This window comes from Salarias fasciatus, chromosome 13, assembly GCF_902148845.1.
Source record: "Salarias fasciatus chromosome 13, fSalaFa1.1, whole genome shotgun sequence".
In the NCBI taxonomy this organism is placed as follows: Eukaryota; Metazoa; Chordata; class Actinopteri; order Blenniiformes; family Blenniidae; genus Salarias; species Salarias fasciatus.
The window spans coordinates 17,859,334-18,002,175 of NC_043757.1; the positions used below are offsets into that span (position 1 = coordinate 17,859,334).

The 142,842-nt window shown below is 43.5% G+C and overlaps 6 protein-coding genes across 17 annotated transcripts in view; 4 read left to right on the forward strand and 2 right to left on the reverse strand.

The window, feature by feature from the left end:
* Window positions 1–12,796: 12,796 nt before the first annotated feature.
* Window positions 12,797–42,707, reverse strand: LOC115399351 (semaphorin-4G-like). Its single transcript, XM_030106674.1, has 18 exons — window positions 42,615–42,707; window positions 39,560–39,689; window positions 39,405–39,476; window positions 31,584–31,871; window positions 26,339–26,487; window positions 23,965–24,027; window positions 23,744–23,842; window positions 23,491–23,584; window positions 23,259–23,372; window positions 22,291–22,445; window positions 21,233–21,408; window positions 19,770–19,914; window positions 18,487–18,709; window positions 17,846–17,961; window positions 17,607–17,761; window positions 16,969–17,027; window positions 14,171–16,507; window positions 12,797–13,226 (listed from the first exon to the last, which is right to left on the reverse strand). Exons 1-17 carry the CDS (start codon window positions 42,705–42,707, stop codon window positions 15,507–15,509), a joined length of 3,132 nt encoding a protein of 1,043 aa, XP_029962534.1. The 3' UTR covers window positions 12,797–13,226; window positions 14,171–15,506.
* Window positions 42,708–45,944: 3,237 nt separating this feature from the next.
* tp53bp2a (tumor protein p53 binding protein, 2a) lies at window positions 45,945–70,446 on the reverse strand. Of its 4 annotated transcripts, XM_030106314.1 has the most exons (21): window positions 70,371–70,446; window positions 69,923–70,073; window positions 60,744–60,891; window positions 59,552–59,665; window positions 58,280–58,350; window positions 57,972–58,073; window positions 56,998–57,172; window positions 56,705–56,886; window positions 56,441–56,605; window positions 56,258–56,290; window positions 54,713–54,760; window positions 53,310–53,493; window positions 51,372–51,494; window positions 51,059–51,180; window positions 50,545–50,947; window positions 48,966–49,798; window positions 48,076–48,213; window positions 47,830–47,963; window positions 47,555–47,721; window positions 47,240–47,439; window positions 45,945–47,149 (listed from the first exon to the last, which is right to left on the reverse strand). In XM_030106314.1, the coding sequence occupies exons 2-21, from the start codon at window positions 69,947–69,949 to the stop codon at window positions 47,108–47,110; spliced, it is 3,411 nt and encodes a 1,136-aa protein (XP_029962174.1). In that variant the 5' UTR covers window positions 69,950–70,073; window positions 70,371–70,446; the 3' UTR covers window positions 45,945–47,107. The 4 variants fall into 4 exon arrangements, with proteins under 4 accessions (XP_029962174.1, XP_029962176.1, XP_029962175.1 ...); XM_030106316.1 differs by lacking the exon at window positions 56,258–56,290; XM_030106315.1 differs by lacking the exon at window positions 69,923–70,073 and having other exon boundaries at window positions 70,371–70,414.
* Window positions 70,447–72,112: 1,666 nt separating this feature from the next.
* Window positions 72,113–85,854, forward strand: xpo5 (exportin 5). Its single transcript, XM_030107219.1, has 33 exons — window positions 72,113–72,330; window positions 72,846–72,967; window positions 73,059–73,131; window positions 73,772–73,909; window positions 74,209–74,391; window positions 74,492–74,518; window positions 74,617–74,802; window positions 75,999–76,075; window positions 76,156–76,200; window positions 76,285–76,375; window positions 76,467–76,550; window positions 76,676–76,801; window positions 76,885–76,975; window positions 77,063–77,191; window positions 77,466–77,581; window positions 77,689–77,844; window positions 78,140–78,181; window positions 78,271–78,360; window positions 78,472–78,671; window positions 78,759–78,861; window positions 78,989–79,170; window positions 79,273–79,373; window positions 79,465–79,561; window positions 79,636–79,772; window positions 79,903–80,000; window positions 80,088–80,134; window positions 80,343–80,452; window positions 82,731–82,790; window positions 82,886–82,977; window positions 83,062–83,169; window positions 83,255–83,392; window positions 83,745–83,909; window positions 84,188–85,854. The coding sequence occupies exons 1-33, from the start codon at window positions 72,229–72,231 to the stop codon at window positions 84,332–84,334; spliced, it is 3,663 nt and encodes a 1,220-aa protein (XP_029963079.1). The 5' UTR covers window positions 72,113–72,228; the 3' UTR covers window positions 84,335–85,854.
* Window positions 85,855–89,294: 3,440 nt separating this feature from the next.
* LOC115399907 (cystatin-C-like) lies at window positions 89,295–90,474 on the forward strand. The gene is made up of 3 exons (XM_030107597.1): window positions 89,295–89,536; window positions 89,625–89,732; window positions 90,354–90,474. Exons 1-3 carry the CDS (start codon window positions 89,321–89,323, stop codon window positions 90,441–90,443), a joined length of 414 nt encoding a protein of 137 aa, XP_029963457.1. The 5' UTR covers window positions 89,295–89,320; the 3' UTR covers window positions 90,444–90,474.
* A 15,546-nt stretch (window positions 90,475–106,020) lies between these two features.
* Window positions 106,021–121,703, forward strand: efemp1 (EGF containing fibulin extracellular matrix protein 1). Of its 2 annotated transcripts, none has more exons than XM_030107025.1 (11): window positions 106,021–106,234; window positions 106,827–106,930; window positions 107,049–107,094; window positions 107,250–107,537; window positions 117,649–117,771; window positions 117,890–118,009; window positions 119,328–119,447; window positions 119,531–119,650; window positions 120,499–120,625; window positions 120,714–120,906; window positions 120,999–121,703. In XM_030107025.1, the coding sequence occupies exons 2-11, from the start codon at window positions 106,850–106,852 to the stop codon at window positions 121,158–121,160; spliced, it is 1,380 nt and encodes a 459-aa protein (XP_029962885.1). In that variant the 5' UTR covers window positions 106,021–106,234; window positions 106,827–106,849; the 3' UTR covers window positions 121,161–121,703. The 2 variants fall into 2 exon arrangements, with proteins under 2 accessions (XP_029962885.1, XP_029962886.1); XM_030107026.1 differs by having other exon boundaries at window positions 106,021–106,222.
* A 10,154-nt stretch (window positions 121,704–131,857) lies between these two features.
* mark1 (MAP/microtubule affinity-regulating kinase 1) overlaps window positions 131,858–142,842 on the forward strand; it is a 32,106-nt gene continuing 21,121 nt past the window's right edge. For 4 of the 8 annotated variants that reach the window (XM_030106831.1, XM_030106829.1, XM_030106830.1 and 1 more), the window contains exons 1-2: window positions 131,859–132,295; window positions 135,074–135,274. In XM_030106831.1, coding sequence (XP_029962691.1) covers window positions 132,245–132,295; window positions 135,074–135,274 — 252 coding nt within the window. In that variant the 5' untranslated portion in view covers window positions 131,859–132,244. Of the gene's footprint in view, window positions 132,296–135,073; window positions 135,275–142,842 lie in introns of all 8 variants that reach the window. The other 4 variants (XM_030106825.1, XM_030106826.1, XM_030106828.1 and 1 more) reach the window with 2 other exon arrangements.

Consider the following 142,842-nt stretch of genomic DNA (forward strand, 5'->3'; position numbering starts at 1 on the left):
TGAAATTGCATCATTCAAAGTCCGTCTAGTAATTTCACCAAATGCCGCTAACATGATCATCACGTGTTGTTATGTCCAGAACCCTTCATCTTGATGTTATCAAAGCATTAAGAAGTAATTTGTCACAGTAATTCCATTACTTTTGGAAGGAGCTGATTGCTATTATTAAACGAATAGCACAGCTCCAAAGTTACAATTTCCATAAGCTTGTGGCTCATTACTTTCGTGCTAACAGAAAACAGTTGCAAAGCTGCTGTCTCTTTCTCCGCTGAAGCAAAACCCTGTTTGTTTCGCTCCGCACATGTTGGTAGTTGGTAGCATCACTTTCAAAAGCCGATGACTACTTTACCCAAACAAACCAAAACGCCCTGTCTGTGTGTGTCTGTAAACCCAGCTTCTCTCAGAATGACTCACAAGCGTCAATAACAATAAAACCCCAAACCCTCACGGCGGATCTCCTGCTCTGTTCAGACAATCAGCACGAAACGACACACTGTACACACTGTACTGGGGCATAGAGGACGCTGAACGACTGCGGTGAACTCAGATGATCTGAGCAACAACAGCGGCCTTATAGAGGTGAGAAAGGAGTGAGGGATGTGTTTCACTTCAGAATGGAAAAAGTATGAAAAAAAAAAAAAGTAGAGAAGGCATCAGAGAAAGAAAGGACGGAGGAAGAGGGAAAAGGGGAGGGCACACTGCTAATGTACGGAGACAGGGTCAGTCAAGGGAGCGTCTGTTTTTAGAGTCTATAAACCCCTCCTTTCCATCCATCCTCTTTTTCCTGCCTCTCTGCTCTTTCTTTTTAAACAACTACATCTTTCTCAGAGTTTTTTTTTGGGGGGTGCAGAATGAGCTTTAAACAGCCTGGACTCTACCACCAGAAAGCAAATACCAGAAGCTTCCCCCAGAGGAGCTGGATAACAGCAAGGCTGCAGTTATTCTTTGACAGCTCGGGGTCAGGCACGGCTACTCTGTTTAATAGCAGAGGTCTATAAAAAATATTGAACTTGTTAGTACATTGAGGGCATGAGAAATAATTCAAAACATGTGCGTGTGTGTGAACCTTTGTTACATAAGAGATAAGCATTTGCAAAGGAAGCAGTGTGGTGGATCGGGATGGAGAAGCAGGGATTGGAAAGAAAAGAGGGGGATGTTTTAGTTTTCAATCCTCATTTGTTTCTCATTTGTAACCAAAAACAAGGAAATCTGGAGTTAATTTGAGGGTAGCCAGCCTCGATCACACAGCACTGGCCAGTAAGTTCTGGACAGATGCTCCAGCTCACTGGCTTGAACTCTGCTTTCTGTGGAAAGGATATCCTTTGTAGACTCTTGCTTTAATTTCTTCAGTGGAAAAGATGAACATTGGCTAAAAACTTGATTGAAAACATTTATTCAATAACTACATTATTTCATCTTTCCACACAAGACCTGTGAAAAAAACAAAAAACAAAAAAGCTTAAACTTATGTTTACTGTAGCTCCCACGTTGACCCAGAGCTAGTACTGAGCTGTAGCACAATTTAAAGTTACATAAGCCATCATCAGGAAGGAAGTAAGAAAATGCAGGAAGGGACGTGGAGGAGATGAAGAAAGAAAGTCTCTGTGCTCTGCAGTCCAGACCAAAATCAACCCTGGAGAGAGTCTGACCTTCACTTCCACCATCTAAACACAAACCACAGCCGAAGTGAGTCGTGACTCAAAAAAAAAGTCCCATGGAACAACATGCTGATATGTTACACACACACACACACACACACACACACACACACACACAGCTCTGCTAGTTCAGTTGTTACTCCAGTAACGAGTGGACTCCAGTAATATGAGCTGTGTCGTAATGAGACCCCCTCACAGATCCCCAAAGTGATTAAAGCTGATGACTTTTTTTTTTTTTTGCTCCCACATAAAATTAGATGGATCTCTTGCAAAGTGCAAAGCTTGTTCCCATTAGCCACTTCACTAACTGCAATAATCGGTTATTCAAACAGGTATCGGAAGTGAGAATTATGATGATGAAGGGGGTGGGGGTGAGACCAACGCAACTGCTGCAATGCAGATCTCACAGGACCGTGCTTCCGAAATGAAGCAAACAGGTGAATTCAGGTGAAGTTTCTCATATGCACGCACACACACACGTACAGACACATACACACACACTGGGCAAGTCATTAATAGCTCCCCTCCCTGCTGACTGGACACCTGGAACTGTTGTTTTTTATTAATCACTCACTGCAGCGGTAATGGCCACCCAGCTTTCTTCATCATTCTGAACAGTGGATGGATTTTGTGTGGCTCTCATGTGTGTGTGTGTGTGTGTGTGTGTGTGTGTGTGTGTGTGCTGGATTGCACGTGTGAGGCTGAGTGAGTGTGTATCTATCTGGGTCAGACCCCCTCTGTTGCCTCTCACACCGTCCGCTGGGACGTTAATCCAGGATTGCAGCGGGATCTTCTAACTCAATTAAACATCTCTTGTCTTACAGGACACACACACGCGCGTGCGCGCATACACTGAATTAACTATAATCTCAGTTTGACATTCAAATTTGATAGTTAATTTTATATAAGCTCTCCGTCATTAAAGCTTGGTTTTTGCCCCCGACAATAAATCCCCATCATGTAAATGCAATACTGAACATGAGCAAAAACTGGAACTGTTTCACCGCTCGAGTCTTTGTTTTCTGTGTCTTTTCGTGCGTCAGTTGGCTGATCCCTCCAGAGTTTTCCACAGCAGATCATTTGAGTCCGTGTCACTCTCTATTCCCAGGCCTCCTGTTCGGTTACAACAACCACAAACCCCATCCTCCCCATTTGCTTCGTCTGCTCGTCCTTGGTCATCTGTAGTCCCATTTCCATCTGTCTTTCATTTATTTTCATCCTTTATTCTCTTGGAGACTTATCCAAGAAAAAGACAAGTTTGCGTGTCTGGCTGTGAAGTACTCCAGTCTCCCTCTGCAATCTAAAGACACGTTTGTCGGGTTAAATGAGGACTCTGAGTTACTTGAAGGTTTGCATGTGTGTGTGTGTGTGTGTGTGTGTGTGTGTGTGTGTGTGTGTGTGTGTGTGTGTGTGTGTGTGAGAAAGAGAGAGAGAGAGAGAGAGAGAGAGAGCGAGAGACAGAGAGAGGGAGGTTGCCTGTCTTTCTGTGTTAGCCCTGTTATGAAATGGCGACCTGTCCAGAGAGTACATTGCCCTTTACCCAATGTCAGCTGGAAGCAGCTCCAGCCTCCTATAGCAAAAGCTAAGATAAAGATAGCTATAAGATGATGAATTGATTTTTATGTCTTAGAATTAGAAAAAGACAATCAGCTAATTTATACCCTCTAAGAGCCAGCATGTTTTGTCAATGTAAACCTACCGACCACGCCGCTGTGCTGCAGTCATGATGCCAAAACCAGTTACCTTTCATGGGAAAAGCTGATCTTCACAAATACCTGGGTGGATTTATATATATATATATATTCAGTGTAATTCATCTTAACACCACTGCAACCTTAAAAGCTAATAAAAATTTGCATTAACACTTTTCTACCATTCTCAAACTGATGCAGAATTCATGATTTACACTCCTGCTAAGTGTGTTAAAACCGGTATCTATGATATCTATGGTGTCAGGTATCTACCAAGATATCTATGAAATGCTTCTTTTTATGTAATTAGAATCTCAACTTGACTCTGACTTTGTTTTCACTAATGGCACTGCGTTGTATTTCAGAATCATTTAACTCTAAAGTGATTTGAAGTCACATAACGAAAACCCAGCAGAAACGGTTCAAATATCCTGTCAGTGATATTTAAATAAGTTCTTTAATGACTTGGAGAAAAAGAAGAAGAGGAAGAAAAACAAGCTGAAATTGGTTGTTTTCAGACTTTCACTGTGCTCAAAGTCACTTACCTGCACTTATTTCTAATTTCCTTAATGAATGAACTTCCCACATCTCAGCCTCTTTAGTGTTTTTTTTTCTTGCATTTTCTCAGCTCAAAAACAGTTTCAGCCTGTTTTAGAACTGATTTCCATTTCCCCCTCTCAGCATATCCCCACCTGTCATTTGTCACTCAGATAATCCCTGCTATATCTCTGCTCAGGAACTGAGACAGGCAGGCTTGGCAGGTTTCTCACTTTTGACGTGTTTTTCTGCTTTTGAAGAGAAGCTGTAGAAAACATGACTGGTCGAAGTGTTTCTCTGAGCTCTTACACGTGCTCACACTCTTCCTGCTCAGTCGTTCAGCAGCAGCATTAAGTGTGTATCCTGATTTGTCTTTTAGGAATTTCATTTGGTTTAGATATGTTTCATATTGAAGTTGTCATTCATGTTTGTTGATGTAAACAAGTTTGAATGACCTTATTGCTGGAATACACAAAGAATATCACTTATGCTCGTCTAAACAATCTTACGGCTCACGCTGGTCTCGTTACATTACGTCATCCATGGCAGCCGCAGTCCACCACACCTCCCATTGTCTTTGTCCTGCTTATAGCCCAACGTTGTTTTGTTTCTAAACGTCTCTCTAAGGGAAACTCACCTGACCTTTCAATGCCAGAGAGAAGTTAAAATGATCTTTCGTGTGGTTTTCCTCAGATTCATAATTTTAATTACAATCAATCAAGCTGTTATGAATAGAAAAGTGTTTCTTCATTCTGACCCTTCAGTATTCCTGCTTTATTTTTTCACCTATTTGATTTCAAATAATTTACACATAATGAAGGGAATCATATTAAGACACTTTTTATGACCTACATCAGGTCTGAAAGGCTGCCTGTCGTTATTTTAAAGGCTCTTGCTTGCCGTTAAGAGTGGGTGTGTGTCTGAGTGGGTGTGTCTTCCAGTATTTGTCTTCACTGTAATGTTTTGACAGGTCGGCGATCCGAAGTGGAGGTCACAGGCTTCCTAAGAAGACATGTGGGAGGCTCAATAAAAAGTTGGCGAACCTCTGACTTGCATCACTGTCCTGAATGTTTTAGAGGTCGACCACGCGGCTCCTGATTGTAATGAGCGGCTCAATACCAGGCTTTCTGCAGCGCTTGATGATGACACATTCAGCCAGTCGGCTGTGTTGTGAGCAGCGAGAGATAGATGGTTCCTGGCTCCAACAAACCTGATTTAAATGAATGAAACTATTGGGGAGCTCAGTGGGGGCACATATATTTGAATTAGGTAAGTTCCACTAAGAAAACATTTCAAACTTAGGGGACAGTTGTGGTTCTGGATCATAATTGAGAAACACTGTATAGCTATATACCTAAATGTTCTTTTCTTCACACTGTGTGCAGGTTAGAGGTTTTCACCTTACAGCCAACCAAATCAAATGATTCTGTGTGTAAATTAAGTTTTTAATTTGAGAATGGTTTGACTGCAGCCATTTTTTAAACTTTCTATTTAACATTGAAACTGTATGACTGCCTAAACGTAAAATAAACACGTGTTTTTAAGAGGTTTTGTTGGTGTCTTACTAGGCTGAAGGAGACTGGAGGCTGAACGTTTAATTCAGGGATTGAGAAATGGGTTGTAATATGCAGCATTTCACAAATTAAATTAGTTTTTATTGAACGCAAATAAACCTTTTAGAACCTTTTTGAACTGAGAATAATGTTGTAGAAGAGAAAAGCCTCCTGACTCTGGGGTCAGCAGACCCTCCACCCCCCTCCGTGGTAGTTTGCATAAGCAGCAGTAACTGTCAGCAGCGAAGATTACTCCGGTGAAATAATTTGACAGTGTATTGACGCATAGACGGCGCTGGCAACATGTGTTTCCAATAAATTGCTCCGCAAAATGATGGAAAGAGGTGGGAAGTGGTGTAAGTCAGCAAAAATGAGACACACACACAGATACACACACGCACGCACACACACGTCTGACTTCTCCATCCTCCCTAAACAAGAATGACACTGAAATTCAGACAAGTGTTCTCGTCGCTGAAGCCTGAAATTGCCTTTCCTTCCTGCTGTTGATTGTGTTTCGCACTCAGTGAAACAAGAGCGGGGACCCCTGTAAGTGTGTGTGTGTGTGTGTGTGTGTGTGTGTGTGTCTGTGTTTTTCGTTATTCCAATGGGGACCAACATCTGTTTCCACCCTCAGGTTCTGGTTCTTGTGGGGTTGGGTCATTGTCGGGGTCGAGGCTCATGTCAGGCGAGGGGTATTTACGGTTGATTTAAGAGCGAACAGTATTGCAGGAGATGACTGTATGACCCCAGAAGGCATGAAAAGATAGTGTGTGTGTGTGTGTGCATGAGAGTGTATATTCATTTTGAGAGAGGCTTGATATTGTGGCTGTGAGGCTGTATTTATGGAGGGCATCCACTCCTCAACAAGAGAGTAGTTCCATCTACTTAACCTGCTGCGACCAGCCTCGCTGCTTCTCCACTTAGCACAGCGGGACTGACTGTGCATGGCTGCGGTCCAGGTGAAATTTCATTGCACATTAATTTCTCTACAACTCTGTTTTATTAGTAACAGGTTCTGCCTTAGTAAGACAGAGAATTTTTTTTTTCCAGTCATCATCTTTGTCGTTCTTTCGCCACACTCACTCATCTTCGAGACGATCACATGTTAGCGCAGCAACTTGTGACCGAAGGAATAGAAGGGAAATGTATCCTGATTTATGAAATAGCATTTTACATGATGGCACACACACTCTGTCTGCACTGAAGAAATGTTTCAGTGTGTCTGTCAATCTTATATCAGCTGAAATGTTGTTTTGTGTTGGTTAAGTGTGTGTTTTGTTTTCTTGTCTTTGCAGTCCCTCTTCTTTTTACACAGAAAGGTCGAAGGTCATGGTCGTTTGTGGAACAGCGCTCAGAGAACTGGCAGGACTTCAATCTCGCCCTTGTTCAGTGACACATTCATCAGGTTCGACACCTGCTGACATGAGGGATTGATGCCAGGCTGTCTTGGTCAAGGTCGGCCTAACACTCGCTGTGCCAACCCCCAGCCTGGCGATTCTGTCAGATGAAGGTGCGTTTGCCTCGTAGAGCAACACAAAGAAGATCGACTTGTGCCTGTTGGCCATTTGTCCCCCAACTTTCAGCTCTTCACTCAGGTTATGATGAAGATTTTTATCAATGAGGTCTGTGCAAGTATTACAACACTGCTCTGATACAAAGACAGTACAATACACAGAAATCAGCGTTTAGCTACCTTAATCCCTTTTCCACTTTGTTTTAACTGAAAAACTGGACTATTTAACTTATCTTAATCCAGATGATAGCGTCTTATTTCATTTCACATCAACACATTTACTTGATTTCAGGCTTAACCTTCACATGTGCTACTTTAAGGCAGAAGACAAACTAAAGAGAAGCAACTGTAACTAAACTCTAAATCTTATCTGACTTTAATTTGAATTTTTACTCACTTTTCAAGAATAAAACAATGTGATTTAGTTGGTCCATTTCTTCACTGTATGCAGCAGCGGCACAGACATCAACTCAGCATTAAGAATGGAGGTGATGGGTGGAACAGTTGATTTTTTTTTAAAAGTCAAACAACAGAGTAGAAGTTTAATGATTGCAAAAAATCTTTACCAACAACAGAATTCATTAAAAAAAAAAAAAAAAAGAAGAAGAAAAGTTAGGAAATATTACATACAAAATTATAGGTATATGTTTATACTTGATATATGTTAAATGTGACAGGTGTGATGATTACAAGATTTTACACCACTATAATTTTTTTTTTTTTTAATGTATTTGATAACCAGGTAGATGCTGTCGTTAGCTTTCAATCATCCGCTGTCAATACACTTTGAGGGTAGAAATGAAGCTAAGGTCTCCATTTGCTGTCTTTTGTTGTCATTTCTGGACTCTGTGAGTGTGAGTTTTATTCACTGTGCAGGTTTGTTGCATTTCACGAAAACCACAGAAGCCAGTCTTCTATTTCCATATTCACTGAGATAGTGTGTGGCCATAAAAGGGAAGGAGAACTTCCTTTCAGCAGAGCGTCGATGACCTCCAGTGGTTATCAGCACGTGGTGCATTTTGACGGCAACAGCATGGTAACGCCACGTGGGGGCGCCACGTGCGTGAAAATGACGTGTCATGGGCTTATAGTCGTACTTTAAAGAACAGCACACACACACACAGATACGCACACACACACAAATTGCTGCAAGGTACACAATGAGCTCCTCAAAACACACCGGCGCTTTGTTTTTGAGCTCCTTTTAAACAGCGAGGACAAACATGTGCGCTGAGCAGGTTTACACATTGTCAATATTTCAAAAGTCCACAGGTCAGAGATTAGACATTCAGTCTCTCCGTCTCTGGGTTTATTGTCTAATCAACCACTCGTCTGTGTGAACCCTCTTAACATCTACATAAGTACACACCTGAGCAGCCGTCTGTGTTTGTTTAAATCTGTTGAAGCCTCCGTCGAAGTGTTTTGTAAAGTCTCACAAGAGAGGAACAACATCACGTGTCAAGAGGCACTTTGACTAGTAGCTATTGTTTGAACAGCTTCAAATGAAACTGAGTGGAGATACAATCAAAACTTTATTGAGAAACTAATCCCAGTAGAAATGTCAACATGTTTTTGTGTGTGTGGGTGAGAATGCTGTGCGACTGATCACCCGGGTGACGTGTCAGTCTCACACACATTGACCTGGGTGTGCCTGCGTCCTGCCCTGCAGTTACTACTCTCTGCTCCTGTTGCACATAAACAGAAAAACCACTGGACTTTTTTTCAGTGTGACTGAAATCCACTACGTTATCTTGATACATTTTGTCTATTGTCAGGAAGTCAACCCCCCTAGTTAGTGTGTGTTTGTGTGGAAATACACAAACACACTAACTAGTCACTCGGGAAAGTTACCTGTTGCATCATTTCAAGCTTTCTCTTTCATTGTGATTGCCCTGATGACGAGCATGTCATTGATTTATTGCATTGTTGCTGTGGTGCAGTGCTTTATTGCCTGTCCTGAACAACAGGAGTGTGTGTTTGCATTCACCCATCTCTTCGTGTCCATTTACTGAAGTGTCCTAAGATTAAGACACTGAACCCGAGACTGCTGTTCCCTACTGGTGTGTGAGTGAATGTAAACTGCCCTGAGACTGTTGAAGCCATGAACATGCTCCAAAGCTCATTTGCATCTTTTGGGGTGAAATTGAAAGATTGTGGACGGGTTTATCGGGTGTACCTGCAGCCTGTCTGACAGTGACAGGCATGTGTCTCTCCCTGTGACAGACAGACAGACAGACGGCGAGCCAGCCGAGCCAAGTGGAGGAAGCAGATAAAGGGCTGATTGATATGTGCGTGCGGCGTGTGTCCCAGAAGAGACGCGTGGCTTTTCTGGCGTCAAACCGGTCCGGGTGGAGGAGGAGGAGGAGGAGGAGGCCCGAACCAACAACAGTATCTGTTTGTTTTGGGGGAAGAACAGTGCAGTGTGACACACTTCCCTTTGTCACTTCAATACACAATCTCTCTATGAGGAGTGACAAAAACATGTTGGAGTGAGCGCCGCAGTTTACATCAGTGCGAGCCTGTTGGTCTGGATTTTTATGAGCAGAGCAGAAGCTGCACAAACAGAGTACTGTTGCATCCACAAGCTGAGGGGACAGGGCTCGTCTCTTCCTCGGGATGCTTTCAGACGTGGGACCACAGCGAAGGAATTAAAGATGCTTGTCCCAGCAGTATTAGCTGCTCTGAGCTGTATAAAGCCTCTACATCCTCTGAAGTCATCCCAACGTCAAAACTTCGAAGAAGAAGAAAAAAAAAGAACATCTGCTTCTCACACAGTCCCAACATCATATCAGGAGCAAACTGAGAGCTGGGAAACATGTGGATAAGAGCGGCTGAAGGTTTGAATGGAATACTGATGTGCAAGAACTATAGTGGTAAGTGGTGTCAGCTCACAGCGAGAAGAGCCATGGTTGGAATCTGATTTATCACATTAGGAGTTTGCATATTATCCCAGTTTGTCTGTTTGTGCTTGTCCTGTTTTGATGTTGGGAATCTGGATTGTCTCCACGCCCCCCGAGACGCTGAATTAAACACCATAGAAGGTGGATTGTGGTCCGAATTTCAACTGAGACAAGTATTTTTTCTTTTTTCTCTGAGTGATGTCCTCCATTAAGAACAGCAAGTGATCAAAATACTCCACAAGTGCTTCTCTAAATGTTTTGACTGAAAAGTTAGGCATGCATTTCACATTTTATTACATGTTAAAGGAAATATTCCATACACTGTTTTATTCTTATTAATTTCAGCATGAAAATAATCAGAGTATCAAAAAGCCAATTCTTATTTCTATTTTTCAACCCAATCCCAGAATTAGCAATAATTAAAATTTAAAAGTGTATTAAATGTTTAATTTGTATGGTATGGAGCATAGAAATAACTGACAAAACTACTTTTAAAATGTTTTCAAATGTGTTCCTCAGTGTTTTGTTTCTCTGGTTGTGTCTCCTTATTCTTGTCGATCAAATCATCTCTGACCAAAACAAAAACACTGCAACACAAATGCAAATATGAATTTAGAGCATCGAGTAAACAACACAAACGGAAGCAGCGATAATTGAGGCAGCAGCAACAAGAGAAGGTGGATCGTCAGACACACTCGTGATTCCTCCACCTCCCCACACTTTCTGTTCTGTAGGTTACCTTGAAGAAGGATTGATGTCTGCGAGCTAAAATCTATTTTTCATCCTCATCTGTCCCAGAAGCCCTTTCATCTGTCTTCACTCTGGATGATATTCATCAAATGCATAGAGCTTAGATTCACCAGATATGGAAAGAAAAAGATCAGTAAGAATCATTTTCTCTGTGATGTAAATCTAAAAGTGGAATTGAATCAATGTTTTATATTCCTGTAATGTTACCTGACAGATTTTTGTTGTACAATGAGGATGAAAGCAGCTTTTTGAGTCATTGTATATACAGAGCATGGTGGGTGAGGAGTGATATTGATCCTCATGCTATGCCCTGTACATATACTGAATATTTTTTGTGATTTTTCATTCCTAAATTTGTATTTGATCAGATTGGAGGTCTAGCTTTCTTGCATGTTTGTAATTATTAAATAAGTAAGGCCCCGCTGAAATTAGCTGACTTTGATAAACAGGTTTTAACGGCCTGGAATTTAACCACAGTGGTAATATCTCTGGAATAATGGTGATGCACTGTACAAGAATAAGAGCCTTTTCATTAAAAAACTGGTTTGGTCAAAATATTTGTTTTCTCAGTCAACTGTTGACTTCTGAATATCACTTAATGGGTTACAATGAATTCTGCTGTAAAATGAACTCTCTTGTATCACAGAGTTGAAATACATTTGTTTGAAATAAACAATGAGGGAAATGAACTTTTCTGGAAGTCAAATTTTTAGAAATGCAGCTACACCAAAAATTGATTTTAAAATGAATATCAATTTTACTCTTATGCTTTTACATTATGGCGTTTGTCTAAATACCTTGAATCCACTGTAAAATTCCTCTTTTGGAGGGCGTGAATGTTTGCACAAATCTTCTGGTAACAACAATGCTGCTAATGAAGCTCAAAGTTGCTGTTGGTAAATGTATAGAAATCATTTTGTGCGGCAGAGAAACATTTCTTTTGCTTCCATCATGTGTCGCCATCTCCTGATCCCTCAGATTCGAGCAACAAATGACCCGAACAAAAAAATTTCACAGTATGTCACGTGAAAGATCACAACTTTTGAGTCACGCTACAAAAATCCCACAATCCCACATTCTTCCTCCTTTTTCTTTCTGCACACTTTTGGTTTGTGTTTCCTCATTTTTGGACCCATCCATTAAGTGATGGAGCTTGGAGACGTTTATCACACGTCGGACGGTAAAAGTACAGGACTGAGAAACGCTGCGTCACGTGTAAAACATCAAAAGCACTTTGATTCTCCACTCCAGCGCACGACGCGCTCCTCCTGTTGACTTTGACTGAAGCAGCGCAGCTTTTATGTAAATAACATGTCAGCCATGACAGTTAATCACATGTCAAGCTGTACTCGCCGCAGGTACTTGGCACTGCATGCAGGACACGGCCATCCTATTTATGGCCTTTTTTTTTTTTTCTGCGAATATATTACAATATTGTCTGTAAGCAGAGTAACGCTTCTCACCAGGAAACATGAGCGAAGGTCACACACCTGATGGAAAAATCCGTGGGTGTTTGTGTTTAAATCGACCGTGACATTTCTGAAAGATAAGTTTACAAAGCTCTGACCGGGAGTAGGAACGGCTACTCTTTCATAAATGCTGAATCAATAGGAGTCACAGTTGCATGTGCACTTTGTGAGAAGCACGGCCAAGCCGACTGAATCAGCCCTGAGACAAAACTCTGCCACACAATGTTCGTTTTCAAGACAGATGGGTGGAACTGAGCAATCACAAGAAGGATGCAGAGTACAAAGTTTTATTTAAATTCATCATGACGGAAATGTGAAGGAATCCTCTGCCTTGTATTCTGTTAGTTAGAAAAGCATGGCTTAACATGCAAACAGATATACAAACTAAACTATTACGGTACAGAGACAAAAAAACAAAAAAAAAAGCTGAGCAATCCCTAATTCGAGGGAGGAAACAGTGGGGGTTGTCTGTAATTTGGTGAGTTTCCCATTAGTGGGTTATAAATATTCATTTCTGCAGCCTCTGCATGCTTTCGGCTACGCTGCTTCTAGAAATCACATTTTGTGCAATTCAGTAAATCGTGGTCCTCACAAGTGGCACTTCAACAGCAATACTGACAGCAGTTCCAAAAATATACAAAAAAGACAAAATAAATACATTTCATGATTTTTTTCCCTCCTCTCTCTGGTTTTGCAACAAAATAGGCTCACAGAGCGTTTTTAAACATCCACCTTGGAACTTCATTAGTGTTTGGTTATCCTTGTCCTTTCCTTGACTTCATGAGAAACAGTGTTGAAACAATTCATGCACAAAGTGAAAGAAAAAAAAAAAGAACCCTGCATGTTGAGTTTGGTCTTTGCATCAGAGAGGAGGACGCCCTCTGCACACAAACCGCCGCAGCTCTGCTCCTCCAGACGCTGCAGACGACAATTTCCGTCCCGGTTGTGTGAAGCAGAGCTGGTGGTGCAGAGACTTTCATGCCTGTAGCCCTTATCCCGCCTCTCCTCAGGCTCCGCTGTCCACCAGCGATGGCGAGTCCCCACTCCGCCGCTCATTAGGAGAACGCCACTGCGGTTAGTCTCGCCGGCTGACGTCCCCCGACCATAAATAAAAACTGAGAGCGGTGCAAACTGACCTCTGCTCACCGGAACCTGCAAACGAGAGGCAGAGAGGGAAATTATTCAAGCACAGGTGTTTTCAGTGTGTCTGCATTGTATCCATGATATGATGCTGCTTTAAAAGCTGTCACAGCGCGCTAAGAATTCCAGCTCACTGACTGCATTTGCAACTCTTAACTTGAAGCGTTTTCACAATAAAGGCGAGTTAAAAAGCCGTCTGCGTTCCCCTCACCGTGCCGTCCTTTGAATGAGGTCAAAGGGCTTCATCTGAAGCTTTTAATGTGCAGAGTCTGAAGCTACGCTTTCTCTCACTCCTTTGATCAGTGGCACTGACAAGAAAACCCCGGCTCATCATTGAGCCCGTACGATATCTCACACCCCCACATCACAGGCTGGTTCGGTTCAATCAAAAGCTATTACTCCGCCTGATCTGGGGAACACATGTACGCTGTATGCGTGTGTTTACGGGGATGCGTGCGGCTGTCTCTGCTCCTCCATCCTTGTCGTACAGTAATGAAATACACAACCAACACCCTGAGCCCCAGGGTAGGAGAAAATAATTGGGGGCTACATTGCGTGAATGTCTGGGGAGATTTCTGACGCGCTGTTTTTTTTTCACCCTCTCCAGCGAGGTCAGCGTTGTCGTAAGACAAGTGTTTAATTATTGTAGCGCTCAGGAGGGAAAACAACAGGAAGATGCAGCTGAAGCCCACCGATAAGAATTACTGTGACAACATTTAATCGTAGAGATTCAGAATGGTTTTGGTTTGTTACCAGCGACATAAAAACTTTTCCACTAATTTCAGATCAACTCGCTGTGATCGATCACACAAACAGTTCTGGATTAAGAAGAGTCAGAAACATTACTCTGTCCGTATTCAGCGATGCAGTGGAGTCCATGACCCATATTTCTAAGTGATTGTTTGGCAAAGTGCCAGCGTGTGGGATGCGTTGGTGTAAGATATAAAAGTATTAACCTTGTGTGTCGTTGGTGAACGCCGCGCCCTGCAGTCTGTCATCCTGATCTCTGGACTCAAGCGGAGCGTCGCTCGGCGGTGGATTCTCGATCACTTCAGACACAGTCACTGTTATTTTTGTGTTTCCCCCCCCCCCCCTTTTTCCAGTGATCTTGTGTGGCGAAACAAGGTCCAGCTGTGGCCTCCACAGTCACAGCTCTTCAGGCTGAAAAAATGCCAAAAACGGTCCTTCAGCTGACAGCGCCTGGTGTCAGACTCCATAAAAGTGTCCATTAACTTTCTCAAAGCACATTAAAACTGGTATTTAAAGTGCATTAGGCTGAATAATACTGTCAAAATAGCCACAGTTTCAATACTTGGAGAAATAATCACTATCTAATACTTTTTCAAGTATCTTCAAGATCCAAAATGTGACTTCTTTAACATCAGACGTTTAATTGTTAATGATGGAAACTCATCTTCTGTACCCGCTTTATCCAGTTTGGGGTTGCAGGCTGCTGCAGGCAGTCCCAGACAGAGGCAGGATATATTCACCTGTGAGCTAAAAACACAATAATGCTTTAACCTGCAGCGTATGTTTTGACTAAGAAATCTTTATGAATAAGGGTCTGACAAACCACATATCAATTATTATTATGATCCATTAAGGTGCGTTATGCAGTTAATGTTTAATAGAAAACAATGTAATAAAATACTAAATGTTTAATTTCTCTGGTTAAAATTCATAGTGATAAATAATGATTAGTTCACCCTTTCTTACTTTTGGCTGGTGTGTAAAGTTGTTATTTTCTGTTGGTTATTGCAATTGATTAAGTCGGTATGAAAATATGAAAACACTGCAGACCGCATTCCCTCGCTCGCTTGTCCAGCCTCCCTTAATATTTATAATGAGTGAACGTCAGGTTTTTAAAAATGCATAAGCCATCTGTGCTCTTGACAGTGAAAACAAACTTTGGCGAGCTGCAGCCGCCGTCCGGATCGACTGCACTTTTATTCCCGTGTGGCGCCGCTCCTTGTTGGAGTCCATGTTTCACGCTCAGCTCCTTGCGGAGCAGAGATCCACCTGCAGGTGAGATCCCAGATCTGATACTCTGGTTCAGACTGACCGCACATGTCCTGTTCAGTACTGAGGTGAGGTAGATTATTATTATTCTTCCATTTCATGCTCGGTCCTTCAATTGTTGTTAGATTTAGGATGCAGGCTTCAAAAAAGCCACTGTATGAACGTGTCAAAAAAAAAAAAATTCAAAGTAAGTGTGTGAGTCTCTTTCACAGCTTCAGTTCACAATGATAATGAGCCATGTGACGAGCACCAAGACCATGGTAGTCCCGCCCTCTACACCGAGCTCTCGTCCGGCCGGGGCAGCAGCAGGGTGTGTTTCCTCTTCTCTAAGATCTTGTTGAGCTCTTCGGAGAAGGAGTGACAGAGCGGCGACGTGTTCTCAGAGTCGCTCTGCCTCAGCAGCACGTAGCTGTTCCCGTGCATCCTCCTCAGGACGCTGGGCAGCGTGGCCGACAGCCCGCTGGGGAAGTCGCACTCCTGCGACGGAGTCTGAGGGGTGGGGGGCAGCGGCGGGGCCGGGGGAGGGGGCTCCCTGCTGGGAGAGGTGTAAGCCTCGCCGGGCACGATCTGCAGGAGGCCTCCGTCCTCCAGGCCGCCGTTGTGCATCTTTGCCACGCCGTTACACAGGCCGTTGCCGTTGCAGTGACTTGAGATGGTCTGCAGCTCCATGTGGGCGGAGCCTCTGTGCTGCTTCCTGGTCTTGCTGGGCCTCTTACTGGTCGGGTAGGCGGCGGCGGCGGCGCGCAGCGAGTACTTTCCTCTCTGGCCCACCCGCAGACAGAAGCCCACGTAGACGAGGACCACGGTGAGGACCACACACAGGCCGCCCAGGATGGTGATCAGGGACAGGTACACCACCTCCGTGCTCCTGGGAGACAGCAGCTTGGAGCTGGGCAGGACGTTAGCCACAACCGGGAGGGTCGGCCTCTCAGAGGCCGCGCGCTCGGTGGCCACCGGCGGCGTTGCGAAGGAGTCGCGGTCCGGCTCGACAGGCGGCGGAGGCGGCAGGTCCAGGCGGACGGTCACGTTGTAGCTGACGATGGCGACCCGGACGTTGTTCTCCAGGGAGTGGCAGGTGTACGTGCCGCTCTGGTCCTGCCGGGCCTCGATGATCAGCAGGCCGTCCGTGCCTCTCCTGAAGCCCGAGTTGAGGTCGTAGCCCTGCACCTCGCTGCCCTCCCGGGTCCAGACAGGCGTCGCCAGGTTGGAGCTGAGCTCGCACTGCAGGAGCGCGTCGTCGCCCACCCGTACGGAGCGGCTCCGCTGGGCGACACCTGAAACACCAGCAGACCCTCATTAGTCGAGGAAAAACTCACAACCGCCACTCTGACACTCTTCATACGTTAACTGCTGAACATCGGCTGAATTTATCCGAGGCTATCCAAAGTTATCGAGGCATGAACTCCCAATTTCAAATCCTTTAATTCCTGCCAGCGCACGACCTCACGTGCAAAGAGAACGAGGGGGCAGGAACTGAGAAGTGGGAGACGGCGTTTCCTCCCTGCCTGGAATATCAAACAGATTTTTCTCCAGAGATGGCAAAAATGTGATTAAAGAAGAAAGGGGAAGAGGGTTTTGCCAACACTGTGCACACAATCAACTTTCAAAGAGACCTTCATGCCATCTGATGACAGCTATGCATCTCTGGAGTTGTCTATTTTTAATCTCTTTTGAGCGGTAAAAGCCGACTTCGTTAAAGCAGAAACACTGAGCGGTAGTTGTGATCTCTGCGTACCGTTTTGAGCCTGCTTGCATCCCATGCTGCCATGCTGAATGTCTTGGATTAAAGTGGATCTGTAAAGAGGCAGAAAACAACAGGACCAATGACAAAAGGACAAACATTTATTTTGAAAGTATTTTTAGTGCATACAGTAACATGCACAATTATTCTATAGTAAGGTTATTATAACGCCGCAATACAGTTCAACGTACCATAGTTCATGCTGCGCTATTAAAATGTTTCATATATTTTACTACTTCCAGAATTTAAAGTAAGGCATGTTTGCCTGGATTAATGAACTTACGTAGGAGAACAGATTGACCTTGTTTACTATCAAAGCCTGACGTCAAGTTCACGGCAGCACTGTGACTGGACGACTATTCTGAGTTGTGAAACGATGACGCAGCATGTTGATCCTCAAGATTGCTCAAGTCGAAAGAATAAAAACACCTGCTGCAGGTTTGACGGTTTCTCAAACCTGTTTTAGGATGACGCCTTCAAAGTGTGACGCTAAGTTGCCGCATGTGTCTGCTATGAAGTGATGGAGCGATTATCAACAACACAAGGACCAAGGGTGAAACACAAGGAGTAGTTTGGGCATGTGACATGTGACACACACACACACACACACACACACACACACACACACAAACCTGTTTGAGTGTGTCATGACGTCCACACACTCCGCTCCGTCCCAGCCACAGTCAGGGTCTCTGGAGAAGATGCAGTCGTAGCAGGACGTGTACCTGCGACAGCTGGAAAGCGGGAGCTGCACAACGGCTGTCGGAGAACCAACGTACACACTCATCTGCAGGGGGAGGAAGGTAATAGATGTGAGGACAGACATGGCTGCACGGGAAGTGTTTGAGTGTACGGCGGTGGGAGACGCTACCTGTTTCTCAGATATTAATAGACTGTTGACTGGCTGTGGGTCTTCAAACAGCTGAAGCTCCTCAATGATGTGCAGTTTACCGTTGACTTCTACGGCTTTGTGGAGCCAACCGTCATCTGAGCAAAAGATGCAAAGAAGAACATTGAAATGAAGCATCAGGAAAGCAGAAAATAGGAAGTTTTATAAAGACGGCGATTAATAATCCAGCCAAGGAGCAATGTGGCAAAGACTCAATTGAAAACTAAATAGTTCAGAAGCTTGTAATTGGAAGTTCACTGGTTTTAATCCCACTGCCAGCAGGCATTTGTTGAGGATCCTTGAGCAAGGCTCATAACCCACAATTGCTCAGTTATGTGACTCCGTACATGTGGTTTGAAAGTTTTGGCAAATCAAATGCGTGGATCACATAACACAGCAGAAAGTGTTTCCATGTTTACGCTGTCAGCTGCTGAAGTGTGAAAATACAGGAAGTGACATGTGTCATTTGGAAAGATGATTATATTATTGTGCTGTTTCGAATTCTTAGGATCGACACTGACCTTTTCAGATGTAGACAATCTGTACAACTTTAGATCAGAACCAACTTTATGATGATGTGAAATAGAATACATGCACTTCCAAAAACATAAAAGTAAACACACCTGTACCCATGTACAGTATGTGGTACATCTGTCCATCCAGTCCTTCAAAAACGCGGACGGCCATGCGTGTGTAGTCTGTGGTCCTCCTGAACAAAAGGGGGCGTCCGTCTGAAGGTTGGACCTGACGGGACATCAGAGGATGCCTCCTGACAAAGTCCAGCACGTCGTCAGGCAGTGAGGTGGAGACATTGATGCCTCGGGCCCTCAGAGCATCAGTGATACACTGCGGGGCAAAGAGAGCGACATAAAGAGGAATGAGGCGCAAAGAACTAGAAATGATGAGGGCAGCAGAAAAAAAAAGAGAAAGATATTTTTATCCGATCTGTAATAACTTCTCTGGAAATACAGGTCCAGACTGCAAAGCAGACAAGATGCCATGAGGCAGAGCGAAACGGTCCGCTAGGAAAATTAGAGGATCAAGAATAAAAGGCAGGCTGGGGTTAGACTGTTTGTGGGGAAAATGCAACTTCTGCTTAGATTACAATGAGCCTGTGAGGCTTCAGCAGCAGTTAGTGCTGACATGCCGGCGACTCAGCTTTCTCTGCACCTGACTAAGTTTTCTTCTTCTCCTTCCTTCTTTTTTTTTGTCCTTTTCAAATGACTTGAGCCAACTCCTAAGAGGCTTTCACGCTCTCCAGTTAAAACCCTTGACCAGCTCCCTTCTCCACTTAATAGCGAAGTTAAAATTACACCCAACCAAATGTCGAAGTGACACTGCTGTGGATAATGTGTGTCCCTGCTAACGAAGCCCCGGCCCGCCGCGCTATAAGCCATTGTCACCAAAGCTCCCAGCTGCAGTTAATCGGCGAGGAAATGGGCTTCTGTGACATAAGCTGGTTCTGTTTTGAGCATCATCCTCTGGGACTGCAACTCATCCTCTGTATCATTTCCACTTCATCTTGTTCAGCGCCTTCTCCTTTTATGGCATTGTCATTTTGGGTCAGTTTTAGCCGCCTGACACTATATATAGGAACATTTACACACTTATTGTTTTTTTGGGTCAGTTGTGTCAATTAGGTCCATTTGCTGAAGGTGTGTGTTGAACGCTCCTCTCTGCACTCTGGTGAACAAGAGGACCAAGGGGACCGAGACCTCATGTTCAAACAAACTTTGGTCCTGATTGATCAAAGTCTGACTCAAGTGTAAACAAAAGGGGGGCAAAGAGCTGTAAATGGACCAAACACATGACGTGTTGGGCAGTTTACACCAAGTGCAACTATTCTTTTCTTGTCCGTATCAGGGAAGAAGGTTAGAACGGCCTGATTGGATGTAAGCATATTCACCGTTCCAGGTCGAGGGTTGGGGATCTTTCCCGTGTATTCCTTCCACTTCGAGCCGGAGTCCTGGTTCTCCATGTACGGTCCTTGAAAGGCCTCTTGGACTTCAGACAGTGAGAACCGACACACTGCAGATGCCTTCACGTTTTTCCTAAAGACACAACTCAGAGTGAGGAAGACCAGACTGCGAGCCGTGAACAATAACAGCGGTAAACCCGGGGTTTCCATAGTGACAGCAGTGGACGTACAGCAGATCAGTGGCTCACCTCCACCAAACCATGGAAAGACACAAATGGGAGAGAAGAACAGAAGGTGGAGGAGGGAAAACGCACTGGCAGAGATCATATGAAGCTGATGAGAAGTCTCCAACAAGAGTATGAGGTGGGGAGGAGACAATGAAATGGTTTTAGAGAGCGGAGGCAAGAGAACGAAGAGCAGACAGCTGCATCCCAGCAAACTGAAGCTTGTTTGTTTCTGTTTACTCCATCACAAAACATCTGCTGATGCAGCCTGTGGGGAATGAAATTCACTGTAAAGCAGAGTCACTTTTTTTTCTCACAAAGAACATTTACAGCTATGCAGATTGAAAATACACCTGAATATGTTACTAACATGTACAGCAGGCATCACTGCACTCGTTCACTCACCTCAACTAGTTTACGAGGTGTTCTTCAGTCGTTTGTCTTCAGAAGAAAAATGGTGAATTTTTATAATCTAGTGTATTTTATCTGTTTGGTTGCTTTATTCACACTGCACGAGCTGAACAGCTACTGCACAGCTACCATTTACCTCCAGCTGCTGCTTTGCATTAAAACTACTGAACCACGAACCTGAAGATATATAGAGAGAAGCAGCTGCAGGCAACAAAAGGAATTCGTTTGTTCAGTTAACCACACTTCTGCACCAGAATATTAAATGATGATGTGCTTTTTTGGATTCTTCCCTAATCTAATGTGTCTGGTTAACTTACAGAGCTGCGACTTGATCAGTTAAACGTGACAGGCTGTAACTCCTCCTGGAGGTAAACAACTTTTCTGTGCCATTACTTATGATTTATCCAGCAAAAACAATTTATGTGATAGCGTTTAAATATGCGACAACAGTTGCTGCTTTTGTATCTCGAGTAATTCCCGGCTCAGTGCCGAAATATGAATTAATGACAGTAATAACAAGCTCATCTAAATCCAACAGAAGTGACATCTTCATGACTATAACATTTTAGGACCCTATAAATCTGTGTTTTTTAATTTAACTCTAACTGATTTTCCCCAAAGACCTTTTCAAAAGACTTCCAGACACGTTTTTCTCTTCACATTTGTTGGAATAAAGACGTTCTTCAGACTTGTCTCTCCTGTCCTGTCCTCTCTTACTGTGTCAACGTATCGATCGCTGTCTTTCATCTTCGCCTCGCTCATTTACATTTGCATCCCCGAAGCCCTGGTCTGCCGGAGACTTTGATTCGCCCTCACCATTCGAGGCCGAAGATGCCGTAGAAGCGCGTGTCCTGCGGCGTGTCGCCGGGCGTGACGAACACGCTGCGCAGCATGTTGAAGTGGAAGTCGTACTCGGGCAGGGAGCAGGTCAGCCTGGTCTTGAGGAAGGACGTCCAGCGTTTCTGGAGAGTTAAGAGGCCTCCTCGGTCTCCCTGAGGGAAGAGCAAGGAAAGGACAAACAGAAAGGGAGTGGGGGAAAGGACAGGGTCAAATCAGGTGAGAGTAAACGAAAAAAAAAAAAAAAGGAAAACAGATTGAACGCTAAGCTCAATGTGAACCCCCTGAAGAGCAGAACAGATGGCACGGGAGAGCAGTAACGATATATTCAATAAGGTTACATCTTCCCGCAGGAAAGAGTTCCAACTATAATCTGCAAGTTTGTGTACGACTGTCTGTCTGTCCTCAGTGGGTTCAAAGTACTCCTGGTGGAGTGAGTTCCTGATACAAACACCCAGATCTCAATAACAACACCTGAAAAAGTAAAGCTCAGAAAGGTGGGAACAGTGGAAAGGCAATCACTTCTTCAGAAACCCTGAAATATGAATAAACTTTTTGATTTGGAATTTATGTATTTAGCCACCGCAAAGCACTTCTTTTCATCATGAACATTTGCTGCTGATCTTTCAAGGTAAAAGCCAGTGATGTTTTTTTTTTCTTTTCTTTTTTTTGAGAATCCAGAAGAGCAAATAACAGGGTGAGCACATTGCGCAGCTCGCTCTTGCCATTATTAACCCTTTTCTTGGCAGTCGGAGATGTAAACCCTTCACATTTGAGACTGCAGAAGGAGCTGAGCAGATTGTCTCACCTGCGATCATCCGTCACCCCTTCTGACGCTGCTTCCAATTCATCAGCCGCACGGTCTGCTGCGCTAATTACACCGGGGCCTTATTCCAAACGCATTCCCCGCTCAGGCTGTCATCTATTACAGTACCCTTCCCCAATTATCAGCTGAGGCTTCACTCGAGTAATCGTGATGCAAAGTTTCCCTCCCGATTGCGAAGGGACTCCTGCGGCTTTTGCTGCTCTGTTCTCACCTTGCAAACCCGAGCCACTCGTGCCACCCTGCTGTGGCTGTAGGTCGTTGTCTGTTCCTGGCTTTTCTCCGTGAAGAAGAAGTAGATCTTATCATCATCACCACCGTCGCTGCCAAAACTCTCCCTCACAAGAGCTGAACCCACGAAGTCTGCCTCTGCAAGAGCAAGAAAGACACGATAAAATTAACCAGGCAGGATAATAATCCCAACGGTATGTTGTTTACAAACTAGATAAAAGCAGGACACAATGATTTATTACTTTCCGCTTTGGAATTTATGTCAAAATTGCCATGAATGCTGCGAAACCTGCAGCATTTTATGATTATAAGACGAAATAAAATAAGGATGGGTGTTTGTTAATAGGCCTTGAATAAGATTTTCCCTTTGCTAAAAGTGTTCAGGTACAGAGAGAACTCAGCCATCGCTAACTCAATAACTCGGACACTCTTTATCATCCACCTGGTGCTATTAAAACCCAGTTTCTGTGTTACAAGAGGGCTGTGACTGGCTGGAAAGGCATGTGAGGGATGAACTCTGTCCCACTGTATGACTCCTTCTGGTAAATTCTTTTTTATCAAGGGAGGAATAAAATGTATCCCTCTTGCACAGTGACTAAAGCTACTTCGGCAGCAGAAAACAATCACCCGAGTCATTGTATTTCAAATCTGACGTAAGTGGATCTGTCACATTTCACTTGATTGGGTCTTAACAAATCCAACAAACCTCTGCTTTTACCACAAATCACGTACTGATTAAGTGCAAACACCATTTCCGAAATGTCGCCACAATAAACAATCAAAACTAAGAAAGTCATGTCAATGAAAACACAATCAATGACTGAAATAATTGTTGATCTGGAGATGCCACAATCTGCAGTTCTTTGCAATCTGTTACATCCCTCCTCCACCTGCTGTGTCCATCTACCTCGTCCAGCTGCCTAAAAAAAGCTTAATAGTGATCGAACTCACCGTTGAGCCAGCGCGTGGGAGCATCTTCTGTCTTCAGTGTGGGAGACGGAGAGTTGCGGCGGATATCTGGAAAGCTTCTGAAGTCATACTGAGAAGCCGAGTACATCTGCTGGTCTGGGGAAAAAAAAAAAAAAAAAAAAACCAAAACAAAACAAAAAAACCCTTCAAATCAATCCGTCCAGTTATTTGCCAAAACTCTAGAAGTGGCTGATAACTGTATTAAAAGTTTTACCTATAATGAGCGCAGTGTAACCTGTTGTGGGACTGTAGGGACATTTGTCTTTGCCCTCTTCAGGCTGGGAGGATATCACAAACCTCTCTTCATCCTGTGCATCAGAAACAACGTGACAAAGACGTCAAAACCTTCGGATGCATCGGCAGTGAGTGATGCACTTTTCGTAGCTGTGAAAGCTTTGAAGCTCTGCTTTCCGTGGATGCAACATCCAAGCACTGCTATAGAAAAGAAAAATGACACTCGAACGCACTACGTATGCACAGAGGGGGCTGAAGGCGTTCGTCCCACACATGTAGAGATGAGTCGAGTTGAACCTCTGGAGGAAGCGGATGTGATTAAAGCACTCGGTCTGAAAGAGAGAAGCGGAAATAAATATATAAATATATATCTTACAGTGAGGGAACAAATGATCAAGAAGTATGACAAATACCAAACAGCAGAAAAGATGAAAAAGAAGAACTAAATGCCCACCTTATTGTCTTTTCCCTTGAGCAGGCACCGACTTTTTTCCTCGTGGGAGGCCTCCCACTCGATCTATAACACACAGCGAGATGGAAAGAGAACAGTGAGCGTGTGATGATTTCATATCACCGGCTCGCCAAAGTCGCTCAGCAAATAAAAAACACATTATTATCCCATTTCTGTTCTAATAATTCCTACATTAGTAAAATCACACAGAGAACATAGTCTGGATGAATATTTGCCTTGAACTTGCTTTACAAGTAGAAAGGCGGAGATGAGAGTTAGTTTGAATAATTTTAAACCTTCCATGCGAAGGCAGCCTGTGCAAAAGCATCAGCGCTTAATACAGACGTGAATATTGTATCTTACTTCATTGGCTTTATTTAAACCCACTGAGCATTGCTTCGAGAGAGAAAAAAAAAAGCCTGAAGTGGTCGATACCTGCAATCGATGTGGAACAAAAATACGAAAATGAGACCTTGAATCCACGTTGGGGGACTTTTCGTTCCCTCTGTGCTTGTACGGGTTTTCTTCGAGTACTCTGCTTCTTCTCACGGCTCCAAAACATAGTATTTGAAACTAATTGGTGGCTCTGAACAGCCCATCCTTCCATTGATAGGGGGCTTTAAATTAATAGCTGCAACTTTTCAAAAAGACCACATGCTTTTGTGGGAAAAATAACACACTTTGTAAAGGATTGTTGCTTTTAATCAAACTAAACAGCAATAAAGATAATGTGTAACAATTGTATTCTTGAGAGCATGTTGCTGCCACACACTCCTGTCAGTGCACTGACTTTTATAAAGTTTTGTTTCTCTCCTTTGCCGAATTTTAAATCGTCTTTAAATTGATTTGTTTATTTAATGTTAAGTTTATTTCACTATGAATTTATGACACTGCTTGAGAGAGCTTCACGTTCTTTTTTTTGTTTAACTTTTATGCCAAAAACAAAGTCTTCTAAAATATCCCACGGTAGCGTTAAAGCAGGCGACAGCGGTGCTGTTTGGTGTGCTCTGCATGCACGCACCAGTTATTATGGAACACACCACTTCTGCGTTGACATAATTAGCTAAATGTCGGGTTGTCGCCATGAAGCGAACAAAGCAGCGTGTTGTCTGAAAGAAAGGCCACCAAGTTATCCAAATCGCATGGCGAGAACACGTGCTGAATGCTATTTCTGTGACGTGACGATCAAGCTAAACCGACTCGCACTGTTCCTGGAAGCAATGCTAAAACTCTCTAATCGGGCTTTTTTATGAAGAGACACGTTTATCAATACCTGGGAGCAGCTCCCTGTCAGAAACATGATAGAACCAGGATGAAAATTTGATTCAATAAATTGTGGCACTTCAGCTTGTACTGAAGTAAAAATGCCTTTCTAAATGAAACACTGGCTCGTATGTCTGTAAAGGCTTCATGCCTGTTCTGATCCAGCATATGAGAAGGAAAATCCATACCCGACACAAATATGATGCAGCAGAGCAGTGACAAATGAGAGATTCCACATTTGAATTATAGCTTCAACTAAAACAGTATGGAAACCGCAGTTATCCATCCGTCTCCTATAACGCCCCAGAGTCAACAATTACCCTCAGACCAGAACATGCAAACAAAGCATGCTTCTTAATAAAGAAACATGCTTAGAAGCGATATCTCTCTCTGACTTTATATCTTCACTGCCAAAGGGTCAAATTATGACCGACCACATTAACAATGAGGATTTATGAAAAATCTGAACAAAATAAACTGCACATCTAAAACGTTAACAATGTTTCATGCGTTTGATCATTTTAACCTTGAGAGAAACTCAGTGATACTGACACTTAGTTCAAAGTGACCATCACCCTATCACTACCTGGGAAACTGATAAATAATTAATGAAAACTGGTTCATGGGCCTCAGTATATACCACAAAATGAAGGATTTTAAAGAGCAGAGGAAATACTGGCAACAGTCAACTGAAATAATTATCATTCTAATTACTGAATTGATTAGAAGACCTCTTGTGAAAAGGAATACAGTACGAGGAGGATATTTATATAAATCCTGTATCTATTCAAAGAAACAGTGAGCAGAGAGTTCTTTCTTTTTTTCCCATTAGTACACTAATTTATGTAGAGGATTCTCCTTTGCTGGAGCTGTGGAACACTGTGGGTTAAAATAACATGACTACACGAGGGCACAAACACACAAAGCCTGACATGAGAATAAATACTTTTGCCTCAGAAAAAAAAAAAAAAAAAAAAGAATGCTGTTGTTGCCTCAAAAGGTCCCTGCAGTGTGGAATGCAAATGAAGCCATGGCAGAGTGTGAGATATGGCGGTGGAGACACACACACACACACACACAACGCCCAGCAACACGGAAACACAAACAAACTCACAGTAAGAGCAGAGCTGGCTGAGATGTCAGAGGCGTTGAGAGCGAATGCAGCCCCCCGGGCCCCCACGTACAGACGCTCACTGTCAGCCTCCAGCAACATGCTGCTGTAGTTGACTGCAGAGGAGTGGAAACGCCGGCAACCCTGGAGACCTGAGGAGAGGAGAGGAGAGGAGAGGAGAGGAGAGGAGAGGAGAGGAGAGGAGAGGAGGAGAGGACAGGTTGTTAATGAAGTTGACCTCATGTAACCACCCCCATGCCGCCTCTGCTACATCTACGCACGCCTGACGCGCTTCACAAAATAATTTGCAGATACTGATTTGCCACACGTGCTCTTTAGCAACCGTGTAATTTGCAGTTGGGCGAAGGATTGGACGATTGCCGAAATTTCCGAGATGACACGCTCGAAATCAGCGGAAGAGAAAAAATAGCGGTGACCACGCAGTTTGACAATGGTCTGTTGTGATCTGTTGCTTCCTCAGATAACTTCGGTATAGTTTCACCGTTTCCCCCCTGTGTGACAGCGGACAATTGAAACGGTCGAACTGCCCGTTTCTCTGTTGTTAGCCCACACGCATTACCACCTGGGTAGATCTCAGCACAAACACTGTCCACTGCCGCTATTGATCATGGTCTGTCACTATGGGAACAACTGCGGGTTCACAAATAACATTTGAAAGATTAAAAGCATCCCCCCGGTCATCAGCACATTCACTAAAATCCAAAAGCAGCTCTTTAATTAGCCTTGGGTCTTTTGGAATAGTTACTCACAAATGCATGTTGCAAGTTCTATCATCATCTGAATGCCCGTGTGATAAATTAAACTGTTTGATAACTCATGCTGGTGGATGTTTGTACAGAAATGCGTCGTCTTAAATGCCTTTGGAAAGACGCTACCAAACAGAGGGCGAGCGGCGTATTAAAAGCTGGAGAGGGAGAGCTTTTTCAATCTAACCTGACAGCACGAGGATAAAGGGTGAAACAGAATTTCATCTCCTATGATGAATTCCTCGCCGTGTGATTTCGGAGCGCTGCTGTAAAGTGCTGAGACGGCCTTGTCCTTTGATTCCGGGGGACTCCTTTTCAAAATATCAGATTAATTTTTTGCTGTATGACCACATGAGGAATTTTATTCCATTAAAATTCTTTGTAATGCATAGAAAACCTCGTTCGGTGCCTACGCAGGTCCTCTCATTCGATCAGAAGCAGGAAAAATAGGATGTTCAAAGCTGGACAAACAAACAAAACTACCATTAGACTATTATTTCATAAATTAAATGGTTCCTTTATCCCTAAATGCCAGTCACCTGAACAGTGCGAATATTGACGTGTCCGATAATTAGAAATACCCTGTGATCATGGTAATGGTATTTTTCACCAGCGGCAACATTTTTCCTTTGATTATCCTTGTTTTTGGCGAATCCATCGGGGGAAGCTCTAAAAAGTAGTGGTCAGCGCAAACATGATCTGATTCACTAATAATTTATGCAGCAGCCTTTTTTGATGCTTTGTAGCCTGGAATTAGCGACTGTTTCAAAAAGGTTGATGACCATCTTGCTCAAGTCAGGCCAAGTGTTAAATCTCAAAAGAACAATACAGTCAAAAGCTAGTTTGTGTGGGCCACACTCATGTTTATTTTCACAACTTAGCGCTGCCAATTAAAAGTGAACATCAGGTCGCAGTTGGCCCGTGGGCCGTAGTTTGGACACCTCTGATGTAATCAGATGGCCTGCGGTTCAGTTTTCCTTTCCAAGAAAGATTTGACTCAACAAGAGCAAACATAGACAAAACAAAAGCATATGCAAACAGCGTGAGAGCGCAAGAGATCAGCAAATGCAAATCATTAAGACCAGTGTGACTAGGATTTATTTTAATTTCATGGTTGTACAATAGTTAAAAAATGTGCAATATGTAAGTCTTTTGGGATTTTTTTTTTTCAAGAAAACTTCAACTTTCAATATCGGGCAGTTCATCAACTGACATATGGACCCAACACTAGTTTTCTCAGGCTTGTGGGACTATTTTAATATCACAGATACTAAGATATTGCTGATCTTGCACAGCTCAAGTGAAGACAATTACTTAACAAACACTATCAGATTTCGTAACCGCCACTATTTTCCTGGGGGTTTGTGTGGACTGAGGTGCTGTCATATTTCCGCCACACCTCCGCCTCCTCCAGGCTATATTGGGTTATTTGGTTTGACGGGCCAAGACGCTAATGGGGTTCAGTCACACAAAAGCGAAGCAAAGAGACACGGTTTACAGCGCGTGCAGAGATACACACTCACGAGGCGTGTTGTGGAGTCACTCGTAGCGGTCATGAGATGGTGGAGTATTACATAACTTCTAAACACACAATCCATCAGGAGTCCACTTAACTTGAGCAAACACGACACCGCTATTGACACAGCGGACCTGGAGGGCGGCAGCAGCCACAGCGTTATCTAAGGACTACGCTGAGGCACGGCCATGTTGTAATTTAATGTATAATAACACCGAGGTGACTAATGCTGAGGTTTTATTATCAGCTGCAGTATAATTTTGACGGGGGGTGGGGGGGCCGTACAAATGCAAACGCTAGACAATTTTCATGCCTATCACTGAATTCTCAGACTTCTTACACCCTCAGCCAATCCACTTCCCCCTGCAGACTGCATGGTTATCAAGTAAGCTGTCATTAAGATTCCTATCAGCTGCGGCGAAACACAACCCAGCCTGCTCACTTCAGCGGGAGCAGCATCAGTCAGTTCGCATCCCGAGCTGCTCCTGGGCGATCAGGTGTCTGTTTTCAAACCCTGCTTCCCCGCAGGAGGAAAAAGGGTTTTTACCTGCATGGGGTTTTGACAACAACAACTTTTCCTACGTGATATGAGTGTCTCATATTGTGTGTGAGGACAATGCGCTGCAGCAGGGACACGGCCCACGCTTCCTCGGTGTAATCCAAGCATTACGATACACAAGAGCTTCTGGGTGAGTGTGTGTGTGTGAGGGCCTGACAGCTGGGGCCAGGTAACACAATGAATCTGAGACCACGACACAGGGAGATTTATCTCGGCTACATAACAATGAAATAACATCCCAGAGCACACTTTAGCCCCGGCTTACTGGATCATGTGGGAGAAGGGATGTTGGAATTGGTCCTCGGGGACGGACGTGGTGTGAGGTCTGACAGCGGGAGGAGCCCAGGTGATATTATTTACTGAGCAAACAGTTAAGCGGGATCTCAGCTGATCTGCACGGTACAGCATGTTCAGGGACACACACACATCAGCATGCACAAACACACACAGACTACACCTCCAGGCTGTGGACAGTGACGCGACGGTCTTAACGTACAAACCTGCACGCGAGCGTGAGGCCCGTTTGTGGTTCACAGTGTTCTGAAAATGCGAGCTGTCGGCACAGGATTTTTAAAAATGAGTTAAATCAGCTGACTGTGGTCGTGCGACTACCTTTAAAATACCCTGTCAAGCTGAAATTAGAGCAAATATTTAAAAAAAATTGCTGCAAGAATTAGTTTATATTTTTTAGAAAAAGATGATTCCTTGGTGTTGCTGTTTTTTCTTGCCTTTCAGATGCTCAAAAACCGAATTCATGAAGTTTATAATAGTCTTTTTTCCCTTTGATCCGAGATGTAAGTGTGTCTGCATGCATGTGCAATGTCTGAACTCTGCATGTGTGAAGGCTGTGCATTTAAAACCGCTGAGGAACTCGGAGATTACAGGGATTAGAGGTAACTTTGCATATCTGCATCAGGAGGGATACAAAGAAGCAAAAAAACCACAGTTTCAGACAAGATAAAGCAAAAAAGAGGGGTAATTCAGAGTATGAAGAATGAAGAAATGTAGAATCAAAGAAAGAAGGGAGAAGGCCTCACTGCTGATGTAAATGGATGCAACTGATAGAGTGATGTACTGGTGCGTGTCAAAAAAATTTGAATATTATTATTATTCAGTTCAAACCATGAAGCGTCCATATATTTGAGATTCATGAAAATAAAAATCTAAATAAATTACAAGCCTTTTCTGTTTAATTCTTCAGCTTAAAAGTATTGCAACATATTTCATAAGATCAGACATCTTTTCATTTATGCCAACAAGAGGGTATAAAAAACACAATTATAAACTAAAATGGACCTTTCAGTTTGTATATCAAAAGTCAAAACAAGTATCAGTGGCATTATTGTATTTTTAGATGCTAGCGGAAAAATATAATTCAAACAGTTAAGATGATATTACAAAAAATCGCAAATTTACCTTTAAAATCATCAGGTGTAAAGCAGAGAAGCTGTTCATTTCAAAGTGTTGAGATAGACGTAAAAAACTGCTCAAAACATAAACTTAATTTGCTACTCCCCTTCTCTATAAAACATATTCAACCATAATAAAGAAAGAAAAAAAAAAACAGAGGCGAGATCTGTAGGAGGACTGACGATTCACCGAAACTGAGATAAAGGGAGGCGGTTTATATCAAGCCGAAGGTGTACTCGTAGAAATACAATTCTTTCAGAGACGGGGAGAGAAAAGAACATCGTTTGACGAGGAGATCAAATGAAGGAAGTAAATTTGCTGATGAGTGGAACGTGGAAATGTGAGAAAAATCCTTTCACACGTTTATGCTTCAACAAATAAAAAGTCCCGGATCAGATAACAGTGCCTCATGAAAGGGAAATTACAGTTTAAGATCATCTTGCGCCATACTACAACAGTTGTCATGGTTACGGTGCTTCTCCACTACCTACAGTGGCGTCAGACTCCATGTACGCTCCGCAGAGATCAGTGTGGAGGCACGTCACCCGTCTCTGCAGCACCTCGGGCTACACGCCATCACTCACACCATAAGTAAACAATAATTGGAGCTTTCTAAATCAAGAAAAACTTCAATGTGAAGGTTAACACGAGTAAAACCACAGCAGGCGGGGCAAAAAAAGAAAGAAGTGTTGCAGGAGATAATAAAGAGATGTTAGAAAATAAAGGAAAACCAGCTTCTGCTGCAAGATCTCTGTACTTTAGCTCTCAAGTCAAACATCAATACTCAGTTAAGAGTCATCTTTAGGTTTTTAACTATGAAACATTTCAGCGCTTGAGGGCAGAAGCACTGACAGGAATAACACACACCACACTGCCAAAAAACTCCAGATCTGACTGAGATCATTTGCATAGATTCTATGAACAAAACATCTCAGTGTAGTGGTCAGCAATCTGGTGTGAAAGTGAGAATATCCAGTTGGTCAGCGTTGCACTTACCGCTGCTCAGCACGGTGACACGTGGAGTCACATCCAGGTCCTGGGGCGTTTTGAACGGGTACCCAGCCGCCGCCGCACACCAACAGCTCAGCAGCAGGAGCTGCACCGCAGAGGATCGGGCTCCATGCATCTCCGCTGAGCGTCTCGCGGGACGAACTCCCTCCAACCAGCGTGTATGTATGTTTAAAACAGGATTCAGGCAAACATATTCGCCCTGTGACTCACACACACCTCTGCAACAAACACTGGCAGGGGGGGAAGGAATCTCTTTCACTGTGCTGAGGAAATCTGGAGAAGGAAAAAAAAACCACACATAAACCAACAGAGTTAGTAGTCCGTGATGGAACTGTGGCACCTCAGAGAAAGTTGAACAAGGAGGCGAGCCGCCGTACAATAAACAAGCTGATGTGAAGGATTTTACCAGGGTGACGACAGAGATGTGAAACAGAGACAAAGTGCACGCGCTCAATAAAATATTGGGAGTTTTTGCAGATCAATGGAGCTCTTGCAAGACCCGGCTGGCTTTACATGTTGCAAAGCCGTGCAGTCTGTAGCGCGCGCGTGTGTGTGTGTGTGTGTGTGTGTGTGTGTGTGTGTGCGCGCAGCAGCTGCAGAGTCCAAACACAAGGCTGCAAACATCATTAAGCAAACGGTGACTGTCAAACAGAGCTACGTGCCGATATCACGAGCAAACACTTGAAGATTAAACTGCGATGTGGAGCGATCCAGATCGGCGAGGCTGCGAGACCAGTTGCGATCGCAGACGTACCTGAGAGGAACCCAGAGCCAAACCCACGGCGCAAAGACTGTGAAATATGATAATCTCCCAAGATGTTGCGATATGAATGCCAATGTCGCTCCAGCAGAATGAGAGCCTCTTATCAAGAAGTGATGGTGAGAAGAAGAAAAGGAGAGCGGGAGGAGGTGTGTGTGTGTGTGTGTGTGTGTGTATGTGTGTGTCTCCTATGCACCAGCACACACACACAAACTCCAAGAACACACAGACAGGCACACTGTGGAGCTTCACCGACCTTATCCCTTATCCTCTTTCTTCTTCAAAAGCACGTGCGCTGTGCACACACACACACACACACACACACACACACACACACACACACACACACACACACACACACACACATATTCACAACCGTGCATACACACACACGCAAATATAAACAGGTAGTGCATTCCCACGTCGAAATGTAAACAGTCACACTCTTTAGCACTTTCCATTAAACAAAGTCTCTGCAGCACCTCAAAGAGCCAACTGTACGGTGACCCTGCTGCACTTTCCTGCTGTTATGAGCAAAAGGGTAAATCACGCTTTAGAAAATACGCAAAAGATGCATGTGCAAACATACAATAATAGTAACAATAATAATAAAAAAATTAAACAGTAAAGGCAATGCCAGGATGAGGATTTATGAGTGTCTTCTCACAGGCAGCCCCGGCTCCGGCCCCTTGGGGCGGACACCAGGACAATGCTTAAAGATTGCATAATGTTACAGACAAAAAGCAAAACAGAACAGAAAGCAGGTCTGCAGGACAAAAGCAATGTTGAAAGATGACAGTGTCATGTCATACAGTAACAAGTGTTTGGCTGGTTTTACAGGTACATCTCAAAACACCAGAATATCAATTGTTCCTTTCATTTGTTGCTTCTTTTGCAACATTCATATGCGATTGTGAATATTCTTCCTGCTATAACAATATGACATGTGATATGTACAAGCACCTAAGTAGATTATGTTTATTTCTAGATGCTTGGAATTGTGTTTTTCCATGATTTTCATTACATGCACAATTCCCACTAGAAGCATTTCAGAAGTGGAGCAGTTTGTTCACTCTGTCACTTCTGATCATTTTATCAGGCTTACTGTGCTTTTGACTTCAGACTTCTTCTTTGGTATCTCAGCAATTCGTTTAAATTAAACCTGATGAAACACTTTTTTCTTTTACATTTAAAAGTGTGTTTTTGAATTTGAAGAACATTGCACATGTTGATGTAAAGATGAGATAATGGCAAATGTCTGATATGTGATGGAGCTTACAATTTACAAACTAAAAGATTTCAGGCATTTCTTTAAAAGTGTTTATCGCTTAATATGACAAAAAGTTGAAAATAGAAAAATACGCAATAAAATATTCTATTGTTGTGAGATACTGTCTTTTTTTTTTCTTGACTCATGAGCTCATATGAGTTTTTTTAGATGCACCTTTCCTACATTTCACCACTCTACACTTTGTCACTATTTCAGTCCTGATCCCGGTCTTTCCTTTCCAACAGACAATGCAACAATATTGTAACAAGTCACTGATGTACTTGGACACAAATAAGTCACCCACTGTGTCATTAACTTTGATTTTCACAACGATGCAGGGAATGACAGGCTCATGTTTTAATGCAGTCATTTATTTCATTAACATGTCAAAGTTACTTCATGTTGGAGCTGAACAGCTTCCAAAACAAGCCAAATTAATTTTCAGATTAATGATCCATCTTCCTGCAGGCGTCAGCTGGCTTCCTTGTTAGATTAACTCAGCCGCGAGAGAGCAAATCTGCAGGGCATTTGGGTTAAGTAAAGGTGCGACGGTTAATTTTATCGCGCAGGACTTTCATTACATATTTTTCTTTTATTATAAAAACAGCACAACCTGTTTTAAAATCAGTCCACCTTGACTAGGCAAGCTGCCAAAAACTTTTAGCAGTTAATAATCACCAGGAAGAAAGTGAAAAACAAGAAAAATGAGTCAACCTGAATGTCCTTCAGACAACTGTGTGAGAGTGTGTGTGTGTGTGTGTGTGTGTGTGTGTGTGTGTGTGTGTGTGTGTGTGTGTGTGTGTGTGTGTGTGTAACGACGCTGAATGTAACAAATCTGTTGTGTTTTCTTACACACAATGTCGTAAATTATAGATTGATAAGTTATGTATGGTGGCCCAGAAAGGTCATGAAAATGGAACGCAACACCAGAAACACAGCTGACGACTGCCAAGAAAAAATGAATAAATACTGAACTTGAAATGTTATATATTATATGAAAGCCCATGAGTATAAAAGGTGCAGCAGTTGCAAGTGTAAAGAAATTGTTAACAGTTTTCACTTTCTGTTACTGCATGATTTTTGAGTTTCACTCTCGATACCTGACAGGTAACAGCTCTACTTTTGTTTTAAAAGACATTTGCTTGATGTGTTTTGTTGTTCTGCAGGTGAAGAAGGAGCCATTTTGTCCCTTCCAAGCATTAAAAACAATTCAGCAGGAGGGATTCATAGAGCAGAGGGATTTGCATCCCCCAAAATCACATCAGCAAATCGCACTATGTTCGTTTATGATTCATACAGTGGGGCAAAAAAGTATTTAGTCAGCCATCAATAGTGCAAGTTCTCCCACTTAAAAAGATGAGAAAATTTTAGACCCGCATCGGGCTGGGAAGACTGAATCTGCAATAAGTAAGCAGCTTGGTGGGAAGAAATCAACTGTGGGAACAATTATTAGAAAATGGAAAACATACAAGACCACTGATAATCTCCCTCGATCTGGGGCTCCACGCAGGATCTCGCCCTGTGGGGTCAAAACGGTCACAAGAACGGTGAGAAAAAAATCCCAGAACCACACAGGGGAACCTGGTGAATGACCTGCAGAGAGCTGGGACCAAAGTAACAAAGGCTACTGTCAGTAACACACTGCGCCGCCAGGGACTCAAATCCTGCAGTGCCAGACGTGTCCCCCTGCTTAACCTAGTACACGTCCAGGCCCGTCTGAAGTTTGCTGGAGAGCATTTGGATGATCCAGGAGAAGACTGGGAGAATGTCAAATGGTCAGATGAAACCAAAATAGAACTTTTTGGTAGAAACAGAACTTCTCGTGTTTGGAGGAGAAACAATGCTGCATCCACAGAACACCACACCTACTGTGAAGCATGGGGGTGGAAACATCATGCTCTGGGGCTGTTTTTTCTGCAAAGGGACCAGGACGACTGATCCGTGTAAAGGAAAGAATGAATGGGGCCATGTATCATGAGATTTTGAGTGAAAACCTCCTTCCATCAGCAAGGGCATTGGAGATGAAACGTGGCTGGGTCTTTCAGCATGACGATGACCCCAAACACACCGCCCGGGCAACAACGGAGTGGCTTCGTAAGAAGCATTTCAAGGTCCTGGAGTGGCCTAGCCAGTCTCCAGATCTCAACCCCATAGAAAATCTTTGGAGGGAGTTGAAAGTCCGCGTTGCCCAACGACAGCCCCAAAACATCACTTCTCAAGGAGAGCTGCATGGAGGAACGGGCCAAAACACCAACAACCGTGTGTGAAAACCTTGTGAAGGACCTACAGATAACGTTGGACCTCTGTCATTGCTAATAAAGAGTATATAACAGAGTAATTAGATCATCTTTTCTTATTAACCTAATACTTATTTTCCACCATAATTTGCAAATAAGTTCTTTAAAAATCAGACAATGTGATTTTATTTTTTATTTTTTCTCATTCTGTCTCTCATAGTTGAGGTATACCTATGATGACAATTACAGGCTTCTCTCATCTTTTTCAGTGGGAGAACTTGCACAACTGGTGGCTGACTAAATACTTTTTTGACCCACTGTATTGCTTTATCTGGAAATATCTGACTGATTTACATATTTCATGAGAAAAACCACTGAAATCATCCCACAGATTTCAATTAAATATTGTATTTTGGAGCTTTTTTTTGGGTAAATTTTCCCAGAATGCACCACGATATAGAATCTTAAAGTTTGAGACATGAAGTGAACCAAATGACCATGGCGTTGAATTTCAGATATTCACCAAACAGTGTTTCTGTGGCGCTGGACTGAACAAATAACTAATGATCTGAGACTGGAAAGTACGTAAATGATGTATTAAAAGAAACTCATCTGTTCTTACCTTGACTCCACACTCCACTCTGAGAGGTGGCAGCTCTTATGAGTAGCAAAAGTATAATAATTTGAGAAGTTTTGCACTGGTTTTTACAGGGTTTAACAGCTATTTCTTCCCCCTGACTGGCACATTCACTTTGGGGACACCAATTATTTCAGGTACACACTTCCTTCCCTCCTCTGAGGATGTGCTGCCCCTCACGGCGCCTGTCAAACACTGTGCAGGTGTGTCGGCGGCCCTCCCAGTCATGTCTAAGCTCCTCTTAAAAAGGTGGCAGGGGAGGTGCTCTGAAGGGCTTTTCCAAGTCATTTATCTGACTCGTGCACACCAAATCACTCAAATGGGCTGTCATGGTCTTAATCCTTTCAGTCTGCCAGCCAGCCACAGTGGTCCTCATGTGGTCCTTTAATCTTTAGAAGAGTATGGCTGTATTCACACAGCAATGTAACAGCAACAGGACGGAGAGTGGAAAGAGAGAGTGGGCAGAGCGCTGGGGTAAAACGGTGTCAGGAGGTCCAGCGGAGCAGAGATAGAGGCAGTAATTGTCACATTCTGAATTCTCTGTCATCTAAAATCAATTATTCCCGTCTTCCTCCTGAGTGGCTTGCATCCCCCCCCCCCCCCCCCCCCCTTTCAAGCTTTCAATTGTTAATTAGCCGCTGAGCACACCAGTCAAAACTTGGAGAAAATGTAAAAAGAGAGATGTTGAAGATAAAATGAGACGGGCCCAGAGGAAATCACGGCGACTCCTCCACTCACAGGCTAACCTCTCTAATCTGTCTTCCTCCTGATCGCTCTGCCAGCTCTCTTTCCCATGACATTCATTCAGGGAAATAGATTTTTATCAGGCAATTATAAAGTGTCTATAAACCTGCCTGAATAGAGGACAGTGGAGCAGGGTGGTGACAGCTCCACCAACAGACAACACTTGTCCCAAAGGACTTAAAACTCTGTTTTTCGACTTGAATATATGTGTGAGTGTGCGTGTGTGTGTGTGTGTAACAAATGGTAGAAAAGATTACAGTCAAAGCTATTGAGCCTTGCGTCAGCTGACAAGCGTACTGCCTTAAAACACTCTTGTCTGGCGGACGCACAAAAGGAAGCCGACCCAACTGTACTCTGCTGGCTTCAAACTATGTACAGTCATTTTGTGAATGAAACACCAGGCTCTTTATGGAAGGGGGAAAAAAAATAATCACACTTTAGTTTCACAGACGATATCAGAGAGCTGTGATGATCAGTGTGTTTAAAGAAATTCCGTTTGCAGCCCTCATATAGTGTGTTTGTTATTCCGTGCAAACTGCTCCAGTCTGTGGTTGGATAAAGCAACGGTTTAGAGTCTAAAGTCTAACTTTTGCAGTTTTTGAACTTTTACAGAGCCCCTCTGTATCTGCTGCAAATCTCCTTTCGGAAGTCTCGAGGCTTACTGTCAATCTAGACAAGACTTAAAATGATTTGGTGAGCAAATTTCCCAAGTCGAGTCAATTTTTGTTTGCGGCGCGTAATTCAGAGTTCTGTGTTTGCCTCAGAAGACCTCAGAATGCGTAAACCTCAGACAATCCTGGCTTAAAGCTCAAGTCATTTTATGGAGGAAGCAATGCTGTCACACGGAGCTCATTCACCTGCAAATCAACTGCAATAACAAATCAAAACAAGCCAAATGAAATGCTTCTCCTGTGATTCTAACCTAATTATTCTTCAGCTTTATTGTTATTTTTCCCCTCAATTCAGTCATTTTAGAGCATCATCAAGATCTGAGCAGTTACAGTTCCCAAATATCTCCTCTTTTAAAGTGAAATGTGTATCTGAGCATCATGTTGATGTTTTGTATTTGAGGCTAACTAGTGACACTGAATTTCCCATTAGTGTGAGTGTGAGTGTTTACAGACGACCTGTTCCTATCTGAGTCTAAAGTGAGACAGGATCAGCTGAAGCAGATGAACATGGAAAACCTGTTGTGATTAATGGTCTACAATATGAATGGATAACCTGTTTTCAAGTGATGTGTATTGTGACCCATGGAACTCAGCAAGAATAACAACTACTGATGCAAAAGCTGAAAATAATATACAAATAATCACTGAACAACCCCTATTTCTCTCTATGCTTTACTGACAAGGAAACCCTAAAGAAGTATTTTCTATGAGGGATGGAAAAGTAGGAGGTCAACCAATTAAACACAACAGCTGTAAAATGATAATAAAAAGAAACACACCTATTATCTCAGGTGAATGAATAGTGCTGAAAAATGCTGCTTTTGTCAATTTTGCAGTGTGCATGTAAATGTAGAGAGAAAAAAAAAATAGAAATTATGAAGTTATCCACCGTGATGACCACAAGTCTGCAGGTTTCACAAGTGTTTCCTCCCACTTACTCAAAGGCAGATAAGCGGGTTCAGTGGGTTTAAAAGGGTTCCCCGATGGGCCTCGTGATTAAATCAGTCTCCATCACTGGCCATGTTTGGATAATCATCTTCAAAAAGATCAATGACCCTCTTTAAGCACATCATGGGGTTATATCTGAATTAGAGGCTTCCTCCACCTGTATGTTAATGAATCCTGCTGGACTGAAAGTCCACCAGAGCAGCCAGATAACGCAACAATGCAGTAAACACAAAAGGAGACTGAAATGATCCAGCTGTGTCTCCTGATGTCTTACACCTGTCTGGACTCGGCAGGTAAACAAGTCACATGTAAATATTTCCCTCTGAAAGGTGATGATCAAGTGCTTACAATAAATTATCATAAGGAGACAACAGCATAATTATTAATACGAGGGGACATACATAATGAACACCGATACAGTATCTCTACAGAAAGAAATAATATGAACTGAAAGAGTAGAGGAGAAATATCACAGTAACTGATATTATTTTCATTCTCTTAATAATCTATGCTGCGGTCAGTAATGTTCAATGTCTTACCTGAACTGGTGTCTAAAAAAAAAAAAAAAAAATCCTCGAAGGGAAACAAACTGACGAACGCGTCTTCGTCAGCTTCAGATAATCCGACTGGACTTTAACCGCCTGTAGTCCGTGTCAAACGTGAAAACAGACCCTGGCGGACGGAGCAGAGGCACCGACTCGGAGCTGCTCCACTTGCCCGTGCTCCGTCACAGGTGGCCCGCCCTCCCACGACGCGCACTTTTTCTCCTCCGCCCGTCTCTCCGCCAATCCCACTCTTTCCGTGGCTTCCAGCTCGGTTGTTATCTGAGGAGGAAACGCGTCCCGGGCCACTGTCCCACTTCTTCTGTCCCCGTGTTTTTATGAGGGTGTCACACGAAGACCGGCGCGCGCGAGGAGTTGCGGTAAAGAGTGAGAAAGGTTGACCACGTAAAGCAAGCCGTCCGTTCACAGCGCGGCGGGGCGGTGTTACAACGGCATCTAGCGGTGGCAGGTGGTACTACATCTTCTGCAGCTTTTGGGAAATAGGAAAATCTTTTTTTTTTTTTTTTAAAGCAATCTTGTTCTAAAAGTAGAATTGCATTCTGTAAAACCTCATAAACGGCAGAAATGTTGCCATGTTGCCACTTTATTACATTTAAAGCTGCGGGGACTGGAGCCAATCTCAGGTTACAATGACAGCAGTTCTGCACAAATACACAGAGCTGGACAATCTTACATAAAAACTCACAGGGCAATTTAGAGACACTTCCAAGACCTAGCTTTGAAATGCAGGAGGAAACCGAGGAGCATCGAGAAACCCCATCCACAGGGAAAACATGCATGCTCCACGCAGAAGGACATCCAAGGAATCTGATTGCAATTGTAAAAGTAAAAGTGTTTGTCATCCTCATTTAGAGAGGGTTTATTAAATTTGTGATTTATTTCCTTGATTCTTTGATCAGTTAGTGGTGCAGCAGAGACAGTAGAAGTTGGTTCCAATTCAGGCATTTTAATCAAACACCAACTAAAATTCTAGGCTTGGTTTAAATGATCCATCAGATCTGAACCTGCTTTATTGACTATTAGTTTGCCATCAATGTTTTAGGTTATTCAAACAACACAAGTCAAGCAATACAATATTGAGAAAGTGACCTTGGTATTTTGAAGGAGATCTTCACCGTATTAAAATCACCACCAGATTTCTCTAAGACTCCCGTAGCATTACGTAAAACAAGAGAATCTGGAACTATTCTTCTACTTTCTTTCTGTTTTTAAGTTAAATGTTAACTATCAAAATTGAAAATCTCAAAAAGATAAGCCTCATACTTTCTTTTTCCTTTTTTTGCAAATTTGTGATTTTGAAAGAGAAAAGATTTTTTCTCATGATAAGAAGGAAACCTGGATTCATACAATCTGAACCTTTTCTTTAACAATTCAGTCCTACTCCTCAAAAATTTCTCTCTCTGATATTATGATTTGGAGGAAAAAGAATGACCTGTGCAAATGTTTTAAACACTGAATCTTCAAACTACTTGGATATGAGAAAAAAAAACATGTACATGACCTGTTGATCATACTCATTTACATCAACTCTAATATTAAATTAAAAACAGACATGAATAATTAGCATATTTGCAAGAAGAAGACTCTTTCCAGGGTGATTAATATTTGCAGAATCAAATGAATGAATGAGGAGATTCAAAGAACAGATCAGACATCATCAGCTCCAAATGCAGATTTGTGACAGACCCTTTCTCTAAGAGACAAAACACTGAGACTGTGGACACAGCTGGGCTGATTTCATCTCTTTGTGGTTTCTTTTTCAAGTCATTTTGCATCTCTTCAAGACTGTCACTTTATACTATCTTTAATCTCTGACTGTTTTATGGTCCATCTTAGGACAGTAACTTCTGATTTATGTGACATTCCTCCCCATAACTCATCTTTAGAAGCATTCACTCTTTAAGAAGAACATTAAAAAAAAACATTAACTTTTAGTTACCATTTGATCTCATATTGTACGTCACTTGTTCTGGAGGCCATTTTGAATCTCGGAGTAAAATTATTTCTGAAACAGTACAGTTATCCTTGCCTCTTGAGAAACATGCACCTCACCGCACCTTGTCTCAATTCTACATTTTCTTTCATGGGGTGAAGCCCAGATTCAATACAAGAAGCATGAAAATAACATTGCAGCTGCTGAAGATGTATTTCTTTTTCAAAATGTCAGGGAAGACCTTGAGCGGCACGGTGGCGTAGTGGTATGCACTACACCTTTCAGAGTGAAGTGTTGAATGTTCTCACTGTGTATGTGTAGATTTTCTCTCGGCAACCTGGTTTCCATCCACAGTCCAAAGGTTAAGTGGTGTGTGTGAGAGAGGGAGAAGCTTTCCAAGGTGTTACCTGCTTTTTTCACTTTGTAAGCCGTGACTGCCTCCAGCCTCCTGCACCCTTAAGTAGGATAAGCTGGTAGAAAATGGATGGATGGACAACATGCCAGAAAGCCACAACCTTCCATGTTTCACATGTGGCTTTGATCCCACATGCATGACTGTAATTCGCAGCTCATTAGTGTGTTTTCTGCCGAGCCCGGGGTCAGAGTGATGGATGAGTGGAGACAGTGCTCGCGGCTTTTACATGGAGAAAAACAACGCAATGAGAAGCGTCACTTCGAGGCCCGAGGAGAGAAAAAAAAAGCCAAGACAGAAACCTGAGCTCCTGTATGCTACTGGAGCCCGAGAGCTCCGGATCACAGAGATGATAATCAACTGCCAGGGAAGCAGAGGTCATCAGCAGGCTCAATCACTCCGGCAGAGCGCAGCTCAAACTGCAGCAGAGAGATGACAGCAGCTGACACGGTGCAGTGGAACAAGAACCAAATCAAATAGAGGAAAGAGTCTTCTGATTCATTACTGCATTATTGACAAACAACATCACACAGTCAGATTTTTTTTTTTTTTTTTTATGCCTGATGTCAGTTTTAGAGGTTTAATCCCAGAGACACTTGCACATCACTGTAACGCACTGACCTTCAAGTTGTTCACGTAAGGTTCACTTGTCGTACTTTTTTATTGTAAACACACAGTTTCTCTTGTGAAACAAAGTGTCTTCCTCACTGAAAAACAATTCACTCCCTGGAATAAAAAACAAAACACTCTCCATGTGTTGCACTTTTTATAATGTTGAAAAAGTGAATGAAGATAACTGATGCAGACTTCTTTTATTGTTATTTTTTTTTATAATACTCACACTGTCACTGATGATGGCCTGTAGACACAGTGTGACGTTAAGCCGACAGGTGATGCAGAGCTTAAGTTTATCTCTGGAAACGACTCTTTCCATCTCGAGTTATATATGCGAACTATTTTCAGAATTCCATCTGAACGGCATCGCACTGTCAAAATGAAGATAAACCCATTATAAAGTAACACTTCAAGATCTTATTGTGAAATTCAATGCATTACATTCTTAATATTTGATATTTTACTTCTCACTTTTCTGGAATCATTGGAACCATTTCCACTGTGCGCGACAGACCTGGATGACTCCCACTCAGGCATGCAGATATAATTGCACCTGTGGTTCTTCATTCTGCCCCTCTGTGTTGCTTATTTGGACCAGCAAGAGAAGCTCAGGAGATTTTCCACTTCAAGATAAAGAGACACGCTGAAGCAAATCTCCAGGGCCAGTAAATGTGAAAGTTATGTACACAGGAGCCCAACTTCTAATGAAGGTGTCTGAAAGGAAAAGCAGCGCCATCAGTCTCCCCCCCTGTTCCTATTCCCAGAGATGCACAGGCTCAATGAAATAAGGTGCCTGGAGGGACTTTACTTATTATACTGCAGCAGGCAGTAAACAGAGCCGACCTCTATCTGTGTGCACGTGCCCCGCAGGTCTTCACACTGCACACAGAAACACAGAGGGCTCATCCAGGTGCTCTGCACGGATCAATGCGAGCCGCAGTTATGAAAGGAAACAGCAGCAGCTGCCTGTCATCTCACACGCAACCGCTTCACTCATTTTTACTGAACTTTCAATCCATTATAGATGCATGTATCAATAATAGATGCACTAAATCGTCCTCAGTGGGACATGTTGAAGTTGAATCCCCCCCCCCCCCCCTTTTTTTTTTTTCCTCCAATCTCAACTTCATTCTCTTGGGAAATTGTGAAGCGGAGGGATTACGTCTAAAACATCCAACATCCAGCTACATCAAGCCCACGGAGCTCGTCGGAGAAGAACTGTACAGGAGGGGACCGGCGGGGTGGGGGGGCTCGCTATGGGTGATTGCCATGGCAACACTGATAGTTCCTGAAGAGATGGTGCATCAGTGGCTTATGTGGTTCCAACCACTATGATATACAGGTGAATCTCAAGGACCACGATTATCATCAACTGTTTCGCTGCCTGTTTCTACACATTCGGCATATTAACTAAGACTTCAAGTTTTTCTTCCTTTTCAATGTTTTAACTGTGGTTATTATTGACATGACTATAAAGGATATTTCTGTTTCAGATCTTTATTAAGTTAGTATAAAAATGCACCATTACATCCCAATTATGCCATCAAATCTCCTCCAAGGTTTCCTGTTAAAAAAAAGTCTCTAAATGGATTTCAGACTCCCTTCCTCCAATATAAAGTGTGATTCACAAAAAAAGCACACCAAATAGAACTGATTAAACCCAGAATGGTGTGTTTAGAAATGAAGTATTACTTGTTGATCGTCTGTGGAGTTTTCCAGATTTTGCATCACAGTTGAATTAACAGGGAACAGGATATGCTTTCCCAAAGGTTGACAAACATCATGATGGTGCTGTTTTCATAAGAAATACTAAAAACATAGCACTTATTCCAGCGACTGGAAGCTTTTCTGTATTTTAGTATTTTTATTTACCACTGTGAGTTTAGAACAAAAAACCAGCAAGATGCCAAAGTTACCAAATAATGTAATTTGAAAATAAATAGGAGATATACCAACTAAATATGGAAGATCAATTGTAAAAGTGTGATAGAATATTGCACCATTCTCCTGATGTGGTCTGGTTCTCAACAATTAAAGATTATACACTGTGATTCTGAACAGACGTCGGTGTCACTGAAAAACTATCGATTCTGCTACAAAAACAGGCACTTTAATCTAAAATGCAGAACAGGGATCATTCACCTTTTTGGGAATCAGGACATAATTGTTTCAAACTTCTTCAATCATGGCAGTTTCAGAGCACGTATCTTTGGAGTCTGCCCTGCAGGGAAGGTCCCGCTGCCAGAGGCCTACCGGGCCCCCGCAGGCATCCAGCTAAACGGTCCAGAGTCGCACTGTCCCACTGCTGGTTCACCTCGCTCACAGAGCACATCCCATTATTATGTTATCAGTATAACAATATGAAGTAATGTGAGCAGAACAGCAAACTAAAGATATAAACGTCATTATGTCAGCCGATAAGGATGGCAGCATGACTTCATTACTCTACTAAAATAAAGCGAGGGCTATATAAGCATGCTTTGAAACGATTACAACTGCCTTAATAATCAGGAAATTAATTTCAAACACAGGCACAAATCATTCTCGAACCATTAGCTTCATCCGTCTCATTTGGAGAGGGGAAATTAAAAAGAAATGAGCTCAATATCTTGAAAGATGCAGTGACTACGAAAACCCAGTGGAATGAAGCACAACACTGTTATTAGCTAGTTTTTACAGCAGCATTCTGAACCCGCATGAAACTCCTGTGTGTATCTGACTTCATCTCCTTTGCTTCACTGCTAAACTCAGCAAAACAAACAGGCTGACGATACAATAACTCAAGCAGAATGTTGCAAAACTCTGTCAAAGAACATGATCCACAAATTCCATCGCGCCTTCAAATTCCATCTTAAAACCAAAGAAACTACGTAATTATGACACTGAAAGGTATTTATGTAGACAGTTTTATCTGCGGCATCCATTTAAGGGAATATGTTTGATGAGAAAACAATGAACATAGTCAACTTGTAGATTCTAAAGATTTCTATCCGTTTGTTCAGCCTCCTGATCTCAGCCGTCAAGCCGAACACACAACATACAGAAACCTCCCACATGAATGAAACTAAGGAAAAATATATATTTAGTTTGGAAATAGTGTTATTTTAGCTGCATATCAGGTGAAAATACCTGCAAACTACAGTACATGCAGCACAGGAGGAAATACTCGGGCTTGAGGAGATCATTCACTTTCTCTCCAGCAGAGGGCAGCAAATTAGATGCGACAGGTCGTTCAGTTAATCCATCCATCAGTTCCTCAACCTCACAGGGGGCTGGAAGAGGCAGGGTCACCAGAGAAAGAAACAACAACTAGTTTTAGAGCCAAATGCAGGTTTTTGGACTGTGGTTGGAAACATGAACATCTGGACAACAGCCACTGGACTTGAACTGTGGATTTTCTCACTGTGAGGCGACGGTGCAAACCACTAAACCACTGCTAGCTAAAGATAATAGAAAATGTGCTTTACACGACTGAGTGATCAGAACAGGATGCATGGGGTTTTACAAATGCCACGTAACATTAAAAGGTGTCATAATAAACTCAAGCAAGACCATCTGGATTTAGTACAAAGTATTTTATTGTAAATATTTGAAATACTACAGTACACTTGCGGTTACATTTCTGACAAAAGGGCTAAAGAAAGAAGTAACAAAAATAAATACATCTGCATTGACAGATATGTGATACGTTGTGTTTTGGGAGGTTTCAGGTTCCATTTGTGTGTTTGCCATCAGGACATCAGTGTTGTTTTGACTATCATATCCTTGTGATTGCTACAAAAAAGGGTTTTGCGATAACAATTGCCTTTCAGATTACTGTACAGCGATGAAATGGCTGTATTAAAATAGTAAATTCATACTGCATTACATCTTTTTTTGACATCAATTCAAAAGTCAGTTTTGTCACAAAAACAAAAAAAAAAAAAAAAACAAACGAGAAGAATTGCTACAGCCTCCTTTCACTAGTTTTTGGGACAGAAATACACACATACACAGCATCTATGGTACCTCAACCACGTGCACAGTGCAGAAACGCACACTGGCCTTTTACTGGGTATCATTGACCACAGAATAAACGAAAAGCTTCAGATCGCCGTTTTTTTCCCCAACTTGTTGAAGCAGAACAGTGGCGGTCACGGCTGAAACTTTACACCTACAGTGCAGTAATTCAGAGGCACAGTCAGGCGGGCTGATGACGACAGACGAGCCCCCGGGAGATTGTCATGGTAACAGAGCGTTTCAAAAGCGTCATCGTCGTCTCCATCCACTCATTCACCGCATGCAACGTACAACAACCCCCCCCCATGTGTCGGAAAGTCAGAAAGTAACCTGAATCCCAGACAGAGAGCGCCAAATCACTGTTCACGAGTGTAAAAAAAAAAAAAAAAAAAAACACTTGCCGTCAATAAAAAAATACTGCGTGATCCATATACGTCCCAATATCGGAGTCTGTGGCATTTTGAGTGAAATCAAGGAAAGACGAAGCCTGAAGTTGTGAAGACGCGTCCCGGATCCCGGAGCTCGATGTGAGGAGAGAGCGCCTCGGCGATCAAGACGCAGAGTGCCAGAAATATTTCATCCTTCATATTGTTTGGTCGGTACTTGTCTCTTCATTGCAGCAGTGTCCTTCTAATCCTCAGTCTGTTAAAGTTAAGTGTGTGTCTGTGTGTGCGTGTGTGTGTTTTTGCCAGACTGGAATCGTACAGGGCTCTTGGTTTTCTAAGCCAGTGTTCTCTGCCTTGGTTTAATTCGTGGGTAGAGCTGTGGAGACATAAACATGGACGTCAGACATATATGTTTCATCTAACGATCGCGTCCGTACGCTTACGGGTTCAGCGAAGCACGACTCACCCCTAACAGGTTGCGGGGAATGTAGCCTTCCGTGTCGCCCATGCGCGCCCACCACCACTCGATCTCGTCTTCGTCCTCCCTGCGAACGATGGTCATGCAGTCGCCTTCGCGGAACGACAGCTCGTCTGGGTTTTCGCCCCCGTAGTCCCACAGGCCGTAGACCACACCTCGGTTCATGATACCCATCTTCTCTTGCACGCCTGAGAAAGGCCGATGTAGAAGTCATGTTTACAAACATTCATAGTACGGGGGAAAATAAATAAATAAATAAATAACTAAATAAAAAGATAAAGAAAAGCCATTTCTTTTGCTCACCATAAAGGAACTGTGAGCATTGGGTGTATCCATCCTCCATCTCTTCACATTTATCAGCGGCTGTCTGCATGTCGCTGTAAGTCATTGCAAACACTGCGGCCCCAGACTCCACCAGGAACTTGCACACTTGCACATTGTTGCAGGACGCCGCACAGTGAAGAGGCGTCCTGAGTTAAAGCGTGTGAGGGAGAAAAAAAATAGAACAGAAATGAAACAACTGAGCTTCTGAGTGCACTATAAACATATTTATTACTTAAAAAAAGACTTGAACTCACCAGCCGTCGCTGTCGGCAGCATTGACGTTGACTCCGAACTGAACCAGAAACTTGACGATCTCCGTGTGACCGGCGCAGACGGCGTTGTGCAGTGCAGTGATGCCTTCGTCGTTGGGCTGGCTGGGATCTTCCACCTGATATCAAACAGATGAGGGTGACAAAGTTTAGAAACAATTGATTTCAGTAAGAGTTAAACGTTTATTTCAGTGAATGGATAAATTAAAAAGTGAAACTGGGGGTTTTTACCTCGTAGATGATTCTCTGTACCAGGTCGAACTCTCCTTCCAGAGACGAGTCCAGCAGCAGGGCGAGCGGGTTGAACTTCACCCTCATGCTGTGATCGATGCGCTCAGAGCCCGGCTTTCGCAAATTGGTCCTCTTTCCCTGAAGACACAACCATGACTCTGCGTTACACAAATGATTCTGAGACCACTACAGCACAGAAATGCGGAGGCAGATCTCAGATGTGAGACTGGTCGATTTCTTTTTCCGCAGCGTGTTCTCCGGAGGGGTCTGCTCGGAGCCCTGCCTGGTTTGGACTCAGAAGAGAAGCGATTGGTTTTTCCTGGCTCTTATTGGACTGCTAATCCAGTTTTTGAGCACAAGTTGCGACAAACTAATTCTTCCTGCCAAAAGTATAATTATGCAACCTCATTGAGAACAATTACTGTGCACGGGAGGAGAAATAAACCTAATTTTTTTTTTGTTCTCACATGATGGTAACAAAGGAGTGAACCAGGAAAGAAAATGGGTCACAGCATCGATTTCTTATTGGAGGTAATCCTGCTTCACCACCATCCAAAACTGCTTAAGGAGGTTCAGTGAGAGATTACGGAGGAGAGAATGTAAACCGGTGTTTATTTTCTACTTCTTTTCAGTAAACGGGAGGGGGGTGAAAACAGGGTAGGTATACGCTTAGTGTGACCAGAATAAGGCCTATTTTCTCCGGTAACAATAGCTGCACTTGACGGGGATTTTTCAGTTATATAACCTGAGAGCAGGTCATTAGAAAGTAGAGTGAGACCTCGGTGTAACTCATGACCTGTGCCTGGAGAACTAACAGATGCAGCGGGTAATAAAAACACACCATAAGAAAAACATCTGGGTGCTGATGAGCCAGGATTCTTGGGACCTACCGGTGGCAGATTGACCTGTCCAGTGATCTCTGGGGCCTTCATGTTAAAGGTGTCTTCTCCCAAGCTGTCCTGCTCCGCCCCGCTGGGATAGGGCGGCGGTGGGTACGGAGGGAACTCCTCCAGGAAGCCCTCTGGAGGTGGGGGAGGCAGGTTGGGCATCGTGTCCTCCAAGCCAGCAGGCGGCGGCGGAGGCAGCGGCGGGAACACGGCGTCGTCGGGTCTGGGGGCAGGATGAGACGGCGGCGGTGGAGGAATAATATCCTCGCTCTCTGGCATGACTGAAATGGTTTTGGTCTGTTCGTCGGAAGGCGGGATGGGGACGTTAACGCCTGGGATCGGAGGCTGGAGCGGACCCCCCTCCGCAGTCTGTCCCATCTCTGCTGGGTGGCCTTCGTGGTTCGGACCGTGGGGGGCCACGGAGCCGTCTGCCGCCTTCTCTGCTTCTCCGGCAGTGACTGTGGTCTCCATAGCTGCCAGCGTGGTCTTCTGGTACAGGAGTTTCTGGATGTTGGGCCCTGCGGGGCCCTCGGGCTCAGTGATGGAGCTGCGCTTCTTCAGGGGCCTCGGGGCGTTGTAGAGCTTCTTCCTCAGGGCCTCCAGGTCACCGTCGCTCTGGTGCCTGTAGGGGTTGGAGATGAAGGGAAGCAGCTTGGTGGGGCTGAGGGGCCGGGGGATTCGCTCCGTCTCCGGCTGCGGCCCTTCAGAGGAGCTGGGGCCCGCGTAACCGGCCCCGGCGTGGTCGACGTCGGTTTCCGGAGCAGGCGAGCGGCGCTCTAGGTACGGGTTGTCTGGGTGTTGAGAGCCGCCGCCGGGAATCACCGGTTTACCATACACTGCAATTAAAAGAGAGGAAGAAACCAAGCGTGAAGCCTGTGCTGCATGTATAATTCTTGGCTGTTTTCGCTGCTCCTTCTCCTGCTGTCAGATTTATAACAAAGCACCATGAAAAGAGTCTCATAGTGTGATAAGTACAAATCAGCCACAAAGGCTCAGCCTTTAACAATTAAACATGCAAATTAATACAATGATCAAGAATGCGTATTGTTCTGAACATGATGTTTTACCCCGCCTCAGTTTGAAAAAAAAAAATAATAATAATAATTTTGCTGTTAAACTACAAGTTTGTATTCATGACTAATTGCTTCAAGGCAGTACTGGACAGTTCTCACAGGATTATCAGTTTATTTCAGTTTCACTCATTTTTAAAGTTAAATCCTGTGGATTTCATAAAACAAGTGTTGACTACAACCGTGGACAAGCAAAAATATTCAGCATCGTCTCAGGTACAACATGAGTTTCTCCCTAATTTCAGTCAGAAGCAGCAGGTCAGTGAATGGAAGATCTAAACAGATGGCTTCGCCTGTGCTGCCTGTTTGTCTGATCAGGGACTTATGAATATTTCATGATGGGTATGATTACTGTAGGGGTATTTCAATCATAACCATGCAAAAGACATATGGTGAATGTGTTCCTTAAGAGATTTCCTAGTCATGACACATAGGAACTCCACTGAGAATGAAAGATGCCGTCACTGCAGCTCATTTCAGCTCATTCAAAGTGATAACCTGCATTTTCTTACCACTAACAAATCCATTGGTGCGGGTCTGAGCTCTGTTGAGAGCGCCCTGGATGGGCTGGAAGGGCTTCCCGGAACCGGCCTGCTGTGTGTACATGGAGTAGATGGAGCTGGCAGCTAAGGTCTGCGGCTTGCTCAGGTTGGCGTCTTTGGAGGGCAGCTCGGGGGTGAAGGGCCGCACCGTGGCCGCTGGTGGAGTGTCCTGCTTGGAGGGCAGAGGGAGTGTCTGGCTCTGTGAGGGCGGCAGCGGGCCGCGGCCCTGGCCGGCCGGGGGCTGCTGGCCGTGGGCCTTCGTTTTGGGGAAGGTGCCAGTGTTGAGGCCCGGTTTGCCATAAGGCACAACGCCTGGGCCTTTGGGCTTGGTTGGTACAGGAGGAGGCACCTTGACTGAAGCCTTGGGAGCAGACTGGGGGGAAACAGAGACACATCCAGTTAAATGACTTAAATATTTCTTCTTATAATCAGCAGGCCTGTGCGGATATATATATAGAGCATCTATTCAGGAGCATGTTCTTACCTGTGCATCCCTCACCAGGTCATCGCTGCTCTGGTTTTTGCGGAGGGAGGTGGCTGGAACCTCCGTTGGTTCAAACATGGAAAATGGACGCACCTTTTTGTCTCTCTTCAGCTCTGACTCATCTGATCACAAGACGCATGCAGAGACAGAAATGAGTCTTGTTCGAACAAAGTCTGATTCCATCAGAAGTGAGAGCAAAGCCCCTTCGGAAGATTTTGTTCCTGTTTGATAGTTTTCAAGGTGACATGAGAGGATCTGTATGGTGGTTCAGTTTGTGTGTGTGTATGGTGTTGTGCGTGTGTGTCTCCCTTGCCTTGTTCCGTTTTCGAGCTGGAATGCGAGGTCATTCGCGGCAACGTTGAGGATGGACCGTGGCCGTTGGTGTTGGATTCCGGACTTGAAGAGCTCCAGTCTGCAAGCTTCCCAGGCTGAAGGCCTGTTGGACCAGAGGAAGAAGACCACAGGTTTCTTACTTTACAATGAAATAAGGGAAAAAAAAGAAAAAACTAAACAAAAACAAACCCACAAACCACACACCAACACACAATGCTGAACTAGTTTCAGTCATTATTCATGTGGATGAACAGTTCACGGGGTGCTGTGCTGCAGAGTGACACAGCAGAAGAAATTGTAGTCATTACAGAAAAATTACATGCTGTAGATTTCTTTTTTGTGTGCTCATCATTTGCTTTTCGGTTGGCTGAAAAGTCGTGAGCCGTGAGACCAATAAAAGTAAAGAGTTTTTGCAGCAGAATAAGCGTCACATCAGAGAAGGTAAAAACAGGAGGATTCCCCTCACAGTGTCAACACGATGCAAAGAAATTCTCTCTTAGAAGAAGTCTTATTCAGAAACAGTAAGAAACACACATTTTGGGGATGAGACCAGACTGGGGAGGTCACAATCCGCACAATATGTCAGTTCAAGTGAAGGTTATGTGTCTGTTCCAACTGACCCATTTCGAGCTGCAGAAAGAGAACTGAAGAGAGAGCTCAACCAGCACGCTTCAACAAACAACAGCAAACGGAACCAGAGACAGAGCCAGGAAATCCTAAGACCGTTTCATCTTCAGTCAAGAAATCTCAACGCGGCGAATCGAAAGCACGTAAGTGCACACGCACAGACACGAGTGTGTACCTTTTCTTTTCGCCCGCAGCTCTTTCAGAGGCTTAAGCAAGAACATGGCTTCTGAGGGAGATGCATTCGAAAGACAAGAAAAAAAAAAAAACAAAGTAGCCTTAAAGCTCCGGATTTCCCTTTGGTGTCGGCGTGATGCTGGTTGGGCCCAAGCAGGGCCCGCCGTGAGGGGCCATGCAGAGAGCACAACAGACCACAGCAGCCTGGATGATACCGTGCACGGGGTCCCGGACAGAAAGGGTGTCTGGGAGGAGCAGATTCCTCCGTGCCCCCGCCCATTCCTAACTCTCCTCTTTCTCTACTGCAAAGTCAACTCAGCATTCAGAGATAATTGCATGCAACAACATGACAGACTGGGGAAAATGGTTACTTTCAGCTCTTCTATGCGGATTTGCTTGAAACAGGAAGACGGTGGATGGGGAGGCTGGAGAAGGGATGAAGGGAGGGAGGGGAGCGGTTTCTCCCCAGCTGTTGTTCTGTAATGAACATTCTTGATGTAGGATCATTCATTTTTAATTACATAAAGCACCGTGTTGGTTGCCTAACCAGTGCGGGGATGATTCATGGATAAGGGAACAACTGGAGTGTGCAAGAAGATCTACCCTGGCTGTTTTATACCATAAAGAGTTGACTTATGGGGCCGCAGTGTGCACGGAGGGGGTGCATGTGCAAGTATAGGTTACTCTTAAAACATAAACATCATTTTAACCAGTGAGAAATGAATTCATTCTGTCTAAATCACACACAGACACACACTGTGCCAACAAAACAGTTGCACTAACAGTTGACCACACCCTTTCCGTAAGAAAATGTCAGGAAAAAAATAAAAAATTAAGTATTGTTCAGACTCAGCAAGCCAAGACCACATCACACAGTCTACCTTCTGAGCTCAAAGTCACATCACACTCAGCTGTGGTTCCAGAGTCCGCCGCTCCTGCTGGGGGGTGCAGGACAGTGTTGAAACACACACCCAGCTTTCAGCGCACACACACACGACAATACAGGAGCGTGTGGTCAATAAGAACCAGGCTCTGTTTGAAGACGCCTCACTTTACATTTCTTCACACATTTCCGTTTCACTTATTGTGTTTGCAGCTGTGTCTCTCTCTTGCTCACCTGTACCGGTCTTGATCTGTGGGTCCGGGCCCGGCAGGGTGGCGGTACCGTCTGGGTAGGCTGGCTTCACCAGCAGGTCGTGTCTCACTGGGCCCCGGGGCATCGTGGACGACTGGATGTACGGGCCCACCGCTGCCACGCGAGACGGTCCTGACTGCTGTCCAGCTTGGCCATCAGAGGGCAGCTGCATGGGGAAAGAAGAGGAAACGAAATAGTTGGCCGTTAGCGGAGGGAAAAATAAAAACCGTGAGGGTTTTTGGAAAGATCTTGTTCAAGGCTGAGCGAGAACAAACATTCAAGAGATGTGTATCACAGAAAGAACGGTGAAATAAAATAATAAAATATATGCACAGAATGAAAACAATGGGACCGTAACACAAATACATGCTGCAGTAATGACAACTTCAGCCTGTAGGTGGCACCAGGGCAAACAAAAGCTTCATCCACATGAGGTGAAAACTGTAATGAATAAAGAAAGTACACCTCCTGCTGGGAATCAGTAGGAGAAGGATCTTCTGTATTGAATTTCTTCTGCAATGATCACAAGTATATAAATGTAGAAGCAACAAAAGAGTGATTTTCAAAATAAACGGGGGGGGGGGGGGGGGGGGGAACAGCATTTTGTTTTGTTCTTTAGTCATGAGAATCAAAAATACAGTGTCTCAAAATATTGCTGCATTTCAGAATGTTTTCTGATTTTTTTTTTTTTGAGTGAAAGCCACAATCTTCACAATAGAAATGTTTGAAACTTTTTAATCAAAAAAAACTTCAGGTGAAGAAGAAAAAAAACAAAGACAAAACTATTACATTGTAGAAAAAGACGTGAGGCTATACAATATAAGAGCCAAAGTAATGTAATAAAGCAACATTGCCTTCCTCTCTAACAAGTTTTAAACTATGAACGCTGTTATTTTCTTCCTCTGTAACAGTTTTCTACTACAGCATTAAGCTGACTAAAACTTGAAAAAAACTTAAAAAGTTCATGGCCTGGCAGTTTTTTTTTTTTTCTCTAGAAAACATCCTGCATTGTAAAACCAGTTTTAACAAGCAAGAAGCCAGAAGTCATATAGGGAACAGGGGGGTGTTTATTTTACTCAGTCACTACGGCCTCTTAAAACACTGCTGCTTAATTTGATGCGCTCTGTGAAAATGCAACACAATCACTATGGATAAAACCTCTCACAGAGCACACACACATAATTAGCATTTCCTTTGATATGGTTTTTGAGGCAAAGTTTAATGATGATAATGTAAAAAAATAAATAAATAAATAAAAAACATGGGGTCAATAATTGACAAGAACAGAAAAATAAAGGTAAAACTAATGGATTCTGATGTCCTTAACAGAAGCTTCTGGAATGCAAACAGGTGCACATGTATAGCTCAAACGCTAGTTTAGTTACCTGAAGATGAGTGTCTTTTGAGGCCCTCTCTTTACCGGGATAGCCATTCTTGAGAAAAAAAAAAACAAAAAAAACAACACAAACATGCAACAGCAGTTCAAAATACCAAGTCGTCCCCCTTTTCCAAGCGAACATCAACCTTCTCTCTGTGTGTTTTTCTGGACTGTGTGAGTGTGGTAATGCGGGCCGGCTCTCATCTGGCAGCGCCGGGTCTCCCTCTCATCAGTCAGGCTGGCTGCGTGTGGCGGCCAGGCCGAGGGTGTTTGGATGGAGGAGAGAGCGGCTTGGATGGAGTGTGTCTTTGTGCTGATGTGAAAAAGCCTCCGTCATTATGATTCTGGGCAGGGTGCGGGTAAATCACCTCCTCACCACGGCCTATTCATCTTTTACTTAAGTGTGCATGCGCATGCACAAACACACACACACACACACACACACACACACACAATTGTGTAGTCAGTGAACTGTTCCTATTGCTTGTGAAGTTGTGTTAAAGCACTGCTTCAGACATTTAGATAGAAACTCCATTACAGCATGTATTATTCATGTGTAAACTTAAAGGTCGCTTTATAGTTTCAGCACTGCATTTGCTTGGTAAATATTACATGGTTAACCCTCAAGAGAGTATGTTTTTTTCCTCATCAGCAACAGTGAGAAGTCATTTCAAAGTTATGAGTTAGAATTAATGAAAAAAAAAAAAAAGTTTTGGTTAATTTGTTTAGTTTTAATTTGAAGGATGAAAGAAAATTCAGCTGAAGTCTGTTAAAACCGTTATGTCTGAAAGAAAGGGGAGCTGATTAGGAAAACATAATTAAAGAACTGCATGGATTAGAGCGAAATGGCTCGCCATTTCACCAGATGAAAACAGAAAATCGTCCGTCACGCAATCAGGACGATTATGTGTTAATTTTTGACCGCCCCTCAGGTACCCGTGCTACCTGCATGAGCACATAACCTCAAGCAGCGAGGATGTTAATTTCTCTTGCTCAGTCTGTCACATACGCAAATCTGTTGACTCATTTTTTACAGTCCCAAGGCAACCTTTGTTCTGAACAACTCCTGGAAACAGGCAGTGAGGATCGGAGGAGATGAGACTCATCTGGAGGGGTGTGCCAATGAATATATCACTTTAAACACTGCAATTTTTCTTTATATTCATTAGTAAGTGGTGCTCTCCCCAAAAAAAAGAGAGAAAAAAAAGTGGTTATCCAACCTTCCCTCTGCCAAGAGGGCAAACAGAAAAGATAATATCTTCACTGACATTCCTGCCGGTCTGTGATATCAGTCAGCACTTATTACTTCACTCTCATCTTCAGGACTTGTTTCTGCCAAATGGGACTGAAAACACAGCTGAGTGCAGAAGTCGGAGCGTAAACTCAGATGTGGCTCTGTTACATGATCGGAGCAATGAGCCAACCCCATCAGCTATCAAAGGAAGAAGATCAAAAAAAAAATGAAAGGAGACAGAAAGAGGATTGATTCTGGAAAGAGAAGTGCTCGTATGGTTTCCCCCAAACAGAAGACAGCAAGTTAGAGGAGCCTTACATTGGTGCGGCTGAGCTCTGAATGCCTGTGGGTCTGAGGTTCCAGGAGGTAAAGAGAGATAAAAACAGCCCTCATTAGAAGGCCACTAGAGGGAGTTCTGAGCAAAAGCATTTATGTTTTGGCAGATACAATTATCCACATGACGGACGTCCCACTGTGGCCGTGACGTACCGGAATACTTACAGGCAAGTTCTCCTTCTGCTGCAGCGCCGCTTTCTTCTTCCACAGTCGATCCCGGAGCTCGCTGATGCGCTTGTCCATAGCGGCCACTTCCTGGTTGCGCTTGTTCAGGCTCTCCCTCTGCTGCTGCAGCTTGGAGTTCTGATCCTGGTTGAGCTTGTTCCTCAGCTGATCGTCGAGACACACAAGAGACACGAAAGGTCAGTCTCAAGACTTGCACTCATTTCAATCTTCTTTTATCTTTATTTCAGTTTAACGCCTGCACACCTGTAGTTCTTTGTAGAGGCGATCCAGTTCAGCCACTGAGCTCTGATTATCGTGGAAATTTTCCATTTTGCCGTTTTTGAGCAGCTCCAGCTGTCGGCTCAGCTCCTCCACCTTCGACGCCGCCATCACGAGCTCTCGCTGCTTCTGCTGGAACAGGTTATTCATCTGCTCGATCTCCTCCACTGTGAACGGGACGAGAGACGAGTGATGATGGCGGACAGGACAGAAGAATGGAAAAAAAAAAAAAAAGACATCTGAAGCTATTTAGCATCAAACCGTACGACTCGGCTCACCCAGTTTGCCGTTGCTGAGGCGTTTCTGCTCCACCTGGCCCTTCAGGGCCCGGACTTTTTTAAGCCGAGTTTCCTGGTTCTCGATGTTCTCTCGGAGGCGCTGCAGCTTCTCCTGCTCAGAGGCCTGCTGCTGCTGGCGCTGTTCCTGCTGCTTCAAGTAGCGCAGCCGCTGCTCCTGAGAGAGAAAAACCGACAGAACGAGAATTAATGATCCGTCCACGTCCCTGTCGAGTCCAGCTGAGCAGACAGCCGTATCGCGCACATATGTTTTGATTGAACAAGAGAAAAGGGAAACTGTTTAAATAAGTAAAGTCTGACTTTCTGTTGTCAATCCTCTATGCCACAAACGTGACAAAACACTCCTAAACAGGTTTCCAGGTGAGCACGATCCAGCCACTATCCTGAACCGTCCTCGTGACGGGTCCTGAAGGTGAGGCTTCTCTGTTGACTTTACTCGCACGCCAGTGTACTTGACTGCTTGCTTGTCACTTTCCTCGGTCTTTTAAATTGTCCTCAGGCATGTACAGTGCTTGGAAGTGAATGCTAAAAAGCTCCACAGAAGAAAGAGCAGCCCGGAGGGCAAAGCTTAAAGACGGCAACAAAGAAAGACTGTACACAGTTACATCTATTATCTTCACAGAGTGTAATCGCATCGACACAACAGAAACATTTCAGAAGGGTTCCGGAACATCTCGGAGGTGCTGAGGGAAAAGAATGCTCACTCAGGCGCTCAATTACAACTGGCATGCGTTCTGTCAACCGGCTTTCTCGCCGTCAACCCCAGAAAAAATCTAAAGCAAAGACAAAAACAGCTCCAGAGCAGGAAGCATTTCTTTACAGGCTTTCAAATACCAGATGAGCTCGATACAGTGAGAACTCCCAGCAGGGAGCTGTCCCAGGCTTCTCACATCATGAACACACACACACACACACACACATATATATTCTTTCTGATTCCGAACTTATTCACACACCTTGGAAGCAAGAAGTTGTTGCTGTGCTTCGATCTGCTGCTGCTGCCGAGCAGCCATCTCCTGCAGTTCGGCCAGCGTCATGTCCATCCGGGGCGTTCCCACCTGGGAAAGAGAGAGAGAACATGTAGTTCTCCTGTTGTTTACATTGCAGTCAAACAGTTCTCGAAGGGTTATGGTTACCTGACCCACATTCTCAATGTCCTATAAAGGTATTACTATGCAACATGAGTTGTAGCTGTTAAGCCTTTAAATTGAAATAAATAAAAAATGTTTTCTTGCCCGTCTGCGTTGTTGTTGTTGTTACTTACCCCATTCTCCATCCTTCTGTCTGGCGGACCCTTCACTCCATTTCTTTTCGGCTCTGGGCCTCTTGACCCTCCTGAGCAATCAGAGTAAGAAAAGCCTTCAGACATGACATTCTAGTACAGAGCATCACCTGATGTCACGTCGAAGCTCATTTTAGTCCACTACTGGAACTGACGAACACAAACAAACTGATATTCTCAGGTCTGCTACACTGAATGTGCGTCAGTACAAAGCTTGGAAAAGAAAAAAACAACGACGACAACAAAAAAAGACTGGCTGGCGCTGAATGATCTTCACTCCTCTGGGAAACAACTGGGATCAGCGCTCTTTGTAACTTACAATAATCTCAGGATTTAACCTCATACATAATCGTCTGTGGGTGGGTCAACATCTGTGTGTGTGTGTGTGTGTGTACATGAGCGAGTAGCCAGCCATCTGACAATCCACACTCCATCTTTAAAGCACTTGCTCTTTACGGAAGCTTTTCAGCTTGCATAATGGTTTTAGGCGCCCCTTGACCCTCAGTGTATATGTTAAATACATACCAGTTACCATTAAGCCACACTGAGCTGAGAGGGTGGTGAAAAAGCGCGATGTTACACAGAAGTGAATTTTACACTTTGCAGTTTGGTAGATGTTCCAAGTGGCTGAGAGGGATTGTGCACAACGTAACTAATTTCGTTAAAGATATTGTAGGAGAGAGAAGCAACTTAGAACAGGCGGAGGAGAGCTACGCTAAAACTGTGGGAAAACAAGAGCAGGCTAAGATAACAGGAAGGGAAAACAGCCATCTAATCGCCGGGCCAGACTCAAGCTGTGAGGGGTAAAAGGGCTTAGTTACGCAACTGGGGGCTGAGAGGATAGTGCGCGACCAAAAATACCAGACTTTTCTGTGTTCCTAAGAAAACTGAAAAGTAACAAGCTTATGACGACGTGACTGGGACACCCTGCTCTCAGCTCGGCCTCCTACAGAGCAGTTAAGTAAGGCTTCAAGGATTTTAAGGCCTACTAGTATTAAAGCCTGTAGCGGATAAAGGCCGTGCTAGGAGCACAATTCCTGAGCCTGTGTAGTGGAGATAGGGAAGGTGGTCTGCTGGGATATAAAAATAAAAGGAGCTGGTCCGCCTTGGGTTCACTGTATTTGTGTCAAATTGATTTTGATGAGCACAGCCCTCACGTAATGACAGCTCTCGTGTGAGGAAAAGTCACCTCCCTCTGTATTTTGTCGTTTGTTGCGTGCTCGGCCGTGCCGTGTACTCGGAACCGACACTTACCGGATTCCCTGCTAGGGGCTCGGTTGTGACGCAGGAAGAAGCGCACCTCCGCCCTGTGCTGTCCCCATCGCTGGAGCACGTCCAGCATCCGCTCACCCTCGCCGACAGCTCTCTCTAAAGACGGAGGGCATGAAAAACATCATCTTCTGGATGTTAAATACACACACACACACACACACACACACACCCACAAACTCAATACTGAAACATTCTAATTATATTAAGCACAACAAGGTCAAAACATGTGACAGCACATATGTAGGTTAACCGTGCGAATAGTGTTTCTTTTGAATCCCGTCCAACACTCACTGAAAGCCATTTCATTTGAACAGCAAAATTTACATGAGGCTTTCTGAGTAATGACTTCAGGGAAAACAACTATAATGTGTTGTCAATAATTCTGGCCAGCGCCGAGCCAGAGGGCTCATTAACTATTCCTCAGCATGTTGTTTTAAAGAGACTCGGAACGTTTCATTACATGAATGGACTGATGCGTATCACACCACGTCGAAGTCAAAGAAAGCGGGGGCAGAAATGGTTCAGTACATTACAAAAAAAGAAAGCGGAAAGAATCGCTTTAGTTTCAAATTGGGTGAAAAAGTGGCTACAGCGTATTCAAGGAGAATCCAAAATGGTCTGCAGTGAGAGGCAGCCAAATGAGACATCCAGTATTTAGCCATCTTTTTATAGGCTACTTGTGGAAGTACTCAAACACAATAATTGGCACTTTCTTCAGTCTTACGGCGAAGTCGCCATGGAAACAGCTATCAAGCCTGGCTCCTTGAGTTGTGATTTCAGTACTTCTCCGCTGTTAGAGATGGGGGGGGGAGATAAGACAGGCATAGACACCTCGACCCGTCACCCCCGTCTCTCCCTTCCTCCCACCTGTGCTCGTGTTTGTTACAGGGATTATTGGTTCCCGTTCATTTGCATCGCAGGCTCCAATGAGATAAGCCCTTCAAAAAGAAATCATCAAGCAGATGACCACACAGCTAATCTCCTCATATGGTCTACTTCAAGAAAGCAATTTCCTACCAAATAAAGAAAAAAAAAAAAAAAAAAAAAGACTGTCTACACACTGGCTGCTGTCTCTTCACGTGTTCCAAAAACAAAACACCAGTGACTGAAAATCCCCCGCCCTGTTTGGCGAGCGGACGGATCAGGAGAAGAACACACTCGCGCCGACACTCACCGGATCCACGCCACATCTCAGACAGGTGGCACTCGGTCTCCCCCGGCTCTTTGCACAAGTCAACCACATCCCTGCAGAGCGTCTCCGGGGTGACGGGGACCTCGGTAAAATGCTGGTCATTGTTACTGAGGTATACAGTCAGGAACATCTGTGGGAGACAGGGAGACGGAGAGACAGGCCTGCATATTAGATGAGCGAGAGAGAAAACGTAAATCCCGACAGAGGCGGTGCAAGCAGAGAGGAGCTTCTCTGTAACTGGTACCTGATTTCACTTTGGCTCAGTGTTTGTGTTTGAAATGTGTGCCTGACAGATAGCGGCACTGTTTCCCAGGCCCCATTCCTCTATGTCAACAACAAAAAAAAAAAAAAATCAGAGGGCAGCTTCTAGAATTCCAGTTCATCCCACACCGTCTCACTGCTAACTAGTGCTGTCACCACAGTGAGAGATCCCCCCCCATCCCAACACACACACACTAAATACCCTGCCAAGTGCTCTGGAGGAGCAGACCACTGAGGATTTAGAAAGAGCTGGATGTGTGTGTGTCAGTGTGTTTTATAAAGAGTGAAATCATTCCTGATTAAAAAAAAAAAAAAAAAAAAGTTCAGTATGGAGTTAACCAGTTACTGAAACACGCACACACTGAAAAACAGAAAATTAAGTTGTCTATCAGCAAGAATCCTCAATACAGGCAACAACATCACATGAGACTACACTGCTTACAATCACTGAGCTTCAAACTCAATATTTACACAGGATCTTGTTCAGTTCTGGCTGTTCCAGTACCAGGAATCCACCCTAATTAAAGAAAGTAAGACTGGGTCAAACCGAAGTTAAAGTCAATTTGAAAAAAACAAAACAAAACAAACAAACAAAAAAAAACAGCGTTAAAATATATCACCTAAAATCTGAGGTCCTTTAGGCATGAATTGCACGACTTCAGAATATTTAACAGTTTGGTTTCGACCCCAGGTACTGGCACAGCCTTTACAGTGCCTGTAATAATGGCGGAACAGATAAGGTTATTCAAGGTCTTGGACTGCTGCTTAAGAGAGTAGAACTATCAGAGTAGTGTAGTAAATGTCCTGAATCCCAGGTTAGGCTCTTTTTCTTTTTTAATTCTCAGCAGCTATGAATGGCTGCACCTACAGGGGCCAGGGTGGGAACATCAGGTCAGCGGGGTCACCGGCACAAAAGGGCTGAAGGGGGTGAGCATCCAGAACAGCTGCGTCGTGGTGCAGAAACAAAAGTAGCCGGGGTTGCTTTTGTGGGGTACACTTAGCAAAAGCACAATGGTCTCAAGATGACTAGCCACACGCTCCTTTTTTTTTTTTTTTATTCCTCCGATGAAGCTTACTGAGGGAATTTCCTTGGCAACGTATAAAACCTGGGAAGATTGTTTTATTGTGCGGATAAAATGAAGGTGAATATAAAGGGGGGGGGGGGGGGGGGGGGTCTGACTCAGAGGATCTGACTCAACTGGTTTGTTCAATACGGATGTTGATGAAAGGTCCACATCAACGGAACAGATCAGCAGTGAGTCACCCTTTTCAGCAATCTACAGAATCAAACGCTGTAAACACAGCAGCTCTGTGGAGGAAGCCCACCCTGGGCAACAAAGCTAAAAGCAGTTTTTGGTTGGAAGTTTCTGTTCTGATCATGTGGAAAAAAAAAACCTTTGTCAAATCTAAAACAAACGAAGAAAAAAAAATTCAATGGCATCACTTTCACTCAGTCTGCTGTTAAAAAGTAAGAAAAACAGAACAGAACAGAACAGAACAGTAACAGAGCAGCCGACATCGTCACACCTTCCCAGAAGCAGATTTAAATGCCCCCCCCCCCATTGTGTGTGAAAGAAAGGAGCCCAAAGGCTGCGAGAAAATGGAAGCAGTGACGCTCGGTGCAGGTAGGGGAGTGTCGTCCTGCGGAGTGATTGAAACCCTCTTCAGCACTAAAAGGTAATGATCTCGACCATCAGGAGCCATGAGTGAGCACTTTGAAGCTCACCTTCACACACACGGTGCATGTGGTCACTCCTGACTGGCCACAATATTGCACACATGTCCTACATGCACGTAATGAATTATGCTAATCAGGGTGTTTTTTTTTCACATTCCTGTTAGGCTTGGAGTGATAGATCATGTTCAGTACGTTTGGGGAAAACATTCTCATTATTATTACTTACTTACTATCATTATGCTAATTGGAAGTCTGTTCCATAGATAATGGAAAGTGAGGCCAGAGGAGTCATTTTTCAGAGAGCGTACGATCAATTATTCATGTGTCATTTTCTAAAAAATGAAATTCTAGAGTACAATTATATTATTACTAATTTATAGATAGTTTGAAAGACAGTAAAAAAAAGGGTGAAAAGGCCTAGAATAAGTGTACCGACATAAAGGTGAGAGGACTCACTGCGAAGACTTGCAAGACAAATTGATAGTTCATTAAATATTTATGGTTACAACAGAAAATAACATTAAACGGCTCAATAAGGATCAGACAGGGCAGGTTCAGAGCAGACACACAACAGCCCCACCGCTAACAAGAAATCGCTGCTTTGGGAGGTCTTAACACGGAACCGATTCAGACTGCGTATGACAACGTTTGACAGAGATGGGCTTCACACTGCCTTCTGTCCGTCTGTCAGGTGTGGAGTGGTTGACAGCAGCAACTGCTGAATTGCACTTTCTTCCTATCGGAGACAAGGGGAAAGAGATCGCCCCGGGGAAGGAGAAGGAGAAGGGACGAGCCGCCTCTTCGGCTGGGGTTCACTGTTATGGGGACAGCTTTCTAATTCCATCATAGCATCAGCTCAGTCAAATCTGTCTCCCGAGGTGTGACGCTGCTGTGACGGCTGAGAATTGCATATTGACAATTACAGCCAGTGTAGAGAAATGCGGCTATTCATGCTGCAGCCTGCGCTGTAGATACTGTCAAAGTGGAGCTCACTATAAGGCCGGGTCATTGGGGCTATATCTCAAGGATTAAGTTAATCCGCTATATAAAAATATAGCCCTTTAACAGCCTGCAGCCTCAGTGTTATAACAGTAGACTTAAATTGAATATTTTACAGCCGAGGTGCAGCTGCTATGGGCTAATATAACGGGACAGAAGTCACGATTTTCAATATCAGATTACTATTAATAAGCAGTGTTTTTTTTTTCTTGAACTAACTTGGGCAAGCAAAAAGAAAAATCCCAAATATACATGCTCCAGATCCACCATTTGAGATACCATACAAATGGGACAGTGCGGGTCTCTCTCAAAAGATGAAAGGCTGTAACATCAAACCGCGAGAGAAAATAACACTGAACTAAAACATGTAGGAGGACATCAGTGACTGCAGCTGCCAGCACCTGACCCGCCAGGTGGAAAGAGTGACAGTCTGGAGGAAAGTCAGTAATCCAAAGCCTACAAACCCTTATTGTTGGTTGTAGTAAGTGCATAGCAACCAGCTCTGTTGGTACTGACTCTATGTATTCAAGTTATTAAGCTGCAGCGTCCGTAGGGGGGGGCAAGGGGCTTTTTTTTTTTTTTTTCCAAACACTGAGCACTGAAGATATCAGCTATGAAGTACACAGATGCCAATTTTTTCGCTCTCTGATGTGTAAATTGGATCCTTTTCCATGCCATTAAAGCCAGACGGGGCCCTAAAGCAGATGCCATCGATTGCGAACCTGAACAGGCTTTTCAAGCCACTCCAGTTGTTTAGACAGAGTACACTGGGATGGCTTCAGTTTGAACATCAACACTGTCGCTGCAGCCAATTACAGAAAGGAATGCCGTGTTGATGTGTGCCGGGGTGGCACTCCCACTGATCCTTCAAGATAACATATGCAGGACTGCAGCTACACACCGGGTCACATAAACAGAGGAGCTGGGAGACTTTTCTCGTCTTAATATGAGTGGGAGTATAGCTCAAAAGGAATATTAAGTTAGAAGAGCGTTCATCAGGAAATCTTATTGCGACAAATCTTATTCCTACAAGCCAATTATCCCCAGTGACCCACCTTGAAAATCCTCTCCTGCCAGGGTCAATTCTCCTTCCTTCGGCTCTCAAGACCATTGTCTAAATGCAATTGGTCGGATATTAAGTTACAAGCGACCAAAACTGTCCGCCACTGCAGTTCCTCGATACCAGGAATAGCCTCATCAAAAAATAAAAGAACCTTACAATAATGAAATTACTCTGCAATAAGAGAATAAGTAGTAAATCAAATCCTGTCACAAGAAAGAAAGAAAAAAAAAAATCACATTTAGAAGCAACTTGTCTTTGTACAAAACATGCTAGCTCATTTTGAAGCACAGCTCAATAAAGTTGGGACAGGATCATGTGCATTAACAGGCGGTTATTATCAGGTAAAATCAGGGAAAAAAAAGAAAAAAGTGGAGCTTGCAGAAATTTAAGACAGCTCCAGAACGCTCCCAAGATCTCTGCCCCAGAGGGGCACTGATGCGGTCATAACAAAAAGGCAAGGTGTCAGACAACTTGATCTAATATCCTGAGATTGGTTACCACTTGTATGCAAGACCAAATAGCTTGCGGTGAAAGCCATCCCAAAAAAAAATAAAAAATAAAAAATAGGTTAGCGTAATGGATCAGGAGACGACTGGGACTACATCTTCATCCATGCTGGAGAATCTGCCGCCTTCCAGCTTGCAGGGTCGTCCGTCCACGCAGTCTTTCAATTACAAATATTGCTGTGGTAAGCGAGTCAACTAGGTCTTGTTGACGGAGTCACCTCTGAATTTAATTACCACAGGTTTGGAAGACACTGCAGCATCTTCCCGTGTGAGCCTAGGTTAGCGCCCTGCTCCAGCCTAAAGAGTTGTCACAGTTCCAGCGGAGCAGTCCTTCAAACAGACAAGGCAGCAGAAAAGTCCGTAATGGCTTTCTGCATTACTTCTTTTTGTCCCTCTTTCTCTCTGCTGCATTAGGTGACGAAGGGGCGAGAGGGAGAAAAGGTCAGGGGTAACGTAACAAACAGAATCCGAACACACAGCAGTGTCACTGAGCCGCAACATTAAAGAGAGAGAGAAAAAAAACGGAGCAGCTTTTACAACACTGAAGCTGCAGAAAACTGTGTGTCTGCCATCAGGACCTCATCTCTCTGTCTGCACTGCAGCACTAAACCCAACTCTTCATAAGCTACTCTGTTGCAACACTCCTCCATTCCCGGTCTACGTGATGAGACAGTCCCTATTTATGCTTATCTGGGAGATACGGGAAATGGGAGCGGAATTAGTGGAAAAAGGAGAGGATGTATCTTTTTTTTTTTTTTTTCCAAGCCCTCTTGTCTGCAACTTTGAGGAGTTACGAGAAACACCAAGGCTATTGCAACATGACGACTATTAAAGAAAATATACACAGGCATAAATTAGTAACCATGCTGAAAAAAAAAAAAGGCTTAACAGAATACTGTAACATTCACACAATTATAAAAACAGCGTGTGAGCTGTATGAGAATTTACAGTATGGTAAAATGATCGTTTATCAACCATGAATTCATGCAGGAAGTCTGCAGGAAACAGGTCGTGATTCAAAATGCGTTAGAAACTCTAATTGGCTTCCTGAAAATGTGCACTGAATGATGTCTTTGTGGTGTTTAATCTGTCATATGCAAAAGAGACCTCAGTGAAGCAGGAGAGTGAATGAATGCAGCAGGCAGAGGACAAAAGCTCTTTTCCACCACAGGAACATTTCCAGGACTCGGGTACAAAATTAGTTAAGGAGCAATAGTTTTAATGCCCGATTCAAGGACTGACTCAAGCTATTTACCAATATAATTCTGAGGTCTGAATAGTTCACGATAAAATTTGAATGTCTAAAGGCTTCCTGGATTGTCTTAGATAAACAACCAACTTCTTCTTAACTTAACCACTCCTCCAGCTAAACTCTGGGTGGTACATGTGAAATTTTGACACAATGTAGTGTTGGACTTTCAAAGTAGTCATGGAAAAATGTTGATTCATCTTTAGTGGATTGGCCCTGTTAAAAATATCCTTCTTCGACTGTGTTGAGGTTAAGCTATAGGCGATTATCAATATATGTATACACACACCTCACAACTGAGGGAGGAAAAATGCACCTCTGCATTTGCATGCATAATCTCCAGCGTAGAAAAGCCATCGCGGCCTGTTGTCAATATTGCCTTCTCCTGGTGGCTCTGGGGACGCGGTAGAACAGCAACCGGGACTGCACAAAAGAAACCATTGATTCCTGACTTAACCTAAACCCCCACATGGCCTTCGTGGTCCCCATGACGAGATTAGCGGCACAACCTTAGACAAAGCTGTCACAATGTATTCATTGTGTGAAAGTGGGTCCTTCTGCCGTTGCATCACTTTAATGTTGAATTATTTTCACATGAACTGTGCAAAAACGTGAATCTCTTCATATTCTGTGGTACTAAACTGATACCTAAACTTTTGTAAAGTTCCAGGCTGAAACCAGGCTAATGTTATGATGCCATTGTGGGACCGAGGCATTACAGTCAGATTACTTTCAAGGAAATTATCCAGTTACTGTTTGTGGGATATTGTATTTCACTTCAGTAAATAGTTCCAGAGATTAGTAAATGTAACCTGTGTACAGAATGTACAGTCTTATGATGACATGGCATTAACATTTACTCGCTTGAATTCATAAAACCACAGTGTCATAATAAAGATCATGTCTCCTGATATAGCCACCTGCCTAGATCCACTCCTTAAGACAAAAGTCAAAATTCTGCAATCAAATGTTCTTATCTGTCGCATGACCGCGTACTTATGTAACCGCCACAACTCTCCCAGAGTAAACACAAAGCCTGTGGTGGCCACACAGAAAGCCTCCTCAGGTTTCTGTTGACACATGCAGCAAAATCAGGCTTCCCAGAACATCACCTCACTTTCCCACCGTCGTGACGCCACCATCATGTCAGGCAACACTGCGATTTGTCGTGGCGTGACCAAGATATGACGCAAACACGTATGGAAACAAACTGCTGAGTTAAATAATCCATGAAAGAGTATCTTCAAAAAAAAAAAAATCTACAGAGCAAGCAACCTGTGCCGTGAGAGAGGAATGAGGAAGTGACATGGTCTCTTCTGTGAAAACCCAAAATCAGCCTTTCTTCCCATGTTTAGCTTCTGTTGTTGAATTTTACCATTTTAATACAATTAATCTTGACAAAAAGCTCAATAAGATGAAATACGAGCTAATAAACACACAAAGGATTCGGGCATTAATGTGGCATAAAGGGTGTCTGCAGAACAAAGACTGGTCTAAGCAAAGATAAGAGGAAATTGGGGTAAATGAGTTATACGATGTGGTGGTTCAATAAAGGGCGAGCATCCCTTATCAGCACGCTGCCACCGCACAGGCACACACACAATGTACTCTCCACAACACGCTGTTAAAAGGTCCCTGTAACTCATTGTGTTCAGGAAACAGTGACCCCCTATTTACCATCCCAGGCAGCAATTATGATGCTACATTTGCGGCGGCCCCCCGAGCCCCTGGCCCGCACATGCAGGGTCATGTGCTGTTGGTGTAATTTATAAGACAATACCTCACGTCGGACACGGCTACATAGAGGCCACTCTGTGTTTATCGGGCCAACGCCAGGAGCAGGGTTGCAATCAAGGACACCGAAACACATTTACAGAGACACATCCAGACATGACACAATCAGTGAAGAGGAGGCAATTATTAAGCTCACAATTTCTAAAGTCCAAAGGAGAAATCGTTCCTGTTAGCAGCAGCTAGAGTTTATATCTGTGACGACACGAACTAAAGGTGAAGTCAAATTGAGGTCACAAACCGGAAAGGATTCATCCAAACACAACCCTAATGCTAAGACGATTAATTCACTGATCAAGATGTTCTACTGGATGTACAGGTCTGTGAGGACAAAAACTCCTCAGTTTTCTCTTTTACCTCAGCGTAAAAAATCTACTACTGTGTGTTACACACTCTTTGCTAAAAACACAATGGAATAAACCAAAAAAACTAGGGTGAACATAAATATTACAATATCAATACTGGTTACACATTCCTCTACACTGAACATTATACTGCCACAACTGGAAAGCACCATTTCTGAAAATATCAGTTTACTGAGCAGGCAACAACAAATTAACAAAGTTTTAAAAGACTGATCTATTACCAACACAGTGATAAATACATTCTGGTTCCAATTTCTAAAATGTGTGAATGTGCTGCTTTTCTGCTTCCTGTGATTGTACACTGGGTATCTTAAGGAGCAGTGCAAATCTGTCACAATGAACCGATGATGAAGATACATTCTGGCTGTGCCCCCACAACTTATTAAAGTGGTAATTAATCACAAAACTAAGTGACAGACTGGCTGCCAAGAAATGAGCCAGTAACAGCCAAATAAAATGAGTTTATTCTTTCAGAGAAATAAACTGTAGACTTAACACAGTTAAATCTTCACAGATGACCAGTACTGCCCCTCATTTTGTAATCTTCCCTCAGCAGGCAAGCAACATTTAACTGGAATACTTATTAACAGAATCTGTTAGTGATGTTATTTTCCTGGGGTGAGCAGCGGCAGGCAGACTACTGTCCGCTACCCTCTCCCTGCACACATTTCAGAGAAATGCTGAGAGATGGAGCCTCACACTGCAGCAAAAGCAATAGACCTCTGATGATGATGATGAAGATGATAGTGATGACATGGCAGGAGTCCAGAGCCGAGGTTAGCCCAGTGCCAGCAAGACTTGGCAGGTGCCCTCTGCTAGTTGTGTGTCCTGAGCAGGATGGATGGATGTGTGTGTATAGTGATAAAGCGGACAGAATAAATGCATCTGCAGCAAGTTAATGGATTTTTTTTGGTGGATGTCCCTGCTGGAAATAGGAAAAAAATATCTAACTGTATTTTGAGATTTCGACTGCATGCACGAGATGATCGATCTGTGCACGGATTATACCTGAAAACAAACGCACCATCTAATGCACAGCATAGTGTAAATGCACCGATGAATAACTTCAGCTGTGTTGACACACAAATGGCAAGAGAAGAGGCAACGGCATCAACTTGCCACGTCTATTTAAATGTCCAGGTAAATCATGAACGTAGCATTGCGGGGGTTGTTGCGGTGACAACACGTCGACAACAAACACAATACGAAAAAAAAAAGGTAAACTTCAGCGGAGAAAAAAATAACTCACCGGCATCATTTTAGCTTCGTACCGCATTTAGCTAAGCAGCCCAGCATGAATCCCCACCGGCGGTTTCGACGAAAGCTGGCGATCACTTTAATCCCAGAGCCGAAACCCGCGACAGGCAAGGCTACTTTCTCCTGCTCAGGAGGGTCCCGTCCTGCCAGGAAAAACACAGCCCGTCGTTATTCCCGCAAAGCTCACATTAAAACACACACATGCACACACACGGCGTCCGACGAGCCGCCGTGGACCTGTTGCTACAGATAACAAGGCCTTCCACCATAAAAGTTTCCGTTGTAGTTCAGGGAGAGCATCGCTTTTGAACTTTGTGACGGCGGAGCTGCGGACGCCAGACGCCACAAAAACCTTCGCAGTTTGTGCGCAAAAAATGCAAACTAATCGAAGTAGAATCCGCAGGAAGATAATCTGGTGTTTTTCTGGAGGTTAGTCTTACCACAGGACGCGAAGGTTATCAGCCCGAAACCCCGTAGACTGCCGCTGTTGCTCGACAGCTCGCAGCCTATCCCGGAGTGACGTAGCGAGAGAGGAAACTCGCTCCACTTTGGAATTCAAGCTCCGCCCCTCCTGGAAATGAAACGCCCCCATCAACAGGACGCACCCGGTGTGGAAATCAAACCCACCTGCAGCACAACAAATCCATCCACCCAGAGTTGGGGGACATGATTTTGATTTGATAAAATTATCAAAATGTACACGATCGATAGATTGCATGTTGAATTGATTGGTGAAATGCGAAACGTGATCCACTGATCCTATAATTGCTAAATCAATGGAATCGTTCAAAAAAACACTTTACAGAGACGAACGTCGCTTTAGAAAAAACAATTAATTCCCACTTGAAAGGTGAATGAACTTGACAAGTCAGAAAGAAAAGTATTAATAGATGGAGCTTAATCGAACACATTAACATTTAGTTGTAACAGACTGCTTGTCCCTCCTGTTATGGCACACTGCAATTGATTAATTAATGGCAGAGTGGCAGATGGGTCGGATTTACTACAAACAGGCAACAGCATTGGTTGAGTGCCCCGGGGCACCAAGGGGACCTTCAAATAATTAGTCCATGACTACAAAGAATCTCACATTAATCACGCATCGTTAGAAACATACAAGTCACAATCCATCTTCAGCGTAAATCGATCGAGTAGTGACAAGCTCATCAACTTTTCTAAATTCCAGCTAAGCTTTTCATTAGACATTTCTTGCATGCACATAGAGAGGAAAACATTCATAGAATGATCGGTTTTAAAAATGAAGAGTTCAAGTGTCTATGAAAAGAAAAGATGTTGCAAAAAATACCTTTATGTATTGGAAATAATGATAATTATACAATTGTTATTTTGTACGAACAGGCTCTCTGTCACACTTGCAGAAGCAGCTAAATAAAAACGTGCTTTTCTAAATAATCCACTATCACTAAAACCAGTGCCTTTAGTGGCAAAGGCTTGGTAGTCCTAGATCTCAGTGATATAAAGCATCTGATTAAACCTTTAACATTTTGTGTTCTTACCTGTCCGATTGAGTTTTTAATCTTAAATCTTGATGAATAGATTATCTTTTTTTTCAGGCCTGTAGTTAGATATTACATACTGAAAAAAATACTTTTTAATTTGTTAGAAAAGAAAAGAAAACCCATCAACTCAGGTTTCAGAGGGTTTGATCTGTAGAATATGTAATAACATTTTTGTGTCAGGTGGTAAATTTTGACAGCCTGAAGAATCAAAAGACTCTTTGGATGTCAAACTGGACAGCTTTATTGTCCTTTATAAGTCATAGTATGAAGTTACAGGTGCTGACAAATTGTACACGGCATAAATACTTGCATATAAAGTGTAAAACATTGAAAAATCTTACGAGGATACAAATATATAGGTATAGTGTCAAAATGTAGACGAATACATTAATGTTAATGTTCGAAGGTAATGTTCGTCACGTGACGTGACAGCTAAGTACAGATGTCTATTGATATACATCTATTGTGTTTTTTTTTAATTCTTAAAACCTTAAAGTTCAATGATCAAAGAATCCAATGAATGTCAAAATTGTTGTTCAATGACATGTCAGCGTTTTTAAAAACGACGGTTTGATTGACGCTCGTCCAGGAAACACGCTTTGACTACAACTCCCAGAATTCCTGGTCTACGGCGAGTCGGAGGTCCAAACCCGCTGCGACAGCACATTTCGTGCACGTTGGTTCGTCCCTGTGTGTGAGTCCGCTGCTCACTACAGGTGTTTTGCATAAGGGAGTTACACCTTTCGTGTGACCAGTGTGCCAGACGCTACCTGAAGTCATGGCCAACCAGGTGGCTGCTATGTGTGACCAGCTTATGAAAGCTGTGAATGTGATGATGGACGCAGAGTCAAGCCAAATATACCGTCTGGAGGCCCTAAAGGTAGCATCCATAACAGTTGCTAGCTAGCCGCTAGTTAGCCTAGCGTGTCGTTTGTAGCGCTTTTGAGGAAATAGAGCGGTGTGCACGCACAGCTGAATAACAAAGTGTGTTTTGGTAACAACGTCGTTCAGAGAGGACCACTTTGTCTCTCAGTGTTTGTTACATTTGCGGTGGTTTTTAGTAATGAACGAGCTAGCCGGTGTCTACCATGATCATCACGTCCACTGTCGGCTCACGTTCATCCATTCATGCACGAACTAACATCTGGTTGAAAAGTGATGAATCTCTGAACACTGAGATCATTTTAGTCAAGATGAATACAAGCGCCGCTGTTCACTAAGCTTGCACTCAGCATAGTCTCTCACGTTGATAGCTGATGTTATGTTTCCTATTAGACCATTGCTATCGGACATGTTAGCACGTGTACAACGATATGAACTCAGTTGATTCACTATTGTAAACTGATGAACTGCTCGTTTGTCAGTAGAGTAACATATTTTATTTTCCCTGAACAGTTTTGTGAAGAATTTAAAGAGTCCAACTCTTTATGTGTCCCATGTGGCTTACAACTCGCCAACAAAGCGCAGCCAGCTGTTGTGAGACACTTTGGGTTACAAGTCCTCGAACATGTCATCAAGTAAGTGGCATCGCGTTGACACAAGTCCAGTTCAACGGTGAATCATGAGACTTTATATCTAATTGAAATATTGTTTTTTTTCTTCTCACAGGTTCAGATGGAACAACATGCAGCAGCAAGAAAAACTCCATTTGAAGGAATGCGCCATGCAGCTGTTATTGGATGTAAGTGTGACAGTAACAGGCTGCCATCAGTAGTGCTGTAGTTTTTACCTTCCGAATAAGTTGAGACCTATAAGCAAATGTGGTAAACTCTAAAGAAGCCTGGGTGTGGATCTATTGACATCCAGCAACAGCACGGACAACGTGTCTTTCTGGATTAAATATCTGATTTGATGGACTTCGGTACATATGTGTGCTCACAGCAGGTCTTGTGCAATCCAGGAAATCCGATTGCTAGGTTAACTCCTTTTGTAATCTGTTCCAAAGTTTTAGTCGCTTAAATTTTACCACAACATTCCCTCATGTGCATTCAATGTGACGCACATTGGAGTAGACAGAAAGATAGGTGTGTTGCATAACAGCTACCATAAAAGTGTTTAGTGCACTATCTTTGTCAGTCTGTTGAGTAAGATAACATTAGATATGTCCTCGTGTGTCTACAGTGTTGAACTTTATGTAATACGATGAAATGACAGCTCGCATGTGAACATCAGAAATATACAAATAATTTAATTTCAGTTGAATTGATCAAGAATTCTCCTCGTATACACTCACAATGAAGTACCCAGTGCCATTTTATTTTCCAGTATGCAAGTCTGTATCTGAAGCGCTCACATGATGTATGTTCCTACAAACCTTTCAGGGCACTCACTCGATCCTGGAGGAGGAGAGCCATATTAAAGATGTCTTGTCACGAATCATAGTGGAAATGATAAAGAGGGAATGGCCACAGCACTGGCCGCATATGCTGAAAGAGATGGAGGATCTCACCAGCCAAGGAGTGAGTGACCTCTGCGGTGCCGGGAAAACCGTCTCCAGATCTGTGTCTTCTCCCAGCATGCATTTAATTTGAATATGTAGTAACTTGCATGAAAATGAGTCCCAGCCCAGAATGAGTCATCTTTATTTTCCCTATGACGTCTTCTGCTAAATCTGGACACATAACGATGACTTCATGTTTTTATGACACTGGTTTATAACCTGCATTATATCTTGTTCTTTTTTTTTTCAGTGGTTTTCTTGTCATATAGACTTTCATTTCTTGAACATGAAATACTAATTGACTTGTTCCTTTTCTAGGAGGCGCAGACCGAGTTGGTCATGTTGATCCTTTTGAGGCTGGCTGAGGATGTGATCACTTTCCAGACGTTGCCCACTCAGCGACGGCGCGACATCCAGCAGACGCTCACCCAGAACATGGAGAACATCTTCGGTTTCATGATAGCCGTTCTCAAAGTGAAAGTCGAGGACTACCGTAAAGCGGTCAGTTTGGTGGACTAAAAGTTGATTCCTGTTGCTGAAAGCAGACGTATAACCGTGACATGACAGGAGCTGTCTGATTTCTGTGTGTTTTTGTTTCCAGAAAGGTGAACCTGGAGAAGAAGTGAATGTAAGAAAACATGGTTTTCCTCTAAAATCACCCTCTTGTAAGCTTGGATCAATTAAATAATCTGATGTCTCCTTTTGTTCTGTACTTTTCACACACAGGCCAGAGCTCACTGCCGCGTCGCTGTAGCTACACTAAACACACTCGCAGGTTACATCGACTGGGTGTCTCTGGTGCACATTACTGCCGGAAACTGTCACCTGCTGGAGATCCTGTGTCTGCTGATGGCTGAACCGGAGCTGCAGCTGGAGGCCGTGGAGTGTTTGCTCATCGCCCTCAGTCGGAAGGTAGACTTGTGAGGGGGGAAAACACAATAGTTGTCCAACGAACGTCACTCTGTTACCGTTTCTCAAATAACTGAAACAGTGTAACATCTAGAAGTGATGGACTGGCAGCTTGTCCAGGACGGAACCTTCCTTCGCCTACCTATGGATGAATACATGCCTGAGCTGTGACACATCACAGAATATTCCGAGCTATACTGCCACCATGTGGCCATGTATCACATTTCTATCGATCAATTAATAATTTACAGGTATTGATTTTTTTTTTTAATGTGTATTTTCAACTTTTCTTGGCCTCTCATCAGACGCTTGTACAGTTCATGGACTGAATGTACGTATTTATGAGCCCTATTTAAAGCTAATGAGAGAGAGATTGCATGTCAGCTGCCCTTTCACAAGGGGAGCTACATATAATCCACATCAGACTCAAACTCTATTCCTGACTGTCCTTCTGATCGTTAACCATTTAGACCCTTGTTCAGAGACCCACAGTTATGAGCCGCTGGCAGAGCAGCGTGCTTCTCAAACATCAAAACCAAAACTGCACCTTTTAAAAGAAATATAATAATGTGGCAGATGTTGTCTTGAATATTGAACTTATTGAGAACTTTTGAAATCAATGACACCTCATTTATAAAGCACATTCATGCAGGGACCATAACTTGAATTTAAAGTGTATCACAAATTATTGAAGTGATGTCGAGAAATTGAATATAAAAGGATTAAGACAAATTCTAAAGTGACAGATGCAATGTAAAAACCACATAAAACTAAACATGTATAAAAACAATAGTGTGGATCACAGTTACATGTGCATATATCTGATTTGAAAGATCCTGCTAAGACTAATGTAAGATAACATGTTAAGACACATTTAAATTGCTGCTAGTCATGAGCTTGTGTAATTTTATCAGCGTACCTGAACATTTCTACGTCAAGACAGGAATTGCTAAATTTCCGTAATTCGTACCTTTTCTCAGTCGGTCAGCATGATTTAGATCCAGCTGTATCTGTTTCTAAACTGAGATAAGGAGACTGATTTTGGTAAAGCTGTGCTGTCTTCAGTTAGGTATGAGTTCCAGATAATCTAGGAAATTTAGTTTGGACAATTCATGGTAAAACCTTACAGGATTTTCATGAAGTGGTCATTCATATTAAACTGAGAGAAAGAACTCATCAATCATGGCATTCTGCTTCAGGGAAAACTGGAGGAGAGGAAGCCATTCATGCTGCTGTTTGACGACACGGCGATCTGCTACATCCAGGCTGCAGCTCAGTAAGTTCAGCTGCTCCTGATGATCATCTTCCTGCACGTTTCTGGTATTTCACTGCTCACTGGATGCTGTGTGCTCACAGGTCAGCAGATGGGCTCGCGATATGTAAGAAATCCCCCGATTCACAGTAAGTATGATGGTGCATCTTCCCAAATCAGGTTTGGTGGCACAGCACATTTGTCCGTGACTTGTAATTTTCTTCTTCTTTCAGAGCGGTGGAAGTGGTTGAGCGACGCTACATTTTCTTAAAGCGGCTGTGCCAGGTCCTGTGCGCTCTGGGTGGACAGCTCTGCCAGTTGGTTGTGAGTTTTACAGTCTCGCCTGCAGTCACATGATTTTCATATTCTTTTTTTTTTTCGTTTGACACTGAGGAAGATGCTGGTCTCTCCTCAGGGTTCAGATGTCGATGTCGAGGTACCTGCAAACCTTGGCAAGTACATGGAGGCCTTGTTAGCGTTCACCACACATTCCAGTCAGGTGAGACGGATCATGTTTTATTTATCATCCAGCATTTTCCACTAAAATATTTTAGTGAGAGGTGCAGTTTGAGTGATAGAAATAGTTTAAAAAAATATCTGAGTGTTTTGCTTTCTTCTGTTCAGTTTTTGAAGTCGTCCACCCTGCCGACGTGGGGAGCTCTGTTCAGACACGAGACTCTGTCGAAGGACGCGGTTGTTGCGCAGATGGCCATCCAGTACGTCCGGGCGTCCATGGACAACCTCGTCAAGGTGAGACAGCGAACAAAGAGCATTCACAGTCCAAATGTAAGCCAAAGAAAATGTTGCCACTTGTCTGGTCTCTCGCTCCACAGACTGGGTTCCCTTCCAGGAACGACAGCCCCAGCTGCGAGTACTCCCGTGTGGACTTTGACAGCGACGAGGACTTCAACTCCTTCTTTAACTGTACGCGCTCTAGCTTAACAAACGCTTAGGATATGATGACTTCTTTGATTCCGTGTCCTCACGTCATCGTGTCGTTTCGCTTCACAGCTTTTCGAGCTCAGCAAGGGGAGGTTTTGAGGATTGCATGCCGTGCAGTCCCTCTCGAGGCTTTCCAGATAGCAGCCGAATGGTTGCAGTTCCAGATCACCAGCCCAATCGACACCGGGGATGCAACAAGTACGTGTTATTTCTTTCCCTTAGTGTTTGATAGCTTTTGAATTTTGTGCGCGTCTGTGTAATTTGCATAACTTCATGAAATATACAGCGTCATAAGAATAATTCAGCTTGGGAAGAAGTAACAGCTGGTTGGAGTTGTCAGGATATTTGGGCGTGTTGGATGTTATAATATCAGGACCCAAGTTGTGTGTTTTCATTGATTGTGATGATGTTATTTAAGACGTTTGTCCAGACAGATCAACTGCATAGATTTAACTGAATTTCTCATCACCAGCTAAAAGCACCGGGGGCCTTTGCTCTCTCCTGTCTCCATCGGTGGTCCAGTGGGACGCCATGACGGTCTTCATGGAGTGCGTCGTTTCACAGATCTTCAAAACTCTGGAGGAGGAGGTGAGGAAAATATCTTCAGTCTGATAAAGTTAGGAAACAAATTAAACGTTAAGCGGGCTGTCCCAATGTGAGGACTCACGTTCCCTCTGTTGCTTCGTGTTGTGCAGAAGCTGCCTATCGATCAGAGCATGGAGCTGCTGCAGGCGGTGCTGAACTACGACACCAAAGACCCGCTCATCTTGTCCTGTGTGCTCACCAACGTCTCCGCCCTCTTCCCGTTCGTCATACACAGACCACACTTTCTGCCACAGGTCCTCTCAAAGGTTGGCTTTTTTTTTTTTTTTTTTTTTTACTTTGATTTCAATTGGTTAAAAAGTTGTACAGCATTTAAAGTTGTTGATGGGATGATGAACATTTCCCTCAACTATTTCCTCAGTGTTTTTTAAAGATGTTTGTACGTTGGATTGCGCAGTATCTTGAAGCTTGTTGGATTAAACGGATTGAATCCATTGTGGCTGTTGCAGTATTGTCACAGTATTGAAATGCTCTTAAATGGATTCTTTTAAACACTTCTAATTAACACTAACCTCAGTCTTCATTGTTGTTTTTGCTCTGCAGCTGTTTCAAGCCATTACATTTGAGCTTGATCAGGAAATTAAGGTAAGTTGATTCATGGAGAAAAATAACGATTTTTTCTCACAAACCACTGTGTTTGGGGTTTTTAAAAAGCCTCCATATGATGTCCTCAGACACCTCGGACTCGAGCTGTGAAGAACGTGAGGAGGCACGCCTCCTCTGCTATCATAAAAATATGCCGGGATTACCCACAATTCATCCTGGTAGGAATAGTTCAATGCCATTTAACACGAATGATCAAAAAACATCACCTGAAATACACAATGAGGACGAATAAAAGTAAGCAAAAGCGTCTTTTCTTCCTGTTCCCGCAGCCCTCGTTTGACTTGTTCTACACCCACGTGAAGAAGCTGTTCGCGAGCGAAGCGACGCTGACGCACATGGAGAAATGTTGCCTGATGGAGGCTCTGGTTCTCATCAGCAACCAGTTCAAAGACTTTGCGAAACAGAAGGCTTTCCTGGATGAGCTGATGGAGTCGGTGGTGGCTGACTGGACCTCAGAGGAGATGAGACAGTGAGTTCACGCTGGAGTTCACTCACCTCTCACACCGTGTGTTAGCGAGGTTATCAACAATCATCCCGTTCTCTCTTCGTGCCTCAGCGTGCTCTGGGATCCCGTCGCCCTCCTGTCCTTCGTTGGCGCCGATCAGATGGCCGATGACCAAAGTAAAGACGCAGACAGAGCGAGCCTTAACAGAGGGCGAGTGAGTATAAGATGGAATAAGCTCATTCAGTGTGTTAGTCAGCTTTGAGGACATGCCATAGACATGAACAGTCTTCCACTTCCAAAGTGGTGATAGTTGTGCCCCTTTTTGTGACGTGTTCTTCCAGCTGAGTTTCTGTTTGTACGCCATGCTGGGGGTGGTGAAACGGGCGCGCTGGCCGGCAGACCTGGAAGAAGCCAAAGCCGGCGGCTTCGTGGTGGGCTGCACCCCGACCGGAGCTCCCATCTACAGGAACCCCTGCACGGCCCAGTTTCTGCTCTTACTGCCCAACCTGCTGGCGTTAGTCAGGTATGCAGGGGGACACTAACTGAGAGTATTTATACTTAGAAAGCTTGTACTCAGCCATTGTGACTGTTTTAACATGGTGTGTGACTGTTGTGGTCGCTGCAGGACTCACAACAGCCTGTTCCTGCCAGAAAACACGGCTCGTCTCAGCGAGGATTTCTGCAGAGCCCACGACGTGATGGATGCAGAAAAGAGTATGGTTCTTGGTAAGAGGAGCGTTGAGCCCAAGATTACGGTGGAGAGAAACATCAATGAAGTATTTTTTTTTTCTTAAAGTCTTGTATTTTCTTTCTCCAGGTCTTTCTCATAATATTCTGGATTTTTATGACTCTCCTGTGTATAAAACCAACCTGGAGCGCATGCAGGGATTTTTCACGACATTATATGAATACTGGTAAGAATCTATTTTGTTGTTTATTCCCTCTTGACCTAAATGCTTTTGGAGAATAACTTTCCTTTTCTTTGTAGCTTCCAAGTGCTGGGAAATGCAGGCGTGTCCTTGCAGCAGGAGTTTTACACCATTGAGAGGCTGGCTGAAGAGATCGCCGGCGCTGCGTTCGTCTCCCTCGACCACGTGCCCGACCACAGACTCCGCCCGATGATTCATATCCTTCTTTACTCTGTCAGTAATTTCCACCGCAGCGTTTCAGGAAGCGGGTTCAGTCAGTTTGATGTGGGGAAAACATTGATCTCCTGTCTAATTCTTCAACGCTGAAGTTTCCTTGACCAGAGTACGTTTGTTCCTGAGGCAGCTGGTGGTGTCGTGTCCGCCGGACTATTATGAGACGGTCCTCTGCCCCCTGCTGGGGCCCGTCTTCGGCTACATGATGCAGGTGAGGATCTGCACATTTCTTCAGGGACTGGATTCCACCTGTGTAATGGCTCCAAATTTATCCCGACCTCGTTCTTGTTTCTTACAGAGACTCAACGTTAAGTGGCAGGTCATCAACCAGCGAACCTCAATGAAGTAAGCTGTGTGTTCAAACCACACATTAATGTCCTAAATTTAAAGTACAATTTATTTTTTTATTATTTTTCTTCAGAGAACAAGTGGCAGAGTCATGTTTTGAAGTTTGATCAAATACTTGTGGCGATCGCTGCGTCGTTTTTTTTTTTATGTAGGAAAGAAATCCATCTTCAGATACATGTTGGATTTACTGGTGATCTGTTTTCAGTGAAGACGACGAGGAAGAGGAGGTGATCAGTCAGGAGAGCCAAGTCACGCAGGAGATGCTGGAGGAGCAGCTCGTGCGCCTCCTCACCAGGGAGCTGCTGGATCTTCTCAGTAAGTCACTGCGTCACATTGAATTATTTACAGCAGGGCGCACACAGGTGAAACCCAAAAACTTGGAATGTGATCAAAAAGGGATTATTTTTAAAGTTCGTTCCTCATTACATACAAACTTATCCCACCGTTTAATTTTTTTTGTCTTTTGACAGTTATGGCTCAGGATTATATTGTACAAGCTAAACATTAACTTATTCAAACAAATACAGGTGCAATAAAAGAAATAGAAAGTAACACGTCCAAAATTACACAAAAGTCTTGTTTTCTTCTGTTCTGTGGGAGGAAGTTAAAAGCTGTCTACTGTGACCTACCCCTTAGCTCTGAATCCTGAATTACTGATATTATCAAGTATGTAATATTAAATGCTGATATTGTGGGGTTATCTTTTTTTTTAATTGGTTTATCTACTGCACAAATAATAAATCTAATAGTTTATACATTGCAGATCCTGACATGAGAACTTGCACAGTTTAGGAGAAGTCTGTTTTTCCATTGTCTTTTAAGATACAGCTTCTCTGTATCACAGTGACTCAAACAGGTGTAGTTAAACAGTCCAATAAACGCAATCAACTTGATCCAGCTGAGACCTCGTCACTGAGAGACGTGTCTTGATTTGCTTTATGTTTAGTGCTGCTGGGCAGACGCTCTGCCTTTGTTAGCTTTACATCTGAATCAAAATGAGATGTTTATTACAGACATGAGTTGCATTTATTTAATGAATATAATGAAGCTCTAAATTGTCACTTAATAATCCTCCAAATGCAGTTCAATCACATCTCAGGTTATATTAAAGGTGCATTAAGGAGTTTGCACGTTTTATGCGAAACAGCACCCCCTGCACCCCTTGGGCGTAATGCAGCTTAGTGAAAAACTTGTGCCGTGCACGGAAGAGGGGAACTCCTTCCTCGCTCTTTTAGTAGCGCTCGAGTAAAATTTAAGTTTCTTTTACCTGGTGGAGTCTGTGCTGGAGCTGTTTCAGTGCTAGAAGCCAGTCTTTTCTTACTTTCTGGAAGATCCTGCTCAGTTGCTGCTCACTAAGCATCTGGCGGAGTAATGGCGGACAAAACGAAACCTAACTAAATCAGGCCAGCCGGAGCGCGCATTACGTCATTCCTTTCAAATTCTCCCCAAAAAGATTCTGGTGCCGGACCGGCACTGCAACTTTCAAGTGACAATTTAGCGCTGTTAGAGGTACTTGTAATGAATATGTCAGGGCACATTGTACACATCATTAAAAATGTGTAACATATTTATGGTGGAAAATAAGTATTTTTAAAGTTGAAAACTCCTTAATGCAGCTTTAATGCCAGGTTCCAGAAACATCAGGAAGGTGCAAATATCAGCTCTAATTTCCAGATGGAGCTGAGACTCTACTGGGGTTATGTTGTAAACAGGGCCCTAATGACATGGACATGTAATATTAAGACAAAGAACTTGTGAGGACAAAAACTTCCTAGAAGTCTAAACATGTCGCAGCTAGAATCGAAAACCTGACAAATTTGTGTGTTATAAATTAAAACTTGTATCTGAATATTTGTTGCTTTTGTTAAAAAAAAAAAAAAAGTACGGTGAAGAGAATTCTACATGCTTAAACTGCTTTAGAATTGATACAGAAGACAGTTATTTTTCAGTGCTCGGATCGTAAACCTCTGGTTCTGGCTGCTCTGCTTTTAGCCTGCAATTCTTTTTCTTCTTTGGTTTCTTCCCCACATTAGCCCTTACGCTTCTTTTCGCCCGTCCCTCAAAAATTTCTCTGACACGCTGAAATCCTTTCCTCTTACTCTGTTTTCATTTTGTATGGTTTATATATTTATATGTATTTTTAAAAAGTTTCCTGCATATTTTGCTGGGAGCTTTTTCACATCGGCAACATTGTGCTTCGCTATAAGTCAAAAAAACCAAACACTGCCATCTAGTGGTCTTTCTATGTATTTGCAAATGAAACAAGTAATGGTTTATAATAATAAATAGGAATGTTTTAAACCTAATCCATTTACATGTGTCTTTTATCTAATATGAACTAATACAGCACTTACTGTTTGTTTTTACTTTCTGAGTATATCTTTTTCTGTTTGTCAGTGTTAAACTGTTGAGCAGAAATGGCCAAAATACTGTAGGCGTTGTTGTTTTAGTGTTCTGTGAAGAGAGGGCATCAGAAAATATGAGGTGTGCGGTGCACAACTGCCTGATCAGCTTTTACTCCAAGACTTGGTTATGTAGTGCAAAACTGAGTTATGATCGGCTCCCGATATTCATCATCTCCCTCCTCCCGCAGCGGTGAGCTGCATTTCCAGAAGAGTTCCTGAACCTGCGGCGAATAAGGAGGAAATAGATGGTGAGAGTCAAATCTAAAGACATGAAAGCTGCAGTGATATTTAGATTTTTGGTTTGATCTTTTTTTGTTTGTTTGTTCAAAACTTGCTGTCATAGAGGAAGAAATGATGGATTCAACGCAGACGCCGTCGACCGCCCAGCCCACCGAGGAGCTGACCGAGTTGGGGAAATGCCTGATGAAGCACGAGGTCAGAGCCAGACGTCTGGTGAAAAGCACAGCCAGAGAAGCCTGCTGTTTCTAAACGCCGTTGTTTCTGTTTGGATTCTCCCAGAACATCTACATGTCCCTGCTGACTCTGTCCTTCACCTCACTGTCCTGGAAGGACGCCACCAACTGCCATCGCACCGCCTCCATGGTCTGCTGGACCCTCCTGCGACAGGTAGCACGCCTATTTCCACAAGCTCAGCTCAAATTTTTTTGTTTCAAAATCGTCTCATTTCTCTTCTCAATCTGCCTCTCTTCAGGTTGTGGGGGGAAATCTCCTCCCCGAAGCCGTCACGTGGTTTTATACCAGCGTTCTCAGGGGCCTTCAGGTTCACGGGCAGCACGAGGTCTGCAACTCCACCCTGTCTCTGCTGGCCATGCTCATCTACGAAAACTTGGTGAGGTTCCAGCCCGGTCCGTAAAACAGAAGTCTAAAGACTGCAGCTAGTGATTGTAGTGTTTGATGGAACCGAATATAAGGAAATGGTCAAAAATCACTTTTTCTTTCAGTTGAAACAACTTTTTCCTTTAACTTTATTACATTTTGCATGTGAAGTGTCATCCAATAACTCATCTATTTTCCGTACTTTCTAATATACTAGAGTAATATTGCTCCGTATTAAGGTGAAGATGTTCTTTCTCTGTCGACATTTTCAGTCATGCTGCTTTTATAGAGTCTGGAAGGATTTTTTTTAACCTAATACTTTGGACTGAACCTCATGAACGGCCCTCTCTCTCTCTCTACTCCAGCGGCCGCGATACGTTGAGCTGCACGCGGTGATGATGCAGATCCCCAACATCAACGTGGAGGCTCTGGACCAGTTTGATCACAGGCTCCTGGACCCCAACGCCCAGAAGGTCGGAGACAAGAAGAGAAAAGACCAGTTCAAGAAGCTCATCGCGGGAACGGTCGGGGTAATGTCACCTTCAGCCACTAGAGGGCAGCGCCTCTCTTATTAAATCTCAGTGGAGCAGCACATCAGAAGTGACTAGAGACACTGGTCTAATAGCGCAGGCCATTACTCAGCAGTGTGTATCCGGCTGTGTTGTAAATCTTCTCTGTGCAGCAGGGAAAAAAAAAAAAAAAAAAACCCCGCAGCAGCTCGACGAGGATGTACAATCTAACGAAATCCCCTCTTGTAGGTCTTCGGTCTCTGAGTTTAACGTCTCCCCTCCTCTCCTCTCCCCTCCAGAAAGCTCTGTGCCAGCAGTTCAGGAAGGAGGTTCACATCCGCAATCTTCCATCACTCTTCAAAAAGCCGAAGCCCGAGAAGGAGGTACTGAGCAGCGAGGACCTGGGCCTGACGGCCCTCTTCTCCCCCAACGCCGACGCCCTGTGAGAACACGCCGCGGCGCCAGGAGACCTCAGACCCAACCAAGACCACGAGGAGTTCCCCTCCACCCAGCCGGAGCAGCATCTCACACATCTGTCTGCACTCCTCTCTTTCAAGAAGTCGTGTCTACTCCCGATCCGTAACGTGCCACAGCACCACTCGCTCATGCACACAGTGGGTCTTTCCCTCCATCATGCAGGCTAATATCACACTAGAGACCTTCAAGTTGCCACTGCGAGCTTGTATTTTCCTCTGTACATACTGAAAGGGAAGCTACATAAGCTACGATATTTTGTTGGAAATATTTCAGCTTGAAAACAAACTTTCTGTAAGATTGTATTAATGAACAGTCTTTGAAAAAACAGTATATCTGCCCTGCAGCCAATCTGTATGATTTGTTTAGACTAGGACCACGCTCCAGTTCGCCATTTTATTTTTGTGCCTTTTTTGTTTGTTTTAAATAGATCTAATTGTGCATAGACTCCACAACTTTCCCACTAAGGATGCCAAAGATTTATTGGACGAGAAACCCGCAGCTATATTTCTATTTTCAGTATAGTAAACGGCATCTTACGATATTCAAACGAGTTCAAACAGTTAGCCACATAGCTAGCCAGTCATAACTGGCTGAAGGACGAATGGCTTCGTGTTTTGTGACCATAAAGCTGCTGTCAGTGCCGCCTAAAAACAGGACCTGGTGCACATTTCTCTATTTACAGTTTGTCTTACTGGAGACGCTTCATTGTGAAGGACATGCTTAACGGTACCTTAGGTGGCAAGTTTTAAGATGAGCAGATGAAATCGACCTCAATGGTTATCGTACGTTTCAATATGAGCAAACGTCATTGTTTGGTTTTAGAAGATGATCACACTGCAGGTTAGGGCAATGACTGACTTTTTGTTTTTAATTCAAATCAGCACAACTTTGGTGGCTCGAGTACCGCTTCGATCGCTTATTTATTGCATATCTTGTTACAAATAATGGAGCTGCAGTTTGCGCAAGAACACTCACCACATGTTCGAGAGGACACGGTTGTGTTTGAGACATCTAATGATCGAATTTAGAAGTCAATACTTGTAGCTGAATCCAAGTCTACTGGATTTTTTGTTTGTTTTAACATATCCCCATCTTTATGCTTCTGTTGGTTTTGCAAAGAAAAATGAACTAGCACTACATTCCGTCTTTGTCCATGAAACTTTCTTTATTATTTGTTGTAATTTTCTGTTTCCCCCACAGTTTGGAGTGTAGAATCAGACCAAAATAGATCAAAGTGTCAGAAAATTTAGCATTTCCGATGCAGTTTTACTGAAAAGAGGTTGATGTCGTATTTGTCTGAAGTAGAAACATTTGTGAGCCTGTCTTTTTATTTCCAATAAGGTAGTTTATTCATTTAGTGATGACTGTTCTCATGTGGCCAATTGTTAAAAACGCTCGTTCAACACTAAAAATGTCTGTACAAAGGAGAAAATAGACTTTTTCAAATGTGTAGTGTGGTTTCTATTTTTGTTTTTTTTAAATAAAAGAATTTCTGTAAAATGTGTTCCTTTTTTTTTCTTCACTGAAAAACAGAATAAAGATTCAAACTACATGTATGAATATAATTCAGACACCTGGACCACAAATTAAGACACAGCTTTAAGTGTAGTTTTCTTTTAGTTTAAGAAATCACAAGTAGAAAACATTTTGGCCAGTCCATTGAAATAAATGGAAAATATTTCTAAATTAGAATCATTCTGGAACAATCTTCAAACACAAAGAATAAGAAATTATTCTCAGACATTTTATTATTTGCACTGAAATCATTTACTTTCCTCTGCTAGTATTTGTTTTCGTCATCCCCAACTTATTGTTAAAAATGTTAGTGTTACTCTTTTATTAGGCTGTCTTAACAACAGACACACAATCACAGGTAAGCTGACTACAGCCTGCCCATTACTGCAAACATTATAGGATGGATTGACTGTTGATCCTGTGTCAGAAATTGTATTGAAACAGACGATAACGGCAATTAAAATATTTGCTTTTATATCATACAATACCTAGAAACAGATGTTACTGTAAAATAAAGGCAGGAAGCAAAAGACTAAAAGATAATGTGTATGGATTAAATCAAGTCTGGTACTGGACCTGTTTGTTGTTCATGCTTTTCACACATTGAGGTTATTTTTGCTGATCTGGTATACGTTAGTGGTGATAACACACAATGTTACTTGTGTATTTTTGGGTGGAGAAATATTGCAACAAAGGACAGATGCAGAGACAGCGTTAGTGGTTCAAATTTGAGCAGGAAGGGGAAAAACAGGAGAATTTTCTATTTGTCAGCAGTCAAAATACTGAATAAAAGAGAAAATATGTTGCACAGTACTAGCTGACTGTGATATCTTAATTTCAGTTATTAGAAGAAGGGTGGAGGTGTCACTCTGGTGGTCGTTCAGGGGTCAGACCAAGAAAATGGTGACATGAAAACTAAAAAAAATTACTCTTAATGTCTCCTTGTATAAATACAGTGTTGGAATTTTCCTTTAACTAAAACCCGAAACAACCTGAAATTTAAAAGAAAAATACAATTTAAAAAATGTGAGATTTTCTTGAATGAAACGCAGTTAAATTCTGCATGTCATATTTGTGTTTGCCAAAAATTAGTCAGTTTTATGATGAATTCTTCTGACAGGACCTGCTGGAAAGTCACACAGTGTGTGTGTTTTTACAAATTCACCCAACGAAGCAGAAATTTACAATCTATCCTAAATAGCTATAAACAAGGTAGTTTGCTCTCACTTCTCCTGTTGAGAGCTCATTTATCTTCGCCACTGTTACTAACATAATGCAATTTCATATCAATAAAATTCTCAATAAATTTAAAGTAAGTCTTGACTGAGGGAAGTCCATCACAGTATGGATCCATAGTTGACCACTTCTTCAGTTTTCCCTTCACCAGTTTTAAAAGATCACTAAAAGTGAGCAACATTAGCTTTCATTTTTAAGAGATGGATATGTGGTTCTGATACTATAAACGAATTGTGGACTACAGGAGAAATTTATGGAGGACTTTACGAAATCATGAATCATCTGTTCATATTGCTGGACAACTCTTTAACAGTCTGATAAATAATCAGCGTATTTACTTATAATGAGAATATAGCCCTTTATTGAAGCTCGACTACAGGCTTGTCTTTCCTGACAAGTATTTGGACTTCGAGAAGATCCTTTTCCACAGAGTGGAGTCGTGCCGTCACCCTCCTACACTATTGTCTCAAGATTTTGGATCATCAATACTTTTAAGCAATTTCTTTGGTTGTTGTGTATCTTTAGGTTTGCTCACATGCACTAAAGTTGCTTTTCTTTCTTGTTTTCTGAGGAAAATTGGCCTTTCAACAGCCGCCTCCTTCAAACTCTCTCATTATTTTGATATGAGCAGGAGACATTCCTCACTATTTGTCACACAGCAGTAGTTTATAACGTTTATAAAGAATGCTTGCAAACTAAATATGATAAAATCAGCTTGTTCTTCCCCTTACTAAACATTCATCAATCATAACCAAAATAACTACAACCATTGGCCTTGCCTTTAGTGGTTTAAAGAAAGATAATTCATTCATGAGGTGAAGACAGCCATTTCCGATACTGTACCAGATGACTCACAACATGGCAGTTCAGACGAAAAAAACAACTGGAGGACGTATGTAGGGAGAAAATAAAACTTTAAAATGTATTTGGTAGCATCGCACTTTGTCACAATTTCCAGTTGGTACACGCACTTTTGTCTTAAATATCGAGAAACAGCTCAAAATAAAGTGATCATGTCAAAAGAATAATTGATTTCACATTAGGTAGAAGCTTCCCTGGCAGCAGTCGGAAGGTTGAGTGCATATGGATCTCTGGTTTCCTCTAAAGAAAATAAAATAAACTGCCATGTGCCTTAATGTTTTGGAGTTTTCGAAAATAAATACTTTATGGAATAGCTAATATGTATTCTGTCCTCCCGTTTTGAAGAATTTAGCTGATAACCTCTCCTGGAGTGCGCCAGCCTTCACCTGCAGTGTTCGACACACACCACAAACTCTATTTTGTATATTTCAGTGCTTAAAGTTCTAACAGGCCCTATGTTGGCCTGCTGTACTGTTGCCTATTTCACATGATCTGAAACATTGTGAGGACAGAGTAACAGTGCTATTTGACATCCTCAAACACAATCTTATTCAATAACTTGGGAATAGATAGATAGATAGATAGATAGATAAACAGTGGTGCCGTTCCTTCCCACAGAGAAAGCATAGAAAAGCCTAAGTCAAATTCCTTGTTGTAAATAAAGATTATTAGGCCTGAGATTGTCTTGTTGTGTTCACGCTAATTTCAAATGGTACAAACAAATGAAACACCCCAATGTTCTCAAATTAACAATCATGTGATAAACTTTAGCAAACTTCAGTTATGTTGATCCAAACACAGAACACACACAAAAAGAATATTTAGAAGATAATAGAATATAATTACAGCTGTTTTCAATTACACCACTATTGGATCAGTGAGAGGAAACTTCATATTTAAATAGATGGACAACACCTTAGAAAAATATGTATAATTTGAGAAAACTTTAACAAACTGAAAGCACGTGTGTCAGTGAAACACAGAAAATGACGCATTTTGAAAAATATAAAACTATACTGATTACTGTTGAACCTATAACACTACAGTCTTGTGTATGGCAGCATCCATGTACTGATGGACTCAAATGCACCTCAAACGTGACCTTTTGTGTTTTTACCGTAAAAAAAGAAATGAAAAAACAGACTACCGTCATGTCATGAGTGTTTACAGTTCCCTAACACGTGGCTTTGTGTATTTCAGAGCGTTACTTTCAGGGAGGTGCGGCTCCTCCTGATTGATTCCAATCAGCAGACTGGCCTCAGGTGCGCGCGCGCTCCGGGTCTTCAAACCGGGCTTTGAGCCGCTCGGCAGCCGGAACCCGTTCAGCCTCCCCTGGGTTCAGGATGTTTGTCTGGCTCTGCGTGTTTCTCTGCGCCTGGGGCACCGGCGGCTCGGCTCGGGCCCCCGGCGGACTGCTGCTGGGCGGGCCGCGCCGGGTCCCGGTGGACGGAGCTCCGGTCGTGTCCGCCGCTCGGTTCGCTGTGGCTCAGTTCAACAAAGTCAACGAGGAGGAGCGGTTCGCCTACAAACTCATGAACATAACATCCGCCAAAATGCAGGTAGAGCTTAAAGCAGGAAGTCTAACATGCAGTATTTTTCTTTATAAATTCTTTTTTTTTTTTTTACATTTCAATGTTGTTTATGCAGGTGGTCGCGGGAGTGAACTACTTCCTGGACGCGCTGCTGGGGCGCACGGTGTGCGGCAGGAGGAGCGCGGCTGACGCACAGCGGTGTGCTCTCCATCCTGAACCCAAGGCAAGTCCGACAGCCCCGGTGCTGCACCGGAGAGCGGGGCATCGTCTCCAGTATTCTGCCCCTCAGATCTCCTCTCACATCACTGGACGTGCGTCAAACCTCCCAGTCCATTACGTCTGGTTTGCGTTTACCATTTGAAAAATGCAGACTTGTGCTTAAAATACTGTTTTTATCAGGTGAAACAATCAGGATGTCATCTGATAGGAACACTTTTCTTTCTAAATTGTGTAGAATCTGTCTGGGATTACACGAAGAGAAGGATTTCATCAAGCCATCTATCTTCAGAAGTTGTGATGTTTGGAACATCCTTCTGGCAAACTTAATCCTAAAAAAGGGGGGGGGGGGGGGGGGAAATGGGTGCAGATGTACTGAGAATAAAAACAAAAGGTATTTGGAAGTCACAAAATACCTTCCTGCTCATTTGATTAAAAAAAAAAAGACTTATTACCCCTTTAATTTTGAAGGCATTATTAATGCCTAAATTAGAATCATTGAATCATTGAAATTAGAATCGTGCGCCAAAATGTTGAACTGGTGGAAACTTTCTTGTTTCTGTTGAGTGGAAATGTACTGTTTTTTGTCAAGGTGTAACAGGATGCACTAATTTGCTGTTTATTTCAGGAGTGCCAGTGCCTCTTCGTCGTTACTGACATCCCCTGGGAACATTCTCGTGTACTCACTCAAAATAAGTGTCACCTGAATAAAAAGTAATATCATGTTGTGTTTGCCACCGCTGCTGCTGCTGTTGTCAAGTAAACAGTTACCCGTGAGCAGTGTTTTTAGTGTGTTCATCTCCGATTCCAGAAAGAGAGCTTATTAGCATACTGTGCACACCCTGAATTTATAATAGCACGATCACAAACCAGTGATTTCATTGGCTCCCATCAATGCCACTTGTTCCAACACTTTGGGCTGAATAAGTTCAGTGACCTGCACTCACACTGCATTGTATTGGGCAAATTTTGGCATAATTATTCCAGTGAGTGACCAGGGCAGCTTTACTGTGCCTCATCTCTCAGTGTGTGTCCTGGCAGCTGTACGGCTCTGGTTGCGTGTCAAGCCTGGTCAGACACATGGCTGCTAAACTGAGATGAGGCTACACCTCTCCACACTGCAACCACGGTCTCCAGAAGGGCTCTGTATGGAGGATTACAGGCATTTTCAGATTACTGCTCAGCAAGACTGAACTGTCTGCCTCTCTGACCCCGCCCCCCCCCCCTTTTTTTTTTATAAAACGGGGAAATAAACGCGTCTGGCTAATAGTGTCTCAGCAAACAAACAGCTCAGGAGAATTTGTTAAATTGGATGGTATTGGATAGCAGTGATGTGCTTACAGATTTCCATTTTTATACAGTTACAGTTTTGTCAATTTAAGCAACACACACACAAACGTTTTGGGGATATTCAAATTTTCCGAGTGGCATAGGTGCAAAATGAGCGGCGCCCGTTTGGCTTTGATTACAGTAAACAGCAGTTGACACACCCTCTCACCCGGCCTGTAATGCCTCTAATCGTGGATGTCTTAATCAAACTGGGAAAAACATAAAGAATTGGCTGGCACTGGACATTCGGTAGCAGGGGTTAGGAATGTGGGGGAAGAGGGGGGGTGGGTGGGGGCAGTCCTTAATGTGGGATGACTAATATTGAGGCTTCGGTGCCAGGAGTATGCCCTGTCCATCTGCCATTCCAGTCACCCACCCACTGACACACTAACAGGTGCATGCACGCAGATACACGTGTGTGTTTTTTTTTTCGTGCACGCGCTCCCCATACTCCACCCCGCGACCAGCCCTACCCCTGTCCTCACTTAGCCTGGGCAGCAGATGGTGAGGGGTAAGGCTTGTAGTCCCCCCCCTCCCCACTCCAAGCCACCAGCCCCATCAACCCCTATTTTTTTCCCCCCCATGAACTCCACCCCACCCCTCTTTGTGTTGTTGAAGAGCCTGAGTGTTGAAAGGCGAGTCCCAGCTTGCCCCCCCCCCCTCCCTCCCTCGCTACCCCAACAAATCCTTGGCTGGCTGCCATTGGCGGGACTCAGTCAGGTGTCCTAATGCTTCAGTTAGGGGAGGAAACGCTGGTTAATCTGCCCATCGCGTGCCACCGGCCATGGCCTGGCCTCTTTGTGTCTGGCACCCCTCTGATCAGTCCCTCCACCCCCTCATCTGTCTTTCCCTCTTTTCTTCCAACCCAGTTTCTCAACCCCAAGACGGTGTCATCCTTTCTTAAGGATGAACCCCTCTGCCTTTTCTTTCTTTCTTTTTCTTTTTTTTTTTAACTACACTCTTTATGGCCCAAATCCACTAGTTTCTCCTCAACTTTTACATCGATGTTGATGCATGTGACCATTTGCTTTCTGGCCATTAAACCGTTCTTTGTGCTGACTCATCACAAACACAATTTTAAATGCACTAGCAGGTGAAGGTGCCAGTGGATCTTATATACTCCTAACTTTGCACAACTGCTGCTCAAATATAGTCTGTGTTGAGTTCAGATGTACAGTATAGATCAAGCCATTGTTCTGCTGCCTCTTGAAAATACAACCAAGAGTCTCACTCACCCATCTGTTAGCCATACCGGTGATTATATATCAAAGATAAATATTCTATAACAATTATGTTTCAGTCTCTTTGAAATTGTTTCAGTTTAAAGCTTTCGATGTTATGAACTGACTCTTATAGACGGAAAACACTTCAGCACACCCACGGTGCGGATGGCAATGGTTCACCGGTGGTTTGTGTGGCTTTTCGTCCACATATATTTAGCGTGTATGTTTACATTTGACAGCATCTTTCCTTCGCCTATCTCCCGACGCAGGGCAAACCTCACGCCACACACTTGGAAGGTGCAACGCTCTGATTAGGATGAATAATGTGGAGATGCTATTTGGAGGAGGCAGATAGGGTGCGGTTGCGTAACCAGAGAGGAGTCATTACCATTTGACCCCTGCTGACCTCCTTTTTGATTGACCCTTGGTGTGGTCACCGCTTCAGAGCACAGGCAGGAGTATAAGGTTAGAGTTCAAAGTATCCTCAGCTGTGCTGTCATGGAAACGGCAGCGTTTGCTGTTCTGATGGTCGGCTTTAATTTAGGAACAGTGCTTCGTTTAAAACAAAGGGCTCTGATTGCTCTTTATTGCCACGCTTTTAAGGGGATGGATATTCACCGTAGCTACATAAAAGTCCATATGTTGAGCCGCACTGGAACGTCGGGCGCGCATGTGTGCATGTTCATCTTAGACTGATGTCAAATTTTATGATACGGTTACAACAGATGTTCGTGGTTAACGTGTGGAGGTGCTTACAGTGTTATTTTGAGGATGATGTGGCAAATAGATTTGTGTTCTGTCACATTTTAGGTATTATTTTAGATTATTTTTTGTGCTACATGCTCTGTTTAGGTTTCTGCCACATGGGCGAGGTGCAGAAATCCAGATATTACCCTCTTTAGCGTTGTGGCCGAAGCTCGGAGTCCGCCATTGTGCTCAATCGAAACACACCCGCGGTTTGTTTTCCCACTTCCTGTTTGTGACCAGCGTGCAGGGTTTCCTTGCAATCAGTGCTGCGGCGGGGGGTGAAAAATCAATACTTTCAATGTAATGTGTGGCCAATGGAATAAGAGAATGATTTATGTATGGGGACGGCTACTCCCCGAATCACATGGGATCCGTGTTTGGTATCCGGACGAATGAAGGAAAGGAAGGGTGATAGAGCAGTGACTCAGGGTTAAGAGGACCTACAAAAGGTTAAAAAAAGAAAAAGTGTGCTTTGCTGCTTTTAATGGTGGCATCAGTCCTCTCCTCCTACTGTCCCTCTTCTCTTGTTTTCATCCCTTCAACACGCCACGCTCCCTGACTGTCCCGTCCAGTCCTACTGCTGTAGTATTGTGAGCGTAAAGACCGGGGGAACACGGCAGAGCCACAAACACACCTCGCACACTCCAGGAGTTTTAGCAGGTTGTGGACCACCGGCCAGAAACGGCATATGTGGCTCTCCCCTCCAGATTACTGGGAGCATGTTAACACAATACAGCGAGAGAGGAGGGATGTGGGCAAGGAGTGAAAAGGGGTGGCAGATGAAAGGTAGAGGGAGAGTGTGAGAGCTTGGCAGACCGACTGAGATCCAGTGGGGAAGCACGAGGCAAGAGGAGCGAGCGCAAATCTGTAAGGGAAAGGAGGGAGCGAGAGCAAGTCTTGGAAAGAGAAAAGATGGAAGTGTGGAGGCGGGAAAGAGCAAAAGAAGCGAGGACATAACTGTAAAAAAATGTGTGTATGTCTGTGTGAGTGTGTGTGTGTGTGTCTTTATGTGTGTGTGTGTGTGTGTGTGTGTGTGTGTGTGTGTGTGTGTGTGTGTGTGTGTGTGTGTGTTTGCTTTATTGCGGTGGCCCCACCTACCCCTCCATCCTGTTAGGGAGGCAGAGTCCTAAGGAGGAGGGGTGGGATGGTAGGATCCCCTCCCTCAGCCACCAACACACACATGCTCTCTCTCTGTGGCTCATACACACACTCCGCTCTGTGAGGGAGCAGTCGCTGAGGAGATGTGGATAGACCACGCGAGGTTCTGCAGGTGTCCCACCCTTCTCTCAGGACATGGATGCTTTTGGAGGTACTATCTGGTTTTGTTTCTTTTTCCCTCCTTCCTCCTTTTACTCCCTTAATTTCTTTACAGTTTTATTAGCTTTCTCCTCTTTTTCCGTCTTCGCTCGAAGGTTTCCCGTCTTTAGAGTGAGCCGCGGTCCTCTGCTGGTAATGTGCTCGTGTGAGATTGCATGTGCGTTTGTGTGGGACTCGAAGGATTGTTTACAAGCTCTACTGTAGCTGCAGGTCTGACAACTTTAGCAGAGTGGACGGTATTAGCCACATGGATTTCATCTCATTTTTTATTTTCATATCCTATACGGCGATTTCAAAAACAAATTTAATGGAGGCCGTGGCTTTACCTGCTTGTTGCTTTGTTTAGTCCGGTATTTTAGTATATTTATTTGCATTAAACTCTTCAGAGGGGCGGGAGACAAAGCGCAGTGTGTGTGCCCTGCATACACCCCTCTATGATGTTTGGGTAGAGGCTTCCAGTCAAGTCAAGTCTCCCAGTGTTACATGGGAGCATCTTTACAGCAAGAGATCTGTCTTTCGGGTTTTACGGTGAAGCATTGATTTAGTGAACAGATTTCACACATTTTTTTGATTTAAATCTTTATGAAAACTCGAGTTGTGCAGTGCTGTTTGTCGGCCCATTATTTCAAAAAGTTGATTCGAGTGTCCAGTAAAAATGTAGTTGGACATAAAAAAAAAAAAAACTGGCTTGTGCTTAGAGGGGAAAAAAGGGTATATGTGGCAAAATAACAAAAATATGCTGCAAAGTAGACTCGTGCATGCGTCTGAGAGAGAGCACATGTCTTGCATGAAACGTGGTGTGTTGGCAAACGCCCAATACGCCCCTCTCCTCTTCATGCTACAGATCGAGCTACAGCGAACTGCAACACTCATACATCGATTAAAGTGTTCGTTTAAAGATATAGTAGTTTGGAATTCAGTTAAATTGCTAAATCCTGTGTTATTGATCTGGATTGTACCGAAATGCTCAGTGTAGTTTTACTAAGATGAATAAGAATTTTTTTGTTTGTTTTGCAGAGGTGTAGTTCGATCATTCATTGGAGTTTTCGAAGCACACTTGCCTTCCTTTTTGTAGCATTTTCTTAAAGGCACCGAAACAATCATTCTCTGTAAATACCTGTATTCCTTTCATGATGCTGACGTTTTCAGGAAGGCCTCAGAAGGTTGGGTCATTGCATCCTTGTTTGCATATCAAACTGATGGTCATTTGGTCAAACAGACTTGACAAATAACCTCCAAAATCCACCCAGAAAATCTGTCCTCTCCACAATGCCCCTTTCTCTCCTCATATTTTCGGGTCACCCCCTTTTTTTTCGGCTTGTATTGACCTGTTAATAGTATTATCCACAGAGCGTGTGGCAGGGCCGGGGTCACATCCCTGTAGGGTTTGGATGGTCAGCCCTCCGGTCACAGCTTGGCCAGAGAGTGGCCAATGGGATGTACGCTGTGGTCATTCTTCAATCTGGCTATTTCCAAAGAAGAGGTCATATGAGTCAAAGGGTAATAAGTTTAACCCCTCGAGGGGTGAGAAGTCAGAGGTCACAAAACAGGCTATAGGGAGAAGGTTTGCATCATCAATCAGAGGCACTCCTGGTTATATCTGTGCATATTGACGACTCGCTCGTTTCTGCCAATCTCATTTGCATGGTTTGCCAAGTACAAAAGGCAGCAATCGTAATCATCGAAATGTAAATGGGATTGTATTGTAAAGAGATGCGACGTGAGGTTGTAGCCTTCAGACATACAGAAAGCTTTTTCATTTTCACTGTATTATACAGAATGTGATGGTTAAAATACTCCTCGCTTTTTAAAATGGTTATGATACTGTGAGTATTATGCTTGTTCAGAGGAAAGTATGTTATCTGGTGTTTTTATATTACAGTTAAAAAAGTTGATTTGTGCTGGAAATAGCAATGATGTGAAAGATTTAGTCAATATTTACCAAATATGTGATAGTGACGTATCGATGTATTCAATCTGGCAAAATGAAATCAGCTTTTCAATGCTTTTTTCCTGTTACACCTTTAGTGTGACAGGACTGAAGTATGCTCGTCATATGGTACTTTTTATTTGAGTTAATTGTATTTTTAAATGGTTACAGCTTTTTTTCGTAATTTCCTTTCCACTATATATTTGCAAAAGCTTCTTCAGGAAAATATTTAACCTTTAAAGATGATGTTGGTAAAATGTCAGTTTCAGCATGACTGTAAATTAAATTCCGCAGCAGATGAGCAAGTGTATCCCTCCTTTCGTATTTGAAATGGTGCTGTGGCGATGTTTCAGCATCTCCCAGAGGTCTCCTCTCCCTGGCTGATGTTAGCGATGTGTCAGCATTAAGCTAGGCCTGCCTGCTCGCTGCTGGGGCCGTGGTGGCGACCAGCCCAGCCTGGCTGAAGGCCAGACCAGACATGTCTTGGCACTACACAACAGAGACGTGACAAGATCAAGGATTGGCGGAAACACACTCCTACACTGCGCACTTTTGTGGATCAACAGTACGACCACATATGTTCGACACACCTCTCATGCTTTCATGCATTTTTTTTTTTTTTTTTTTTGTGTCTTCTTTCAGCAGTACACCACGACGAACAGCAGCAGAGATGGGCGAGAGAGCGGCTGATGAATGAGGCCGTGCAACAAACGTCCCAGGTCAGACTTCAAGACGTCGCGTGTGCCATCTCAAAACGAACGACTACGACAGGCCGAGACGCTCCTGTGTGTTGGAGCTACGGCCCGTGGTAAAAAATACGTTCGGCTGAGCACACAGGAGGATGTGTGCATGCCATTAGGTGTGTGAATAAGAGAGATGTACATGTTGCTCAGTCAGCTATTGCCCAGACAGAGACCATCAATCACAAACGCACGGCGAGCAGCATTGCTCTTTTGCTGGTCCCTCAAGTCCTCTCTCTGGGCTGGAATTACACAGCACTTTACCTGCAACACTGCATTTTTGGGGACTTTGTCTTAACCCTGCGCCACGCGTAATGGAGGTGCCATGTCTGCTTAAACGACGACGAGAGGGGCCGTTGTATGGCGCAGGTTCTGGGTCAGCGTCACGTAAGCAGCGAGCACAGTGTGAAATTAACTCTAAACAGAGAAAAATGCAGATTAGAGGGGGGGGGGTATGTGTGTGTTATAACAGCTTTGGGCTCTTTTTTAAGCTCAAGTACTGTAACTAATGTAGTTTTTTTATCCTCTTCAAAACAATCCCTGTCCTATCCTGCTTCATATCTTATTTCACTGCATCTGCACACACCTGACGTCTCCACAAACAACCCAGGAGTTTAGCTCATATATTTAACCAATTTTTTTCAATATAGATGATGTCTTTGTAGCTTTTGGCTACTACTACTAGTAAACATTTTCTATTTTCTTAACAGTGTCTTTTTATAATACTGGAATTTTGAATTTATTTAAGAAATAATCAATGAATTATTAAATAGTAGGATGTTTTTTTTTAAACTGACCAAAGGTGAGATCAAGTTAACTATCGCTCCGTGGCATGGGTACAGGGCAGCTGTATTTGACAGAGGAGTGCAGAGACCTTGAGTTTTGGATAAGAACTGAGGTGACGCAGCCTGAGGACTGTAAGAGTTTTGCAATATTGGTGGCTGCGGTGCTGCAGAGTGCATGTGAAACAGCAGGTGTACAGGTTATTGTTTTGATAAGAGCAAATGATCAATCACAAAGGGTCAAGGTCTTGTCTTCCAGACACAGTTTGACCAGCTGAAATGTTCTCTTTACATTTATCTCCTGAAGTACAACAGTTGGTGACGAAGTGGCCGATACAGGCACTTTAATACGAAGAGTTCAGTTATTTTATATGGCGTCAGTGTAGTATTTTAGTATTGACTGTAGAAACAGCCCTTTACTCGTATTTCAGCAGCTCTAAATGTTCAGACTTTGTCATCTGAGGCTCAGGTGACTGTTTAACCACGTTTTTCTCCAAAGATACTGGAGACAGAAACCTGCCCTCTGAGGGTGTCCTGTGGAATAATGCAGCGTCAGGTGTCAAGAAACGCTGTTTATAAAGGTCACATATTACCGCTTGTTGTGTTGTGATGTGGCCAATAAAGCAGCCAATAACTGACTCTGTGAAATGTGAACTTAATTACTTGCAGTGTTTTGTCAAGGGTTTTTTTTTCTCGGACTGGAAAAAAGGCACAAATTAAAATACAAAAAAATGTTTGCTCTCATTCATAAAACTATGGATCTATCCTTTTAGCTTGAGGATGTAGTTGACCAGATACTTTTTTATATACATTTTCTGCTTGTGTTTGTAGTTTTGAAAGCAAATCAACTGGTAGTTTCAGGGCATATTCGGATCTGCAGGTTCAATAGAAGAACGTGTTCTTCATTTAGAGAACCCATTTTACGTTTTTACGTCCCCTTTCAAACATGACTCGGCTTTATAATTTGCATACACTCGGTGAGTGAGGCACTCACATTCACACAACAAGCTGATCATAAATATAACGGACATATAATGTTACATAATGACTATTTTACGATTTAAAAATAATGACGGCAGAGGAACTGATGGCACACGAGCTTAATTCAGTGGCTACTCCCGGGGTCTGGGCATGAGAACAGAGGAGTGATGAGCGTTACAATATATGGTCTGATTGCTTCCTTGTCCTTTGTGGTCGTACTGTATTTAGGTAAGAGGAGTCGGGGTTGATAAGATGAGGTGTCTATCAGTGCCGGAACCATCTGTTAAATCTCAGAATCTCAGTGATGAACAGAGACCGTGAATTGACCAGAGGTCTATAACAGCACTTCTGGGTAAAAGGCCAGTTCTCCAATGGACCCACATCGACTCCTTTCTCATTTACATGACACATAAATTCACATTTAAATGGCAGAAAATTGCTCGGGCGGCTGATACACTGGAGCATACGAAATTATAATTGTAGTCGGTCGTGTGTGTGTGTGTGAGAGATGAGGGGTGATATAAGATTGAAGAGATGTGTGGAGGAATTATGCATCCAATAACTGAGATGGGATGTAAATATGGTCAGGACAGTGAGTAGCCTGATGTGCCATCAGCTCATTATGTGAGAGGCTGCAGTGCAGCTCGTCTCTTATTGAACAGTAGTCAAATAAAAACCGGGGTTCGCATCGTTATAAGGAAGCGTTTTGTGGCCTTTTCTGCATTTTCTTGTTTCTTTCAAACTAAATTACAGTATGCTTCACTTGTAGTATTTGGAGATACCACACAGGATTATGGGAACTTTTTGAAAACATGCCATGTGCAGTTTATCGAACTTCTAATTTTTTTTTTTTTTTTTCCAGTTTCACAATTTTAAAAATATCTTATTCTGTATAAATGGTTCAGTCATTGTTTGATACAGCAAAGAAAGGCAGAATTTTTTTTTTCACTCAGCCTTTGTTTTGCCAAAGGCAATTTTGATGGAAGTTTTCCTGTACATTGATCTTTTTGGGAATTTTTGGCTCTGAAACTGACTGTAGTTATCCGTGTGCGCATATCAGTGCACAAAACCAAGTTGTGAGGGAAAATTATAACAATTTATCTTTAATGAACTTTCAATTCCTCAACAATTTGACTTTACACATATTCTGTTTATTTAGTATAGATGTTTATTGTGCTGTATTTGACATGGATTCAGTGTTCGTGAACCCACCCTCACATTATATTGAGAATGCACTATTTACAGCATGATGGCTTTTACTCGCACTGAGCTCGTTGTGCCCCCTCCTTATCATCGTCTCCCCTTTTCCCTCCCTTTCTTGTTGTATTTTTTTTTTTTTTCCTTTCACCTCTTCAGTAGGGCTCCTAACGGAAAGGCTGGGACAAATACACATGTCACATCGGTTCATGGAGATCCCAATTGTTTTTAGCTAATGTGCGACTCTCGGAGGTCTCAGGGCGGCCTGTGCTGCTCAGCATGGCTCCACATACGCAAACCACACTCGCACACCTCCTGCACACCATGCTGTACTGACACTCACATTTACTGACTCATATTGTACATGTATAGTGGCATTTCTGTCGGTTTTTTTCCCCTTCTTTTTTTTTTTTTTATCTGAATGTCAGCACATGTCATTCAGGCCAAACTGGACCATCAACAAACAATACAATATGACTCAGCAGGAGGCCCCCTTACAGACCTGGTTCATAATTTGGGCTGCTATGTCTATTGTATCGGCCCCCTTTGATAAATTTACCTCCGACTGATACAATGCGTCAGTCTTTTTGTTAGAGGAGGACAATTGGTTGTACAGTGAAGGTCCTGGACTTTGATGAAGTGCTAAAGCGCACACTGGCTGCAGGGCACAGGGGTTGTTTCTCGCTCTTAACGTCAGATGACAGCTAACGGAGCAGACGACGGAATGAAAAGATGGCGACTGAAGTTCATACGGTGATATCATTGCCTTTTGTTCAGTGCTGGGCAGTAAAGCATAGATGAATTTGTTGAAAAATGAATTTGACAGTATTGATGAGTCATAGTTGGACACTAACTGAGGATAACAATGAGTGGTAGTTACCAGCATGAGAGCAGTGATGTGAAGCGGGGTCATGACCCAGCATGAAGCTCGAGAGCACTGTCCTCACTGTGAAAAGACCGTCTTGAATGCAAAATCCTTGAGTTTTAATTAGCATGGAAAATGTCTTCTTTATGCTTTCAAAAACATCACTTATTAGTGACAACTTATTTAGTGCAGAAATTAATCAACATTGCATTTGAAAGCTGCAGCAGAGTTAGTGTGTGAGAGTGTAAGCAGGGACCACAAAACAACCTAAAATAATCTAACTTCCACAAAAAATCAGTTGAATGTTGAAGGAATAGATTCACAGTAACTTTTTTTAAGTTTACGAGTATTTTTCTTTTCTTTTTTTTTCTTTGTTTGAATAATCCAGAGTGCGTATACGTTGTACGCTTCTTTTTGAAAGCCACATAAAGTGGATTACAAGCACTATTGTTTGCAAAGGTTTTAACGGGGTCAGCAGTTTAAACTGAAAATCTGCTTCAACTGGCAGCGACGCGGAACTCCAAAATTATTAAAGTGATGTGGGACGATCAAAAATATTTCATATGGTATCTTAAAAGCACTATTGCATGATCTTTATGCTAAACTGTTGGGGGACAGGTTGGGGGGCCTCATGATGTTGGGACAGATGGCATTTAGCTCTGGCTGTGCCGAGCTCAGTGGGACCCGAAGCTTAAGAGGTTAGGCCTGTCAAAACCACTCTGTTCATTCACTGCCTAACAAAGTGTGGACTGTCAGCCTGTTCCGTTTAATAAACTTAAGATTTTTCTTTTGTCAACGCTTGAGCAACACTTTGCAACCCGATGACCTGAATATCCTAACACAGGTCCAGGCTCAATGGGAAAGATGGCACCTCTGGCCAAACACTTGGCAAAACATGTGGACATATGCCTGCTTTGGGCAGTTACACTACAGCGGCTCATGCTCTTTTTCTAATTAATCCCAATGATAGGGTGGAGTCAAAAGGATTTTGTGTGTAATGTATGCATGAGTGAGATGAGTACGTAGATGCAAAATAATGCATTTGGTGAGAATCCAATGTCCAAGTATTACATATATCTAAGGTTTTCATACACTCTGTAAGAACATTTTCCTTTTTGTTGCCCTGCTTGTTATATTATTAAGTGTTGTGATTGATAAGAACATAGAGAGCTGAACCTGGGCTGATGCTGTGGTTTCATGGTTTCAGTCTCTCTGACACTGCAGCGCCCCAGATCCCACATTTCAGTTTGACCCTTTGAACCAAGTTCAGATGAAATGTAATGTAATCGAGACCTCCCGCTTCGCCACAAGAGGGAGACATACTGTAACAAGCAGAGTAATTCTCCACCACACTGGACATCCTCTCTCAGAACTGTACTGCTGATCTGCGCTCCGATCGCCCGAAGCACGGGAGATACTCAAGTTTTTCAGGATGGCCTGAACCTCGGTGATCAGGCAGGATTGATTAGTGACTGTTTAGTTTTGTCATCTCACTCTGCCTTCTTCCCCCACCTCTCAATTTGTTTCAGTGTTTGCTGGGGTCAAAGGCTGAAGGCTGGCGAGTGGTGCCCTCGGTGAGAGGCCTGGGTGACATCTGACCTCTAACGGAGAGTGCGGCTGACCCTGGAGGATACGGCTCAACAATGGGAGGCACGTGCCTCGGCCTAGTCGCCATGGTAACTCGAGACCTTTTGGGAAACGGTGAGGAGTGGAGGGGGCGGTCAGAGCACGAGCTTTATCCCGATCAGTGTTAGCCATCTGCTGCCAATTGACTCTTATTGATATAAAGCACACCCACCGCAGAATGGCGTGAATGTAACTCAGAAATCACAAGTGAGAAATCTGAGGGCAGACTGCGTAATCTCTGCAGGCAACTGTGATGGTGCTTTATATTCTCACAATCACCTGGAGAGATTCTGCAGTTTATCCAAAAAAACTCTACTTATAAATCTGTGAACACCGACTTTGCTTTCCGCTTAATTCTCTCTATTGCCTTCGAAAGAGACTTGTCTCTATTGTTTGAGCAACATATTTTACTATTCATGTTGGTGCAGTATACAAGACCACATTGTTTGCTGAAGGTTGGCTCAAACACCGTCTGCTGACCTGAGGCCGTGATCAAAGAGGGTTTCACATCTTAGCTTAAGGTGATGATCGTTGCACAATGGAAGATATGTTGCCAAGTGGACAGTTTTGCTTAATCTTTTTATGCCTGTCTGTTACAAGTCAAAACAGTCTGTGATTGGTTAAAAAAAAAGTGGGGGATCATTGAATTTCAGGTTTGAATAGGGGCCAACAGGTGCAGTCCACCTGGTGAAAAGACGCATTTCACACATTATACGAACTCTTTGATGCTGCGAAAGCTGCATGTTGAGCACAGACCTCCTCAGCCCTGGCACAGCCGCACGCACAAATTATTACTGCTCAGATCCTAATAATCAGCTCATATGCATTTTCTTCCCCAACACTACCGCCAATCCCATCTCTCTCCGGAGTCTTTTCCCACTCTTACCCCTCCTCCACCCCTGATTTCCCCGTCTCATCCCCTTCTCCTTGTGTTCTGCTGTATTTTGGTGAAATCTCAGCTGGCAACTGTGAGTCGTTCACTAGCTGCTCTCACAATGGCCTCTGGGATTATGCTAAACACAGCGCCTCGGCTGCTCTCCACATCGACCGGCGTCAACGACGCCCTTTGGAGCTCACAGGAAAGAGATGGAGGACTCTCAATGAAGATGTCACTGCAATTACACAAGCACGTTTCACAGACACCCTCTCTGTCTGCCCTTCCTTCTCCCACATACCCCTTCCCCACTTTTTAAAAATTTCTTTTCGACAGTCTTTTGAAGTGCAGCCTCATCTCTTGCAGCTCTTTCATAATGCATGCCCATTTTGAATTTGCATGAATTCACTTTCCAGATGCTTCTGCTGCCATCTTGACTTACCATGATGTGTACTGTACAGTATTGGCTATTGTGTTATCCGTAGATGAAAAGAATAATTACGGCTTGTCTTAAAAGTTTTGGGGTATTTTTGCGTCACTCCTTCTGAAAAATTACAAGAAGATCTAAACCCGGTGTAAATATTTCAGTTGCAGTCATTCGTCAGCTGATGCGGGGATGAAGGAAGAGCTTTCTGATGTGGATGATACTGCATCAGGAACTGATTGGCTGATGCTTATTTGCCAACAGTACTTGATGCATTGCCTTCAGCATCGAAGAAACGTCACAGAGCATGGCCCCATATTTATCACATAATAAATGTCCTCCAAGAGCCTATATCTAAATGTATCTGTGATTTTTGTGTGTTCACAGCAGTGATGAATTCGCTCGCAGTAATAATTTATACACACTTGCCTCATACTTACCACAGTGAGTGTGTGTGTGTGTGTGTCTATATATGTGTGCAGTGTACATTCGTCACCACTGTGGGCTGGGGGATTAGGTAATAATGATCACAGAGATGTTGTGAATCTCAGAGCAGCACTTATTCTACAGTAAGATCCAATCCATCACTCTGACTTTTAGATTCACGTCTGTGCGATCTGCTGTATCATGTTCCTCTCTTGTTCGCTGAAGTCCATGTGGGACACCTGTCTTTTGACCATTTAAATGCATCAGACCGATGCTCTTGTAACATTAGTGAGAGGTGGTCATGTCATCTGCTTTGACTTAAGTGACATGAAGTGGAGAGTTTCTCACCTCGTAGGGGGTTACTGTATGCATCCACAGGGACACGCCCACCACCTCAGCTGCGCCTCTGTGATTTGCAGCCTGACTGTCGGCTTTGGCTCCAGTGAGGAGTCGGACCAATGGGAAGGTTTGCTCATCCCTGTTTTTATCAGCCCTGCATACAAACGTATGAAATGCCGTTAATCAATCAGTGTTTTGTCCATTTCTGCCTTCTTGATGTGTTGAATTGCAGGCTGAGTGAAATAAACTTTGAGTGAAAAGTTCAGTTTTGTGTAGTTCTTTTTTCCCCCCTTCGGACTGGTGGAATCCATCTGCTTATCTGTATCGTTCATAATTGAGATTATTCAAGCATCATATGAGACGACTCATCACCAATGTGAAGAATTTGGCAACCTGCGACGACGAGGCGTTAATATTTATAAAGATTACGACCATGGATTAGTTCCTTGAACAAGAGAATCGCTGTTTTCCATGAAAGAATCGAGGATGTTTTCTGGTGTCAGAATGTATCTGCTGCCCACTCTGCTCTGAGGAGAGGTCAGAGGCTTAGATTCAGAAGAGGTGGTGCCAAGTTCATCTCCAGCTATGTCGGCAAGCTGCTGGCACACATACGCGCACAAACACACAATAACTTGCTGTTTGTACACCCATGGGAAATCTGGGAAGCTGTGCCAATTGCAACAGATGTTCCTGATGTGCAGGCATCTTGTAAACACCAGGAAATTTATTAGAGGCTAATGTGGTGCTTGTTGACAGTTATCTTCAACACAAGATTTGACTTTACCACCTGCTGCTCACACACTCTGTCCGTACATAGACAAGGGGGTTTCACAGGATGACGGGGTGCATGGTAGCAATTTTTTTTGAGTTACGAAAACATGTCTTTTTAAAATAAAAAACAGGAAATAGTGGAGCTGCACAAATGCAACTGCGTATAGTACCAGATCGTACTTGCAAAACTACTGAAGTTCTAAAATTAGGGGCTGGGGCTCCCAGCCAGGTTCAGACAGGACACTTTTTTTGTTAACTCAGGATAAAAGTATCATAAAGAACAGATTCTACATTTAGTATAGAAGTGACCACAAATGCAAAATTCCATTGCTCAGAATGAGTACATTTAGTTAAGTGCAAGCCAAAGAACTTATTGATGAGAAAAAATACTTTATGTTAAAAATACTCATAAAAATATGCTTTCAAAAAACGATTTATTACATTTTGACAGCCTTTATTTGCGTTTACAGCAGGCACTTTAATTTGTCTTCATAATTTTTCAAACTGCCTGAAAGTTGCACTGTATGCAACTGTAATTTGAAAATGAACTCAATGATCACACATATGCAAATTAAAGAAATAAAACACTCTTTTCTTTTTTTTTTAAAGGCGCTATTTACCTTCAGTCTGCTATCAGTGTGTTCTTCAGCAGCCGTCAGTCTATAGAGGGAGCCACTGTGACCTGCTGATGCGCCGCAGCCAGATGAGAGAAAACCCCGGAGCTGAACCTGCCCGCTACACCCCCGGTACACCCCCCATCTCCACCACCTCCCCTTCGCTATGTCATTCTCCACTAACCGCATGTTCATCAAAAGAGCCGCTCGCACTCCCTCAAACATCTAACATCCTCCGCACGGTGAGGACCGACCTGCTCTCCGCCGTCCCGGAACAACGCGCGAGCCCGGAGAGAGTTGGACAATCCGCAGGTATAGTCGCAGGTACGTCGGCGGCGAGGCGCCACGGGGATGAGAAAGCAATCCCATCTAGCGTTTATTTTTTCTTCTTCTTCAAGTCTTATACATGAAAGTAACAAATGCAATTTGAAAAGAAAAGCTGAATGCTTTGGCGATAGATAAGACGCAAAAGTCTCTCGTGCGTATATTTGTGTTGTCGTTCATTCGCCCAGTAACAAGTGTCAGCGTGATGAACAAAGCAGGTAGAGGAAAAAGTTAATGTGCGTTTTTGCAGATACAGAGTTTTGATCAACGTCAGACTGATTAACGCCGTCATTTTCCTGCCACCCGATTGGCACACGGGGCACATGTTTACGCACGAACTTTACGCGCATTTACGCACTAATCCGTTTGGAGAAAAACAGAAAAACACTTCACTTGGTTGAAGTCGCAGATTTACCTGGAGCCGTGCCAACATAAACACGAAGCCAGCGGCGGGAGATGTTGGGACTCGTTAAGCAATGCCATCAGTGATGTAATAACTGGTATTAAAACTTGTAGGCTTGTCAAGCAAAAAATGATCTTGCACGCTCTGTCAGCTCGGTCTCTCTCTCTCTCTCTCTGCGTCTCCTCACAGTGCCTCTCCGACGCTCGGCCGACATGCTGGGAATCTGCGTGTGTCTTTGTGCGGTTTTCACTCACGTTCTGTCTCAGGAGGCTGAGGAGCCCATCTCCTACACAGTGAGTCCAACTTTTATTATTCTCGTGTTAAAGGACTCCGGGTTGGTGTTGTATTTATTATTGCATGTTGTTGCTTTTAAGGGTATTAAAAAGTGTGTTGTTTGTTCCCCCCCTTCAGTGTACAGAAGGGTATGAGTATGACAGAGTCAGAGAGCAATGCAGAGGTGAGAAATTACTGCTCCACAATCATGTTTTTTTTATATTCAAGGAGAGAAATGCCCTCTCTTTGTCTTTTCTGTTTAATGTCAGTCTATTTTATCCAAAGACGAGACTCTCCTGACCGTATATTTCTTTCTTTCTTTCTTTCTTTTGATGTCAGACATTGACGAGTGTGCCCTATTACCCGACGCCTGCAAAGGAGGGATGCAGTGTATTAATCACTTTGGTGGATACCTCTGCCTTCCCAAGAGCGCCGTCATCCTTATCACTAAGGAGGGTGAGCAGGCGGTGCCTCGTGACCCCGTTCCTCCTGCTCCCGCTCTTCCAGCAAACCCGCCTCCGTTCACACAGGTGATTTCAGGAGGGAACAGTGGCAGCTCCTCGACGGTGAGCCGGACCACTCGCTGTACCCCCGGATTCACTGCCGATGAGCAGAACATGTGCAGAGGTAAGGCCAGCAGCCCAGGGAAGGTCACGCCGCCCCTCCTGACAGAAATTAAGACGACAAGAGTTTTCTTTCAAACTGGAGTTTCTGTTTCCCTGCCTGACACCATCACATGCTGTGAAACACATGTTATCTCAGAAAACTGTGTTGAAAAGCGTCTCGAGGGAGCGCTCGGCCTCTGTCAGCAAGCCTGGAGGTGTAACTAAAAGCAAGGCCTCGAAGTGCAGAAGGGAGGGCTGCCATATCCTCTAAATGAAAAGCATTTTTTGAAATCTTCCAGAATATTGAAGGTCTTTGGCCTTCATGAGAGATTACACCCTGAAAATGTGGTTGCAATTTGAGCCCCACTCCGATGACTGCAGCGTGCTGCAGTATGCTGGCAGAATTGCTGGCAGAAATATTTTTATCTCCTCAATATCAGGAGTATGCTTTTGTTGAACTTGGCCAGAAGCTGCGCCGGTGCCTCGAAGAATGTGTCTCTTGCAGAGCTATGTAGGTATTTGATAATTACTTGCTAACGACTTTCGAGCCTCAATAAGCAGCGCTCCAAAGGTGAACTGTTCATCCATCTGTTTGACAGTCATCAACAGCTAAACTATGCGTAGCTGCCAGATGTGTTGCAAGCCCCTCGGTTTCCCTCGCCGTGATGTCATGTTTTCTAAACTCTTTTGCTCGCAGCGTGATGTTTTTGGCCCGAGTTCAGCTTCTGCTGAAAATTCTCGATATGCTGGGTATTGGAGTTTTCTGCTTCAGGGGGGGAAAAAAAAAAAAATCAAGCATATTTTTTTGTAAAATCGCGGACAGCTCCGTGTTCAACTCTTCGCCTTCACACCCACAGGAGCGAGTCCCTAAAGCTCGACGAGGCGCTGGGCTGAGACTTCAGGAGTGTGGGTGTCATGTTTTGTGTTTGAGCAAGCCACTTTGATCCTCTGAAATGGGGAGTGGTTTTAAGATTCATTCTTTGTCTCACTGACACACACACACACACACACACACACACACACACACACACACACACACGCACTCACGCTCACACAAAGACATCAGTGGCCTTCATGGCTGCTGTGTGCAACAAAGGCAGTTATCTCCACTGCGGCATCTGAATCGGAAGCTCTGATATCACTTGCCGGCTCGTATCTCCAGGTTGTCATCTGCCCAGCTCTATAGGAGATTGAGGGTGTGGGTATGTGCACTCCGTAAATCCAAAGCAGTGTGCTTTAAAGTGCAGCGCATGTGTGCAGGGTTTCACAAACTCCACCTCGCCAACAGGCAGGGTGATGTGTGGAGTGGCTGCGCGGTGAGGTCTGCGGTCACGTCGTGAAAGTAACAAATTTGATTTTACACCTGGGGCAAAGATATGTGTGAGGCGTTTTATGTGTTTCTCTGAATTGGAACCCAATTAGGTTTTATTAGAGTGTAAAACATGGCAGCATATCAGTTGAAGTAACCACATAAGCAGGCTGGCATGGGCAGGATACTTATTCACTGGTGTGCCGTTTCGGCGCACGGGCTAAACAAAGATAGGCTGTTGCTGTCAGTATTATTGCTTTGAAATGACTGCAGCTCTAACTGGAAGGCGTCTCATGCCGTTATGTGGGCGTATGTTTCTGCTGGTAGAGTGATATAATCTGTGTTTACATCAGTCTCTGGTTTCTCTGTCATTACCTTTAACTCGCTACAATGAGCCAATTGTTCTTGGACACAGGATTGTCTTTTTTTTTTCTTCTTTTTTTTTTTCTACCGCAGTGGTTGTTTCTTCACGGCTACCTTGCTCGCGTAGGAATTCCCATTAACTTTCGATGGGGGGAAACCTCAATGTATCAAATAGCGCTTACAGCGGACTCCTTCCCTGCTAACTCACCACTCTGCGGAGGAAGCCCGGAGTGCGGAGTCAGGTAGGGCAAAGGGGAAGATGAAAGGCTGACACCGGCTAAACGACCGCAGATGTGCCGGAGCACTGACCAGTCCAGGTTGCGCCAGCGTCACGGGTTGTGCAGCTGCTGAGTTGTTTTGGTGACTTTACTGCTGAGTGTGTGGCGAATAAAGCAGAGATTAGCTGAACGGGTTCAAAAACGGAGCCAATTTTCCACATGAAAGAGGCTCCTGAAAGGAAATAAGTTCTCTTAGGTTCCTTTTTTTTTTATGCTGATTAAAACCAAAACAGCCCACAAAATAATATAACACGCAAGAATCTGATGTTTTCTTTTTAATTGCAGCTTTCGTACGCGTCGCTCTCAGCGAGGAGACGCTGAGGCCCTTCGGCCCTCGAGTGCGAACGGGAGCCTGAGTGCGGGTTATTGCCCTGACACATCAGGGAAGTCGGCGCCGACTTTCAGCCGCACGGCCAAACTATGAAGCTTTACTGTACGTGTGACAGCTTAATGATGCCTCACATTTCCATGACCTACACCCGCCCTCCAAACACACACACACACACACACACACACACACACACACACATACCTGCAGTGTTTAGCGGCGGGTGATGCCGACAAGCGGTTTGTTGTCGTCCTGTGTATGCATATTAACGTTTATTTTCGGCAGAGGTGAGATCACTTCCTGAAAGAAATGAAGGTTGTCCGTCAAGCGTAGTGGAATCAGTCATCGGATCTCGCGAAAAGTGAAAAGCACTTACCGTATTTTACGACTCTCATGTACAGTTTAGCACCTACACATGTTAGAAATACTGGCTTCTCTGTGTTCTCTGTGGCTTTAGGCATACAGTGTTCACCACAGATAATTATAGACGCGGTGCTTTACATTTTGCATGTCATGGTGCTCTTGAGTTTACATACTTTCGCACCGATCTATTTATTTTTCATCTCTAAATTAGATACTCATGCGCAGCAGCGTGAGACATGAGAAGACATGCCACTCCTGTTTACCTGTCTGGTTTCTTCAGGTCATGCCGGCCGCATTACCACCTACATGCCTGACTAATTTCAGCTATGTCTGGCCGCTCTTCACCTGCAGTTGCTGGAAGTCTTTCCTAAATATGTTCTAATAAGGCCGTTAAGCCTTGTGTGACAGAGAACTTGTGTACTTTTCCGAATGAGGCAGAGCGCATGCAATAACATTTTTCCGCACAGATGCAATGCACTCGGGAGGAATATCTCAGGAATGTCAGCGGTGGTTGTTTTTTCCGTTTGCTCCCATCTTTTGTGATGGTAGGAATTACTCACCACCTTGAAAGATAAGCATCAGATCGATCTGCGCGGAGCATGGAATGCAGAGAGCAGAACAAGCGGGGAGATCCCAGAGGCTGCGAAGCACGGCAGGACACCGCCGGCGGGCCTTATGATTTGACCTTTGCAGTTAATACTTTGGAACTCGACCTGTTGTTGTCTCATCTGAACATTTGCATTCGAAGAAACGGGCCCCAGCTGGGAGGCTTCACCGATCCACTGACAACGCAGACAGATGAGAGGACATGCTCAATGTCCTCACAGTTTATCAGGAAATTCCTTTTAGATCGTTATCCTGCGAGTGTTTGTTTCTCCCGAATCTCCATCAAAGATAAGCAACACAGATTCAGAGAATATTGTTTCACTGAGACGCGATGAGTGGTAAGCTAAAACCGCGCTCAGCAGGAAGTCGTAGGACCAAATGCAAAACATTGAATGAAAACTGACCCATTTTCATAGGTTTGCTCAAACAAAAAGGCACCTGAAGCAAACCTCTGTCCCCGCTGAACCCTGGCATTACCAGTTAATCTCCCGTCCTCCACCCAGTGATTTACGCTGCCCCCCCCATCTATATGTCTTCACACGCAGTCCTCCCTGCAGTGCCCTGTGATTTTACTGTCCTGCTTATTGCACCTGTTACTCTGCAGCTCCAGTTGTAACTACTGGTGTCGACTCCTTTAAATAGTGAATTCTGGCAGCGCTGCTGGGCTGTGCGGCCCTTCACCGCTTCACACTCTCACCTCATAATAAGAATGTACATAATACGAGTACAAGTTGGGATCAGGGGCATTTTGTAACGGGGTTTGCATGTTCTACATTTCTCCAGGTGCTCCGGTTTCATATCACCGTCCAGAAACATACATTTTATTCTAATTGGTGACTCAAAATTGCTTGGATGTGTGAATGTGGACGATTCTGTGTTGTGTTGGCAACCTGCCCAGGATTTAGCTCGCTTCCTTCGACCACAAGTTTTATGAAGCAATAAAGAAAATGGTGTAATCGTTGGTTTGTGACAGGAGTAACCTTCCTATTGGTTGTTGAGTAGGTTGCTATAAAATTTGTCAGACAAGCATACTTTACATACAACTTTATATATAATCTGGACTATCATTATTTGCACCTGATTGCGAAGTTTCACAGACAAAATGTGATTAAAGTAATTTTGTTTGGTTTTGTTTAACATCTTAAAGGCTCGCTCATCCATCTGGTGTTTTTTCTTTTTTACAATAAAGAGATCAATATCTACGCAAATCATGATTGATTATTTTTAAGGACCATTGAAAACATGACAGACCCCATTTTCAAATCATTTTGTGCTTTGACCACCAGAGAGCACTGGCAAGTATATTTTTTAAATGCAAAATATCCACTCTGTGTTTTTTCTATGGACCCAACATTATACCTACATTTTCCAAACTTTCTTTCAATTGGAAACAGTTTCTTGATAAAACTTTACGATTCAGTTTTCTGTATAAGAATTTTCTACAAAACCACCAGAAACGTTTTAATGTTTCAGAGTTCATCATCATGAATCAACTGTGCAAAAATCTCCTGGCTATCAGAAGCCAATTTCCATCAGTGCAATGTGCTGGAAAAACTGATGACTTTGCAAATTCCCATCTGCTGATAACCAGCCTTCAGCTTGGCGTGATTTCCAAATGTGTTTTGACCTCTGTGTCTCTGCAGAAGTACACTTTATAAATAAATTTCAAGATGTGAGCGTGGTAGGCAATCTTTCTTCACAGCTAGAATATCTGTAGTTCAAGTCCACTGGGGGCCTTACCGTGTGGAATTTGCATGTTCTCCCTGTGCATGTGTGGGTTTTTTCTGGGTGAAACAGCTGCCATTGCGTCGCCTCAAGCAATTATTTCCACCCCCTGAAATTCAATACATCAATGAAATCTGATAGTGCCTTTTGTGCTACAGTATGATAAGCCGCCAGTCTGTGTGTGAATCCAACCGAACCGACTTGGCGGAGTCTCCTCTGGCCTGTGCACGGTGACTGTACAGTCTGCTCTTACTGCTTGTGGTTTTTCTCGCGGCTCCTCGCCGCCACCGCATCAACAATAGCAGGGAGTGGAGGGCTGTGGGGGCGAGGAGGGGAGCGGGGGGGAAGCAGCTTTGCCGTGCCTCCTCGGCGTAAGTGCCTGATGTTGTTGTTATTATTCTCCCTGAGGTCGGTGCCTGTCCAGCGGCCAGCTGCTTCCTCCTCTGATGTGCTCGCATGTGTTGATCTTTCCGTTTACCTCATGATGGAAAGGGACGCGGCGCTGCTATAAATCACCATTCAGCACTCAGCCGGGTGACACTCGCATGCGACCGCAGGGCTGCTGTTTTCCTCACATGCTCTCCTCTCCTCGTTATCACGCTCCTCCTTGCAGCGTGTTTACCCCGTCCCCTCTCCGCCGCTTTCATTCTTTCCAGGGCTGCACATTTTCTTGGAGGGGCAATAAATGGCTGCGGCCGTGTTGTCAGGTGGGCAGAGCGACCCATTATGTAAAAGTTGCTCAGCACTTCTTCTTTCAGAGCGTTTTTTTTTTTTTTTTTCGAGTAACAGGAAGGATTATTATCAGTCAGGAATGCGGCTGGCACACCAGACGGACTCTCAAGAACGTCAGGACTCTGCGGGACCTTTAGAATCGTGTGGAACAAACTCACAAATCAGTTAGTGAGTGTCAGCACGACTGAAACTCCTGTTCCTACCGAACAATGAGAGTGATGAGAGGGGGAATCTAGGGAGTGGTGCGGACAGCCATGGAAATATTTAATGCCCTAATATGGATGGAAATACAAGGGATATAATATCTGGGTGTCTTGAATTCTTTGATTTCTTATCTGTTTTGTGTTTGGACTTGTTTTGAGAAGGAAACACCACCACTCCCACTTGTCCCAGGGTTTGTGTTCCAGCCAGCGATCGCTGCATTTTCACACTGCATTGCAGGGAGGATTTATACACGAATGAAACAACACGCAGTGCAGCGTGGGGCGACGTTAAGGTGTCGGGGCGGGGGGGTTAAGCAAAAAAGCGAGCACTTGGGGGGGGGGGATTGTGTATGACACGCTGATAAATTCGACGTTGTGAAATTTTATGGGCCATTAACATCACACGTCTTGCCCCCTGCTTTCCCAAAGATTGAATTATCCAATAATCAGAGGGAAACAGAGACGCTGTCCAACAGCAGGACGGCTCCAACTGTTCCCTGGAACAGCTCAGGCTTTCCGTTGCGGGGGTTCGGTGAAAACAAGGCAAAATGCTCTCAAGTGATAATTACAGCAGGTCCTATCATGTCCGTATAAATGTGGAGCAAATAACACATTGTTCTGAAATCAAGCCAAACACTTTTTAATCTCTGGTTTGGATGGATATAGCACTGAGACGTGAATGTGCTTGCACATGCACATACACACACACACACACACACACATAATTCATTCTGCAAAACATGAGCAGCTTGGCAAAAAGGCCATTTGAACACCTCGAACAGTCACTAAAACGTAGACATACACACATTCTTTGAGCTGCCGCCGCTGCCGTTACTCCCCCAGCTCCCACAGGGCATTTAGAATTAATCTCCCTGAAAAGCAAGGAGTTTTTTAACCCTGACATCACGTAAGCACACGCGGCCGTAAATCTAACTCCGAATCAGGAAAAAAAAAAAAAGCTCTTTTTCTGTTTGAAAAGTGCTTCCACCCTTTCTCCTCATTCTTTCCCTTCGCGTCTTCCCCTCTCCGGCTGGACGGCCTTATCGTTCGCTGCGATGTTGCAGCAAGCTCCCACTTGGAAGAAACTTGTAAGCCATGCTGAATAAATTGAGAGAGAGAGAGAGAGAGAGAAAAAAAGAGAAAGAGAACCTGACCTCAGAGAGCAGAGTCACTTCTCCCCACTCACAACACATCATCACATTTGATAGCTTTTTGCAGCGAAATCTGTTTTCCTTTGTAAACTATATGGACTGCATGTGGCAAACTGCGGAGACTTTATTGGACCTGGGAGCCATCGAGTGTGGGAGACTCTCCTACCCCACCCACCCGCACACACGCACACAACTCCTGCGAAACTTTATATTGGCAGCCGCTAAAAGGTTTAGTGACAAAGTAGCAGTTACCACGAGATATTCCTGTGAATGAACCTTTGGACGGCATTCAGCACATGTGCTTTTATTTAGAGCTCTGCGAGCTTTTTTTTTTTTTTTTTTTTCGAGGCGAGGGAAGATGACTCTGACTTTTCCGCAGAAGAAACGCGCTGCTCATATTTAAACAATTTACAGTTCGACATGTGCAGTCACTTCTCTCGGTAACTGTTCATGGTCTCTGCACTTACTTGTGGGAGCGTTGGAGCGCCATCCCAGAGCAGCTGGATTGTGTTCCCTGCAGCAACAACACCTTGTTTAATGATTCTCGTCGTCTTTCAAGGGAGCCAAAAAACCGCTTTGCCCAACGGTGGCATAAACACCGTAGGACCTCTGCCAGAGGAGTCGCTCTGAAATCAAATGCAATGTTGTTTTATCTCGTAAAAATGTCTTTGCAAGTTTCAGCAAATAAACTTCGCACTTGAAAAAGTAATTGGATTTCATTTTGAATTGTCTTTGTCAAACAGACCTGTATCATAAAGATACGCTAAAGGTTCTTGTTGTAAATGTGCTCACTGTCGGTTGGTTTCATCTCATCGAATTGAATAAGATCGCAGTAGAGCGGCTCTTCAGTTGACACTCACTTTTCTTCATGGCGATGCTTAACTTTATTAGGTGAGTGACAGTATGTCTGTTGTGTGTCTGCGTAACTGTTCTCATGTTTGAATAAAAGTTTATACTTCAGTAAATGTAACGGCCAACTCCTGCTGCCACTTTACATTTGCATTTACACAATTTCTTTTGATTTAAAGCCAGAATTCAAGCACGTACGGAGATTGAAATTGATTGCAGCACAGGTGGAGTTCGTACATTTTTTAGCACTTGAGCGTGTTGTGAACACAGACCCTCCCAAACATCCGCATTGTCACCATATTGTAGCATTTAACTAATCCGCTTGTTGGCTTTTACATCTTGTTAGATTACGTACGTAGTGACATGAAAATCATAACATTTCATTTGCATCATAGTTTTTGTTGTCCATTTGTTGACACCGTGATCCCATCGACCCCCGGGACTCCCGCTCATTAGGAATTAGGAGTCTGACGATTGCGTTGTGTGAATCTGCTCCGGTGCCAGAGGGCAGGGCATTTCCAGTCTAAATGAATCACCAAATACCTCCAGTAAGTGGGCGTGGCCATGAGTCAGAGGGGCTTGATCCTGGCCTCTGCTGTCGTAAGTAATTGTTGATGTTCATTCAGTTTGTTGGTGCTACGCTCAGGACCTCATTGTCTTTATTTGTTTGATAAGAGCATCGTTCTGTAATTCTTTCAGAGCCGTTCTGGTTGTTGCACCTGCTGTTTCTGAGGCGCACCTTCAGAAAAATCCCATTTTTGTCCTGAAGGTACTTTCAGTGTGCCTCCATAGAGCTCAGCACATTTTCATTTTTCTTTCATTATGGAGAGGAGACACTTACCTGCTCTCTGCCTCTTGGTTTTTATGTATCCCCACTCTGTAAATCAAGTCAATCTCTTACCAACTGCAGTTCAGCTCAGTGGTGGATCTGGATATTATAAGTCTGGAATATGTTTTCCAGCTGAAACCACATCACATAAAACATTTCAAAAGAAATATCGGTTCATGATCTTCGTGCAGCAACATGTGCATTCCTGTGCTCATTGTGATTGCATATATTCATTAGTTTTATGCATTTAATCACCATGAATATGCAGTTATCTTTCAAGATTGGCTGCATCTGGTTGGAGAGTAATGTAATCATATCAGAAATGCATGGTGCAGCTTCCACTTTAAGTCTTTCAGCTATTGTCAAGCGCCGCACGTGCCAAATAACAACACAATAATAGTACCCTCTCCTTCCCCGTGTGTGTGGTATTGAGGATAACTGTCTGTCATGCCATTAAACTGATGCCCAGTGGCTGTCTGCATATGACGGGTTGTGTCAGACCACCCAAGAGGATTGCTGGTGGGCCTCAAGGATGAGAGTATACACTATTGGCATATTTGTAGTGTGTGTGCGGGTGTGTGTGGGAGGTTTACAGTGAGAAAACCCTTTTTTTTTTTTTTTTTTTTTTCAAGAAGCTGTGGCTCCAAGCAAATCAAAACTGAGATGTGTGTTTGTAGGATCAACATTAAACGTAGAATTTCTTTCACCGTATTGGAGGTTTAACCAGTAGTTAGACACACACTCATCACCCCATCATCTCATTACTGCCGAGTGCATGAAGAGTTATTCGAGACATTCTTCATGTCACTAACTTTTGGGTTTGCACCTCTGAACACCGTGCCTTTTTTTTTAAACTTTCTCAAACTCCCCCGAAAGTTCAGTTTTTAAAGTTACATAACTTGATGAGCTGGAGTGTTTTCAGCCCATATTAATTATGGTGTGAGAGATTGAAAGTGAATGTGTTTGGATCTGTTTGCGTTTGGCTTGATGGATGTCTGTTGAGAGAGCAAGGTGTTACGGCAGTGAGCACAGGACTTATCAGTGGAGCTATTTCTCCTGCTCTTTCATGTGCTCACACTCACACATGCGAACCCCCCCCCGCCTCCCATCTAAAGCTGTCCTGTTAGTAGAAGATATGATCTGTGTTCCTTCCCTCACCCGGAGCCTCCGAATAAAAGCCGCCTTTATTTAATCTTCTGCCCTCCGTGTGAACATGTGTGTTTATGCCCGTGCGTGTGATGCGGTGGTGTTGCTGATCACAGATTTTACTGTCTGTGGCAAACACTTCACACATCACAAAGCGCATAACACTGCAGTCATGTTGCTCCGTCCGCCATATGTTCCTACACAGTAACCTTGACGCAGCTTCCCTCGGTGCCCGTGTGTGTTCATTGCAGACATAGACGAATGCGCGACGGGCAGAAACACTTGTGGCTCTGAACAGACGTGCTTCAACACCATCGGCTCCTACGCCTGCCAGTGTCCTCCGGGCTACCAGAAGAATGGAGATCGCTGCGTCGGTGAGACAGGAAACACACTGCGCCGTGCGCTGTATTAGCGATCACAGAGCAAGCACAGGAACTGATCTGAAGTGAGGTCTTTCAGTTGGTCCCTGTTGACTGTCCTGTGTACCTGCAGACAGAGACGAGTGCGTCTCAAGCCACTACTGCATGCACAGATGTGTGAACACCCAGGGCTCCTACTACTGCGAGTGCAACGCAGGTCACAAGTTGGCCAGCAACAACCACAGCTGTGTCGGTAAGTCACTGAAAAGCTGCGTGTGCTCATGTGCGAGTGGGCGTCTGTGTATCCGACACTGAATTATCAAAACATTTCGCTTCGGTGCTTTGTCAGGGAGAAGCAGCCTTACCAGACATTTTGTACTGGAGTGAATATCCACCTAATCTACTCGGTTGCCAGAGTGAGTCTCTCTAGATTTTGGCTTGCCAATCAAATCCTGGATATTATATAATAACAACAGAACAAAAACTCCAAAAACAAGTACAGTCAATAAACATTGGAATTTAAATTTCTCGTGTTTCGCGTGTTTTAATAATATCAGTGAAGTTGTTGCTCCTGCTGTATAGAATTATTCCTCCCTCGTTCCTCTGCTGTCTCAGCATTTTAGATATTTCAAGAAATCTTTTAATCAAAGCAACTCGTGGCTTTGATCACCCTGAAGCTCAGAGCTATCATGTAACCCGAACCTACCCAAAGCAAAAGTCAAACAGTGGCAGAGCATGACAGTGAGCTGTTGATCTGTACAGGAGACTTGGAGAGTTGTACTACGTGCACCTGTGCATACTGAACTGTGTTAGTATGTCTGCTTTATTTTGACTTCAGAATCAAGATTGTGAAATAGTTGCTGAAATTTGTGAGACTGATTTTAAAAACGGAGAACAATGTCCTCATGGTATTCAACAATCAGACAAAGGTATGTAGGAAAATTGGCTTTCCTATATTGTTGTGGATGACAGGATCTGTTGTTGAAGAAGAAGCTTATTTCACACCAAAGCCAGCAGGTGACGACAATCGCACGCTCAGGCACAGGTGAAAAACATCAAGAGAAGCCAAAGAGCATGGAATGAGAGACAGAGTTACAATCTCAACAAAAAACACAAAGCAGAACATAAACACTGAGAATATGATCTTTCATCACAGGCAGAAGTCACCAGTGTGTTCCACATTTGCACCAGGAGCACCACAGCACGGTCAAAAACATTTGTTGACGTTATCGTAGAAAAAGAGGCAAAGACACTCATTGTACTTTTTTTTAATTTTTTTTTTTTTAGAATTTCGCAGCCGTGGACTCTGCGTACATTTGACTTGCCTGAATATAGTTTTAATTAAAAGATGGCTAAGGAGAAACTGCTAAGACTTCATTGGAAAAAAAAAGGATTCCTGTCCAGTGCCTTTAATAAATTGTAATAAACTAATGTTGAACAAGTAGAGAAAAGAGGCCAAATAAGCTGCATTTGTAGTTGTATTAGTATAAGTTAGATTCAAATTGGAAACATTCTTATTTCACCTTTAAATACAACATGTAAAACACATGTTTCTGTGGTTTATTTTTCAGATGTGAATGAGTGTGAGGCGCAGAGTCCCTGTCAGCATCACTGCTACAACCTGATCGGCTCCTTCCTCTGTCAGTGTGAGCAGGGCTACGAGCTGGCACCAGACATGGTCTCCTGTCAAGGTGGATACACGAACTGGCGCACGCATTCATACGCAGGCCTATAGCATTAAATGCTGTAAAAATTCACATTGCCTTCTGTACAGACATCGATGAATGCAGCCTGTCCAGCTACATGTGTCAGTACCAGTGTGTGAACAACCCGGGAAGTTACTTCTGTGAGTGTCCTCAAGGGTATCAGCTCCAGGGAACCAGGCTGTGTCAAGGTACCGGAGTCATCTCCCTCTCCTTTATTTGTTGTTTCTTGCTTTCTGGCTTTCATCAGCATGATCACAAGTATCTTATTCATCCGCTCAGTTTTCACATGTGACAAAGATCCCAAACAATTTCTCTTCCCTCCCTCCCTCCCTCTCTCCCTCCGCCTCCACTTTATAAAGTCTTTGAAGATAATTCTTTGAAGAACTTGGTAATTTTTGCGATCATTCACTCTTGTGCCTCTCCAGCAGGACTGAAAGCCACCCAGTACTGTCATGGAAAGAATGCAGAGGTTAAGCAATGCAAACACAGCAACTTTGTGTTGTCCTGCTGAGCCACCTCTGTGAATTTATATGCATGATGTTGGTTTCTTGAAGTGGATTTATTTGAAGCTCCGGCGCGTTCTCAAAGGCAGAGCTGTTATTTTTTCCTTTCCCCCTCGGTCAGGTGCAGGCTTTATAGGGAGAGCCATGAATCCAGCCTGTTGTGTCAGGGGGACGTTTTGGTGATGAATCCAGGTTGCTGTGCCAGAAATAGCTCTGTGGTTTGGGGCACATTTGATGGGTCTATTTTCATGGCGCAGCAAAGTGGGAGCTGGAATTGGGCCTACATGGGGGTTGCATCAGGGGCTTCCCTCAGACACAGATCTGCAGGCTTCCCTCTTGTGTTTCTTCGCATCTCTTCAGGTGCTGGAAACGTAGCTGCAACTCTTAAAAACCCCATCATGACCACATGCTGAACTTTAACTGTGCTTTCACTGCTCTGATTCATGAAGCGTGCCTATGTTTTGGATGCCTTGTCGTCCAGCTATTTTTGATTAGCAGTTAACAGTTTCTCTCTCGTTGTCACCGTGCCACAGATATAAATGAGTGTGAGACAGGGACTCATAACTGCCAAGATGATGAAATGTGCTGGAACTATTACGGAGGCTTCCGCTGCTATCCCAGAAACCCCTGCGAGGCGCCTTACATCCAAACCTCCGAAAAGTCAGTAACCGCGATCGCTGCCATTTGTCTCTTCATCACGGCAGTGAGTGCCGTCAAAAGGACCGTCTGAATCAATGTGTCTCCGCAGCCGCTGCATCTGTCGCTCTCAGAACGACTGCCAAGGCCTCTCGCCCTCCATCGTCTACAAATACATGAGCATCCAGGCGGACCGCACCGTGCCGGCAGACATCTTCCAGATCCAGGCCACCAACATATACACCAACACACACAACACCTTCAGGATCAAGTCTGGGAACGAGGCGGGAGAGTTTTTCCTTCGAGTAAGTTGCAGAAACCTCCCGTAAAGCGTAAAGTGTGTGTTTTCAACTCAGTCACGCTGATTTCTTTATTTCTTTCTTTTTTTTTTTTGCAGCGTTCCAGTAACGTGAGTGCCATGCTGGTGCTCACCAAGCCTTTGTCAGGCCCCCGGGAGTACATTGTGGACCTGGAGATGGTCACTCACCATCTGACCATGAACTACCGCTCCAGCTCAGTGCTGCGGCTCACCATCATCGTGGGACCCTACGCCTTCTGAGCAGCGCCGCTTCCAGCATGAGTCTGGCTCAGCCACCATAGCAGTGTAACACAGCAGACGCCTGTATCAGCCTAACATACTTTACATTTTCATACAATGCATTCAACCTATAGCATAGGATGCCTTACACTCAAAACAGCAGCACAGCAGGTCCGATATGTTTGCCCATGTTACACCATTTAAATGCTTTATTGAGGTTCTGGTTAACAGTTTTGGCATCTATTTTTTTTTATTTTATGTTTCAAGTTGAATTGTTTCTTACAGATTTTTGAAGTGCCTGAAAAAACAAAAGTCGAATTGAGTATTTTCATTTGCAATACTATTTTACAAATCCATTGTTGACAGTGCAGTGGGGAACTTGGGAGCAGACTCCTCGTGCACACACATTTTCACTGGGATGAATTTTCAAAGCAGCTCGACCCAAAACTGCTTTTCACATCCAGCGTGTGTGTGCATGTGTGTGTGTGTGTGTTTCGCAAGAAAGAGAGAAATCTATGCAAACACAATTAACAGACCTTGTAAATCAAAGCTTCTGTTGATAAATGTTTGAGGCTAGTACTGCTGTGCTGTTCGTGCCAGTTTTTGTATAGTTTGCCTCATGAGTAATAATTTCCAGAAAAGTCCATGAACAGTTCAAAAGTGTAAAGGGAGGGGATTAGCCTGCCAGTATTAAACTCTGTATTACGGCAGGCTTGATGCTCGTTGGACTTCACTCACAGGAGTTGAGTCTTGTACATACCTGGCAACACATCTGTGTGCGTGAGTGTGTGTGTGTGTGTGTGTGTGTGTGTGTGTGTGTGTATGTGTGTACGGTTGAGTGTGTGGGACTGGCTATGTTAATGCATGCAAGCAAATGTAAGTGTGAAGCGCGGAGGGAGCGAGGCAGGAAAGAGCCCCGGGTTGAGCTGTTGGTGCATTTCTGTGATGCCATCCTAACAGCTCTTTCCTCACGGAGGCAATGAGAGGAGATTTTTTTTTGTGTACTGGAGAACATGTTCAGGAAATGACGGCTTTTGCAACACGACCGCGGCGAACTGACCGCCTTCTGGTGCCACGGCGGTTCTCCGGAGACTCAGTCGGTCCTTTCTGATGTCGGTCCCAGGCAAGAAATCACCCTGGCACCAGTGTGGCTTGCGTGATAAAGATAATTACAGCATTTTGCCCTTGTAGCTGGTTCATGTGTGGCACAGGGGATTATTAAAGTGTGAATACAATGCCACCAGTCCTCTGGCAGAATGAGAGCTCTTTCACTACCCACTCTTTGCCTCCACGTGTCTGCCTTGGCTTATTGCTGAAACACTGTAAACTGTTGGCGCGCAGTACTGTAAACCACGTTGAACCAACACGCTGTCACAGTTCTTTTAGTGCAGAAAGTCATCCAAAACTCTACAGTGGTTTCAGCAGTGATTATGCCGCAGTGCCTTACAGATAAACACAAACAACAGTAACACTAATCATTCATGCTGTCAAGACTGATAACTTTCTTCAGTGAAATGCCTTAATGTTTTTCTCTTCTATTTAAAATGTATTTTGTCATATGTATCTGATATTAATTGTACTCGGAAGAGCAAAAGTTATATTGTTGAATAAAATATGATGTATAAAACGATGTGGTTTTTTTTTTTTTTTCCCCAGCTTTTATATGTTTGGATCAACTTTAAGTTGGATAAAGCAGCATGGACGGATGTGTGAAACGCTGTGCTGCTCTTCGCATGCCTTCAGGGACAACGTGAAGATGATTTCATCTGGATATAACAGTGATAAATGCAGTCAACACGATGCCATAGCCATCATATCCATCTTATTTAAAGAAATCCAGAGGGGCTGCAGCAAATATAGTGTGTTGAGTCAATGTGTGCTGAGGGATACACTGATCCAGCACTATAATGCTTCAGTCACACACACACATACACACACGCAGCATATTTAAATGTGAAAATGGGCTGGGAGTGGTTTTATGGTAAGTTGTTACTCAATCATGTAACTGTCAGGAGCTTTAGTCAGAGCAGCGCTGGGACGAGTAAGATGATACATGATGTGTCATTGTTCGCCTAACCCCATCTTCACTTTCCCGCTCTTGCCGTCCGCGCATGATTCAAACCCCGCGAGAAAACGTGGCTCACCCACTTTCTACTCCATCCCAACCGTGTGTTGAACTCCTCAAGAGGGGCAACATTTGTATGTCCGTGACGGTGATTAATATTCCACTCAGGCTAACAGGGAGGATAATTAATTTAATCTCCTTGCATATATAGCTCAACATTTCATTAATCATTTTTGAATTTATTGAGGAGATCAAAGCCCAAGTCACTGGCTGAAGATCACAGAGAAGGGAAAGAGTCATGAAAGTTCAGTAACTTGAATGTTTGCTATAATCTGTCATGTTCTCCACACTTTGTCCCAGTGATGCAATAACAGTTCCCCGCTTCTCATGTTTTCAAAGCTTATTTTAGGTGTTATAAAACTGTCAACATTAAACACTGACCGATGTTGTGAATGTTACACAAACTTTGTATTTGATTAAAGTTACCAGTGATTTCTTTAGCATTAGCTAATGGGTCAATCTGATTTACTAATTCAGTAAAACTGAAGTTACATTAGTTACATATTTATAAGAAGATCCTCTATGTTCTGAAGCTGACAAGCTAAGCAAATTGGGCTTTTTAAAGCTTACATTTTTAAACATTGTTTCCTTTAAGCAACTGTTAAACACTTAACTTTGTTGTCAAGCGAAGCGTATTAGGGCAGCGTTATTGAGACACCTTCCCAAGTAAGCATATTCATTCAATAGTTTTAACCAAACTGAATCAAAATGCTGTCTAGATCAGCTGTTTTCTTATTTTTCATTATTAATGCAGCAGTTTATTAGTTCAAAGGCAGGGGTGCTGCAGTAAAATGCAGTGATACATCTTGATTTCTGCTGAAACAGCAGATTATGGGCTCAGAATTTGGTGACAGCAGCATGGATCCACAGAGCCAACGTGCAGATGGTTAGGCCTGAGGTTATGGGGAATGTTTTTATGGTTTCTTGCTAACCCCTCAGCACAAATGAATCATTGCTTGAAGCTTTTCTGAGAAATACTACTGACTGTGCAGCTTGACACAAAATGCAAAATAACAGTCAAACTAATCTGAAACTAATTTCGTGAATGGGACATCGAGGTTAATGCAGCGCAGAAAAGTCACCTGGATTCAGTGAAGCATTTTTAAGGTGAAATACAGTAGATTTAATGCTGACTAATGTGCATAGATTACATGTTTCACCTCATCAAAATACAGCAGAGTCTTAAAGAAATGTTTCCAGCGTCAATTGAATTAATTCTCAAGTAAAACTGTATTTTTGTTACGCTTGCTACAAACATGCAGTGACTGGATCTCTCACACTCACAAGACATCAGCCTCCTGTAACAGGATCACAACATTTCTTTAGAGAAAATGTCTGGGGGGACTGAGTGTACATAAAAATAAGTTGGAGTTGATTCAATACATGTTGATGTATTTGGATGTCTCTGTAAAGTTTGTCTTTTGGGGACAATGAATTATATCTGCATACAATTCTAGTTTGCGCAAGAGTTGTTGAGCTATTCTTTATTTTAATCATGACCAGAGCAGGTTCTTAATATTTCTTCTGGGTATCTTATCTTATCCGGGGATAAGTTCTTTAGATGGTATAACAGATGGGAAATACGTGAGAGGATGAAGTTACTTGGACTGGGATAATGTTCATTTGATGCACACGCATAGCACTCAAAAAAAATAGTGGTCTAACAAGAGTGTCGAGCAAATTAGCTTGTAGCTGTTTGAGAGCGAATGGTGAACACTGTCGGTATGGTACGCTGCCTGGTGTCACTGCATGTGGCTATTGAACACGTGCCAGATCATAAACACTCCCTGCCCGGTGCCTAACCACAGATGTCGTTTCAATCAGCCTTCAGTCGGGCTGAAAAATAAATCCTGGAGGTCCATACCTGTGTGATTACATTCCCTAATTATAGTTTGGAGCTGTAACTTGGAGTTGACTGAATGAGACGAGCCCTCAGGGTGTTGTGAATGTAATTATATCCTGACAATTAATAGGCCGAGTCCTCAGAGAAGAGTTTGTTATATGATGACGTACCTGAGCGTTTTTAGCTCGCCAGGGAAGCCTTTGAAGGATGACATAATTACAAGGAAAAACATGATATACAAGGATGATGAGTATCCCCAACTGCAGTAACAGTATATGGCATTCCCTTTCATGACACAAGTTCATGACAAGTAAAGAAAAATGTTTCTATATTTCCTCACCATAATGAAACGGTGATCAAAAGTCAAAAAATCCCAAAACTTGGAGATGTGTTCAGTGGAATAAAAAGTTGGGCTATTTCAAATTTTATTTTCAATTTTCACTCCGAGTTTCACTCTTACCTTGTTTATATTAGTTTAGAAACCAAAGCGTGTTCAGGCCTGAAAAATGGAACAGTGCAGAGAAAGCCAGTGGCACAAAAAAAAACGTGGGTTAGCAGGCTTCTCTCCACTCTCAGCACCAGACAGAAGGAGGAGCCGTCACTGATATGGACACCTTTCCTGGTCCTGTACCCCCAAATTTGTAAAGAAACTCAAGCTGAGGGCTTGAGTTAGCAGGTATTACACACCAGTGGCAAGGAGTTGTACTCCTGAACTTCAGTTCATTAACTGTAAACCCAAAAGCCCAAATCAGTGTCACACAAATCAGTGAAAATGATAACTAAATGGCTTCATAAGAACAGCTGAGGCATGCAAATAATCTGAAATTATTACACCACTTAAAGTAACAGTAAGAATATTTTAAAAAACACACACAAACTGTCAAAAAAGTGCTTTTTTATCGCTATCTGGAAATCACGAAAAAAAAAACAAAAGAGAAACAGGTTTTCACATCCAATACAACACTTTTTGTATGTTCTAAATTAGGAAAGCAGTAAATTAAACGATCTCTTGTCCACCCCCACAGGTGTTTTGACTCACACTACCTCATTAGACCTCTTCCCCAGACTGAGGGCATGTACAGACTGTGCTCAACTGGCATATCGCTCCATCTTCTGTTAGCTTTGTTTCACATTTTAGGGCAGGACTGCTCTCACCATTAACACAGTCACAGTCCAATCATTCTGAGAACCTAGTATTTTTTAACATTCGGGACAGTTCTCATTTAATCTAATTGGTCAATGAGGTTGTAATCAGCAAAATAAAATGTTGAAATGATATTTAGACACATTAAGGAAACAAACAGATACAAACAAAGAACTTAAGGATAAATAAAAATAAATAAAACAAGAAATGTGGACGGATGATCTCCGTCGGGCCTCCAGCAGGAGCTTCTGCCCTGCTGTCAAATATTTGCAATTTCTAACTGTGCTCACGTGCACTTTGACAGCAGCAGTAATGAGGGCTGCATGGAAAACTTAGGACATTGTGGAGTTCTCGGAAACACATTTTTGCTGAAATGTGTTGGTTTTAGGGTTTTTTTTTAAACAGGACCAGATAATTGACATAAAAAAAAACATTCTGCTGTCAGACAATGAATCAGTCATCGCAAAGCTTATTTCTCACAAACGGTGAAGGAAAACAATTTAAGGCATGTACATCAGTCTTTTTTTCAAGTAAGGATGACGAATTTGACTGGAGCCATCTGACCTCCGGCCGTGTGTCTTGGACACTTGGGTGAAGAGAGGAGCAGAGCTGTCGACCGATCACCACCGGGTGCAGCCTAAATGTCAATGGTTTAATGAAGACTGGGTTCACATTTCACTAAGTTACATGTGTTTAAGCCGTGATTGAAAAGTGGGGATGTATGCATGTATTGATATCTGAATAAGTCAAAAATGTTGTACATTAGAATGTAAGAGTTCAATAATCTGAACCTGAAATGATACAGAGTGAGGCTACGGTGTGGTCCAAAGTCAAGATGAGGCAGGAAATAGTTCAAGAGAGATAACACTAAAAGGAAGGTCACTGTTATCGGGGTGTTTCCACACACTCATGCTGCCTGAAGCTGCAGTTTACCAGTAACAGATGGGTATGTTATTTGCCCTCGTTTTCATGATGATCCCATCCTGGGTTATTTAACAGTGAGACGGGGACAAATTAGTCAAATAAATATTGCAGACTAATTTCCACAGCGAGAAAGGAAAGAATCTGTTGAATCGTCGAGAAAGAGCCAGTTCGTATCTCCAGAGTCTCACTTCCATCTCTTCTGCCCTGTCGGTTGACATCTGCCCTGGATTTTCAAGCCTTTTCATATTTTCCACTTTCCTGCCATCCCTCCTTGTGCAACACAGGAGAAATCAACTGTGCGTGTGTGTGTGTGTGTGCTGTTTGAGAGCATGTGTGGGCGTGAACACATGCATGTGTGACAGCGATGAAGACAGGCAGATGAGGGGAGGCAAAGGGTGGGCACCAGCTCTTGACATGCCAGCCAGTAATACTTTTCCCGGGGTTGAGGTGTGCTCGTCGGGAGGGTGTGTGCTGCTGCTGCTGGAAAGCGCTGTAATGAACAGCAGGCTGGCCCTCTGCCTGATCAAATTCCACCACGGCCTCGTATCTATCTTGCCTTCCAAAAATGTTCAGCATACCAGTGGGTTTTATTGACTTGTCAGAGCAGACAGCGGAGAGCAAGCTCTGCCTTGTAAGGTGCGCAGTTAGCAGGTTTCTGACGGAGGAATGTCTGCTGATGACTTTTGTCTCAGTTGTATTACTTTTATGTGTTTTAGCTGAAACCAATGAGTAAAGATTTGAACTGTACCCCTATCACTATCCAAGATACACTTTAAGTCTAACTTTTTTTAAATTAAGGCTGGATTTGATCCAAAAGATGTCTAAAATCATAACACCATTTACATATTAACTGAAGTGCCAAAATCACCTAAACAAGGTTTTTCTGTTTCATACTTCATAAAGTTTGAAGTCGGTGAAATGCTCAACTTCTTCACAAATACCTGCACAGAAAAATCCACATTTTGTAAAAGTAGACATGTGTCGTTGTATTATTTACTGTGTCAAACTAATGAAACACAATCACAGGCTATGCAATGCAGCCACAGTTAGCTAAAACATTTGGAAGGCCTTTTCTAGATCTATCTGCACTTCAAGTCAACAACTTCAAACATTTCTCCTCAAACGTATTTAGGAGAAAATAGACAATCTGTTCTGTGGTGAGAGTAATCTGCTACACTTTCAGCCAAGTGGTCCATTAGTTGTCACTGAAACAAACAAAACATTCAGAAGTTCCCTTTTCAGAATGCTCATGTATCTCTGTTGTCTGTTCTGTCCAGGGACATATTATGCTTCACCGTCTCTTAAATGTCTGTTGCATTGATAAATAAATAAGAGGGCTGCCTTTTGTTTGCTTTATTGTCCCTGCCATTTAGACCAAACACTGGTTGGAGGTCAGGAAAACAACAACAACAAACAAACAAACAAACAAACAAAAACGTACCCTAACAGACAGAAGTCAAAATTTTAAAAAATCATGTTGGAGGAGATGCATAGGTCTTTATTCTGCTTGGTTTTTATGATTTATATTGAGTACAGCTACCAGACAAACTGTTAGTAACTGAGTTCTTGGACAAAAGTATTTCTGCAATGACATCTGATATATTTTCATATCTAAAAAGTGAATTGCTAAATAGGAATACTTTATCTTAAATTTGACGATTGACGGAAAACCTGATTATCATGTTATTTATGTAGATTGTGCTGAAGGTTTATAAGGTAGCTATTTTTCATTTATATGAATGATTATTTTCTGTTACTAGTTTAGCTATAAATGTATTTGTCTGTTGTCTCTGGCACTCCAGGCTTTGGTGACAGACTACCAGGCCATCAGAGGACAAATGCACAGCGAGAGACAACCACACATTCCTTTTGAGCAACTTTAAAGTTAGCAAATAACCTCCAATTCCTTGAATTGGGGGAGTAAACTGGGGAAAACCCACACAAGCACAGGGAGAATGTGCAAACTGTGCACAAGAAAGTCTCAACCCAGGTTCAAATCAAGGTTTTTCTCACTGTAAAACACACAAACTAACCACCACACAACCATTCAGCTCTGTTACAGACATGAAAGACAAAATAAACAATGTAAAGAAATTAATTCCTTCAGACAATGATCCCACATTGTGCTGTTGGCAAGCAAAACTAGTTTCTTAATTAGAGGTGAGCTCCCCCTAGTCCTGGACTGCTGAAGTCCAACATGTTTTCCGAGTCTAAGCTCAGTGAAATGAAGTTCTGCAGGATGCCTGATAACAAGCCAGTCATTACAGTCGGGTGTGCTCACGCGCGAATGCATAAAAACGTGAGACTGGCAGGTTCTGACACCAGCAGATGATGCAGCAAAATGAAAGAAAAGTTGAGTCTCTTGAGAACTAACTTTTAAAGTTGAAGTGAAGGCAGACTGGATGCTACAGTGATTCATCACCTGTACGCAGATAACATGTGCATCATTTACATCTTACAAACTGGACCCATAAGAGAAAAATCCAGTAGCAGACCCACAAACTGGAGCTGAAAATGAGCATGCAAATCTTCACCGAACAACTTCCCTGCTTATGAGGCTTCTTCTTGTTATTTCCCACACTTTCGTGATGTGAGCAAACATTTTACTGGCTGTAGAGAGCATGGCTGCCAGCGCTGACAGATGTGCCTCTACTATCTTGCTCATAATGAGTTTAGCCTCTCCTCATCGCCTTCCCCTCTTTCTCTGTCTTTCTACCATTGCCCCTCACCCCCTGTCCTGCAAATATAGTTAACTGCATGACCATCCGCGATGAATGGCTGTTAACAGCTGTCTCTTTTTTTGATGGTCGCCTGTGAGAGCATGTAATTGCGTTTGGCCCTCGGTGTACATGCACTCATTAAACCAGTGTCAGTGCCCATTACATTCCACAGCAGCGCGGCTCAGGTGGAGAATGCAAATCCCAGACACAGATGAAGTGCACTGGGAGGGCGTTTCAATGCACAGGACAGGCCTCAGCGCAATACAATAACCTGAGATGAAGCTGTGATGGACTGATTGTTCTCAGAGTGAATCTTCTTTTCCAAATGCCTGCAGTTCTGTGGAACACAAACAAAAACTTGAATTTGTTTCATTTCTTTGGGTGAATGTTGCATCCACAAGTAGAAGTATATATACAAGTAATCAAGTCTAAAATAGGCACTGAGAAAACCCAGCCAAATGAATCGTTATTAGGGATAAGTCCTTGTGTTTAGCTGGCCCTGTTGGTGGGGCTCAGAGAGGATAAGATCTGCTATGCTGGGATCAGATCCACTCCAGGATCAGATGCTGAATTCAAAAAATGCCCATCTACATGCCAAAATTCAGGATTGGGCCCCTTTTTTGTTCAGCTGAACCCTCTTATCGCTTTGCATATTGTTCTGGGATAAATAAAATTGAGGCAAAGTATTTTTCACTGGGTACCTGAAGGTGACTGCTGATGGGAGACAGGAAGTTCAAAGCAGATTCCTCAAAACCACAAAAACACATCTAATTTTGTTAGTGGCTTTCAGGTCCTGTATCCATCAGTTTTTGTGACACATTATGGCATGCTGTGTCTATTGTTATGGCTGGGGCCTCTCTGCTGAGTGAGACAAACCATCAGTCATGTAACACCCGGTAAGGTGCACTGTCTGCCCGAATTCCACAATAGGAGAGCAGAGACAAAGAGGACGTGACATCTCATACCGGTGACTCAGTAATGGACACAATCACCTCTCCTCATCACAATGCGACGTGTCAGTGCGCTCAGGAGACACAGGATGAAAGCTCAGCTCAGTGTAATCAACTGTGGCATCACGTTTATGCAGCCTTGCACGTGTAAAAGGGCAGCATAGTGCAGAAGCAGCCTGACATCTAGTGGACAAAGTGTCTTTGCACACATCTGCGTTCACACAGCACGTTGACGTTGCCACACCCAGAAGGAGAAAAAAAAAAAAAGAAGAAGAAAACACAGGTATTGATTTCATGGATCAACAAACATCGCTCTGTCTTTGTGCATGTGTGGAGCTCATGGCCGCTCTTTGTGTGTCCCTGCTTTCTCGGGGATAAAAACAACAACTGCTTAATAATTAATTGTAACTGGAGGAACAATGAGCGGTGTAATGCAGTGATGCTCCAACAGATGGCAAAGTCTGTCCAGTTTATGGGGCTGACTCAGGCCCTATCCCTAAACTAGGCCTCTTCAGTGTGTTTACCACACTGTCACATTCAGAAACCACATGAAGGAGTAAAATCCTGCAATCATTGGGCCACATTTCCTCCCAGCTAAAGAGCTGGCACTTCTAATAATAATAGTAATGATAATAAAAGCACAACAGCCAAATCATGATCTGCTAGGGATTATTATTAAAACGCCTCAACATGCTCCCTGATTCAAGAACATGTTTCCAGCAGAATCCAGACTCCCTGGAAATGGAGCCGGTCTATAAATGAGAGGGACACTGCTCCAACTGTGCCTTAACTGCTTTCTGGTGACTTGAATGAGGAGCTATGAGGAGGAGACAAAGAGGGTGTATGTTGTGCTGGAGGGGAGAGAGAGAGAGAGAGAGAGAGCGAGAGAGAGAGAGAGAGAGAGAGAGAGAGAGAGAGAGAGAGAGAGAGAGAGAGAGAGAGAGAGAGAGAGAGAGAGAGAGAGAGAGAGAGAGAGATCTCCATCCTTCCTGGTGGGAGGTTTGAGATGAGCTGCGCAGACCCATCCGCTATCGACGCATCTTCCTGGTCTGCCCCCTCTCTCCCTCGCGCTCTCTCTCTCCCCCCTCAGTCTCTCCCTCCTCTCCCCCCTGTCTGCCACTACCTGAAGGGAAGAGCACAAAGCCAGGCGGAGAAACCGGCGTGTCGGCGGGGCCCTGTGCGCGCGCTATGCTGCGGTAGACCGGGCCGCCGTTTGCGGTGTTTCCAGGGGATGTAGAGAGGGGACGGAGGCGCCGCGCTCCCCTCCCCTCCTCCCCCACCACCACCACCACCACCACCACCTCCTCCTCCACCTCCTCCCCGACGGACCGCGCCGTGTCTGCTCTGCTCTGCTCTGCCCAGCCCGCCGCATCGCCGAGCGGCCTGCCAAGCACACAAGATGTCGACCAGAACGCCATTGCCCACCGTGAACGAGCGGGACACCGAGAACGTGAGTGTTGTTGCCACCCGGGGGGGGGGGAGGGAGGCTGTGGCGGCGGCGGCGGCCCGGCCGCCAGGGGCCGGAACGGAAGCGCCGGGCGGTCGGGCGGCCGGGGGATGAGGTTATTTTGCGCACTGGTCGGTGCAGGTTAATGGCAGCAGCTACAGCGTTGCAGAGACACTCCACCAATGAGGTTTTCGGCTTTTTTAATTTCCCCCTCCCGTCTCCCCCCCACCGCCACACCGCTTCCTCTCCTCTCTGCCGGGAATTAAAACGCACGGAGCCTAGAATAACCCTAGAATACGCGTGTGTCCGTCCCAGTTTCCACACACAATAAGGCTAGCCGAGACAACGCACTGCGTCAGTGATACGCGGGCTTTAATGGCTCAAACCGAGCCTCGGAGGGCCACACACGGCTGTGAAACGCTGTCTGTCTGGCCCCGGAGGAACCCGTGCGGCCTCGCTCGTGCGACCGGGAGATGTTTTCCTGTCCACGCCGTCAATATTGAGGGAGGATGGGGGAGGATGTCGCCCTAGTTTTCAATGGCAGCGCTCGGCAGCATCGCAATGTGACATCCATCACCTATTGGGCCCTGTTGTAACTGCACTCCCAGGGCTGAGGAGGAGGAGGAGGAAGAGGAGGAGGAGGAGGGAGCGTGTTATTATTCACTACTCTGCTGCCACGACACGGACGAGTCCAAGCAGCACGCAGGCATGCATCTATTAGCAGCAGAGACAACTAATTGAAATCATTCATTTACTGAGTGCGGGGATGTTTATGAACGACCACCCACCCCTGAAAGCTCCTCACATCTGTTCAAAACAGAAGGTCTGCTGCATATGACTGACACATTGACTCAACATTTTCCTAAAGTCTCTGAAATTACGTTAACAAAAGGTATTTATTTTAATGAAATTTTCCTCTCAGGTCCAGAAATAAAAGAATGATGCATCCAGCTGGATGATAATCTCCATGTGATGAAATTCAAATGAGAAAATGCATTTCCACCCCAGTGAGAGGTTATATAACTTAACAAACCATGTAACTAACTGTACAGGATGATATATCAGCTCTCTCCATTTTCCAATGCATTACCGAACACTGGTGTGCCTCTGTTGGGTAATGCATCAGCTTAGGGGAGTGCTAATGTAACTGTCTGTCTAATGCTGCTCTCACAGACATAGACTGCGAGGTGGCTATTAAACCAGTGCCTCAGCATCACTGGCTATAGCCAGCCAGCCCAGCTTGCCTATGTTCGACTCCAGCGCAGCCCCAGGGCCCACGAGCAGCTGAACTGCGTTGCATAACAGCTTATTACTCAGAGAGACAAGTGTTTTTTAGAGCAGTAAAACAGAAAGTGTTCTCTTTCAGCCTTCTTATTTTTACTTTTGCATGCCATCACAGGTGTGTGACTGTCGGACAATCCCAAAGACATGATGGCATTGAATGGAAAGTTTCTGTACTGATCAATCAGCCATTGACTGTCAGGATAGAGATTTATTTTTGATTATCCCCTGGTTTATGTTTGCACATTTGTGGGAATGATGCAGGGCGAGGTCAGAAAAGCAAACCTGCAATCAGAAGTCTGCTGGTTCTGACCCCACCGTCAACAGGTCATCACGGTGCGTCTTGGGCAAGGCCATGAATTTAAACCTGTTCAAGACACAGCAGGAAGAGCATCTGGAGTAAAAACATGTGCCCCATCATCAAATATGAGGATCACACGATGCACTGTTTCGACCCCTGAAGAGAGCAGCCAAGAGAGCAGAGTGAAAGGAATGCCTGAAGTGACTTAAGCTAAGCACTACATTGTAAAGTTACATTTTATTACTGATGTAAAAAGTCATTGTGGTGAATCAATGACAGGATCAGGATGACTTTGGTCTCTAATCATGTTTTTTTATCCTCTTGCCGTCACTGTGAGCACACACACACAGAGAGCCAGGGGAACGTTTGTTCACAGCGTAGCTCCCCCCGTGTCAGGATTTAGGCGAGCCGAGGTGATGCGTACCCTACTGGGTGTAGCGTTTCCACAGTGAAACGGGAGCAGGAGAGCCTGGGTAACCAGACCAAGGCTTTATTCTCTGGCTGGGTGTGGTGCTCAGGAGCAGAGGATCATGGGATCTCTGACCTGGACTGACATCAGCAGCTGTTGTGGAGGAGAGGAAGCAGACCAGAGGAGACTGCATGGCCTGTGCCAGCGTTGTACTTATAGCAAGCTGTTCCTAATTCACCTTCACACGCCATATCACAGGGACGCTTGTTATCAGTTTGCCTGTGGCGCCAGTGCCATTGCTATAAGTACATGCATCTTTGTACTTCACATTTTATCGGTTTTCCCACAGGCTCACTCTCAAAGGAGTTCATTGTCTTGTGGTATTGAATCTTGTATGGTGGAAGATAAGGTCTTGAGGTTATGAGGTTAAGGTGTCACCGAAGCAGAGGAGGGAATCTGATTCCCTCCTACAGCTTTTTATTGGGCCGAATGCTTCAGTGTGACTGTCTTTGTGTACGCTTAGTTATGCTCACTTCGACAAATGCCTGGCAGAGAATACTGGATCCAGCTCCTGGATCGAGGTTTCATACATTGAGTTAGTTCACATTGAATTTTGTAGTTCTGGAACTCAAAGGCCTTTACACAGCATTCGGTCCATAGTTTCTGTGTGCAGCTCATTTATAATATGTTTGGTGCTACAAGCCTCTTGTAATGTTAATATGTGTGTAAATCAGGCTTCCAGACAGGGAGTTGAGAGTCTTACTGTTCTCTATGTGTGACTTTCCCGCAGCACTCGTCGGTGGATGGCTTTGTTGAGCCTCCTGTACCCCCAACAAAGTCCGCGAGCCGCCACAGCCTGCCAAGATGTCGCAACTCTTTCACCTCCACAGAGGAGCACCCTCATATTGGCAATTACCGCCTCCTTAAGACCATTGGGAAGGGCAACTTCGCCAAAGTGAAGCTGGCACGACATGTCCTGACTGGACGAGAGGTGAGACGGGTTTTTAATTTGTACTTTTTCAAAACTCTTTAGTGTGTTGTTTGTGCACACTGCGTTTTCTCTTGGTAAAACCTGCTTTGTTAGCTTGGTAATTTCATTGCTGCAGATAAATGGTTAACTGTAAAGCTTAGTTTTCATTTGATTATTGGTCAGGTTAACGTCCCAAAACCCCAGCTGAGTAGTCACATGGAGCACCATAAGATAAAATGCAAAACTTTATGAGCAATGTTACTCCGTCTGGATTGGTATTAATCAAAATGTTTTACAGTTAGGTTTAAAGGCGTTAAACTAACAAATATACCAACTACAACAATGTCCAAGAATGGCCTTTTCCTAGCCAGGTATAAACACATTTCTCTCATATAAACATCCTGTTAGACCAGCTGTGGCTCACTTGGTAGTCACGCCTGTTCACTTATACACTTTTCACCATTTATACACAAGATTATCAAACAACACGCTTTAACAGTTTGAAGCACTTTTAAACTGCTGATGTGGTGAAAATGTGATGTATAGATTAAATCCACTTACCAATCTGATTTCAGAATCTTGAATAAGGTTTGACCCTGTTTGTGCAAAGCCCGGATACACACTCTGGTATTTTATTTGAAACTTTGGATTGTATAAACCCTTATCTGGGTTTTGGGATTCAAAACGTGATCATTGCTTGAACTTAAGTCTGGGTAACTTTCTAACAGCACAATATTGGAAAAAAGCTACTGACTCGATCATATATAAAGCGATATGAACAGTCAGGGTCTCATTTTATATAAATCATATCCCAAGAATAATAACAGCTGGACTCAGCTTCATAACCGAAGTCCAGTTAATTCCAGTTTTCTCTTCTGTAATCACTCTCATCTCGATGGATGATCTCCTGTCATGACACTGGTGTTATTTACCACAGTGAACTTGAGCTGGATCAGGATTTGTGTGCAGTTTTCCCATCACACACTCACAGTCATACACTGCTGTCTTGTCTTGGTGATTGACGCGCTGCTTTGGTGAGCTGGTAATCAAAGCTCTTTCCCTAAGGAGAAAACAATGAGCTGGATTCTGTTCACCTTCTTTCACTCAGCAGCACTCACTGACAACCCCGCTCCACCTCAGAGGTCCTTTCTGTGTCTTGGCTACTTGTGTCCTTTAATCCTCTCAGTTGAACAAAGTGCTGGGTCATATTAGAGCATTAAGGCCATAAATATTCACCTCAGACCGACCGGTAACAGTTTCGCATCATACTGCGTCCTTTAATGCTGGTGTTTAACAGGCAGATTGAGTACGCTTCCCACTGTTTGCTGAGAAGGTCAGGCGTCACTTTGTGCTCCTGAAAGGCTTTGCTGGCTCATCAGAATGCAAAGACATGGAGCAGGGCTGGCGAGAAAACAGGTGGATAAACAGATCCCACTAAAACTGATGCTATCTTGGTTTGACTCTCTTTTCAGCATAGATTTCCCTCCCAGCTATTACAAAACTCAATCCAAACGCTGTAGATTAAAATGGAAAGGAGCTCTGTGGGGCATAAAGGAGGTGAGAGAGGGGCAGTCACTGCTAGGTGACGGAGTGTCCTCTCCCCCTCTCCCCGCTGCAGAGGGTGGCTACAGGATGTGGACACACACAAGCACACATACATGCTCAGCTGCACTGATGGAAACATTTGCCTCGGCCATATGCCTCCATCCCCTTCACAGCAGGAAGGGGCGATAACACAGTGCCACTCTTTAACATTTTAATTTAGTGATCATATGTCAGATTATTTTGTAATGAGCTGATTGAGTCACTGCATGATTTAATTTTACTGAATTTACTTTTTATTTAGAGTTTTTTTTTTTTAAGCCTTCTTGTCAGATTTTGCCAAAAAAACATTTAAATGTACATACATTAATAAATATTATACATACTAAAACATTTGGGGTGTTTGTCAAAAATCTAACATGAATTTATGCACATTTTATGTGCCATATTTTTATTGTGATGTTTATAATAGCAGCATAAGTCAACCTTGTCAGCTGAATGTTCACAGCAGGCACTAAAATAATAATGTAATTGATTTCTTTGATCTGTTGATAATGTGGTCGAAACAGCTCTTTACTTGACATTGAATAAACCCATAAACATGTTTGTATTCGGGCTGCATGATGTCTGCAGTTTGCATGTTTGCCCTCCGCAAACTACTGAGACTTTCTCTGGGTACTTTGGTTTCCTTTCACAGTCCCAAAATGATTTTGAGCTGAACAGCTGATGAAGCTTTATAAAATTTGAATGGATATTACTTAAACATATGATATGCCCTGATGTTATCACAATCGCAGTATGAGTTGTGTAAGTAAACATTCTGGTCGACAATTTTTTTAAAACGGGTGTAGATCTGAGTTGTAATCTCACCGTACGACGAAGCCCACGTGAGACTTACGAAACTTCGTACCTCATTGATCTCAGCTTTCGAACTATCGGGTGTTGATAAATGCGTTGGCTGAATTTGATAGTCATGAACATGTCACGCCCTAAAATGTTCAGAAGCCCCGCCCACTGAGGTCAAATAGAGAGGCAACAAAATAAACTTTTCTGAGCTGGAAATCGATCCCCTCATGTCTGAGGTAGAGGTAAATAAGGACGAGCTCTTTGGAAGAATAAAACACCCAGCACCAGGTCTGGACCTGGACTCAGTGCCGAGCCAGAATCAGGACCGAGCCGGGCCACCGAGGGCGGGCACGTGCCATCTGCTCCTCGTGCTGGACCAAGACCAGCCATCATTGGCAGAGGTCCTCGATAGGCAAACAGAAATCTGCTGTTTATTGACCACGCTTGTGGGAATCAATAACACACTGAACAAAATTAATGACAATTTAAATAAGTGTTAATAAAATGTTTGGCAGCACGTTGTCCATTGTGTGTATTTAATCTCCCTTTAGCCAATAGGCTATCTCTAGGGTACTTGCTTTACATGATTAAATAAAGCATTAGCTAAACTTTAAAAAAAACTTTACATTTCAGAAGTGGTTCATCAGGTCTTGTCTCCTCCGTCCAGCCCCCAGTGGAGGCTCTGCTGGTTCTCTGGTTCATCAGGTCCTCTCTCGTGGCGCCGGAACATCAATAGTCACTCCATCGGCCAATGCAGTATTGTGTGAAAGTGCACAGGCCAAACTGATGTCACACACCTTTTCGGGGGTAAACAGCAACGTTCCCCTGCTGGGTGAAGACAGACAGAGACACCTGCCTCTGATCAGTCCGAAGCAGCAGCGCTCCGCAGTGACTGTGTGACTGTGCACACTGGTAAAATTGCACTCTCCATGGCGGTGTACCAGCGGGGTTATTGAAAGTTGAAAAGCATTTATTAATCCCACAAGGGGGAATTCAGTAGATATTCTGTAAGGGCATTATTTTATTTACTTTATAATCTGTCCTGATTATGTGGCTTTTTGTGCTTTATGACATATTTTAAGTTTATTTAATAGTTATTTTCATGCTCTGCCAGGCTTTGCTGTGCTGCACTGCAAATCCACACCATGTCAGACCTGTTGAGATTTGATCTTTTCGATCATATTGATGAATGCTCATCCTTAAGTTGATATGGCCGTACGCCCGTCTGCAGCTGTGTGTTCGCTTGAAAAATGAGGGCCGTTGTGTTTTTGTGCTTTAGGATTTATACTTTCAAACTCTAGTGTTCTTTCTGTTTTTTTGGATCTCACTTTTGTTTGTTTTACACGCATGTACTTCTCAGTAGCAGCAGTTCAGAAGCAGAGCAGTTTGTTGTTTTCAGTAATTTTCCTGTTTTTGTGACCTCTGGCCTTTTCTTCACCAAGCGTGATGTAACGTTGAAATAAGGAAGTGAAATTGTTTTCAGCTTCATTACTGCAGTAATGCATCGTGCATGGAAACATTTCACACTTCACTCAGTCTTTTACAATATGTAGCCCTAATCTGTATTATTCCGTATTAATATTATATGTTTTTCCCTCAAGAAACAAGACTCTCATTCAGTCAAATGGCTTTGATGTGACTGTCTCGCCACTTGTTTTCGAAACATCATGGACAGAACTGGACAGATCTTTTGGTCTTGTGTGTGTTGTGATTGATAACTGTACAGTAATTGGTCAGAAATTTGGTTAATGGAGAAAAGTGGAAATCTTCCCAGAAGTACAAAATGCAATAAATAACCTTTTTTTTTTTTTCTTTCGTAAATGAGCTCATTTCTTTCGTCTTGTGGAACATCTGTCTGCCTTCAGGCCTTGTTTACATGCCAGTGTTTTCAAGTGAAAACTGAGAATGTTTTGTTGTGTTTGACTGTTCATTCACACAGCATTTTGAGTACCTGAAAATGGCAGAGTGTGTTTAAAATGCCTTCCTCTCTATTTAGAGACAAATGCAAGCATTCTGTGCGTCATGGTGCCACGCAGTAGTTTTTCTGCACATGTGCAAGTAGGAGAACAATAATAACATTGACAGATTCTAGAGAGCCGTTGGTAAATGGCACCACAGTGTCTGCACACGCAAATCTCCATACTAGAATTTAAATATATTTGTGGATGTGTTTGTATGACAAAAGCAAAGTAACAGATATAAAGTCTTTAGCTTGAGGAGACCACAGTGCTGTTTTTTGAATTAGTGTTCTGACATCATGATTTAATTTTCATTATCAACAAAAAAACAAACATGAAGAAATTGCAAATACCATGAAGAAGTAAGCTGTTAAAACAGTAGTTGCCTGGCCTGGTTGTTACTGACCAATCATTGCATTTATTTTGGTTTGATACATTTCGATTCCAGTTATTATTAGAGCAGAGGGCGGCTCTCCTGATCAGGCTTTCTCAAAAGGTTCATGGTTGTCTTTGAACAGGAACATGCTGGAACAATGCATGTGTGCTCACATATAAACATACGTGAACATACATACAGTGCATCGACGTTGTTATAATAAACTTGGATGAGAAAAAAAAATCACAGTCCAGTTGAACACGCTGAGCGGCTCTGCTCACATGTGATGGTCTCACTAAAGTTTCTTCACCTTGTCCTCTGTCTTAATATTCAAGAGTACATTTTTGGTATGCGGACGCTCTCACCAGACCTGCGTACGGTGAAGAGCATATGGCCCCAGTGTTACGACTGCGCTGAATAATTAACAGTGATGCACATTGCCCTTCTGTCACTGTGGAACTGAATTATTCACCCTCAAATCCATTAGAGTGAACAGCATGCACACAAACTGTCATGTATGACGCGACGCCCTCCGTACATCGTTCGGATCTCTTAATCAGACAACAAAAAGGGCAAACATTTGCACGTGAACTGTAATGGTTAGGTTACCTGTGCTTTGTACAATGGGGATAAAAGACTTTTTCGCACCTGTGAGCATACGATGATACAGACGCATGCCTCCGCCTGAGATTCGTCCTCTCAGCTCACCAAGCAGTGAGGAAAGCAGAAAATCTGTCTGCACCTGCCGACCAAGAGTGGGTTGCCAACAGGCACCACCTGTATTCTGGTTGTTTGTGCACACAGTAAATCTTTCTGTAGTCTTTCACCTTGCGCTTTCTCTTTCCTGCTCGTCATTGTTTTTTTACCATCACTGCATTGGAATCATAGCAGAGCTGGGCTGCTGTCTTTGGGTGGACTTAAGTATCACTGCAGCTTTTTGCTGCAGGTTTCCAGGAAAACCCTGTTCAGAGTGCATTCTCTGCACCATGACTCAGCTTTTGGTCTCCGGATTTTCAATGAACAGACCGTTCAGGATTACAGCTGGCGGTCTGCATCCACTAAACTAAAGCATGCTTCTTAATCTGCCTCAAGTCCGAAGATACAGTGATGCTTAAAACCAAAAGTAATGAATGCTGCATTGGTGTCATTAAAAGGCAAAAGTCAGTTTCTCCTCTTCCACTTTACTGCAGAGAGATGAACGATCAGGGTGTTGTTGGTCTCATTGAACAGTTGAACATGCACACAAAAAAAGGCTTTTAGTCCCATAAGAAAATGCATGTATGTAACGGAGGACAGTTTATGTTTGGAAAAGAGAAAGAAAGCAGACATCATGTTGAAAGATGACGGGAGAGCAATGTAGGTTTCAGTTCAACTGTCTGTAAAATATGGACAGATATTTTCTTATCCTGTATGGCTATAAATAATGACAAAGTTGTATTTAATCAGAAAGTATTAGTGCTTTGCTGAAAATGTTTTGATTAGAAGTATTTATTTTACAAAACATGACTGATGACATGCACTGCAGTGCTCTGATGGGACCCAAGCTAGAGATGTTGTAATTATGTGGCACATGTCTTTGACCACCGTGATAGTTAATTAGCTTCCGAGTGCAAAAATGTGTAAACTTGCTGCTGCCCGTTGCATTTTCTCATCACTCAACATCACTACAAGCATGATGTGTCTGCGGTCTGTCTCAGTGACAATGCATTTCTCCCTCCATCACTCCTATGCCCCATATCATCATAAAATTGATGATATCTCCGTCATGAGAAGGTTTAGTGGGTGGAAAAGACGTTTTGTCCTCAAAGTCTGTTCTTTAAATGAAAAAAATAATTAAGTGGTATTAACTAGGGCTAGATGACTGTGTCAAGGCATCTACAACACTGCAGCTGTTGTGGGGTGTTGCTGGTTTCCAGTGGTCAGGGTCTGTCAGTGGTGAAGCAGCAGTGACACAGAGTCATGAATGGTCGAGGCTCATTGATGCACATAGGAAGCAGAGGCTGGCCCATGTGACCCAGTCTAACAGGCAAGCTATTGTCCTTCAAATTGGTGCAGAAGTTCATCCTGTTTGTTGCATATTAAGCGTCAAAAGGGGCGTCTATATAATATCCAGTATTAGCCAAAATAAATAAAATACTGTGGACTTGAATTTTTACATTTATGAGAAATTAAGCTTTAGTGTTGCTTGACAACCTCTAGATAAACTTTAAAGTATGTCAAGAAGAAGACAATTGGTTTGACGACAATCGATTGGTGAATGTAGTCAAGGCCCAGAGAAGTCGGAGCAAGTTTCTGAATGACTTGAACCATCGAAACAGCTTTTATCCGTTACATCCTCTTGAGTTTGGGCACTTTGTGGTGTGACTAAATCTGATTTTTACAATGATTGCCACTGGTTACGTCACAAAAACAGATGCTGATGTACAGTGTTTTTCAGTCTTTGTAAGTTTATGTACCAAGAAGAAGCTCCATAACTATATAGTGCTTTGTGCATGGACAAAAGCTATTCATGTAGTAAATACACATTTCTGGGATGCACAATGTAAGGTTAATGGTTAACATCACAAAGAGGACATGCATACTTCACATTTTGTCACTTATAGTATCAGTATATAAATAAAGTGAAGCATTTCTTCCTCCATTGTATTGAGGCTTTATAAAAATGAAAAACATCCCTTTCATTTTCCACTGCTGATCTAACGGGCAATTCTGTTTCATGATATTATTATTATCTAAAGAGCAGTTTTTAGAAACGCACAACCTCTTAGTAAACACAATTACCTAAATCAATTCAGATCCATTTTTCTATCGCGTGTGTGTGCACAAAGTATACATTGCTTTCCTCAGATGTCATGACGAACACCAGT

What these genes read in the sequence shown, in the direction of transcription:
- efemp1 (XM_030107025.1), top strand. Translation starts at nt 106,850, where the DNA reads ATGCTGGGAATCTGCGTGTGTCTTTGTGCGGTTTTCACTCACGTTCTG. An exon ending in AGGAGCCCATCTCCTACACA is followed by an intron (nt 106,931 to 107,048) that starts GTGAGTCCAACT and finishes CCCCCCCTTCAG; the next exon opens with TGTACAGAAGGGTATGAGTA. An exon ending in CGGGAGAGTTTTTCCTTCGA is followed by an intron (nt 120,907 to 120,998) that starts GTAAGTTGCAGA and finishes TTTTTTTTGCAG; the next exon opens with CGTTCCAGTAACGTGAGTGC.
- tp53bp2a (XM_030106314.1), bottom strand. Translation starts at nt 69,949, where the DNA reads ATGCGGTACGAAGCTAAAATGATGCCG. An exon ending in AGCAGAAGGAGAACTTGCCT is followed by an intron (nt 56,291 to 56,440) that starts GTAAGTATTCCG and finishes CTGGAACCTCAG; the next exon opens with ACCCACAGGCATTCAGAGCT. An exon ending in CAGCTCGAAAACGGAACAAG is followed by an intron (nt 51,181 to 51,371) that starts GCAAGGGAGACA and finishes TCTTGTGATCAG; the next exon opens with ATGAGTCAGAGCTGAAGAGA.
- LOC115399907 (XM_030107597.1), top strand. Translation starts at nt 89,321, where the DNA reads ATGTTTGTCTGGCTCTGCGTGTTTCTCTGCGCCTGGGGCACCGGCGGC. An exon ending in TAACATCCGCCAAAATGCAG is followed by an intron (nt 89,537 to 89,624) that starts GTAGAGCTTAAA and finishes TTGTTTATGCAG; the next exon opens with GTGGTCGCGGGAGTGAACTA. An exon ending in CTCTCCATCCTGAACCCAAG is followed by an intron (nt 89,733 to 90,353) that starts GCAAGTCCGACA and finishes TGTTTATTTCAG; the next exon opens with GAGTGCCAGTGCCTCTTCGT.
- xpo5 (XM_030107219.1), top strand. Translation starts at nt 72,229, where the DNA reads ATGGCCAACCAGGTGGCTGCTATGTGTGACCAGCTTATGAAAGCTGTG. An exon ending in ATTACCCACAATTCATCCTG is followed by an intron (nt 78,361 to 78,471) that starts GTAGGAATAGTT and finishes CTGTTCCCGCAG; the next exon opens with CCCTCGTTTGACTTGTTCTA. An exon ending in AATGCCTGATGAAGCACGAG is followed by an intron (nt 82,978 to 83,061) that starts GTCAGAGCCAGA and finishes GGATTCTCCCAG; the next exon opens with AACATCTACATGTCCCTGCT.
- LOC115399351 (XM_030106674.1), bottom strand. Translation starts at nt 42,707, where the DNA reads ATGGAAAGAGTCGTTTCCAGAGATAAACTTAAGCTCTGCATCACCTGT. An exon ending in AGTGGAGCAGCTCCGAGTCG is followed by an intron (nt 39,477 to 39,559) that starts GTGCCTCTGCTC and finishes GATTATCTGAAG; the next exon opens with CTGACGAAGACGCGTTCGTC. An exon ending in CCAACCCTCGACCTGGAACG is followed by an intron (nt 18,710 to 19,769) that starts GTGAATATGCTT and finishes TTTGCCCCGCAG; the next exon opens with TGTATCACTGATGCTCTGAG.